The 115,174-nt window shown below is 44.6% G+C and overlaps 1 protein-coding gene across 1 annotated transcript; it reads right to left on the minus strand.

Annotated features, from left to right (window-relative positions):
* Positions 1–46,472: 46,472 nt before the first annotated feature.
* On the minus strand, positions 46,473–96,736 carry CBLN4 (cerebellin 4 precursor). The gene is made up of 3 exons (XM_040329781.1): positions 95,974–96,736; positions 68,437–68,553; positions 46,473–49,584 (listed from the first exon to the last, which is right to left on the minus strand). Exons 1-3 carry the CDS (start codon positions 96,280–96,282, stop codon positions 49,387–49,389), a joined length of 624 nt encoding a protein of 207 aa, XP_040185715.1. The 5' UTR covers positions 96,283–96,736; the 3' UTR covers positions 46,473–49,386.
* Positions 96,737–115,174: the final 18,438 nt, after the last annotated feature.

Genomic DNA, 115,174 nt, shown 5'->3' on the forward strand with positions numbered 1-115,174 from the left:
CCGTGGGACAGGGCGCGTTTTCTGGCTCCTAACTTTTTTTAGCTGGCTCCTAGATTCCAAGCAAATTTGTCAAACCCTGGTCGGACCATTCTCATCGGATGGACTGATCGTGTGTACGCGGCCTTACACAAAAACTAGAGAACCTCTAGAAACTTGTTTAAGAGTTATATGTCAGAGAACTGTACTACTAAGCAGACATCAAACATCAATCACATCTTTATCTCAAACCAAAGAGCCGAGAAGAAAAGAAAAGGCAGGAGCAGCTATAGAACGGACACAGAAGAATCGACTTGCTTTGAATTGAATACATTTATTTGAGTTGACACATTGATCACTCTGTTGCACGCTTAAAATCCCCCAGTCTGCAGCACATCATTCTGAATCTGCATTGCGCTGGTCTTTTCCATGTTGACCGCTAAATGTGTGCTTATGTCAGCTTAGTCAGTAGCTCCAGTAACAGTCCTCTTCTCTCTCTCTCTCTGGGGTTGATCTAATAAAGGTAAACAAGCAGTTCACTTTGCATGGTAATGCCCTGTACACACGATCGCTTCATCCGATAAAAAAAAAACGATGGATTTTTTCATCAGATACAGGGATGGACTGGCCATTGGGACTACAGGGAGTTTCCCGGTGGGCCGGCTCCAGTGACAGCGGACTGCCGCCCCTCTCCGCTCCTCTGTCTCTCCCTCCCCACAGCGCAAGTGAAGGGGGAGAGGGGGCTTGGGTGGCCGGGGGGGGGGGGGGGTCGGGGTTGCGGGAGTTGTCCGGCCGCCATGGGAGAGATGGAGAAAGATGGATTCCTAACCGATAGGTCAAAACCGATCGTTAGTAGGCACGTCCAACGGTTAAAAATCCACGCATGCTCAGAATCAAGTCGACGCATGCTTGGGAGCATTGAACTTCATTTTTTTCAGCACGTCGTTGTGTTTTACGTCACCGCGTTCTGACACGATCGGTTTTTTTAACCGATGGTGTGTAGGCGCGACGGACCATCAGTCAGCTTCATCTGTTAACCGATGACAACGGTTCTTCAGACGTTCTCATTGGATGGACTGATCGTGTGTACGAGGCTTTACTCTCCGGGCCCAGGGCCGGATTAACAATGGGGCTGATGGAGCTGCAGCTCCAGGCCCCTTTCTCAAGATAGGCCCATTTGCCCAAAAAAAAAAAAAAAAAAAAATTTTTTTTTTTTTAAGAATTTTTTTTTTTTAAGATCGAATTTGGGGGGTTGTAGCTCGATGACCAGAGGTCACAGAAACCCCATATTTGGGGGTAGGCATGGGAAGACCTACCCCACAACTGGTTAAAATATGGGACGGCTATCATTTATGGTTCCGGAGATACGGGCCTGCTTGCACAGCCTGTCAGAAGCTACATTCAGAGCGGCCAATATAAATACAAGCTGACACACTGCAGCAGACTGATAGGATCACAGTGCTTATAATAATTATTTGTATATTACTAATGGTAATTAACCCCTTGCCACCCAGGCCAATTCTGACACTTCTCTACTACATGTAAAAATCATCATTTGTTTTTTGCTAGAAAATTACTTTATGGTGGTCTTTGCACTTTTTATGTTGCACGGTATAGAGCTGCGCGATTCTGGCTAAAATGAGAATTGTAATTTTTTTGCTTAGAAGATAGATCACGATTCTCTCACGATTGTTGCGGCGTAACATCATCTTTCACATTAAAACAAACAAAAAAAAAACAATGGGCTAACTTCACTGTTTTGTTTTTATGGTTTTTATTATTCATTGAAGTGGGAAAATGCAGTGTGACATAAAATATTGCAGCAATTGCCATTTTATTCCCTAGAGTCTCTGCTAAAATATATATAATGTTTGGCGGTTCCAAGTAATTTTCTAGCAAATAATATTGCTTTTTAACTTAAGAAACAAGTGTTGGACTTTAAGTGGTTAAATTTAGTTACAATGTTAGTTAGTTACAATGTTTCATTTTGTTTACAAACTTCGAAGACTGCCCAGATTTGTTCTTTACACACAGAAGTTTATCCCTTTGATCTAAGAAGGAAGTGTCAGTTACAATGTTTCCTGTTAAAAACTTGGCAGACTGCCCAGATATTTTCTTTTGACAGCTGAAAGTCTCTCCACTTGTTATATGAAAGAATCAGAAAACTCTGCATTGAAGATCGTCAGGGGGGTTGAATCGAGATCACGATTTTTTTAACGATTAATTGTGCAGCTCTAGCACGGTATTTGCGCAGCAATTTTTCAAACATGTTTTTTTGGAAAAAAATGTTTCATTCATTAAAAAAACAGTTAGTTAGTTAAGTTAGCACATTTTTTTTTGGTATCCTAAGCGATGCTTTACATTTTTTTAGGTTACATGTTTAGAGTTACAGAGGAGGTCTAGTACTAGAATTATTGTTCTCGCTCTAACGATCGTGGCGTATGTAACCTGTGTGTATCTGGCTCTGATACTACCAGTGCCTACCCAGCCACTGACTAGTATCTCTCCCCAGCCTGTCCCCACACACCCTCTCACCTGCTGACCTGTGGATGGGGGAATCACTCCTGCAGTGTTATTGTGTTCTGCCAGTGCGTACAATGATCAGTGTTGCTAACTTTAGCTGGCAGCACTGATTGTTTTAAGAAAAAAAAACAGGCTGGTTGTACTCAAGTTGATTAATAGATTGACTTGTGTAAAACCAGCTAGCCCATACATAGATTGACTATGGCTGGTCTCTGCATAATTGGCGTAATTTCAATCCATGTATGACCCGCTTAACCACTACTACCACTACTCCCTAAATATCCTTCCACTCCTGTACATAGTGCTCACTGTCATACTCTCCACACTCCTCTCCTGTATTTAGTGCCCACTGTCATACTCTCCACACTTCTCTCCTATACATAGTACCCACTGTCATACCCTACACACTCCTCTCCTGTACATAGTGCCCACTGTCATACCCTCCACACTCCTCTCCTATACATAACGCCCACTGTCATACCCTTCACACTCCTCTCCTGTACATAGTGCCTGCTGTCATACACTTCTCTCCTGTACTTAGTGCCCACTGTCGCACCCTCCACACTCCTCTCCTGTACATACTGCTCACTGTCATACCCTCCACACTCATCTCCTATACATAGTGCCCACTGTCATACCCTCCACACTCCTCTCCTATACATAGTGTTCACTGTCATACCCTCCACACTCCTCTCCTATACATAGAGCCCACTATCATACCATCTACATTCCTCTCCTGTACATACTGCCCACTGTCATACCCTCCACACTCCTCTCCTGTACATACTGCCCCATCATACCCTCCACACTTCTCTCTGGTACGTACTACCCTCTGTCATACCCCCTCACTCTTCCTGTACATACTGCCCATTGTCATACCCTTCACACTCCTCTCCTGTACATAGTGCTTTTTTCCGTACCCTTTGTACTCCTCTCCTGTACATAGTGCCCACTGTTAGACCCTCCACATTCCTCTCCCTCACCTGCACATACTTCCCACTTATATACCATCCATACTCCTCCCCTATGTCGCTTACCCACAAAAACAGTTCTTTAAAATTATACTGAATACCCTCAATGTTACCAGCTCTAGAATAGACACACTTTTGTTAGTTCAACTAAAGGAAATATCAGTTCTCATATTTGTTCTGCCCCATTATTAGTACTCATTTAATTTTGTGATTACTACTATGATGTATAGAGGAACATCGGGGATCTCAGCTACTCTAAATATAGCACTTATATAAAAAAGTGGCCCTGAAACTATTTTTTAAATGTTGGCAACTGTGCACTTAGGCACTGCCCAAGGGCCACCGTCCACCGGGTCAGTAGGGGGCCCCATGAGAGGCTCCTGGGATCCTGTGATAATAAAGCGGTAGTAAACTTTCCTGACATTACTACTTTTTAGAGGCCCTGGGGTAGGTTATGCCACAACGTACAAGTATGCACAGCATATTAGCACATTACGGTACACTTAAATTTTCAGACTGAGCCCTCCAGTGCTGCGATGAATCAGGCGGGGCCTGGACACTTCCATCTTCACCCGGTCTTCCTTCTGGGTTCTGTGCCTTTGGTCACTTGCCTTGGCTGGGCTGCGTTCATGTCATTCCCACGCATTTATTTATTATTTATTACACCCCATTCACACCTCCGTGACAAAACGCCCGACGCCGGCCGCTCGTGCCGCTGGAGGGGAGAATTCCCATTGCTGTCTATGAGATGGTTCACATCTCATAGACGCCGTACACCTGCGGCATGAAAAAAAGTCCCGGACCCTTTTTTTCAGGCAGCATTGGCGTTCGGCCATACAAAGCAATAGGAAGGATTTGTAAAAAAAAAGTTACACTATTTGCGGCAAAATACGCCGCGTACGCGGCGTTACTTGTCGCGGAGGTGTGAATGCAGCCTAAAAGGCCCCACCAAAATCCTCAGAACCAGGCCCATGATGTTCTTAATCTGGCCCTGTCCGGGCCTGGCTACTACTGGGTGGGGAGCGGAGGAAGATCACTCCGCCAGGGAAGGCAAGGAGATAAGCAGGCAGGTGGCTGGCCGGGACTTGAGCCAAAGCAGAAGAACATGCGAGCGGAGCTGAAGAATGGACATGCACCTGAAACTGAAGAAATATTCACTCCGCTTCGACCAACACATGATCGTCAGAAAGGGGCACAGATCATGGAAAAAATACACCCCCCTAAGCAAGTAGGAGCTTGGTCCGGGGACAAAGTTGGTCTGGGGACAGTGTCCTCAATCCGGGGACTGTCCCCGGAAACCGGGGATGTCTAGTCACCCTAAGGTAGGAGGCCCCGGACCCAGGCCCCTGGAGAGGTGAGTATACTTCCCCTTCTGCTACAGGAATTTAAAGTGGAGGTTCACCCGGAAATAACATTTTTTAACCTTAGATTCCTGCTCATTTTGTGAAGGGGAATCGGCTATTTTTTTTTTAAATCGAAGCTGTACTTACCGTTTTAGAGATGCATCTTCTCCGCCGCTTCCGGGTATGGGCTGCGGGACTGGGCGTTCCTATTTTGATTGACAGTCTTCCGACAGGCTTCCGACGGTCGCATCCATCACGTCACGATTTTCCGAAAGTAGCCGAACGTCGGTGCGCAGGCGCCGTATAGAGCCACACCGACGTTCGGCTTCTTTCAGCTACTCGTGACTCGATGGATGCGACCGTCGGAAGCCTCTCGGAAGACTGTCAATCAAAATAGGAACGCCCAGTCCCGCAGCCCATACCCGGAAGCGGCGGAGAAGATCGCTCTCTAAAACGGTAAGTACAGCTTCGATTTTAAAACAACTAGCCGATTCCCCTTCACAAAATGAGCCTCAATCTAAGGGTACATTTTTTTTTATGGGTGAACTCCCGCTTTAAGAACCTGACAGGATCGCTTTTAGAAAATTTGCTTGGCAGATCTATACAACTTGAATGTTCAGCCAGGGCTCGTATTTTGCCATTAATGTGCCAGATTCAGGTAGAATTGCGCTATATTTGCGCGGGCACAGGGCAACGATTTTGCCCTGCGCCCACGCAAATATTTTGCGCTGCCCTCGATTCACGGAGCAGTAGCTCCGTGAATTGCGAGGGCGCGCCGACAAAATTGCCCGGCGTAAGCGTGCGCAATGTAAATGATCCGGGAATCATTTAAATTAGGCGCGCTCCCGCGCCGAGCGTACAGCGCATGCTCCGTCGGGAAACTTTCCCGACGTGCATTGCGGCAAATGACGTCGCAAGGACGTCATTTGCTTCAAAGTGAATATGAATGGCGTCCAGCGCCATTCACGAATCACTTACGCAAACGCCGTGAAATTCAAATTTCACGGCGCGGGAGCGGCGGCTATACTTTAGCATTGGCTGCCCCTGCTATTAGAAAGGGCAGCCTTGCGCTAAAGTTGCCGTACGGAAACTCCGTACCTGGCTTGCGCAGGGCCCGCGCAAGTTTGTGAATCAGTTGATAGTATGCAATTTGCATACTACACGCTGATCACAATGGGAGCGCCCCCTAGCGGCACACGCAAGAATGCAGCCTAAAATCTGCGAGGCATAAGAGCTTTATGCCGCGCAGATTTTAGGCTGCAGTCGGTGTAACGAGGTTCCTGAATCAGGAGCACTCGTTACACCGGAGCAAGTAAGCAATTGCGCCGTGTAACTTATGGTTACACGGGCGCAATTGCTTCTTGAATCTGGGCCGATCAGTGCTATAAAAATGCACCAATTACTGTGTAAATGACACTGACAGTCAGGGAGTTAACCAGTAGGTGGCGGGGAAGGGGTTAAGTGTGTCCTAGGGAGTGATTCTAACTGTGGGGGGGGATGGGCTGCATGTGACACGACACTTATCGCTGTTCCCGATGACAGGGAGCAGTGATCAGTGTCCTGTCAAGAGGCAGAACAGGGAGATGGCTTGTTCACAAAGGAAACCCCCCGTTCTGCAGCTCCTTGACACGATTGCGGGACACCGGCGGCCATCGAGTCCGCGGGTCCCGCGGGCATGGTCACGGAACTCGTGGCAGGTGAGTGCGCGCCCACACGTAGGCAGATTTAAAAGGGACATATATACAGGGGGTCTCCGACTTAAGAACGCCCGACTTACGAACAACTCCTAATTAAGAACGGGACGTATCTGCCGTTCTGCGCATGCACGGCCATTTTCGGGCATTTTCGACGGAGGGCACATTTGACGGAACATCGGAAAACATCGGAAAACAACCCTTTTTCCCATTCTGCGCATGCGCGACCATTCGTAGGAAAACGTCGGAAAATGACGCAATTGCCGTTCTGCGCATGCGGCTTCCGACTTACGAACATGTTCGACTTAAGAAAAAAGTTCCCAACTTGTTCGTAAGTCTGGGACCCCCTGTATACGCCCATTTTCCTGTCTGTGCCATTCAGCCGACGTAAATGTTCGTGCAGAGGTCGGCAAGTGGTTAAATTCCCCCACCCCCCTTTTTCCCCATGTTTGTTGGTTATATGTTTGTTTATTGATTGTAATAAAATAAAGATTATACAAAAAAAAAAAAAAGGAAGCAAAAACTAGAAAGGGTTAGCAACTCTAATGCCGCGTACACACGATCGTTTTTCGGGTTGTAAAAAATGAAGTTTTTCAGGCTCTAGAAAAAACGTTTTTTCAACCCGATCATCTTAGTAAAAGACGATTTGCGCTTTTCAGTCTGTTACAGCGTGATGAATGTGCTTACTCCATTACGAACGCTAGTTTTACCAGAACGACGCTCCCGTCTCATAACTTGCTTCTGAGCATGCGTGGGGTTTTTCACGTCGTTAAAGCCCCCACACGATCATTTTTTACAACCTCAAAAACAACAACGTTAAAAACGTCGTGAAAAAAAAGAGCATGTTCGAATTTCTTTTTTTGGCCATTTTTTAGAACCCAAAAAAATGCTCTGAAGCCCACACACGATAGTTTTTAATGACATTAAAAAAAAAAGGCATTGGGCCAGATTCATAAAGACTTACGACGAGCGTATCAGTATATACGCCGTCGTAAGTCCGAATCCGCGCCGTCGCAACTTTAAGCGTATGCTCAAACTGAGATACGCTTAAATGTTGCTAAGATACGACCGGCGTAAGTCTCCTACGCCGTCGTATCTTAACTGCATATTTACGCTGGCCGCTAGGGGCGTGTACGCTGATTTATGCCTAGAATATGTAAATTAGCTAGATACGCCTATTCACGAACGTACACCCCGGCCGTCGCAGTAAAGATACGCCGTTTACGTAAGGGGTTTTCAGGCGTAAAGATAAACCACCAAAAAGATGGCGCAGCCAATGTTAAGTATGGACGTCGGAACCGCGTCAAATTTTACGTCGTTTGCGTAACTCGTCCGTGAATGGGGCTGGCCGTAATTTACGTTCACGTCGAAAGCATTGACAATTTGCCAACATCATTTGGAGCATGCGCACTGGGATACGTCCACGGACGGCGCATGCGCCGTTCGTTAGAAACGTCAAATACGTGGGGTCACTAGTATTTTACATAGAACACGCCCCCAACCAGCCTATTTTGAACTAGGCGGGCTTACGCCGGCCCAGTTACACTGTGCTGCCGTAAGTTACAGCGCAAGTTCTTTGTGAATACAGGACCTGCTGCTCTAACTTACGGCGGCGTAGTGTATCTGAGATACGCTACGCCCGCCCAAATCTACCTGAATCTAGCCCATTTTTTACAACCCGGAAAAAACGATCGTGTGTACGCGGCATAAGATTTTTATTGTTGCCTGTGACATCCTGCCCTGGTGACCGTTTCATTTCTTGCCTTGGTTTTGCAGAGATAAAAAGTGAAGAGGAATCTTCCCAATGGAATAAAAGACAGCAAAAAAAAAAAAAAACCCGACAGAGGTTCTGATCTTTTACCACTCTATTACAAAAAAAAATAAAAATCAGTCTGTATTTTGAAACCGCTCCAGTCTAGAGAGAAAGAGGTTAACAGAGTCTTGACGTCTTCAGCCCTCTCACAATTGGCCGGGGTTCTCTTGTGTAAAACTCTGAGCATAAAAATTAAATGACTCCTTGCCGCTTGCTCAGCAAGAAAGCCGAGATTCTGTTTAACCTCTCCAGGCACCGCGAATCATGCCGAGCAATAGAACGAGTGGAAGTTCAGAGGAGCGGAGCACGCTGGCTCGCAAACGGGCCTTCAACATCATGATCATTTGTCTTTAACCACTTAAGCCCCGGACCATATTGCTGGTCAAAGACCAGAGCACTTTTTGCGATTCGGCACTGCGTCGCTTTAACTGACAATTGCGCGATCGTGCGACGTGGCTCCCAAACAAAATTGGCGTCCTTTTTTCCCCCCACAAATAGAGCTTCATTTTGGTGGTATTTGATCACCTCTGCGGTTTTTAGTTTTTGCGCTATAAACAAAAATAGAGAGACAATTTTGAAAAAAATAAACATTTTTACTTTTTACCATAATAAATATCCCCCAAAAATAGATAAAAAAAAAATCCTCAGTTTAGGCCGATACGTATTCTTCTACTTATTTTTCGTAAAAAAAAAATCGCAATAAGCGTTTATCGATTGGTTTGCGCAAAAGTTATAGCGTCTACAAAATTGGGGGTAGTTTTATGGCATTTTTATTAATATTTTTTTTTTTACTAGTAATGGCGGCGATCAGTACTTTTTTTTCAGTACTGCGACATTATGGCGGACACTTCGGACACTTTTGACACAATTTTGGGATTATTGGCATTTTCATAGCAATCAGTGCTATAAAAATGCATTGATTACTATAAAAATGCCACTGGCAGGGAAGAGGTTAACACTAGGGGGCGGGGAAGGGGTTAAGTATGTTCCCTGGGTGTGTTCTAACTGTAGGGGGGGTGGGGTGGACTGACATGGGGAAATGACTGATCCTCTGTTCATACATTGTATGAACAGAGGATCAGCATTTCTCTCCCTGACAGGACCGGGAGCTGTGTGTTTACACACTCTGGGCCAGATTCACAGAAGAAATACGCCAGAGTATCTGCTGATACTCCGGCGTATTTTCAAATTTGCCGCGTCGTATCTTAATTTGTGATTCACAAACAAGATACGACGGCTTTTGGCTAAGATCCGACAGGCTTACGGCTTCGTACGCCTTCGGATCTTAGGCTGCAATACTTCGGCCACCGTTGGGTGGAGTTCGCATCGTTTTCCAGCGTCGGGTATGCAAATCAGCTTTTACGGCGATCCACGAAGGTACTCGCGTGCGTTACGTTGTCGCAAGTCGTTTTTTCCCGTCGCAAAGTTAAGGCTGCTTTTTCATGCCTTAAAGGAACACTAAAGGTACAATTTAAAAAAAAAAAAAATAACATACATGTTATACTTACCTCCACTGTGCAGATCGTTTTGCACAGAGTGACCCGGATCTGTGTCTTCTGGGGTCCCTCGGCGGCTGTCTCGGCTCCTCCCCGCAAAAGCTTTCCACCATCATGCGAGCTCCCTCGCATGGTGGAAAGCTTTTGCGAGCGCGCTCCCGTGATACAGCAGCGGCCCCGCGCGCCGCGTCATCCGCTGTGATTGACAGCAGCGCCAGCCAATGGCTGCGCTGCTATCAATCCGCTCAGCCTAGCCAATCAACGGCCAGGCTGGGAACCGAGCAAGATGACAAGCACGCGCCCGGGACTTTCGAACGGTGAGGTAAGTAAAACGGGGGCTCAGGGGGGGGGCGGTGCTGTCAGATGTTTTTTTACCTAAATGCATAGGATGCATTAAGGTAAAAAAACGTTTACCTTTACAACCCCTTTAACTTTACACCAGCCATGTTAAAGTATAGCCGTCGTTCCCGCATCAAATAAAAAAAAAAAAAATTTTGGCGTAAGTACGTTACGCACGTCGCCATTCACAAACACGTCGGGGCGCCTTAATTTCGCGCAAAGCACGTTGGGAAATTTACTAACGGAGCATGCGCAGAACGTTTGGCGCGACAGCGCGCCTAATTTAAATGGTACACGCCCCATTTTAATTAGGCGGGCTTGCGCCGGACGTCTTTACGATACACCGCCGTAAGTTTACAGGCAAGTGCTTGGTGAATCAGGCACTTGCGCTGAAAACTTGCGGCGGTGTAACGTAAAGACGATACGTTACACCGCCGCGATTCTTTCTGAATCTGGCCCACCGCTCCCGGTTCTCACTCTGTAACGAGCGATCGTGGGTGCCCGGCAGTGAACGCGCGTGTCGGGGTCAGGGACGTTCGGGGGGTGCGCGCCCCTAGTGGCCGCTTCGCGAGGCGACGTAGAGCTACGGGCTCTCTCACAGGGGAGCCGACCTGCCGCCGTAGAACTGCGGCGGCTGGTCGGCAACCAGTTAAATTCCAGGTTATTGTCCCGGGGGTTCAGCGATTACTTAGGCTTGCAGCACACAAACTAATTAAATCATTCTTATTTCAATCCAGGATTTGTATACAGCACATTTTATACAGAACAATCAACTGCTTGTGCTCAATTTTTTACTTATTTTCCCTGTGAAATGTATTAGTTACGACACGACGATTTTTGTTACATTATTTGTTATTTTAATTTTGGAACTGCAATCACAAGTAAAAGTGCTAATTGGTTGTAATGTTTTAATAGCTTCTCGGGTTTTTGATAAAACGCTGGCACCTCTAGTAATGTAAGGCCACTTCTAATTGGCACTGCCCTTAAATTGTGAAGTGATTCGTGGCTTGGTATTCAAGCAACAAATCACCATGCTTCAGCCAAGCCCCCTGCTGCATTTTTCACCTCTACCCACATACCTCCTGTACACAGCGTTTCACTTTTTTCACATTTTTGCTATGTTACAGCCAGGGGCGGCCCGTCCATTAACCACTTCCATACAGGGCATTTTCACCCCCTTCCTGCCCAGACCAATTTTTAGTTTTCAGCGCTGTCGCACTTTGAATGACAATTGCGCGGTCGTGCGACGTGGCTCCCAAACAAAATTGACGTCCTTTTTTTTCCCACAAATAGAGCTTTCTTTTGGTGGTATTTGATCACCTCTGCGGTTTTTATTTTTTGCGCTATAAACAAAAGAATAGCGACAATTTTGAAAAAAAAAAACACAATATTTTTTACTTTTTGATTTAATAAATATCATATTTTTTTTTAAAAAAAACATTTTTTTCCTCAGTTTAGACCGATACTTATTCTACATATTTTTTGTAAAAAAAAAAAAAAAAAACGCAATAAGCGTATTTGATCGGTTTGCGCAAAAGTTCTTGCGTCTAAAAAATAGGGAATAGAATTATGGCATTTTTTATTTTTTTTACTAGTAATGGCGGCGATCTGCAATTTTTAAATTTTTTATTGTGACCGTGACATTGCGGCGGACATATCTGACACTTTGTTGGGGCCATTCACATTTACACAGCGATTAGTGCTATAAAATGCACTGGTTACTGTGTAAATGTGACTGGCAGAGAAGGGGTTAACACTAGGGGGCGCTGAAGGGGTTAAATATGTTCCCTAAAGTGTGTTCTAACTGTTAGGGGGAGGGGGACTGACTGGGGGAGGAGATCGATGTGTGTTCCTCTATACTGGGAACACACATCAGTCTCCTCACCGCTGACAGGACATGGATCTGTGTATTTACACACACAGATCCATGGTCCTGCCGTGATTGCGGGTAATCGCGGGTGCCCGGCGGACATCGCGGCCGCCGGGCACGCGCACCGGGTCCCGAGGAATGCGGCGGGTGCGCGCGCGTGCCCCCTAGCGGCCGGAAAAGACAGGACGTCATATGACGTCAGTCTGAAGGACGAGAGGTCCCCGCCGACGTCATTTTACAATGGATCGGTGGGGAAGTGGTTAAGGGCACACGGGCGCCGCCCCTTCTATCCAGGCCACCCCCTACATGCAATGGATAGATTCATGAATCTATCAACGGCTGCCGCGGCCACACCCTATTCATGCGTCTGGCCCCTTTCAGGTCACCGGGTGCATGAATTACAGCAGCCATGTTTTTTTTTTTTTTAAAGCACCCGATTAGAGCCAGGGGCTCTAATAGGTTTCATAATAGGGCAGACTCTGGTCGCAGAGAATGTCACCGGGGCCCACCCAGGTGTGTTACAACAGCGAATGAATATTCGATGTTGTAACACTGATCCTCAATCTGGTTAATCAGGTGTTAGACGCTGATTGAGGCCAATGAGGTGTGAGACCCGTATTTCGATTGGTCGAAAGTACCGGCGGATTCATTGGACGCCTAGGAGGAGGGAGGAGGATCACGCTAGGACACACTGCGGCTGCCCATAGGACACGCTGCATGCCTGCCTGCCCGCCCGTCCGCTACATAGATGGGGTAATTTCCGGGCTTACCCCATCTAGTGGTTAACTCCCAAACTGCAATTGCCATTTTCACAGTAAACAGTGCATTTTTATAGAATTTTTTGCTGTGAAAATGACAATTGTCCCAAAAATGTGTCAAAATTGTCCGATGTGTCTGCCATAATGTCGCGGTCACGAAAAAAAATCGCTGATCGCCGCCATTAGTAGTAAAAAAAACATTATTAATAAAAATGCAATAAAACTATCTCCTATTTTGTAAACGCTATAAATTTTGCGCAAACCAATCGATAAACGCTTATTGCGATTTTTTTTTTACAAAAAATAGGTAGAAGAATACGTATCGCCCTAAACTGAGAAAAAAAAATTTTTTTATATATTTTTGGGGGATATTTATTATAGCAAAAAGGAAAAAATATTGGCCCAGATTCACGTAGATCAGCGGATCTATAGATCCGCTCGATCTACGTGAATTAAGATCCGCTCCCGCAAGTTTGAGAGGCAAGTGGCCAATTCACAAAACGCTTACCTCCAAACTTGCGGCGGCGGATCCTAAATCCCCTGGCGGAATTCAAATTCCGCGGCTAGGGGTAGTGTACTATTTAAATCAGGCGCGTTCCCGCGCCGATTTAAATGCGCATGCGCCGTCCGGGGGAATTTCCCGGCGTGCATTGCTCCCACTGACGTCGCTAGGACGTCAGTGGTTTCGACGCTTACGTAAACGACGTCCATCCGTATTCTAGAACGACTTACGCAAACGACGTTAAAAAATTCAAATTCGACGCGGGAACGCCGGCTATACTTAACATTGGCTGCGCCTGATAAAAGCAGGGGTAAGTATACGACGGGTACGCCGCTACGGAAACGTCGTAAGAAGACTGCGTCGGGTCCGCGTACGTTCGTGAATTTGCGTATCTCGCTGATTTACATATTATTCAAGGTAAATCAGCGGGAACGCCCCCGGCGCCATTTTTAAATTGAAAAAAAGATCCGACAGTGTAACACAGTTACACCTGTCAGATCTTAGCCCTATCTATGCGTATGTGATTCTATGAATCAGGCGCATAGATAGGACCAGTGTAAGTCAGAGATACGATGGTGTATCTGTAGATACGCCGTCGTATCTCTTTGTGAATCTGGCCCATTGCATTTTTTTCAAAATTTACGCTCTATTTTTGTTTATAGCGCAAAAACTAAAAACCGCATAGGTGATCAAATACCACCAAAAGAAAGCTCTATTTGTGGTAAAAAAAGGACGCCAATTTTGTTTGGGAGCCACGTCGCGCGACCGCGCAATTGTCTGTTAAAGCGACGCAGTGCCGAATCGCAAAACCTGGCCGGGTCCTTTAGCTGCCTAAAGGTCCGGGTCTTAAGTGGTTAAATTGAAAATGGCATTCCATTTCCTTACTTGGAACCTTCTACAAAAGAACATTTCCTGGTCGGCTCCCCTCAGTGTAATTATCTTTCACCTAACTTAAACCAACTTACTTACCCGCTGACACGAAAGCAGTCTTTTCTAAAGCTGGGTTAGCCCAGGACATCCTAGCCCTTTGGGGATTGTTAAAGCGAAGCTTGATATATTAAAACGGAGACCTAATGAACCTGACACAGCCTTTGTCGGGCTGCCGAAACCAGATACGCAATTAGGACGAACGCCACGCGCAAGTAAAGAAGAATCAATTGCATTGATGAGTGAAAAAAAAAAAAAGGGAAAGTGTAACCTCACTCCATCAGGCAGTTGTAAAACAGCAAAGAAGGTTTTCAAAGCCAGCGCATACAAATCAATGATGGCTTTGACCGAGGAAATAAAAAGCGCAAGAAATTCGAAGAGACGCCAAAACGGCTGTCGGGTCAGGGCTCCTTCCAATCGCCAGACGCTGTAAGGTATCATGTCTTCCCCTTTTCTGCAAACATTGCTGGATCGGCTAAACGACTACACGGTTTATTGCAAACAACAAGCTATTTGTCAAATTAGAGCCGGAAAGAGCTGCGAAAACGGCGAGAAGAGACGGTTTCCGGGACGCCGTCTGACCTTCCCGGACAGATTTGTGCATGCTTTTATAATAGAAGGGGGCTGAGCGGTGCTGCAATGCTTCAGCATTAACACCTTTTCTGTTGGGAAGAAATTTAGCGGCGCGGCCGTTACGCTGACAGTAGCCGAGGCCTGTTTTTTTACTTTTAGTAGGAGCATTCAGGCCAAGCCTCCAATTACAATTATATCTTTTTTTTATTTTATTTTTTCATTTAACCACTTGGGATCCGCCTGCCGTCAATTGACGGCTACAGTGCAGATCCCAATCTCCAAACTGCCATCAATTGACGTCCGCCCCTTAGGGCGGTCCCCGCGCGCACTCCAGAGCGCGCTGCGGGGAAAATCTGTGTTGGCCGTGTCCCTCGGACACAGCCAATTACAGATCGCCGCGAACGGCCAATCAGAGTGGCCGTTCGCGAGGCGATCTGTGCGGCCAATGAGAGATGATCTCATATGTAAACATATGAGATCATCTCTCATTGCCGTTTTACACAGAGACAGCGGTGCTGTCTCTGGAGAGGAGACGGATCTGTGTCTCTTGTACATAGAGACACAGATCGGTCGCCCCCCCCCAGTCACTCCCTCCACCTACAGTTAGAACACTAAGCAGGGATACATTTAACCCCTTCCTCACCCCCTAGTGTTAACCCCTTCAATGCCAGTCACATTTATACTGTAATTAGTGCATATTTATAGCACTGATCGCAGTATAAATGTGAATGGCGCCAAAAATGTGTCCGATGTGTCCGCCATAACGTCGCAGTCCCATTAAAAATCGCAGATCGCCGCCATTTCTAGTAAAAAAAAATAATTTAAAAAAAATAATTCTGTCCCCTATTTTGTAAGCGCTATAACTTTTGCGCAAACCAGTCGCTTATTGCGATTTTTTTTTTTTTTTTACCAAAAATATGTAGAAGAATACGTATCGGCCTAAACTGAGAAAAAAAAATGTTTTTTTTTTTAAAATTGGGATATTTATTATAGCAAGAAGTAAAAAATATTGTATTTTTTTCAAAATTGTCTCACTTTTTTGTTTATAGCGCAAAAAATAAAAACCGCACAGGCGATCAAATACCACCAAAAGAAAGCTCTACTTGTGGGGAAAAAAGGACATCAATTTTGTTTGGGAGCCACGTCGCACGACCGCGCAATTGTTAGTTAAAGCGATGCAGTGCCGAAAGCTGAAATTTCACCTGGGCAGGAGGGGGGTATATGTGCCCAGTAAGCAAGTGGTTAATCTGGTAAAATGATGTCATATTTAACCACTTCCATACCGGGCACTTATACACCTTTCTGCCCAGGCCAATTTTCAGCTTTCAGCACTGTCGCAATTTGAATGACAATTGCGCGGTCGTGCAACACTGTAGCCAATTTTTTTTTTAACATTTGTAGCCAGATTCAGAGAGACTTACGGCAGCGTATCAGTAGATATACGCCGTCGTAAGTCCGAATGAAATACGCCTCACTGTTGCTAAGATACGACCGACGTAAGTCTCTTACGCCGTCGTATCTTATGTGCATATTTACGCTGGCCGCTAGGGGCGTGTACGTGGATTTACGCGTCGAATATGTAAATGAGCAAGATACGCCGATTCATGAACGTGCGTATGCCCGTCGCAGTAAGCTACGCCGTTTACGTAAGACATACGCCGGCGTAAAGACAAACCACCAAAAAGATGGCGCAGCCCATGCAAGGTATGGACGACGGAACAGCCAGCCTATTTTACGTTCTTTGCGTAAGCATACGTGAATGGGGCTGGGCGTAGGTTGCGTTCACATCGAAAGCATTGAGAATTTTGCGACGTGATTCTGAGCATGCGCACGCATGCGCCGTACCAACGGCCCTCATTTACATGGGGTCACGGTTACTTTACATGTAGCACGCCCACTACCTTCCTAATTTGAATTCGGCGGGGTTTGCGCTATGCCGACGTAACTTAGGGAGCATGTGCTTTGCGAATACTGGCCTTGCCTCTCTATGTTACGTCGGCATAGTGCAAATGGGATGCGCTACGCCGAACTAAAGATGCGCCCGTCTCTCTGAATCTGGCTATTTGTTCCCACAAATAGAGCTTTCTTTTGATCACCTCTGCGATTTTTATTTTTTGCGCTACAAATAAAAAAAGACAGAAAATTTTGAAAAAAATAAAAAGTTTTTCTTTGTTTCTGTAATTTTTTGTAAATAAGTACGTCTTCTTCAATGATGGCCACTGATATGGCTGCACTGACGGGCACTGATCAGGCGGCACCGATGAGGTGGCACTAATGAGGTCGCACCAATGAGGTGGCAGTGATGGGCACCGATGATGGGCACTGATAGGTGGCACTGGTATGCAGCACTGATAGGTGGTACTGGTATGCAGCACTGATGGGCAGTCATAGTGCTCACTGATGGGCACTCATAGACGGCACTGATGAGCACTCAAAGGCAGCACTGATGAGCACTCAAAGGCGGCACTGATGGGTACTTATGGGTGGCACTGATGGGTAATTATGGGTGGCACTGATGGGTGCCGCGGATGGGTACTGATGGTCACTGATAGGTGGGCACTGATGGGCACTGATAGGTGGCACTCAGGGGCACTCATATACCGAGCCTGCCCGAGTATACCCGAGTGTACTGCGCTCCGTATACGTCGGCGCAGTGGTTCAAGCGCGGGTATCGGCGTATATCGCGCACCCACGATTTTGCCCTGATTTTAAGGGCAAAAAAGTGGGCGGTATACGCCGATAAATACGGTAATAAATAAATATGGCTGAACCATATACAGTGCTTTGAAATGTTCCACATTTGCTCATGTCACAACCAAAAACGATAATACATTTTATTGGGATTTTATGTGAGAGACCAACACAAAGTGTCACATAATTGTGAAGTGGAAGGAAAATGATAAATGGTTTTCAATTTTTTTTTTACAAATAAATATATGAAAAGTGTGGGGGGGGGGCATTTGTATGGCGCCCCCTTTACTCTGATACCCCTAACTAAAATCTAGTGAAACCAGTTGCTTTCAGAAGTCACCTAATTAGTAAATAGAGTCCACCTGTGTGTCACGTAATCTCAGTATAAATACAGCTGTTCTGTGAAGCCCTCTGAGGTTTGTTAGAGAACCTTAATGAACAAACAGCATCATGAAGGCCGAGGAACACACCAGACAGGTCAGGGATAAAGTTGTGGAGAAGTATAAAGCAGGGTTTGGTTATAAAATAATACCCCAAGCTTTGAAGATCTCACGGAGCTTCTGTTCAATCCATCATCGGAAAATGGGAAGAGTATGGCACAACTGCAAACCTACCAAGACATGGCCGACCACCTAAACTGACCGGGCCGGGCAAGGAGAGCGTTCATTAGAGAAGCAGCCAAGAGGCCCATGGTAACTCTGGAGGAGCTGCACAGGAGCTGCACAGCTCAGGAGGGAGAATCTGTCCACAGGACAACTATTAGTGGTCTCTCCACAAATCTGCCCTTTATGGAAGAGTGACAAGAAGAAAGACATTGGAGAAATAAAGACATAAGAAGTCCTGTTTGCAGTTTGTGAGAAGCCATGTGGGGGAGGGGACACGGCAAACACGTGGAAGAAGAGGGACTGATGAGAGTAGTGGTGAAGCCAGGGAATGAGTGTTCCATCTGGAAGCATGAATGGCTGGGTAGAGCTATTGAAGGAACATTGGTAAGAGACTGGTACACTAATGAGAGCACTGTGAGTGTGTTCCTATCTGGTGATGGAAGTTAAATGCCGTGGACTTAGTATACATAGGCAAGTGGTCCCAAATACGAGGTACAGAACACAGGAGAATTGGGTTCAGGATGGAGAGCAGGGGGCCGGTAAGCAGTGGCGGTGCGTCCAAAGAGGGCGCAGGAGCGCCATCCCCTCTCTCCTGCACCCGTCAATCTCCAATAGATAAATTCATTCATTGCATGAGTATATCGATTGTCGCCGCTGCCGCCCCCTATTCAGGTGTCCGGGGCTCTTGTCGGGCACCTGGCATCTGAATTACAGCGGCGGGGGTGTTTTTGGAAGTGCCTCATTAGAGCCGCTGGCTCTAATAGGTGTCCTGATTAGGGCCATGGGCTCGAATAGGCTTCCAAATTGGTAAACATCGGGCGCACTGCTGTGCGTTCGCTGATTACTCAGTGTTGTGTTAGGGAATGGAATAAATTGCTTTCCTAAAACTGACCCGCCTCTCAGCCAATCAGGTGCACCGGGTCTGGTTACCTGTCACCTTATTGGCTGAAGCGACAGGCGCTGTGATTGGACACCTATCAGAAGAGGATGGGAGAAGACATCGAAGACGCGGAGGGAGCGTGGAGGACAGGGCTGACACGAGATAGGTAAGGGCGGGGGGGTTTATGGGGCAAACTGGTGGCAATTGATGGGGCACACTGGTGGCAATTGATAGGGCATACTGGCGGCAATAGATGGGGCACACTGGCAGCAATTGATGGGGCACACTGGCGGCAATTGATAGGGCACACTGGCGGCAATTAATAGGGCATACTGGCGGCAATTGATGGGGCAAAGTGGCGGCAATTGATGGGGCACACTGGCGGCAATTGATGGGGCACACTAGCGGCAATTAATGGGGCAAAGTGGCGGCAATTGATGGGGCAAAGTGGCGGCAATTGATGGGGCACACTGGCGGCAATTGATGGGGCAAACTGGCGGCAATTGATGGGGCACACTGGCGGCAATTGATGGGGCACACTGGCGGCAATTGATGGGGCACACTGGCGGCAATTGATGGGGCACACTGGCGGCAATTGATGGGGCAAAGTGGCGGCAATTGATGGGGCAAAGTGGCGGCAATTGATGGGGCACACTGGCAGCAATTGATGGGGCACACTGCCAGCAATTTATAGGGCACACTGGCGGCAATTGATGGGGCAAAGTGGCGGCAATTGATGGGGCAAAATGGCGGCAATTGATGGGGCACACTGGCGGCAATTGATGGGGCACACTGGCGGCAATTGATGGGGCACACTGGCGGCAATTGATGGGGCACACTGGCGGCAATTGATAGTTACAGTAGCTGCGTTTGATGGCAGAGTGGCAGCAGATTATGGGTACTGTGGCTGCGTTTGATGGGCACAGTGGCTGCGCTTGATGGCACAGTGGCAGCGTTTAATGGGCACAGTGGTGGCAATTTATGGGTACAGTGGCTGCGTTTGATGGGCACAGTGGGGCTGCAATTGATGGGTGTTTTTTTTCTTTTCCGTTTGTTTGCGCCGCCCCCCACCCAAAAAAATTTGAAGCACCAGCCGGTAAGTATGTTATATTTACCGGCCCCTTCCTTTCCTGAATGAACACAGTGAGTGATCAATATCAATTGGGTGGGTCAACTCAATATCGAACCCTACGGACTAAGACTGGGATGCCATTAAAGTTCATGTGCGCGTAAAGGCAGGCGTCCCAATACTTTTGGTAATATAGCGTGTATGATAATGATAAGGGATACAAAAAAAGTCAGTGAAAAGTTATTTTTCACATGGAAAATATGCGACAAAACTATGTGAAAAAAATAAATAAATCACATTCTCTGCACAGAGCGGCGCGGTGAATAGACGCCAACGTCACAGATGGTACGCGCCGCGATGTAAGCCTCAATAGAACACAATGCAGCCAACATGGCGGGTCAAACATAAAAGGGAAAGATCTCATTCAGCTGCGATATGAAAAGGGAATAAGTCGTGTCACTTCATATCGGAAGGACAAACACAATATTAAGAGGATAAAAGAGGAAGAAGACTTTGATGAAGGACGTTTAGATAATAATAAGGAACAGATTATAAAGAAAATGTGTGCGCCAATATTTGGGGGTTCCTTTGAGATTTGCAACATTCCAGAATACTACCCCCCCCCCCCTTCATGACCAGGCCATTTTTTGCTATTCCACACTGTGCTACCTATAACTGATAATTGCGCAGTCATGGAAAAATAAACAAAAGGGATTGTTCCCTCTGTTTAGAGTCCTGTGTTGATTGACAACACAGGGCCCCGTCGTATCTTAGATATGTTTAAGCGTATCTCTGTTTGAGAATACACATAAACATAGGTCGGCGCAGATTCTTAGTTAGGTCGGCGTATCAGTAGATACGCCGGCCTAACTCTCTCTGAATCTACCTATAAGACTGGGATGCCATTAACCACTTAAGACCCGGACCTTTAGGCAGCGAAAGGACCCGGCCAGTTTTTGCGATTCGGCGCTGCGTCGATTTAACTGACAATTGCGCGGTCGTGCTCCCAAAACAAAATTGGCGTCCTTTTTTTCCCACAAATAGAGCTTTCTTTTGGTGGTATTTGGTCCCCTCTGCGGTTTTTATTTTTTCCGCAATAAGCAAAAATAGAGCGACAATTTTGAAAAAAATTCAATATTTTTTACTTTTTGCTATAATAAATATCCCCCAAAAACATATATATATAAAAAAAAAAATTCCTCAGTTTAGGCCGATACGTATTCTACTTATTTTTGGTAAAAAAAATCGCAATAAGCGTTTATCGATTTGTTTGTGCAAAATTTATAGCGTTTACAAAATAGGGGATATTGTTATTGCATTTTTATAAAAAAAAAAAAAATGTTACTACTAATGGCGGCGATCAGCGATTTTTTTTGTGACTACGACATTATGGTGGACAAATCGGACCATTTTGACCCATTTTTGGGACCATTGTCATTTTCACAGCAAAAAGTTCTATAAAAATGCATTGTTTACTATGAAAATGACAATTGCAGTTTGGGAGTTAACCACAAGGGGGCGCTGAAGGGGTTACGTGTGACCTCATCTGTGTTTCTAACTGTAGGGGGGTGTGGCTGTAGGTGTGACGTCATTGATTGTGTTTCCCTATGAAAGGGAACACACGATCGATGACGGCGCCACAGTGAAGAACGGGGAAGGTGTGTTTACACACAGCTCTGCCCGTTCTTCAGCTCCGGGGACCAATCGCGGGACTCCAGCCGTGATCGGGTCCGCGAGTCCCGTGGCCACGGAGCTTCGGACCGGGTCGCGTGCACGCGCCGGCAGCACGCGCGCCCGACCCCACGGCTAGGCTTAAAGGGCCACGTACAGGTACGTGGATGTGCCCAGCCGTGCCATTCTGCCGACGTATATCGGTGTGAATGTGTCCTTAAGTGGTTAAAGTTCATGTGTGTGTAAAGGCAGGCGTCCCAATACTTTTGACAATATAGTGTATATACTAATACCGTAACTCCGGATGACGACAATATCACAAAGTAAATATAGAATGAATCTTCAGGGTTCCCGTACCTCTTATTTATTTTCCCAGCTTAGCTTCACCCGCTGAACGCTGGATACCGGCGTCTCCGAGGAAAACCCGTACAGAACACATCTATAAAATACACGTGATCCTCATCAAACCTTATGGGCCAGATTCACGTACCTCGGCGCATATTTCCGCCGGGCGCAGCGTATCGAAGATACACTACGCCGCCGTAACTTATTTTTATTTTTTTAATTCTCAAAGAATTTGCGCCGTAAATTACGGCGGCGTAGTGTATCTTTGGCGGCGTAAGGGCGCGGAATTCAAATGGATGTGATGGGGGCGTGTTTTATGTAAATACGTTGTGAGTGACCCGACGTAAACAACATTTTTTTTGAACGGCGCATGCGCCGTCCATGGGGGTATCCCGGTGCGCATGCTCGAAATTAAACCGGAACAAGCCAATGCTTACGACGGTGACGTCATTCTACGCAAATCCCTATTCGCGACCGACTTACGCAAACAACGTAAAAAATTTAAAAGGCGACGCGGGAACGACGGCCATACTTAACATTGAGTACGCCTCATAATAGCAGGGGTTACTATACGCCGGAAAAAGCCGAACGCAAACGGCGTAAACAAATGCGCCGGCCGGACGTACGTTTGTGGATCGCCGTAACTAGCTAATTTGCATACTAGACGCGGAATTCGACGGAAACGTTATCTAGCGGCCACCGAAAAAATGCACCTAAGATCCGACGGCGTACTAAGATGTACGGATGGATCCGAGATGCAGTCGTATCTTGTTTTGTAGATACAAAACAAAGATATGACGTGCAAAATTTGAAATTACGCGGCGTATCAAGAGATACGCCGGCGTAATTATTTTGTGGATCTGCCCCTATGGTTTCAATTTCCGTAATCCAATCAAAACATTAAGATAGGTTTTCCAATAGGAAGCCAGTCTGGCAATAGAAAATTAATGGTCACCGTCTCTTTACCGGCTAAGACGGACAGCAAACCTCCAACGCATTAATGACCCGCCTCTCCTATCCCAACGGGGAGCCGCCGCCGGGCCCATTCATCAATGTTTACTCCGCTTTAAATGACTTGACGTTTCTTACATTCAACGGCTCAACTTGCTCTCGACTGAGTGAAATATGGAGATTATTAAATAGAGCCGCCAAAATTTACCGCCCCTCGCCGGCGAGCATTTCATACTTTTCTGGAGATGGATTGTAGCTGACGGAGAATTTTTTATTTATTTTTTTCCTCCCTCCTCCACTACCAGTGTTAGGAATTTGCTGCAGCTGAATTACAAAACCCGAGCACGGATCCGGCCTATCCCGGGGGGAGATTTTTGAAAGTTGCGGGCTTCGCGGATATGTTTAAAGGATTAGCTGCTAACATTAGCTGAAAACGATGCTGATGTGTCGCGTTCCTCCAGGGGGAGCGGGGGGAAAAAAATCGCCCTTTCTTGGTGCCAAGCTGTGATTTCCAGAGTGCGGATATTAAAAGGGAGCATAAGTAACTTTTTAATATCAAGTGTCCCGCAATGCAGAAAACCTGAAAAAAAAAAAAAAAAAACTCTATAAAAAGGATAAAAGAGAAGGGAACGCTGCTGATTAATAATCAGTGATATGAAAGGGAAAACAGGCAGAAATATTTTTTTTATTTTTTTTGTCATTATCCCTTTCAAATTTTATATATTTTTTTGTCATTATCCCTTTCAAATGTTTTATTTTTATTTTTTGTCATTATCCCTTAAAATTAATTTTATATATTTTTTTGTTGTTATACCTTTCAAATTTTATATATATTTTTTATCATTGTCCCTTTCAAAGTTCATATATATTTTTTGTCGTCGTCCCTTTTAAAATGTATATATTTTTTTATCATTATCCCTTTCAAAATTTATATTTTTATTTTTTTTGTAATTATCCCTTTCAAATTATATATATATATATATATATATATATATATATATATATATATATATATATATATATATATATATATATATATATATATATATATATATATATATATATAGATAGAGAGATAGATAGATTAAGGCTCACCTGTAGGTGCAAGAAATATCTCCTAAACCTGCATTACTAAAATTACTAAAATGACACGCGCCGTAGACAACGGTGCAGGTGCACTGAGAGTGCCACTTTTGCTAATGGCATTATTTGGGTTAATATCATATTTCGGGGGCTGCGATCTCAGGTAAGTGCCACATAATGTGCTAGTATGGGGGGGGGGTTAATTCCTCTTTAAGCGTGTGCTATATACAGTGCAGAGTTCAGGAATGTGCTGTGTACAAGTGCAGTGTTGAGGAGTGTGCTACATACACCGTGCAGAATTCAGGGGTGCGCTGTGTACAGAGTGCAGAGTTCAGGGGTGTGCTACGTACAGAGTTCGGGGATGTACTGTGTGCAGAGTTCAGGGGTGTGCTACCTACAGAGTGCAGTGTTCAGGGATGTGCTGTGTACAGAGTTCAGTGTTGAGGAGTGTGCGACATACAGAGTGCAGAGTTCAGGGGTGCGCTATGTACAGAGTGCAGAATTCAGGGGTGCGCTATGTACAGAGTGCAGAGTTCAGGGGTGCACTGTGTACAGAGTTCAGGGGTGCACTGTGTGCAGAGTTCAGGGGTGTGCTGTGTACAGAGTGCAGAGTTCAGGGGTGTGCTGTGTACAGAGTGCAGAGTTCAGGGGTGCGCTGTGTACAGAATGCAGAGTTCAGGGGTGCGCTGTGTACAGAGTGCAGAAATCAGGGGTGCGCTGTGTACAGAATGCAGAGTTCAGGGGTGCGCTGTGTACAGAGTGCAGAGTTCAGGGGTGCACTGTGTACAGAGTGCAGAGTTCAGGGGTGCGCTGTGTACAGAGTGCAGAGTTCAGGGGTGCGCTGTGTACAGAGTGCAGACTTTAGGGGTGCGCTGTGTACAGAGCGCAGAAATTAGGGGTGCGCTATTTACAGAGTGCAGAAATCAGGGGTGCGCTGTGTACAGAATGCAGAGTTCAGGGGTGGGCTGTGTACAGAGTGCAGAAATCAGGGGTGCGCTGTGTACAGAGTGCAGAAATCAGAGGTGCGCTGTGTACAGAGTGAAAAGTTTTCACAAGCTGTCCAACTCCCCCTTCCACCCCTCCCCCTGGGTGTGATGAGGGCCACATAAAATGGCCTGAGGGCCTTCTGTTTGATACATACTGGAGGCAGAGGGAATGGACTGTTGTCTGGGTGAATGGTAACCTCTGGATAGAACCAGCTACATCCAGCGGCTCCTACGGGGGTAGCGCCACAGACAGTATAGAGCAATTATTTATCATAAACAGTGATTTAGAAAACGAATTGTCATTCAGTTGGGTTTCTAAACTTTAAAAAAAAAGGCTGCAGTTCTGTCAACTGACAATCTGCAGCATCTAGAAGATGTATAAAGCAAATAGGGACAGAATGAGCTGCGTGATCCCTTTTTCACTATTCATTCCTAAAACCCCCCCCAGCAGCCCCCCCCCCCCAATAAAACGCTCCTTGTTCCAGCGCATCCCGGCGTTCTATACACCTTGTTTCCCCGCACAATGCAGGCTGAACACTGATGATATGTTAAACAGAAAGCATTAATGTTACAAACCGCCATGCCTCTGGGACGCAGAATTCATATTTAAACACAGAGGTCTGCTACGCGGCTGAGAGAGAGAGAGAGAGAAAAATATGCATCCTTTAACTTCAGACCGGGGACCGACTGCAAGATTTATGCTTCTACAAATCTTCGCCTTGCTTAGAATTCATTGAAATATTTATTACAAGTTATATTGCAGGATATATAAGAGCCCAGCACCCCTTTTCCTGAGTGCGGCATGTCATTTTTATGGCCACTGTTTGTGGACCGCTGACCATTAAACATGGATGAGCTTGCTGGACCTTCCATTCCTACACCATGGGCATCAATATGGAATACCCCCCACCGCTGCCTCCCGCCCCCTCCCCCTCCCGCCTCCTTCATATGTGGCTATAGCATCTTCTTCTCCTATGGAAAGGTTTAAAGCTGAACTCTGGGCACAAAAACTCTTCTGTGTGGGGTCCCCGGTACATCATGAGGGGAGATTTGTCCCTGTAATGCGTGTCCTGTGTGGGGTCCCTGTTACCTCATACGAGGGGAGATTTGTTCTGTAATGTGTGTCCTGTGTGGAGTCCCCGGTACCTCATATAAGGGGAGATTTGTCCCTGTAATGTGTGTCCTGTGTGGGGTCCCGATACTTCATATGAGGGGGAGATTTGTCCCTGTAATGTGTGTCCTGTGTGGGGTCCCCATTACCTCATACGAGGGAGATTTGTCCCTGTAATGCATGTCCTTTGTGGGGCCCCCGGTACCTCATACGAGGGAGATTTGTCCCTGTAATGCATGTCCTGTGTGAGGTCCCCGGTACCTCATACGAGGGAGATTTGTCCCTGTAATGTGTGTCCTGTGTGGGGTCCCCGATACCTCACATAAGGGGAGATTTGTCCCTGTAATGTGTGTCCTATGTGGGGTCCCCGGTACCTCATATGTGGGGAGATTTGTTCTGTAATGTGTGTCCTGTGTGGGGTCCCCGGTACCTCATTTGAGGGGAGATTTGTTCCTGTAATGTGTGTTCTATGTGGGGTCCCGGGTACCTCATATGAGGGGAGATTTGTTCTGTAATGTGTGTCCTGTGTGGGGTCCCCGGTACCTTATGAGGGGAGAATTGTCCCTGTAATCTGTGTCCTGTGAGGGGTCCTCATTACCTCATATGAGGAGAGAATTGTCCTTGTAATGTGTGTGTCCCGTGTGGGGTTTCCAGTACCTCATTAGGGGAGATTTGTCCCTGTAATGTGTGTCCTGTGTGGGGTCCCTGGTACCTCATATGAGGGGAGATTTGTCATGTTTGCTATTTCATGAGGTAAATAATGATGAATTATGGGAGTCTGAGGAGAAGCCAGGGTTCTAACGTCCTCTGTCATACAACATTGGGAGAAGGGTGGCCATTTGGCATGTCCTGTGTGGGGTCCCCGGTACCTCATGAGGGGAGAATTGTCCCTTTAATGTGTGTCCTGTGTGGGGTCCCCCGGTACCTTATGAAGGGAGATTTGTCCCTGTAATGTGTAACCTGTGTCGGGTCCCTGATACCTCATTTGATAGGAGATTTGTTATATTTGCTATTCCACAAGATAAATAATGATGAATTGTGGGATCCTCATACAACATTGGGAGAAGGGCAGCCATTTTTCATGCTGAGAGAATATGTGTATATTTGTATGTCTGATAAGCACCCAAATACTGACACACACTGAACAGAGTATAATGACATTGGTTGCTATGGGTAACTGTTCCCCTTCCCTCCATTTTATATAATCACCTCATGGACTCAGTTCTGGTTCTGCTCCTCTTAATCCCTGGCTGGACAGTGGACACACCTGAGGGAGGTGAGGGCGGGGCCAGCTAATGCTTCTCCAGCTATCTCCTCATTTGAGGGGAGATTTGTCCCTGTAATGTGCATCCTGTGTGGGGTCCCCGATACCTCATATGAGGGGAGATTTGTCCCTGTAATGTGTGTCCTGTGTGGGGTCCTCGGTACCTCATATAAGGGGAGATTTGTCCCTGTAATGTGTGTCATGTGTGGGGTTCACGGTACCTCATTTGAGGGGAGATTTGTCCCTGGAATGTGTGTCCTGTGTGGGGTCCCCGGTACCTCATATGAGGGGAGATTTGTTCTGTAATGTGTGTCCTGTGTGGGGTCCCTGTACCTCATATGAGGGGAGATTTGTTCTGTAATGTGTGTCCTGTGTGGTGTCCCCGGTACCTCATATTAGGGGAGATTTGTCCTGTAATGTGTGTCCTGTGTGGGGTCCCCAGTACCTCATACGAGGGAGATTTGTCCCTGTAATGTGCGAACTGTGAGGGGTCCCAGGTACCTCATATAAGGGGAGATTTGTCCCTGTAATGTGTGTCATGTGTGGGGTCCCCGGTTCCTCATATGAGGGGGAGATTTGTCCCTGTAATGTGTGTCCTGTGTGGGGTCCCCGGTACCTCATTTGAGGGGAGATTTTTCCCTGTAATGTGCGTCCTGTGTGGGGTCCCCGGTACCTCATTTAAGGGGAGATTTGTCCCTGTAATGTGCGTCCTGTGTGGGGTCCCAGGACCTCATATGAGGGGAGATTTGTCCCATTAATGTGTGTCCTGTGTGGGGTCCCAGTACCTCATATGAGGGGAGATTTGTCCCTGTAATATGTGTCTTCTGTGGGGTCCCTGGTACCTCATATGAGGGGAGATTTGTCCCTGTAATATGTGTCCCGTGTGGGGTCCCCGGTATCTTATGAGGGGAGAATTGTCCCTGTAATCTGTGTGGGATCCTCAGTACCTCATATGAGGAGAGAATTGTCCTTGTAATGTGTGTCCCGTGTGGGGTTTCCAGTACCTCATTAGGGTAGATTTGTCCCTGTAATGTGTGTCCTGTGTGGGGTCATATGAGGGGAGATTTGTCATGTTTGCTATTTCATGAGGTAAATAATGATGAATTTTGGGAGTCTGAGGAGAAGTCAGGGTTCTAACGTCCTCTGTCATACAACATTGGGAGAAGGGTGGCCATTTGGCATGTCCTGTGTGGGGTCCCTGGTACCTCATGAGGGGAATTGTGCCCCGGTACCTCATGAGGGGAGATTTGTCCCTTTAATGTGTGTCCTGTGTGGGGTCCCCCAGTACTTTATGAGGGGAGATTTGTCCCTGTAATGTGTAACCTGTGTGGGGTCCCTGGTACCTCATTTGATAGGAGATTTGTCATTTTTGCTATTCCACAAGGTAAATAATGATGAATTGTGGGATCCTCATACAACATTGGGAGAAGGGCAGCCATTTTGCATGCTGAGAGAATATGTGTATATTTGTATGTCTGATAAGCACCCAAATACTGACACACACTGAACAGAGTATAATGACATTGGTTGCTATGGGTAACTGTTCCCCCTTCCCTCCATTTTATATAATCACCTCACAGGCTCAGTTCTGGTTCTGCTCCTCTTAATCCCTGGCTGGACACACCTGAGGGAGATGAGGGCGGGGCCAGCTAATGCTTCTCCAGCTATCTCCTCACACACCTGAAGGAGGTGAGGGCGGGGCCAGCTAATGCTTCTCCAGCTATCTCCTCACACACCTGAAGGAGGTGAGGGCGGTGCGAACTACAGCTTTTCCTGCTATCTCTTCACACACCTCCATGCTGCATCCAGGTAATCACAGTACAACACAAAGCAGGCCAGACGCAGCCCCTGAATCGCTCCATTAGGCCCTGTTCACATCTGAGTGATTTGAAATCATGCAGAGAATCAGTTTCCAAATCTTAGTAAAACACATGACGCACATTTGGGTGCCATTTCCTAGCCAGTGTTTTTCTAAACTGCAGGAAGTGCTTTTACTAAGGCCCCTTGCACACTGGGGCGTTTTTCATGCGGTACAGCGCTAAAAATAGCGCTGCTATACCGCATGAAAAATCATGCCCTGCAGTGTTCAATGTGAAAGCACGAAGGCTTTCACATTGAAGCGGTGCGCTAGCAGGAGCGCACCAAAAGTCCTGCTAGCCGCATCTTTACCGCGGTATAGGAGCGGTGTGTTCACCGCTCCTATACCGCGCCTTCCCATTGAAATCAATGGGAAAGCGCGGTAATACCGCCCGCAATGCGGGCAATAATAACCCTTTTTCGGATGCTAGCGGGGGTTAAAACCTCAACGCTAGCGCCCAAATATCGCGGTAAATACGACGGTATAGCCGCGCTAGAAATAGCGCGGCTATACCGTCACTGCGGCTCCGCGCTGCAATGTGAATGCAGCTGCTTTCACATTGCAGCGTGGAGCCGCAAGGACGGTATAGCCGCGCCATTTGTAGCGCGGCTATACCGTCGCGTTTACCACGATATTCGGGGGCTAGCGGTGAGGTTTTAACCCCCGCTAGCGGCCGAAAAAGGGTTAATACCGCCCGCGTTGCGTTGCGGGCGGTATTGCCACGCTTTCCCATTGATTTCAATGGGAAGGCGCGGTATAGGAGCGGTGAACACACCGCTCCTATACCGCGGTAAAGATGCGGCTAGCAGGACTTTTGGAGCGCTCCTGCTAGCGCACCGCTTCAATGTGAAAGCCTTCGGGCTTTCACATTGAACACTACAGGGCATGATTTTTCATGCAGTATAGCAGCGCTATTTTTACCGCTGTACCGCATGAAAAACGCCCCAGTGTGCAATTGGATCCTAGTCCCTGCTTTGCGTGTTACAGCAATTGACTGGTGTGCCCTTCATCCCCTTCCCCCCTTTTTCTTGCATAGGTGTCACCGGGACAGGAAGTGAGGAGTAATTCCCCAACGGGGTCACTGACAAAAATAAAAACCCAACAAAGGCTTCTTTGCTTTATCCAAAACCATCATCTCCACCACACACGGACATTTCCCCCCCCCCCAAGGAATGTACAGCTGGCCATAAAGTAAATGCAGGAAGATTTTGCTGTGTAGCAGAATTCTGCAATCTATACAATTACAGTATGTATTATGCAGATATATTGATCGCACTGACCCGAAGAGCCCACTTAAAGGGGTTGGATTCTCTGATTCTTTTATGTCTTTACCATGATGACTTTTCTCTATGCAAATATATTGTACATCTTTCCTGGGTGGGATCAATGACCAATAAACAGAAGATCCATCTTTTGGGGTTACATGATTTTAATTTTCATCTCCACTAGAGTCGGGGTCCTGGGCAGAGCGGCTGCCCTGCTGCACAGGAGGTAGGTCAACTTCTTGGCACGGGGGCCATTCAGAGATCGTTTTCTGATTGGATGAGGTGGAGAAGTGTGATGACACTCTCTCCATTTCCTCCAATCGGAGAATGCTTTGCATTCATTGAGAAAATGCAAAGCATTCCCTGAACTGCACCCATGCCCAGTGCGGCCAACCTCCTGTGTTCATGTAGCACTGTTGCCCGCAGGAGCCGCTGGATATGATGGGTTCTCTGTTCTGCCGAGACTCTCCAAGCGGCTCGGCCTCCTCTGACACACCTGGTCAGGGCCGGGACGAGGAGTGGGCAGGAGAGGTGACTGCCCTGGGCACTGTGGTATCATGCGAGGTGGGGGGGCACTATGATGAAATTGGGGGGGGGAGGTATTTGTGTTGGGAGGAGGAATTTTTGGGAAGCAGTAGGGTAAGAATGGTTCTAGAAGAGGTTATTTGCAGGGGGGGGATTTGTGTTGGGGGGGATTTATTTGGGAGCCTTTTGGTGGGGCTTTGATGAGCCTTTTGGTGGGGCTTTGATGAGCCTTTGGTGGGTCTTTGATGAACCTTTTGGTGGGGTTTTGATGAGCCTTTTGGTGGGGCTTTGATGAGCCTTTTGGTGGGGCTTTGATGAGCCTTTTGGTGGGGCTTTGATGAGCCTTTTGGTGGGGCTTTGATGAGCCTTTTGGTGGGGCTTTGATGAGCCTTTTGGTGGGGCTTTGATGGGCCTTTTGGTGGGGCTTTAATGAGCCTTTGGTGGGGCTTTGATGAGCCTTTGGTGGGGCTTCAATCGGGGCTTTGATGAGGCTTTGGTGGGGATTTGATGAGGCTTTGATGAGGCTTTGGTTGGGCTTTGATGAGCCTTTGGTGGGGCTTTGATGAGCCTTTTGTGGGGCTTTGATGAGCCTTTTGGTGGGGCTTTGATGAGCCTTTTGGTGGGGCTTCAACAGGGCTTCAATCGGGGCTTTGATGAGCCTTCGGTGGGGCTTTGATGAGCCTTCGGTGGGGCTTCAATCGGGGGTTCGAAGAACCTTTTGTGGGGCTTTGATGAGGCTTTGGTGGGGCTTCAAAGAGGCTTCAGTCAGGCGAGCTTTGCCATAGACTTCTATGGAGACTTTGAAGATGCTTTGAAGCACAACTAAAGCTACATGGGGTATAATTTTTGAAGCAAAGCCAAACCAAGGTGTAGACAGGACTGTAAGCTAAGCATTTTATTTAGTGACAAGGGCTTTGACCAGCGTTTAGAGAGCTTTAACAAAGCCTGTCCGAAGCCATGTTTTGAAGCAAGTGTAAACTAGCTCTTAATGTGTGTTAAAGCCGAAGCAAGTGTAAATGACCAAGGCAAGGTAACACAAAGCACAAAGGAATAAATGGGCAAAGATCACGTTAGTATAAGGTAGGGACATGTACACAGGTAATTAGGGCACTGATTATCAGTACAGCCCCATAAGTGCCAAGCAGTGCTGCATATCATTGTACATCAGTACTCCCCATCAATGCCACCTCTTTAGTGCCACTTATCAGTACCCATTAGTGCCACCTATCAATGCAGCCACCTCAGTGCCTCCTGATCAGTGCCCATCATTGCAGCCTCATCAGTGCCTCCTCAACAGTGCCCATCAGTGCAGCTTCATCAGTGCCTATCAGTGCCACCTCATCAGTGCCCATCATTGCAGCCTCATTAGTGCCCATCATTGCAGCCTCATTAGTGCCTCCTCATCAGTGCGGCCTCATCTGTGCACATCAGTGAAGAAGAAAAATGTACAATCAGTGATGATTATATACAACCAAAAGATGTCTAAAAAAAATAATAATAAAGATGTTATATTAGTACAGTGTTTCATGTTCACACAATTGTCATTCAAAGCGCGACAGCACCGAAAGCTGAAAATTGGCCTGGGCAGGAATGGGGGTGAAAGTGCCCGGTAAGCAAGTGGTTAATAGCTGCCACCTATATTGTTTAATATAACAGTTGTGTACTTTTTAAGAGGGCTCATCTAGGAAATTCAATCTTGAAAACCCTCCAGCCACCTTATTTGCTCTTGATATGAAATAGGAAAAAAACGATCGGGCTTTCAGAAATGAGCTTGTTATTCTGCAGACTTTGTTGTCAGGTCGCTTCCTAGGCCGCAAAGGAGGTGAAAGCCAAAATAGCTCCGGAAAAAGTATCGCAATTGACTGCAATAAAATCAATCACACTCCATCCAAACAGCGTTAGGAACAATTAGGAATACAATGTGCAAAATGTAACAAAGCAAGAGGTGGCTGCTAAAGAGTCACAATCTCGTCTTCATTGGCACTCCCTGAAAAGTTTAACTTTGTTCTCTGCAATGTCACAAGAAGACGTGGAAGTGGAGCTGCGGCAACGGCGGCGGCTCATCGAAACCCCCCACCAAAGCCTCATCGTCATCAAACCCCTGATTGAAGCCCCATCGAAGCCCCACCAAAGCCTCATCAAAGCCCCACCAAAGCCTCATCGAACCCCTCGATTGAAGCCCCATCGAAGCCCCACAAAAGGCTCATCGAACCCCCCGATCGAAGCCCCACCAAAGGCTCATCAAAGCCCCACCAAAGCCTCATCAAACCCCTCGATTCAAGCCCCATCGAAGCCCCACCAAAGGCTCATCGAACCCCTCGATTGAAGCTCCATCGAAGCCCCACCAAAGGCTCATCAAAGCCCCACCAAAGCCTCATCGAACCCCTCAAATGAAGCTCCATCGAAGCCCCACCAAAGGCTCATTGAACCCCTCGATTGAAGCCCCATCCAAGCCCCACCAAAGGCTCATCGAAGCCCCACCAAAGGCTCATCGAACCCGTCGATTGAAGCCCCATCGAAGCCCCACCAAAGCCTCATCAAACCACTCGATTGAAGCCCCATCGAAGCCCCACCAAAGGCTCATTGAAGCCCCACCAAAGGCTCATCGAACCCCTCGATTAAAGCCCCACCAAAGTCTCATCGAAGCCCCGCCAAAGGCTCATCAAAGCCCCACCGAACCCCCCGAATGAAGCCCCATCGAAGCCCCACTAAAGGCTCATCAAAGCCCCACCAAAGACTCCACTACCCTCCTAGGAGTCGCTAGTGTCCAGCGATGATCATTCATCTTCTATTCCGCCGCTCGATGGATGAAAAAAAACAAAAAGCCGCAACAGTTCCGCCTCCATCTGACGCTTCTCTCGCTTTTGACAGCTGTTATATAGTTGAGGGCGGGTCCACCCTCTGATGCTATGGGTGCTTCCCCGGCTTTCTCATGGCGTCAGAGGGGGGGGGGATCACCCGTTTATGTCACTGGGTGGCCTCGCCCTCAGCTATATAACAGCTGTCACCGGCAGGAGAAGCGCCACTCTGTGGCCGCCTCCCATGGAGGCAGAACTGTTGCGTCTTTTTTTTTTTTTTTTTGGTCGTCGGGTGATGCAGATTCACATCGCTGGACATTTTTTTTTTTTCTAATAACGGACTTGTCCCATGCTGTCTCTTGTCGTTTTTTTTACCATTTTTGACACTTTTTTTGTGAAATGGTAGGGGTACAATGTACCCCGTTACCAATTCAAATAGGGGAGGGCTGGGATCTGGGGGTCAGATTCCGATAAGTCCCCCACCCGCAGACCCCCACAACCACCGGGCAAGGATTGTGGGGCCCCAAAGCATCCTCCCCATGTTGAGGGCATGTGGCCTGGTACGGTTCAGGAGGGGGGGGGGCACCCTCTCATCCCCCCTCTTTTCCTGTGGCCTGCCAGGTTGCATGCTTGGATAAGGGCCTGGTATGGATTTTTGGGGGGACCTCTACGCCGTTTTTTTGTTATTTTGGCGCAGGGTTCCCCTTAAAATCCATACCAGACCTAAAGGGCCTGGTGTGGAATTCGGGGGGACCCCCACACAATTTTTTTTTTAATTTGTCCATGCCATTTTTTTTTTTTCAATGAGTTTTATCTGTATTGCCAGGACCCGACAATTCATTACAGCGACGAGTAGTTTTGAATTGTTTTTTTTCTTTTAGAAATGTCAGAGTTTTGCAATGCATTATAGGATGTGTAGTTCCGCAACAGCTGGAGGGCCGTAGTTTGAGGATCCCTGCCCTATACCCTGGACGTATGCAAACATGAAAATACAAGTGTGCAAATGACGGCATTCACATAAAAAATGGCAAACATAACAATAGTCACTGAAAATGTCTTCCCATTAACAGTGTAAAAGGCCCCACAATCTTGTAAGTGGTTATAAAACTAACTTGCAAAGCCTTCAGGCGATTCACAGCTCGTTTGTTTCCCATGATAAAATCGCCAAATGATCTCATTTTGCTGGCAATTAGCGATGCCTCCAATACAGAAGACGATATCGCATCCTCTGGCCCCAGCCTGGTGGAGGCTGCAAGTAATTATCAAAAGTCGACTCATTAGACTCATAACTGGCGCTAATTGATACCACTCTGCAACATCTCGGCGGAGATTAACCTGCGTCGCCTCTGAAAATATATTAATGGCTTTTGGATTCCGGTCATACGTGCACCGCGAGCCGGATGCTGCGGAGAACACCACCAAGAACTCTGCATTTGAGTAATGGCTTGTGCCAACAATCAACCTTTCTGGATATTAGGAATAAACATGACATTTGAACGCCATTAATAAGGTGCGCTCCCTGACTTCATTAATTTCACCGCGTTTTCACAATTGTCTTCTCTCTTTCACTCTCTCCTTGCTCTCCCCCCTTCTCTTTATCTATCCCTCTCTCTCCTTCACTTTCTTTCTTTCTCTTTCTTTCTCTCTCTTTCTTTCTTTTTCTTTCTCTCTTTCTCTCTCCCTCTGTTATCTCTGTTTTCTCCCTGCCCTTCCCCTACTCCTATTTTCTCTGTCTTTATCTTACTTTCCTTCCTCCCCCCGTTTAACACTATAATCCCTTTGCGCTCTCTTTGTTTTTTGCTCTTTTTGTCTCTCGTTATCTCACTTTTTCTTCGTCTTCCCCCCCTACTTTCTCTCTCTCTCTCTCTCTCTCTCTCTCTCTCTCTCTCTCTCTCTCTCTCTCTCTCTCTCTCTCTCTCTCTCTCTCTCTCAATGGATGTTCAGAAGACATCCTCAAAGAACCCTATGGATATGGGAAGGTCTGTCCAGCACACAAACTGGCAGTAGTATGCCAAGTAGTGTTCTATCAGGTTGAAGTCAGGACTCTGTTCAGGCCAGTCAAGTTCCTCCACCTCAAACTCACTCAGCCATGTCTTTATGGGCCTTGCTTTGTGCACTGGTCCAAATCATTTGATGGAGGGGGGATTATGGTGTGGCGTTGTCTTTCAGGGGTTGGGCTTGGCCTCTTAGTTCCAGTTAAGACATCAGCATACCAAGACATTTTGGACAATTTAATTCTCCCAACTTTATGGAAACAGTTTGGGGACGGCCCTTTCCTGTTCCAACATGACTGTGCACCAGTGTACAAAACAAGGTCCATAAAGACATGGATGAGCCAGTTTGGGGTGGAGTCCTGACCTCAACCCGACTTCATGTTGGAACAGGATGGGGCCATCCCCAAACTGTTCCCACAAAGTTGGGAGCATGAAATTGTCCAAAATGTCTTGGTATGCTGACATTTTAAAAATTCCCTTCACTGGAACTAAGGGGCCAAGCCCAACCCCTGAAAAACAACCCCACACCATAATCCCCCTCCTCCAAATGATTTGGACCAGTGCACAAAGCAAGGTCCATAAAGACATGGATGAGCCAGTTTAGGGTGGAGGAACTTGACTGACCTGACCTCAATCCGATAGAACACATTTGGGATAATATAGAGCGGAGACTGCAAGCCAGGCCTTCCTGTCCAACATCAGTGTCTGACCTCACAAACGCGCTTCTGGAAGAACGGTCAAACATTCCCATAGACACCCTCCTAAACCTTGTGGACAGTCTTCCCAGAAGAGTTGAAGCTGTTATAGCTGCAAAGGGCGGGGCCAACTCAATATTGAACCCTATGGATTAAGACTGGGATGCCATTAAACTTCAAGTGCGTGTAAAGGGAGGCATCCCAATACTTTTGGTAATATAGTGTATCTCAAGAGGTTACAACAGTAGGGGAGAAAAAATGATGAGTGTTCTTTGTATTTTTTTTAGGAACCTAAGAGGATGGGGCATAAAACCAAAGAACAGAACAGTCTAGATTGCTCTAGGTTCAGATTCACAGATATTCAAAAGGATACCGACATCCCTTACGTTAGGGATTTAAAGAAAGGGGAAACCAACTGCTCCAGTTGACCGTGGGGATGAAACATAGAACACACACATAGGCCGTGTCCCCTGAGCATGTTACCTGTCTAGAATGCACCTTTAAATGACACCGTCTGTGAACAGAGCTGGGAAATGTAGCCCGAAACACGACTTTTAATACAAATTCTGTGCCCTTCCTGTGCCGCTTTCACCTCCGCCATTAATTACAGGTACTGCTGGGAATGATTCAGCCCTGTAAACAGATGCTTACAAAGTTCAGCGCAGTTTTAAAAGACCAGAAGGACATAGGAGAGGTCAGCAAGCCTCCTACTGAAATCTGGAAGGTTTTTCGGGAAAAGAAAACAACTAATTAATGGAAATGTGCGCTGGGGACATGTTGGATCCGGTAATTAACAAAGACTTAGAGGATTATCTAATGCCGTTGGTTTTACAAGCATGGGATTTAGCGGTGAATCATAAAGGACCACGTTGGTGTAATCACATCGGCAAAGTGTTCTAAAGCTAACGTTTATTGCAATGTGGCTAATGAGCAGTGAAATATACATACTGTATGCGCTATTTACGTATTGCATACAAGTATATGTACAGTTTACTTTTAGTTTTGTATAGAGCAGGGAAGGATTAAACACTTGAAAGTTAATTTTTTTTTGCTATCTTGGTTCACAGGGACTCAACAGGAAATGAAACAAAATCCAACAAGGTGAGGAGAATTATCCACTAAGTCAGCCATGCTGGTGACCTGATTTTTCTTTCTGCTGAAGTCAAGCAATACATCCCGGTCACTTCCTTCCATCCTTCACTTCCTTCCTCCTACAGTAAAGGAGCAGCAGCTGGTACGGTATTCTTTCTTCTCGCTTCTCTTCTCAACATGGTCTTCGTAGCACTTGTGCATGCAGACTAGCTTGATTTGCTCAGAGTACTGAATTCACTCTCCACCAATCTGGGTGCTGCTACATGGGAGATTACAAGAGGCTGATATCAAAACAAATTTGAGTAATTATCATAGATGCATTAAAGATAGATGGATAAATAGTGTCAGGACCTGGATCACCTGCTGGTGGCACTGTGCTTCCCAGAGTGGAATGTTTGTAGTTCAGCTGTCCACCAGTGGGTGTCTCCCAGCAGCCAGCAGATCCCTGCAATCAGTTTTCACCTGATGCTGGCTGCTGGGAGGGTATTTAGGTCCTCCCCTACTAGTACTTTTTTGCTCAAGTGTTTTGCTGCTGCTAGATTCTTTTTGCCATTGATCGTAATCGTGCTCCTGCCCTGTACCCTGCTGCTGCCTTGTACCTGCCTCCCCCTTGTTCCTGATCCCATTTTTGGTTCCCCATCTTCCCATCTATTGTATTGTTAGTTAGGCTTTCTGTTTGTTAGGTTGATTAGTGAGGTACTCTGTCTCGAGGGTTTTGGTGAACTTATATTTTATGGTTGCTGTGTGCTGGTATTTGGATGGATTTTAGTTTACTGTAAATAAATCTCACTTAAAGCGGAGTTCCAGCCTTTTTATGTTTATTAAAAGTCAGCAGCTACAAAAAAGTGTAGCTGCTGACTTTTAATTAACAGACACTTGCTTGGTCCATGGTCCATCAACATGGGCGCCCGGAGCGTCGCTCCTCCCCCCCCCCTCTCCGCCGGCGCCTCTTTTCACATTGTGGGCACCCGGCAATGACAGCTTTCGGCTTCACGGCCGGGTACTCATTGTGCATGCGCGAGTCGCGCTGCGCTCTATGAGTGGACAGGCCAACTCCAGGGACCTGTCACGTGTCCCAGAAGATTGCCTAGAGGGAGGGGCCACATAAGGTGAAAGGAGGAGTCGCCTAGGCAGCCCGTAGGTGGAAGTAGGAAGTGGGACAGGAAGTCCCACTCCTACTGAAGCCCCCTCTACCCCCCCCCCAAAAAAATCCATGTCATACGTGGCATGTAAGGGGGTGAGGAGTGCTTAAAGCAGAAGTTCCACTTTTGGGTGGAACTCCGCTTTAAAGTATACACAATCTGGACCCAGCTTTATAAGTGTAGCTACACAGATTTGCCCACCTCTGCTGCTGTTTTCTGACAGAGAGATACATAGGATAGATGGAGAGACTGATGGAGAGATAGGTAGGTAGGTAGGCAGATAGATAGTAAGTGTCAGGACCTAGATCACCCGCTGGTGGCAATGGGATTCCCAGAGCGGAAGGTTGTAGTTCTGGTGTCCACCAATGGGTGTCCCCCAGCAGCCAGCAGATCCCAGTAATCAGTTTTACACCTGATGCTGGCTGCTGGGAGGTTATTTAGGTCCTCCCCTACTAGTACCTTTCGCCTAAGTGTTTTGCTGCTGCCAGATTATTTTTGCCATTGAACATAATCTTGCTCCTGCCCTTTACCCTGCTGCTGCCTTGTACCTGCCTCCCCCTATGGTTGCTGTGTCCTAGTATTTGGATGGATTTTGGTTTACTGTAAATAAACCTCACTTAAAGTATACACAGTCTGGGCCCAGTTTTCTGAGACTAGCTCTGCAGATTTGGCCATCTTTGCTGCTGTTTCCTGGCAGAGGGATAGCTAGATTGATAGATAGCCCTGTTTCCACATGATCACCCTTTAGAGTTACAAAAATGCACTGTAAACCCCAAGATGCAAGAAAATACACCCGCAATGCATTTGAGCAGACACATTGCATGCTGGAGGCCTAGATAGATAGTTCTATAGATAGATAGAACATATCTACATGAACCTATTTCCACATAGATATCCTGTATGAGTACATCTAATAAAACGCCATGACAATGCACTGTAAACACCCCCAAGACGCATGAAAATGCTTCCACGATGCATCTGGGAAAACAAAATGCATGCTCTAGGCTTAACTGCGTTCACCATTTCCACCAAGGACCACTTAGGAAATACGCTGATACAGGCAGTGGCAGCAGCTGTAACGTGTTCACATGCTTTCTTAAAATGCAATATCCAAAGCCGAAAGAATTTTCTTTCGAAAATCGTTTCAAAGAATTTTCGTATGAATTTTGCACCGTTAGGGAGCTGCAGCAACAGCCAATTTTCGTGCGGTAATCAAATTTAAGGAATCGGACATGTACGTTTTTTGAAAAACAAACGATTTTCTAATCAATGATGGGAGAATCGTGCAAGAAATGTAATAGAATAAAAAAATATGCGCATGTGCAAGAAAAGAAAATTCACAGGGAGAAAAGAATATTCCCGGCCACAAAAATTATTTTCTGTAGCAACATGAAGGCTTGGTCGGCCGAATTTCGAAAATCAATGGTGGCATCATCAGGTCACAAAACACCAAACTTTCTGATTTTGAAAAGAAAATTTGATTGAAATTCGACCATGTGTGACCTGCTTAAGAGCTTCAGTTAATGTTCTCACCAAACACCTGAATGGGGAAAATGTGATTTTAGTGCTTTTTGACTCTAAAGCCTCATACACACGATTGGACTTCCATCAGACTTTTTCGTGGATTTTGGTCCGAAGGGCGTTGTCCGTGAACTTGGTATGCATACACACGGCAGGACTTTTTCAGCCAACTTTCACCAAATCATGTGGTTTTTCTGATCTTTACCGCCACCCTTTGGGCAACTTCCGCTATTGTTGTCTGATCTTTACTATTGGTTTTGAGCATGCGTGTTTGTACTTTGGACTTTAGTCCGATGGACTTGTGTACACACAATCGGATTAGCCGACATAGGACATTTGTTGCCGGAAAGTTTGTCTTTTCTCACAGCGAACATTTGTCCGATGAAAAAGTTGGCCCGATGGAGCGTACACACTGTCGGATTGTCAGCTAAAACATGTCCGACGGACATTTGTTGTCAAAAAGTCAGATCATGTGAATGGGCATTAAAGATGATTGTTGGTGCCAGTCAACAGTCTATATAGCAGCTTTTCTCAACCTTTTTGTACCCCCGAAGAAGCTCTAAAATCATTTTGAGGTCTTGGGGAATCCCTATTATATCCAGTTTGTTTGGTCCAATTGGAAACACGCCTCTTATATCGGTGGTCAGTAGAAAGAACGGCTCCCTTACAGAAAAATAAAGATCATTGGTGTCATGCTCCTAGCTATGCCAAGTGGTGTTGGCCCTGGAACTATACAGGCACCATCATATGGGAGGTCAGTCAGTCACAATTCAAGGAACCCTAGGATTGCACAGAACTCTGGTTGAGAAGGACTGCTCTATGATGTGCTAAGAATAGTGTGGAAAACAATAAATATCCAGTAACTGACAGTTCTGAGGATGGAAATGTCTTGTTGATGAGACTGGTTGGAAGTGCAAGAAAGGCTACAGAACTTACATACCGATTTATTACAACTGTGGTGAGCAGATAAATATCTAATAATGCACACCTTGCTGGGCTTTGAGGTTGATGGAATACAACAACAGAAGAGCATATTGGGTTCCACTCTTGTGTCAGCCATGAGCAGAAGGCTTAGGCTACATTGGGCATCAAAACTGAACAGGTAAAGACTGGAAAAATGCAGCATGGTCCTACAAACCTTGATTCTGATGAGGAACACAGATGGAAGGCCAGTCACTGAATCTGAATCCAAAAGAACGCCTTTGGGATTGGTGAATGGGAGATTCATAGCATGAAAAAATCTGCAGAAATTGTGTGATGTGGGCATGGACCAGAATCTCAAAGAAATGTTTGCAGAATGTGGAATCCATGCCCAATATTAACCACTTCCGGACCACCGCACGCCGATATACATCGGCTGTTTGAAGAGGGATATCTCTGTTATGGCAGCCATAACCCAGGTATCCTCTTCTTCAGCCGGCGGTCCGGTTTCCAATAATGGTGGTCTCTGCGGCGGATTCGCCACAAGATCGCCGTTATCGACGGTGGGAGAGGGCCCCCTCCTCCCCTCCGCCTCTTACTGGAGCCGTCGGCAGCGGTGGAGGCGATTGGGTCCTTCTGGTTGCTGGGTATGTAGACGAGTGAGGGGAAGATGAACCCCCCCCCCATCTCCATACCATAGCAGGGCGGAAGTGACGTCAAAACGTCACTTCCGCCCATAGCTCTTAAAGGGCCATTTTTTTATTTTATGTTTTTTAAATGACATTTTTTTTTTTATTGCATTCTAGTTTAGAAATTAGATTTGAGGTCTTTTTGACCCCAGATCTCATATTTTAAGAGAACCTGTCATGCTTTTTTCTACTACAAGGATGTTTACATTCCTTGTAAAAGGATTTTTTTTTAAAAGAACAAAAAAAATAAAAATGCAAGGTAAAAAAAATAAGAAAAAACAATAAAAATTAAACGCGCCCCGTCCCGCCAAGCTCGCGTGCAGAAGTGAACGCATACGTGGGCGGCGCCCACATGTGAAAACGGGGTTCAAACAACACATGTGAAGTATCACCGCGATCGGTAGAGCGAGGGCAATAAATCTTTAAATCAAAACATGCAAGCTGTAGAATTTTTTTAAATGTCGCCTATGGAGATTTTTAAGGGTAAAAGCGTGACGTGTTGGGTATCAATTTACTCGGCGTAACATTGTCTTTCATAATATAAAAGAAAATAAATTGGGCTAACTTTACTGTGGTCTTATTTTTAATTAAAAAATGTGTATTTTTTCAAAAAAAAACTTTAAATTGTAAACAACAAATCTCAGAAAGAGGTGTAGTAATGGTTCAGTGTGCATACTGTATATTGGTAGGACTCTTCTGTGTGTTAAGTACAATACACAACCCCTCTTGATAAAAACAGTAACACATTTATTTGATAAAACCAAATCTCCAACATAATATACTCATGAAAGTGACAGCGGTTTTGTGACATTTTATGTGCTTTTCGTGTGGTCTGCAGGTTTATGTAGAGTTAACATCTTGAAGTCAGCTTTTTTAATATTCTTTTTTTTTTTCTCCCTTTATTGTGCATGAAAATACCTTGAGGATTAAGGTACTTATCTCACAGTAAGTGGCATTTGCTTGTCACCTATCAGCCTATCAGGAGGCGTTTGCAAAGCCCGAGGTTCTTAAAGATCCAAGTTTATAAATATCTCAAATAAAGCAACAGAGCGTGTTTGCAAAACCCAAAGGTCAAGGCGTCGATCACGTATTAACCTTTATTAGATATGATTGTGACACCAAGAGGTAATCAAAGCTCATAGATCTCTCTGTTTTTTTTTTTTTTTTTTTTTCTTTTTAATCTAGACTACAAATATACTCACTAATGTGAACTAATGCATCTCTACAACTAGAACATTTTTTTTTACTCTGTACATCTCAATGGTAATTAATGCAGTCTTAATTGTCTTAAGGCATCAAATGATAAAATATGTACAATAGATAAATAAGATATAAATTAAAAAATACCTTCTCGGGCTAATAAATTGATTCTGTATATATTTATATATACTATATTTATTTTAAAAAATACCCAAATTTTCTATTAAAGTGCGTATGATTAGTCATGCTAATTTTAAAATAAGGAAGTGAGATTCAGCCATCCTGCAGGGCACGGCTGTTTTACCGAGCTTAGCAAGATGGATGGCTTGGATGTCGGTTAAGCAATTTTTTATTTTTTTTTGCCATTGTAATGATCTATTTTTGTTTTAATGTTAAAACATGCTGCTTCCTTGCAGAAACTTTTTTGGACAGTCCCACGAGTGTAAAATGCCTACAGGAGGTAGAGTTTAAAGGAGAAGGATCACCTCGTAAAAACCGGGCATGGTACTCCATGCTTGTAAATGAGAAGCACCTATGAGTGTAGAAATTAGCTTTGAGTTAGGTCCCTTATTCTTGCAATACTAAATGCTGAGATATGTGTCTGGTTGGTGATCTTTTTATTGGCCCTCTTATGTGGACTAAACTGGTGGACTAAAGTAGCACATGTGCTATGAAGACTTTCAATTGAAAGAAATTGACCAGGTCATCTCCTAAATAGTCAATTTTTCACCTGGGCAATATTGAAGATTGACTGGGCTGGCTTTCTTTAAGGGGTTTTAGTTTGATCCAGGCCCAGACTGGCCATAGGACAAACCGGGCATTTGCCGGGGGCCAAATGCAGGGCCGCCTTTGGGGTGGCCATCCCCACATGTAGGAGGCTTGGGTGTCACGAGCAGTGTTGCCAATGATTCTTCTGTGGTTCCGCTGCTGCAGTCCCACCTTCTACCCTCCACTGCCAGCATTAGTGGTTGGTTACTAGGGCCGCCTGACATCTGGCAACCAACCACATGGCAGGTCCACCCCCAACATTCAGTGGAGGGAAAGTTAACTGAAATTCCTCCTTTAGACCTGGCTGCTGCACTGTGTTCCTGAGTCCACCAAATCCCACCCATTGAGTCATACCCACAAAGCTACTGGGTTCCTACTCCAAGCCTCCCATCCTGCCCTTGATAAGGGAATTCAAACGTAGGGAATACTGATGGGAGACCTCTAATGATGGGGGCACTGATGGGAGACCTCTAATGATGGGGGCACTGATGGGAGACCTCTTATGATGGGGGCACTGATGGGAGACCTCTAATGATGGGGGCACTGATGGAGGGGCCTTTAACCACTTACTCACCGCCCTATAGACGAAAGACGTCTACAAGGCGGTTCCTTAACTCTGGGAGGACGTCCATGGACGTCCTCCCAGAATCGCGCTCCCGCGTGCCCCCTGGGGCGCGCACAGGGGAATGTCCGTGACCACCGGGTCCGGAGGTCACGGTAAATCGCCGCTGATAGCGGCGGTTTACCACGTGATCGCTCCTTTCAATGATGGAGCGATCACTTGTAAACAAACCGGCGTCATGTGATGATGCCGGTTCCTCCCTCCCCTCTCTGTACCGAACGGTACAGTGTGAGAGGAGAGGGGAGAGAGCGGAGGCAGCACGAGTGCTGTGGGCTGGATCTGTGACAAATGCAGTCATAGATCCAGCCATCCATCCCTGCTCAGCCATCCCTGCCCCATAACAATACTCTGCAACATAACCAAACTGCGCAATACTCTGCAATACCCCACAATACTCTGCAATACCCCACAATACTCTGCAATACCCCACACTACTCTGCAATACCCCACACTACTCTGCAATACCCCACACTACTTTGCAATATCCCACAATACCGTGCAACGTCGCCTATGGGGATTTTTAAGTAGCGAAGTTTGGCGCCATTCCACAAGCGTGTGCAATTTTGAAGGGTGACATGTTGGGTATCTATTTACTCGCTGTAACTTCATCTTTCACATTATGCAAAAGAATGAAGAAAAAATACGAAATTTGCTAAATTGTAAAACATTAACAAAGAAAAAATCATTTTTTTTACAGAATTTTCAGTTTTTTTTCTCTTATAGCGCAAAAAATAAAAAACCCAACGGTGATTAAATACCACCAAAAGAAAGCTCTATTTGTGTGAAAAAAAGGACGAAATTCTCATTTGGGTACAATGTTGTATGACTAAGTAATTGTCATTCAAATTGTGAGAGCACCGAAAGCTGAAAATTGGTCTGGTTATTAAGTGGGTTTACGTGCCTGGTGGTCAAGTGGTTAATGAGGGGGACACTGATGGATGGACCTTTTAATGAGGGGGCACTTATGGAGGTACCTTTTAATGAGGGGGACACTGATAGAGGGACCTCAATTGAGGGGGAAACTAATGGATGGACCTTGAATGAGGGGGCACTGATGGAGGGAATTTTAATGAGGGGGACACTGATGGAGGAACATCGAATGAGAGGGGCACTGATGGAGGGACCTCTAATAAGGTGGACACTGATTGGGCCCCCTTCAATGAAATATAAGAGCAACAAAGGATAAAAATGCACTTTGGGGGTTGATTTATTACAACTGAAGAGTGCAAGATCCGGTGCATAGAAACCAATCAGATTTCAGGTTTCTTTGTCAAAGCTTAATTGAACAAGCTGAAGTTGGAAGTTGATTGGCTACCATGCCACAGCTGCACCAGATTTTGCACTCCAGCTATAATAAATCAAACCCTTTGTGTGCCCAGTTGGCCAGCTATTACCTTGAAATGGTAGCAGTGACATCATCACAGGGCTGTACATAGCAGAGCTGTGGGAGGGGCTCAGCTATACAAATATACTTGTTTCTTATACTTGGAATTCAGCTTAAAAAAGTTTTAAGGTAATCATTTTGAAGAAAGAATATTTAAAGGAGTTTTGAAGGATAAAATCTACCTTACCTCATATTTAGCCCCTTTTTAATGGGAGTATAACAATAGTTCTGCTTTTTGACATTGGCCATTAGTCTAAATGTCCCCATACACAGGTATATATTGGACTTCAAATGACTTTTAAGATCAATATGACTATAAATGGGAGAGTGAGAGCTGGTCCTTTTGTACAGTAACATGCATAGACAAAAAATATAAGAATAACAAACATCCCATTAATCTCCCTGAACATAAACATTTTAAAGGTTGAGCATCTGTCATTGACAGACATCTTCGTACACTGTCCTGTTCTATCGATCAAAGATAAATTTCCTTCTACTTATATTGACCTATAAGGCGCTCTCATAACAGCTGTGTCCAGGCATTTTAAGTCCATCAGAAAAAAAAAACGTAATCCTATCTGTCACAGGCTGCAAAATCATGTTTCACCTTCAGGGGCGCTGTAGCCTAATCTGAATTAGGATTCCTGGTGCGATGGTGGAGGTATAAGCAGATGTTACTCTATGGAATGGTCAGAAATAAAAAAGAAACGAAAAGGGATTTGAGTCTGAAGGGGTTTCGGTGGCATAAAAGGCGTAATATTTCCTCCACAAATTATACATATCAGTAGAAGTTATCTGCAAAGGTCAAGTAATGCTAATTTATAAGCAGTCAAAACAATGTATGAATAAACTCAACGTGGAAGTCTAATTTAAAACATTTTTTGTATATAGTTGGGAAGTAGAACCTCTGTCAGCTTTTACAGCTGTCTTTGTTCCTGTCTGAGTGATTCTAACCCCCTCCCCCCTCACCCCACTTTTTTGTCCTGATGTTTTGTGCTACCTTAGATGGGAAATAAAGTGTTCAGGATCTGGACCTGAGCTTGGGACCTCTGCTGTATCTGGCGGCAGTAAATCTCACTGAGCCTCCTGAGATGCTAAATAGCTGCCTGCCTGATTGCTTAGACAACCTTGCTTTATGTCTTGTTTCTCATGAACCTTGAACTCTTTGCTCCTCCCAAGAACTTATTGATTTAGACCATGTCTCTGCACTCTCTGTTTTGTGCTCTCTCTAACCAATATCTTGCTCTTGTCACTCCTTCTTCCAACCACTCGTTACTGACTTTTGGCTTGTTTACTGACTATGCTTCTGCTTGATCCCTACCTGCAACCACTCATTACCAGCCTTTTCCTTGTTCCTCAACTACGCTTCTTCTTGATACCAACCTGCAACCACTCGCTACCAACCCTTGGCTTGCTCCTCAACTACACTTCTGCCTGAACCCAACCTTTAATTACTTGTTACTGACCTTTGGCTTATTTACTGACTATGCTTTTGCTTGATTCCTACATGCTATATCTGCTACTAGACTACAACTTGCTCACCTCCTGGTGTGACGATCCTGAGGACCGGGATCTGGACTAAAAAAAAACATATCTCTACCATTAGGAGCTCTGGTGAACACAGGGTAGTGCTTACACCCCACATCTTGGGTGAGCCTTTGTCATCCGCCAGGGTGATTTGCTTGTTCACTTATCCATCTGGTTGGTGGGACCCACTCTACTGCTATCTGCTGATCTCTGTAACAATTCTCCAATGAAAATACGAACGGCTATATTAATATTTCGTTTTTTTAACAGAGTGGTGAAATTTTAGAAGCTTTGTGAGTCATTCATGTCTTTATGTACCTGCACTGAAGAGATTTTTCTTCCTTATCTAATGGGAGGAGGGTAGTCTAATTTATTTTTATTTTTTTGGATTGTTTCTGGAAGAATTTAACCCTCCTGCTGCTTTCATTATTTTCTGTGTCCTCCAATGGTGATATTTTTGTCTACTTTCTAATAACCCAAGTGCAGGGCCATTTTACTTGGGGGTCCCACCCAGGAATTGCTGGACAGCACTTTCTGTTCACCATAGTGGTCTACCCTGGATATTTAGGGCCCCTTAGAGGTATGTGGGAGTCAGTTGTTTGATGGGAAACTCTGGAAGGAGAAGTAAAATAGAGAGAGAGTTGGGCGCTGGAAGAAATTGGAGGTTGTTGGCCTGCTATGGAAACTCCACTGCAAATGTGGAAATGAATGGGTCTCCCATCCCTTAATCTGCTGGTAAGTAGTCTGGGGTCTCTGCCCAGGCATCATATATGGGTACCTCCCAATCTAGCGTCTAAAACTATGAGAAGTGAGCCCTACAGTCTAGAGTTCCAGCCTCTGGCTTATCAATTTTGTAATTAGCCCTGTAGAATGGTGACAGTTATGCCTGATGGCTGGAGAGTTCTCTTTACATCTTGTCCTGGTGGCACATGACTGACTCAAAAAGGTGTCAACAGAATACAACATGAGGAAAAGTCTCTCCAATGGGGACAACTACAAAAAGAGATAGAGATCATAACCTTATTCCATCCATTAATAGAAAAAAAAAATTTGGCCTAAATTCTTCTTTAGTTGGTCATTTATCCTGGGCATTGCTAGGAAAAGTGGCATTGTGTTTCCATTAGCGCAGTAGACCAGTGAAACCACACTGTAGAGCTAACCATGAATTTCAGGATTACATAGTTTCTGCTAATAGGTTTTAGCTTTGGTTGAAAATGAACTCAAAGTTGCTAGTCAACGTGGCAGAACCTGGTGATCATCTTCAGGGGTTTCACTCATAGTTTTGCATTTTTTGGGGTCAACATAGCCAGAGTCTCTCTGTAAAGAATAATGGAACATCTAAGCGTGGAGCAATGGTTGGATGGCCCTCATTCACAAATGTTATCAAGATGGTATACTTCCCCCTTTAACTCATGACCAATGACAAAAGATTACATCAAGACTCAAATTAGGTCATCCATTTAGTTACGACGATTGTGAAACTCAAAAGGTATCAGGATCATTACAACCAACATAGCGTATTGTTTTACATTATAAATTGTATCAAGCTTTTGCTTTTTTTTTTATGTATTTTTTATTTTTTTTTGGCAGCGAAAGGCCAACTGTTGATTGAAGTCCACAACACAAAAGTGACTAAACGAACCAAGTCCTTCTCAAACTATGTCAATCCATGGTCCTTTGCTTCGCCCAATAGATTCCACTTAAATTAAATCAGAAAAGCTTTTAGCAGTAACATTAGCATATAGAGTCACTGTCTGATGGATTCCAAATATAGCTTGAGACACACAAAATATTTATTTATTTATTTTCTTTGAAATGTCACTGAAATTTGGCGACAGCATAATCCAAGTTCCACCACGAGATGCCAATCCATCAATGACAAAAAAAAATGATCTTCGGGTTACAAAGGTGAAAGATTGTCTGATGTCCTACACCGAGGCATCTTCACAGAGGGAACACCAGAAACCCAGAGAACGTAGAATATTGCCATCCGCCAACCAAGTTGCCTTTCTCAAGTTTTAAGTACACTTTGTCCTCTTTATCCAAATACAGAAGGACTCCATTGGTCGCCGCCTCTCGGGTTACGTCTTTATCGCCGGCAAAGGCCGAAATTACTGGTTTCCCGTTCAGCATCAAATTAACCTAGTGGATAGAAACGGACTAGGTAGTTATTTCTAAAGACATCAGGGGTTCATATTCAGTAAAACCTAGTATTTATAAATACACAGAAATTATCAATGAAATTAATAATGAAATAAAAGTCTAACCTTTAGGGGAAAAAGTTGCCTAACATAAATTTTCATGTCCATAAAGCGTATCTAAATGCAAGAACTAAAATGTAATATACTGCAGCTTCCCAGTCCTTAGATGTGGTGCATTCGTTTTCCCTTTTCAGGCTTTTCCTAAAGAAAAACTTTATTCTCCACATAACACCCCTCCGATTTTTTATTTTAAGCCTTACCGATCTGGTTGTGAACTCTGCCATCCCACCCAGTGTATCCAGCGCTGTCCATCTGAGAGCATCTTCTCTTCTGGCATCGCTCGGTCCCGCGCCGCCATGTCTCCCTATGACGTTGTCGCTAGGCTGTTCCTGACAGGCCCGTCCCCTCCTGTACCCTCCTCCTTTCCTCAAGGAAAGACTATGCCTCCTGGGATATGTGACGTACATTTCACAGGAGGCACATCGGGCAGAGTGTGCGTGTCGTGCAAAGGGAGGCGGGGCAGACGTTCTGTTAAAAAAAAAGGAAAAAAAGCTCTATTCCTGCAGAGGAGAGGTGGAGAGGCAGGACTGTGCTTGGGAGGCTGAAGGTTCACTTTGACCTTTTTTTTCAACTGGTGATCCAGCAAGTAACACATTTCCTGTCCGACAACGCTCACTCACTGCACTGTATTTATGGAGCAGCAACATTGCCGCCCTAGGACAGGAAGTGTATTGGGTCTACAGAAACCCCCCTTCCCCCTCTTCTTTATAGCTTGGGGGCAGGGGAGTTGTTCTAGTGCACAAATAAATTGGACAGGGTTAAAAGGACAGTGCAGTTGAGGCAGAGAGCTCAGGATCTTTTTACGCAACTGTACTTGCAACATTTTTAAAGAGGCAAGGCATTGAAAATTGTGCATGTATTGAAGAAACAATACAAAAGACATACACTTATAGCATCATAATGTACCACCCACCTTTTTATTACTCCACCCACAACAATGCCCCACGTTCAGCCACACATAATGCCAAGGGCCCATATTGGGTTAAGCTGGATGCATCTAAGTACACAGGACAGCGCATAGAATGCCCTGCCCAGCTGTCAGGACTTGGGTGGCACTGTGCCTTCCAGAGTGGAAAATTGTAGTTTCGGTGCCCACCAGCGGGTGTCTCCCAGCAGATCCCACGAATTAGTCTCCACTGGATGCTGGCTGCTAGGAGGGTACTTAAGTCCCTCTTCTGCTGACACAACTAGTGTCAGTGTTTTGCTTTGCTTGCTGTACTAAGTCAGATGCTACTGCCATTTATCCTGCTCCTGTTCTACATTTTGCCCTGCATTCTGTACCCTCCACCCTGCTGCCTTGTATTTGCTCCACATGCTCCTGACCTTAGTCCTGGTCGCCCCCTCCTTGCATCTTTGGTATTCCCTGTGACCTGTTTCACACGGATGTGTGGATGTATTTTGTTTTACATATATACTTTACTATATATAGTCTGGTTGCAGTTTCTGAATGTGTAGCCACACAGAGCTGGCCACCCTTACTGTTGATTTGTGACACCAGCCACTGCTGATAACACTCTGACGTGGTCCAATGCAGTTTCATTTAATAGACTCCGTATTGTCTGTTTTGGGCAAGATCTTTATTTTCTTCATATTAAAACTTTTCTCAAGCGGACTGTATAAATTAATACGTAAAGTAGAAACCACAAAATATGACCCCACAGACGAGAAGTAGTGCAATGATGTGTCTACATTTTCTATCCTGCTAGTCAGAGAAGATGGTGGTCAGTAGACATGTGCAATTCGCTTTATGCCGAAATAGTTTTTTAATGAATTTCGACAAATTCATTCATTCAGAAATAATCGAATTAACGAAAACACGTTTAACAAATTCGTAAATTTGAAAATTCGTAAATTCGAAAATACAGAAATTTGGAAATTCTAAATTTGAAAATCTGAAATAATAACTAGCTAATAATAACTTAATTATTACTAACTATTAAATTATAGGTATTGGAATTTCCTTTAAAATTTGTCTGTGAACGTAACGAATACAAATTTATCCAAAGTTACGAATTATCCGAAATAACGAATGCTGCATCTAAACGAATGGAACGTAACAAATTAATAATAATAATAATAATATTATTAATAACTTTGTATTATTATTATTTATTATTAACTTGTTTCTTTCCATTTTCCTGAGCAGACAAAACCTAAACAATCATCGCTTCCTTGCTTACAGCAGGAGCCAACAACTAAATATGTCTTGAAACCTAACTAGAAGGGTGCTACACAAGGAACACTTAAATACACTCCTTAACAAAATACAACCTCTAAGTAAAGAACATTTTATTTTTTGCACAAATTTCAATAAGCGAAACTGAGTGTCGGCTTTGGCAACATTTTGGCAACTTCAAAAAAATGTTTTGCCGAAACCACTGTTCTTATTCCTACCAATAAGATGAGTCAATTCCTAGTCCAGAGAAGGCTAAGACAAAATGACAACTGGGGACTGTGGTTGATAAAAATGAATATCCTTCAAATCAGCTGGTTGTTATAGCTTCATCGCACGCTATATTGTTATATCTGTTGAAAGCTTTTCGGCAGATATAAGTAGATATCATCAATTGATTGCTATTGCCACACCACAGAATATTACGAGTGTTATATCATCATCTCCCTAGAAGCCTTATGACTCTGGATTATAAAATTCGCCTTTGTGGTTCACATTAACTTCATCAGCTCTTCTCAACAATCTCTACATAATTACGGCCCAATAAAGGATGCAGTAACACTCCACATAACCCGTGATATTAATTTCTTTCAATTTGCATAAGGAATATAGAATATAAAAAAGCAGTTAACTGGAGCATCAAATTGATTCAGTTCTTGAATGGATAATTAAAGGGGGTCAGGCAGCTGCAAAAGACCTATAGCTCACTATCAATGACCTAAATACACGAGAAGAAAAGTTCTCCTTCTAATTCCATCACAAGAATTCCAGGGGGGGACATGGAAATGGAACTTAGTTGCAGGACCGATCCTAGGCAGGGTGCACAGGGTGCATTGCACCCAGGCGCCTGCAGAGGTGGGGGGCGCCGAACATCTAACAGACTCTCTTACAGAAGCCCTCTCTGTGTCCATCACAGAGGCCCCCCTCCAGGTTCCAATAAAGTACTCTGCTTCCCTTCCTGTATTTTGTTTATTGGTTGAGTCATTGCCATAGAAACATTTGTAAAGGGGAGGAGTTAGTAAAATGACAACGCCCATGTGGGGGCGCCAGAAATATTTCTGCACCCAGGCGCCTGTGACCCTAGGATCGGCCCTGCTTAGTTGTGTATATGGGGATATAAGGTGGGTCAGACACCTACAGGTAATAACTGGAATTACAAAACATAGGACACCACTGATATCTACTGACACCTTCTGGGCAGCACATGCTACTGGACCGTTCCAACATCAAAATGTAGGCGTATACAGTGCCTTGAAAAAGTTTTCATACCCCTTGGAATTTTCCAAATTTTGTCAACCAAAAACTTAAATGTGTTTTATTGGGATTTTATGGGATAGACCAACACAAAGTGGCACATAATTGTGAAGTGGAAGGAAAATGGTAAATGGTTTTCAATTTTTTTTTTACAAATATCAGAAAAGTGTGGCGTGCATTAACTAAAATCAAGTGGAACCAATTTCTTTCAGAAGTTACCTAATTAGTAAATAAGAGTCCACCTGTGTGTAATTTAATCTCAGTATAAATATGGCTGTTTCCGTGAAGCCTGCAGAGGTTTGTTAGAGAATCTTATTGAACAAACAGCATAATGAAGGCCAAGGAACACACCAGACAGGTCATGGATAAAGTTGTGGAGAAGTATAAAGCAGGGTTAGGTAATAAAAAAATATCCCAAGCTTTGAAGATCTCACAGAGCTTCTGTTCAATCCATCATCGGAAAATGGAAAGTATATGGCACAACTGCAAACCTACCAAGACATGGCCGTCCACCTAAACTGACCGGGCCGGGCAAGGAGCGCATTCATCAGAGAAGCAGCCAAGAGGCCCATGGTAACTCTGGAGGAGCTGCAGAGATCCACAGCTCAGGGGGGAGAATCTGTCCACAGGACAACTATTAGTGGTCTCTCCACAAATCTGCCCTTTATGGAAGAGTGACAAGAAGAAACACATTGGAGGAAGAAAGACATAAGAAGTCCTGTTTGCAGATGCATGAAGGTAAAAAAAAACTTGAGCCTTTAGAACCACATTAAAAAAGAAAATCACCAAATCTGAGAACTAGTAAGCAGCAACATATTAAATGAATTCCTTGGTTTTCGAATCAAATTTTTTAAAAAAATGTGCCATGAGATACGAAACATGCTGGGCCAGATTCAGATAGATTATGCGAATCTAAAGATCCGCTAATCTATCTGATTTACGATCCGCCGGCACATTTTCGCGAGGCTAGTGCAGTATTCACAAAGCACTTACCTCGAAACTTGCACCGGCGGATCGTAACTCCCCCGGCGGAATTCAAATTCCGCGGCTAGGGGGAGTGTAGTATTTAAATCAGGCGCGTCCCCGCGCCGATTTAAATGCGCATGCACCGCCGGCTAAATTTCCCGGCGTGCATTGCTCACACTGATGTCGCTAGGATGTCAGTGGTTTCGGCGTGAGCGTAACTTGCGTCGGGCCGAATTCTGAATCGACGTACACAAACGACGTTAAAATGTAAAACTCGGCGCGAGAACGACGGCCATACTAAACATAGGATACGCCGCAGTTACCCCTGCTATAGCAGGGGTAACTATCCGCCGGAAAAAGCCGAACGCAAACGACGTGAAAAAAAAGCGACGGGCGGGCGTTCATTTCTGAATCGGCGGTTCTTCTCATTTGCATATTCGTCGCGTAAAAAACCGAAGCGACACCTAGCGGCCTGGCGGGAGATTGCAGCCTAAGATCCGACGGTGTAAGTCACTTACTCCTGTCGGATCTAAGGGAGATCTATGCGGAACTGATTCTTATGAATCAGTCGCATAGATCTGACCGTCGTATCTCTTTGTGAATCTGGCCCCCTGTCTTCTTCTTCTTCAAAATTCTATTTTTTTTACAATTATTTAGGAGCCCCATTGGGAGGGGGGGGGAGGAGGGGCTTTGGTAAAATATCAGGGGCCTAAACAGACCCCCTGATAGCTAATTTCTGAGACAGAGAAAGGCAGTGAGGACAGAGATTCCCCCATCCCTTTCTATGCAGCCAGGCAGCAGAGGGAATCTTCACAGCACATGGTGATTAGGGTGTGCCCAGGCATACCTGGCGCACCCTGTGCGCAGGCATACCTGGTGCACCCTGTGCGCACACCTATGCAGCCAGCCGACTAGTATTTTCAGAGGGAGATCAGCAAGGCCTTCGTATTTGTCTCGGCAAAAGTTTACCTTTAAAAGAAATGAGGCAAAGTGCTGAATCAATTAGAATAGCTCTGCAGTGGACCACATCAGTTTTAATGAGCACTTTAGGGTTTGTAAACCGATTTTATGCACTAGGTAATTTGCAAGCTGAAAATTCTAAATTTTTATACAAAGAAAGTGTTTACTTAACCACTCACCTAATTGCAATACTATATAAACGCCTTAAAGTGATATCTCAGCCCAGAGTTTTTTCTTTTTGTTAGTTTTGAAGTTTTTCTGTGTCCCTGTTGGGGAGATTTTTTCTGACTTTGACTCCCAGTGACACCTTGTTTGTCGGGATGCGACAAGGGTCACAGGCAGTGAGAAGGCATAGAAAAATATATATAGAGAGTTTGTAAAATTTTTCCTTACTTAATTCAAAAGTAAGAGCTCAATATACTGTAAATATTATAATTCAATAACTGGGAGGAAGTGTTTGTATTCAAAGTAATCTATCATATATTTTCAGTGCAGGTTCCTTGTTGTTTAATTACATAGTTGGGGGAGTCATAGAGGAGGGTTAGCATGCCGTGGCTGGGGACAAAATGCACTAACAGTGGGAGAGTCTTAATGGGACTTTGTAAAATACCAGCAGTGCTTTACACAAAGGGTGCAGAGTTTAGGAAAGAACTATGTACAGAGTGCAGGTTTCAAAGTACGCTATGTATAGAGTGCAGGGTTGAGGAGTGCGTGCCTACAGAGTGCAGGTTTCAGGAGTGCGCTGCACATAGAGTGCAGGGTTGAGGAGTATCCTGTGAATAGGGTGCAGCGTTGGGGAGTGCGCTGCATATGGAGTGCAGCATTAAGGAGTGTGCTGCATATAGATTGCGGCATTGAAGAGTGCACTGCATGTAGATTGCAGGGTTGAGGAGTGCGCTTTACATAGGGTGCAGAGTTGGGGAGTGCGATTCCTATGGAGTACAGCATTGAGGAGTGCGCTGTGTATAGATTGCAGCATTGAGGAGTGCGCTGCACGTAGATTGCAGGGTTTAAGAATGCGCTGCACATACAGTGAAGTGTTGAGAAGTGTGCTTTGTATAGAGTGCAGGGTTGAGAAATGTGCTGCGTATAAGTGCAGCACTGAGTGTGCTGTGTATAGAGTGCAGGCTTGAGGAGTGTGCTTCGTATAGAGTGCAGGCTTGAGGAGTCAGGATCCAGTAGACTGTTGTACTCAACAATACTTGTCCTGCAAGCTACTTTATGGTCACCCACCGTTAATCTATAGCAGTGGCGTCTCCAGCTTTCATATTTAGGGGGGGCACATGGGGGGACAGGGACAAAAGTAGGGGGGCCAACTATAAAATGCAATTATATATATATATATATATATATATATATATCCTGGGGCCCTTTACTACGATCCCACTATGGGCCCTTTCATATGTTCTGCAGTGAGCTCCCTTCCTACTATACTGGGGCCCCCCAGGGTGGCAGAAAACAAGAGATATATGTCACCAGCACACCAAGAAAATATAAGGGTCCAAAGCAGTGGGAGAACTATCAGGGTTGCAAAGGTTGTCTTGCCACCGGGCCCTGGTGTTCTGCCACAGTGGGGATCCCCAGCTGTCCTGTCCCTGCTATTTACAGCGCTGGTCTGGCATCTGTCTCCTTGGCAGCGGCGGCAGTCTATTAGGACCTAGTGCTGGTGACATTATGGGTGCATGCAGGGGAAGGCTGGCACTATTGGTTATAGAGAGCTGAGCCCCCAGCTGGTCACCTAGCAGCAGTAATGCTGTATAACCTTCTCTGTTGACATGCTGATCGGCATGTGATCCAGGTGATGCTCCCAGTCAGATCTAATAAACACAGTATTTATTAGCATCAAGAGTACAATCACATAAATATAATAAACCGTATGATCAGCAGCCATGTGGGCTCTATGCCTGTAAAGTGTGGGCTTTGATCAATAAAATCTCTGATATTTATGACTAGGATTTGACTAAGAGCATCACCTGGATTGCATCCCGATCAGCATGTCAGAGAAGGGTCCACTGCTGCTAAGCAACCTGCAGGGAGCTCAACTGTCTACAACCAATAGAGATGGGCTCGGGTGTGTTTGAAATCCCACATGCCCGATCCCGCCAGGAAGCCGACACTCCACAGTGCTAATCAATGTATGGGCTGCCTAAGAGCTAAGACCAGCCATAGACAGTTTAAATCTCAGCTGGTTCAGCAGAAACTGGCTGAGATTTGAACCATTAATGAGCAGATTCTCTTATGATTATCACTAGTGGTTGCTGTATAGTCACTGGTGATAATCACTGTTTGTCGGGAGAATATAATTGCTGGGCAGGAGGGATATTTCCTGTCACCACTGTCTGTTAATGGGGGAATCATGCAAGTTTCTTTCCTGCAATCTGTGGATGCAGGAAAGAAATTTGCACCATATATTATCTGACTAACTGAAAGTGAAAGTAAATTGTGAATGTTTTGAAAGAACAGGAGAGGGGGAGGGAGACAGATGGGGGGGAGAGAGAAGGGATGGAGATAATGTATTTCAGTGATTACAGTGTACTGCAGTCTGCAGTGTACACACTTAAACACGGTCCAGGCTAGAATATCTGGTTGTGTGAGCGCTCGCATTATGCAGTGATGGCGAGCAGAGGGAGGGGGAGGAATCCCTCGCAGAGCTGACTGGGGACGCTCTCCCTCTCGGGGAGCAAAATACAAAAAAAAAAAAAAATTTTTTTTTTTTGGGGGGGGGCACATGGTGGGGCACAGCATGATGTTGGGGGGGTCAGGGCCCCCTCTGGCCCCCCCCTAGGGACGCCCCTGATCTATAGACTGTTCCAGTCTACCTATACCTGTTCTGCAAACCACTTCATCATGGTCCCCAGCCATGAACCTATAGACTATTCTCCTTTAGCTATACCTGTTCTGCAAGCTACCTCATGGTCACCAACTGTGAACCTATAGACTGTTCCAGTCTACCTATACCTGTTCTGCAAGCTACTTCATGGATCCCAGCTGTGAACCTATAGATTTTTCTACTTTAGCTATGCCTGTTCTGCAAGCTACTTCATGGTCCCCAGCTGTGAACTTATAGACTGTTCTACTTTAGTTGTACTTGTTCTGCAAGCTACCTCATGGTCACCAGCCATGAATCTTTGCACACTTCCAGCCTACCTATACCTGTTCTGCAAGCTACTTCAGGGTCCCAAGCCAGGAACCTATAGACTATTCCAGTCTACCTATACTTGTTCTGCAAGCTACTTCATGGTCCCCAGCTGTGAACCTATAGACTGTTCTACTTTCAACTATACCTGTTCTGCAAGCTACCTCATGGTCAGCAGCTGTGAATCTATAGACTATTTACGTCTACCTATACCTGTACTGCAAGCTACTTTATGGTCCCAAGCCGGGAACCTATATACTATTCCAGTCTACCTATACTTGTTCTGCAAGCTACTTTATTGTCCCCAGCCTTGAACCTATAGACTATTCCAGTCTGGATAGAAGACAATCCGCAACTCCTTATATGCTCTTAAATAAGTCCAAATTTATTGTAAATTGTTATTGCTTATAAAAGATGAATATATAAAGCAGATGTTAACACGTTTCAGCCATAGGGGCCTTGTTCACAACTATTATGTACAAAAACAGCACAGAATAAATATAAAAACACCTAATTAACCCAATGATTCTCAAATTGAAACAATAAAACCAGAAAGAAATCAGCCCCAGTCTGGTTCTGGTCATAAAACCTTCCAGAGCTGAGGTGGTGGCGTCTGTTGGCGTGAAAGGTGTCAACACTAAGTCAGTAATGGGAAAAAGTTACAGGTATACCACAGGCAAAAACTGGTGTCTAATCCTTTAACCCTCTGCCACTTTTTGGGCACCAAGTCCACTGTTCAGTACATTCATGGTTCATTATGGGCCTTGGGGCCTACCAACTCCTCTTACCTCTACCTGCCCCACCTATCCTCCTCATTCTCTTAACTTGTCTTCAGGAGCTTAACGAAAAGGACAGTCTTAGGATATTTTTTTGCCACAATCCATCTAGAGCACAGGTATCAAACACAAGGCCTGCGGGCCGAATCCAGCCCTCCAGGCCATTTCATGTTGCCCTCACACCTCTCCTGCAGCTGCAGGAGAGCTCCAGCCTTGCTCTGGTCCTCCTCCAGACCCCTACTTTCTGCTTTCAAGCAATGCATCCAGCTTCTTCCCAGCAGCAGCATAAGGAAAGGGGGTTTGTATTGTGATGTAACGGAGAGTGGGGGGACTACATTTCTGATGGTGGGGATGGTTCTTGACATCTAATGTAAGGGGAGGAGATGTGCTGGACATCAAATCTTACAGATACAACCGGACCTTTTGAGGAAAATCATAATGCTGATGCAGTCCACGATGAAATTGAGTTTGACACCCCTGGGCTAGAGAATTTAGCTAGAATTCTAAAATGAAAAAAAAATGCAGACAAAGTTCATTCTAGACAAAACCTGAATTCTGGAAAACTAATTTGACTTTAAAGTTTCTCCTCATATAAAAACAGAGGCGGAATTCTTCTAACCTTTAAATAACCACGCACAAAAGTAGACAGAGATGAAAATGAATACTTTTCTTTGTAAGGATGAAAAGGCTGCAATTGAAAATGTAATTATGTTTGCGAACACTTATAAAGTAATTTTATGCACCCAACGCATTGAAATTCAAAAGAACTCTCGAAAAAAAAAAAAAAAACATCAAAGTCAGGATGGAGCAGATAGCATCAAACTTTGGAGAACATAGGATGGCAGAGCTTGCTGAGATAGACACTATTTTCAGCGTAAAAATGGCAAATATAAAACAAGCAGCAGCTATTTATTCTTTAAATCTCATATTGAGATTTTCTCATCTAGGATATGATGACCACAGGGACGAAATCAATCGGCTGAAGATTCTGGTGGAGAGGCTGACTGTTTTTAGATCTCTTAACTTAGCGAAAAGTAAACTGCAAATCTATTTTTTTAGATCTTTGGCACCATCCTCAACTGTATTCAGTTTTCATATTTCTTTTTTTTTTTTCAACAAAGTTTCTTTCCACTAAAAAAAACACTTCTTGTGGCAGGCTGACCACGCTAAGCCTGTCATGGTCAAGGGTCAGGCTTGGAGACCAGTCTAAATACTAACCGGTATTTATCAGAGCTCCTGATGGCGGAGACAAGTTTTGCTGCATGTTAGTACCAGTTCACGGTCCTCAGGTTTGGCCCACTAGGAGGCGAGCAAGCTGGGGTCCAGTAGCAGATATAGCAGTTAGGGATGAAGGAGAAGCGTAGTCAGTAAACAAGCCCAAGGTCAGTAACAAGTGGTTGCAGTTTGGGAACAAACAGAAGCATAGTCAAGGAAGAAGCCAAAGGTTGGTAACGAGAGGTTACAGGTTGGGATTAAGCAGAAACATAATCATTAAACGAGATGTTGGAAGGCAACATTAATTAACCACTTGCTTACTAGGCACATAAACCCCCTTTGTGCCGATCGCGGGTGCCTGGCGGACATCGCGGCCGCCAGGCACGCGCATTGGTAATTTAGGGATGCTGCGGGAGCGCGCGCCCCAGTGGCCGGAGGAGCGGAGGACGTCCATAGACGTCCTCCCGGCAATTGAGAGCCACCTTGCGGCCGTCTTTTGACAATTGGCTGGATGCAAAGTGGTTAATATAATTTCTGGATTTCCTACATTACTGTTTTTATTCCCAACGGTCAGCCAGGCTGATGCTTGCAGTTTCCTGGAGGACAGGATGCCCCCCCCCCAGGTTGGAATGTAGCCAATTAAGCCTCTAACTTTACATGATACTAATCTGTCTGCGAGATTCCTTGATTAGCCCCTCCGCAAACAAGCTTTAAAGAGAGGTGTAAAGCTTTAATAAAAGCTTTACACCTCTCTTTAAAGCCCCTCCACAAACCTCTCTTTAAAGAGAGGTGTAAAGCAAAATAAATAATGACAATGATCAAAGGCCATCAAGCTATTGGAGATGATATGGAAAATACTGCCCCCAGATACCAAGAACGGCAGGGCAGTCAGTAATATAATCGATTGAGGAGGTTTGCCCTGTGAACACTCTGGTCCAAAAGCAAATTGGGCTGGCAATGGGGGGGGGGGGTTGAATGAGATACGACTGAGGTTCTTTAAATAGAACTGTTTGAAACAGAGAGCCCTCTTTAACATCTGAGCTTAGCCAACACGGATTCTACCTAGAGGATGTGTTGAGTATATGTACTGTTTTATTGTTATAGGCTCTATAGATATCTGCTGTTAGGGAGTGATACAGTATTCCTATTTTCTTGGGAAATAAATAAGATATTGTTTACTAGCATATTAGTCTGTCTTCATAGCTAACGTAATATCATTAGGCCTAACATACTCTTGATATTCTAGCAATTATAGGGATATACAATTGATACATATATGCAATAGCTATATAGGTTACAATAGACTGCATGGGTGCTCAACCTGTGGCTCTCCAGCTGTTGCAGAACTTCAAGTCCCATCATGCCTCTGCCTTTGGGAGTCATGCTTGTAACAGTCAGTAGCTTGCAATGCCTCATGGGAATTGTAGTTCTGAAACAGCTGGAGAGCCACAGGTTGAGCACCCATGCAATAGAGTATATAGTATTGCACATTTTTACTTCACAAGACAAAGGTTGGTAATTTGGTTGCAGGTTGGGATTAAACAGAAGTGTAGACAAGCCAAAATTTGGTAGTGAGCGGCAGTTCAGTAACCATACCATGGGTCCTCATTCTTCTTCTTTTGGCTTGAGCTTCTGGACCACCATCTATTCAACCCTCTTTACAGGTGTCCTCACCAGACCTGTGTCGTATTGTTGTCCGACCAGTAAGGTTATTGAGTGCTGATTTCTGAGAGCCCTGAGTCTAACTTTGGTGCCGATTTCAACTGCAAAGTCGTATTTAGTCACACTGCATAACAGCTGTAACAGGAAAGTCTATTAAAATGGAAATGATTAATACAATGTCTGTCCGACTGCCTATCTACTACTATGAATAGTTCTGTTGGGCTTTAATTACTGTGCCGCTTCTTTATAAATGAATCCCGATGTATTTTAGAAGCCAGTTTGGGAGATACTCCGGAAAACCTATACCTCGGTGTCTCACAGATTTCATTATTACCGATGACTGGCTGAGATTAATCAGTCCAGGAGCAAAGCATCCCTCGACATTTTGTTAAAATGGAACGTAAAAATGCCTGTGAATATGCAATGCACATATAAATTCCGTATCTCATGGCAATCAGATTTAACATTTTATCCCCGCCATCAGAATATCAATAGGTGATTGCCGATAGATTGCTGAGGACTACCACCCTCCGTGATTATGAAAGGGTCAGCCCACCCACGACAGATACATCAGTTATCATTCGATAACCCAATCCTTAAAATCCCATATATCCTTTAACCACCTCAGCTCCGGAAGATTTTACCCCCCTTTTTGACTAGGACATTTTTTGCTATGTGCTACTTTAACCCTATCAAGCTGACCTTACGCAAAGATACAGCCCCACTGGACTGGCCTTTTTTTCCGTGGGGTCTCATATTTGCATATCTCCCTTTGTGCTGGGAGCGCCCATCATGGCGACCTGAAGGGATATAAGAAGCCACTTGTGTGATTCGGTCAACCAGATCCCACAAGCCACAAAATATCATATAACCCATCATGAGGGGCTTTCATCATCCTTGCTGGATTTAGTTTTTTTTCTATTATGCAGAACCCAGAGTAGAGACTACCACAGGTTGGGGGAAATGCCAAAATCCCAAGAAGGGCACACAGAGTGATAGAGGGTACACTGCTAAAGACCACAAGGGATATCAGAAGCCACTGGGATGATGTGGTCCACCAAATCATACGATCCACTAAAATATCACTTATTATCACCCATTATGAGGGTCTTCCACCATCCTTGTTGGATTTTACTTTCTATTATAAAGAACCCAGAGAAGAGACTACCACAGGCTGGGGGAAACACAAAAATCTCAAGATGGGCGCCAAAAGAGATAGACATTAGGTATTATAGGAAGGCTATTGCATTGCTTGGAAATCCCAAAGGATATGGGAAGCCACTGGGGTGATTTGGCCTACTGAAACCCACAATCTACTGAAATATTACAAAAGCCCATTATGAGGGGCTTCCACCATCCTTGTTGGATTTTTTTTTTCAATTATGGAAATCCCACAGAGACTACAACAGGTTGAGGGAAACACCAAAATCCCAAGAAGGGCTCAGTGAGTGATAGACAGGTAATATAAGAAAGAGATAGCACTGCCGGAGAGCCAAATGGGCATGAGAAGACACTGGAGTGATTCGGTCCACCAAATCCCATAATCCACTGAAATATCAATTAACCCATTATGAGGGGCTTCCACCATCAACCCTGCAGGATTTATTTCTAAAATGGAGAGAGAACCCAGAGTAGAGACTACCACAAAAATCCCAAGATCTGCACCAAGAGAGATAGACATTAGGTATTATTAGAAGAAGATCGCACTGCTGGAGACCCCAAGGGATAGAAGAAGCAACTGGGGAGATTCGGTCCACCAAATCCCACAATCCACTGAAATATCACTCAACTATGGACGGACGCTTTAAACAAAGCTCATTCACTCTCTGCGCACCAGACACCAAAAATAAGCCTGCAAGGTTAATGGACTCATTAAAAATTCACAAGCCCCATAAAGATAGTTATTATTAAAAATAGCACAGAATAATTACGGATGGGTCACACCTTTCTGCTTCAGCCTTTCTGTACCGCTCAGAACAAAGTATAGGGATGCTACAGTGCCACTCATTTACACTACAAAGGGATAAAACCCCCGACTATATTAATATCCTGCTTATGGGGGCTGCAGGAGCTGTAATGTTCTCATTAATATGATTATAAAGGCTTTTTCCATGAGTTGTGCACTGCGACACAGACAGCTGGATCTTAGAAAGAGTGTAAATAGCAATGAGTTGTTTTGTTAAAGGGAAAAATCCCTCTTGACCATTAAAATGTAATGAACTGCTAAATTCATCCAGCAAACCCCGGAACTGGGTGAAGTCCGATAGCTAGATTCACGTCGGAGAGCCTAACGTTAGGCAGGCGTAGCGTATCGCATATACGCTACACCGCCGTAAGTTAGAGAGGCAAGTGCTGTATTCAGAAAAGCACTTGCGGCCTAAGTTTAGGCGGCGTAGCGCAAATGTGCCGGCCTAAGCGCGCCTAATTCAAATGAGGAACAGGGGGCGTGTTTTATGTTAATGAATCGTAACCCGCCTTGATTGACGTTTTTAACGAACGGCGCATGCGCCGTCCGTGGACATATCCCAGTGTGCATTGCTCCAAACTACGCCACAAGGACTTATTGGTTTCGACGTGAACGTAAATTACGTCCAGCCCCATTCACGGACGACTTTTGCAAACAATGTTAAATTTTCAAAATTCGACGCGGGAACGACGTCCATACTTAACATTGGCTAGGCCAGCTTTTTGGTGGAATAACTTTACGCCTGAAAACGCCTTACGTAAATGGCGTATTCTTTATGCGACGGGCAAGCGTACGTTCGTGAATAGGCGTATCTCGCTGATTTATGCATTCTAGGCGTAAATCAGTGTTCACCCCCCTAGCGGCCGGCGGAACTAGACAGCTAAGATACGACGGCGCAGGCCGTCATATCTTAGCTACATTTAAGTGTATCTCAATTTGAGAATACACTTAAATGTACAACGGCGCAGATTCAGAGTTACGACGGCGTATCTACTGATACGCCGGCGTAAACCTCTCTGACTCTGGCTAAGAAAGTCCATTCAATCAGTATAGAGAAATTAATGGATCCATTTTTATTTTTAATGCATATAATGTTATTTTTTTGCAGAAAAAAAATAACGAAAAACCGAGTGAACCAAAAAAAGTGTACGGGGTGTGCCATTGGTCCCCTTTCAAAGAGGAAGGACCTTCCCCTTACTACTTGGGCTACAAGAGAGAAGCAAGGCACTCTGGTCCACCTAGGCAAAAGACCTGGTTGACCCCTCTACTCTCCACCTAGTGCTACGTCAGGGGCTCTCCTAAAGAGAGACACCCAAGGCAGGGGAGGAAACCTAAGGGTCCTTCAGGATTTAGCTCTGAAGAAGAGGGGTAACCCTAGAAACACATTAGCCAGCTAGGATCCGGCACGACGCTTTCCTTGGCAAAAGAGGAATCTGGATCTGACGGACCACAGTTCTATGGAAAAGTAGCTTGATATGCTGTAAATTCTACATGGTTTGTGAGTGCATTTTATACTGATTATTAATAAATATCACATGGGATAATGCACTAGGCTGGTGCGCCCTCTTTTGTTTGTGTTTTTGGCAATTGCTAATTGGAACAACCCCAGTCCCCTGAGGGCAGCAAGGTCTGAAGCATCCCTGTACTGTGCAGAAACAAGAAGCGTGTGAAGAATTGCTAGCAGTCCACCTCACTCATGCACTGGCGGTATTTGTTTTCTCTTGAGTAGACCCATAGCCTACCATTCTTGTGGGGTGAAAAAAAATGCATAAAAATACAGTGATGAACAAATGATTTTTTTTTCTAAACTTGTGTTTTTATATATTTGTTTGCTAAAATTGTACAATCTTTGTTTAAAATAATAATAATAATAATACATGATAAAGGATTCCCAGAGCACCATGGGTTAGCTAGAGACACCCCAACAAAAACAGATCTGGGGGTTCAGGTCCAGCAGTCATTCTGAATTATGAATCTCAATCTGGGCAAACAAATTATTGTAATATGCTAAGAAATTTAACACTTCTTAATAATTTTATATTCATTTTGGAGGGGGAGAAATGGAAACATAGGTCGGTAGATCTCCTCATCATGAGGATCCACTGGGTGATTCAGCCCATCTTTATCCACCTATGACTGAGATATAAAACAATTGCGCCTTTTAGAGTTTTTTTTTGTTTTTTTTAAATCAAAGTCGCTTTTTTTTTTTTTTTTTCTTACAAGATTGCTTCCCAAACACAATGATTTTGACTGTACAAATCTACTGGCAGTTATAGAGGACATTACGGTATGTAAGATTGTGCAATCACACTACTCAAATTACAATCTCATAGATCTAATACAATTTCAAGCTCCTCTAGTCGCTGCTTCATACAATTCAATCCAATTTTGACTTTATTCTGACTGTAGCGCCTGTGTACTTTTGTACAGGTGCTATGTTTAAATTTAGTGGGGGAATGAGAGAGTTATGTTGCTCTCATTCTTTGATTTGACAAATTTGGCTGTCGCCAAATCTGGATTGTCCTGTGGGTCAGTCTGTGCCCCAGAGATGCAGTCTCATCTCTGAGCGGCAGGTGGTGCCAGAGGGGTCCAGGCGGAGCCGCTTCTTCCCAGCAGCCAATTGGAGGAGTTTTCCCTCGCGGGGCATGCTGGGGAGGAGTATTTCTGTGGCGGAGGCCGTTGTTCGGGGTTCTTCGCGGGTTCCTGGCTCCAGGTGCGGCACCCACCTTTAGGGTGTGCGCACATCACAGGCCCCACCACTATGGCCTACCAGGCCGGGGTCGCGTGCTACGCGGAGTTCCTGACTCTGGGCCCTCATAGCCCGGAGCAACTGATGCTGCAAAAGGGCCCCAGTGACTTACTGGGTCCCCACTTCTATTGAGAAGATCCCAAGCTGGGTACTGTTCGGTGGGGGATCGGTCTGAGGAGAACCCGGAGGCAGGTGATCCAACAAGGCTTGAACGAACCATCGGGGATCTGGGTGACCGGACACTGACAGGTCACATTCAAACTGTCAGTCGGTGACCCCAAAAGGACATACTGGGAGGATTCGCTCTACTGTTCACAATTTCAGCACTAGGCCTGTGGCAGAGGTCTCACCTAACATCTTAATTTAATTAGAGCCAAGTCGGTGGCAGAGACTTGTTCCTCCCAGAAGCTTTAAGTGGTGCTCTGGCTGCCAGGCCTGTGAGAGAGGTCTGTCCAGGGGCACTTCACCCACTCTGGCGGGAGTGGTGAGGCATACAAATACCATTGCTAAAGGGCAGGACTGCCTTTACTATCCATAGCCTGATATTGTGAAGTTGCTCTTCCTTCACCACCCAGGGAGGGTGAGAACCTCTGTCAGGTTTGTATTTTCTGTCTCTGTCCCCATTGGGTTGATTTATCTTTCTTTTTTTGTCTATTGACACTTGGACAGCATTTATAGCCGAAACAGAAGGTAAGAGGAAATCTTGATTGGGGGACATGTGCTTTTGATGAAGGGATTCCCTCTGATTTTGGGGAGATTTCCACTAAGTTCCTGTTTGTGTTTCTAGAACATGAAAGTAAAGACAAATCTCCCCAATTGGGCAGAAACAGAAAAAAAATTTATAGGGATATTAACCCTTTTCCTATTTTATCCATTAACCACTTGCCGACCGCCGCACTAACATTTTTGTCGGCAGAATGGCACGGGCAGGCAAATGGGCGTACATGTACGTCCCTTTAAATTTGCAGCCTTGTGGGCGCGTGGACGCCCCTGCCGTGAGCTCTGTGATCGTGCCCGCGGGACCTGCGAACTCGATGCCCGTACGTGTCCCGCGATCGTGTCACGGAACTGCAGAACGGGGGGATGCGTGAGTAAACAAGGCACCTCCCTGTTCTGCCTTGTGACAGGACACTGATCTTCTGCTCCCTGTCATCAGGAGCAGTGATCAGTGTTGTGTCACAGGTAGCCCATCCCCCACACAGTTAGAATCACTCTCTAGGGCACATTTAACCCCTTCCTAGCCCCCTAGTGGTTAACCCCTTCCCTGCCAGTGTCATTTACACAGTAATCAGTGAATTTTTATAGCACTGATCGCTGTATAAATGACAATGGTCCCAAAATAGCATCAAAGGTGTCCGATGTGTCCGCCATAATGTTGCAGTCACAATAAAAATCGCTGATCGCCGCCATTATAAGTAAAAAAAATATTAATAAAAATGCCATAAACCTACCCCCTATTTTGTAGACGCTATAACTTTTTCGCAAACCAATCAATAAACGCTTATTGCAAAAAAAAAATTGACCAAAAATATATAGAAGAATAAATATCAGCCTAAACTGAGGAAAAAAAAAATTATTTATTTATTTATTTATTTATTGTAGCAAAAAGTAAAAAAACGCGGAGGTGATCAAATACCACCAAAAGAAGGCTCTATTTGCGGGGAAAAAAGGACGTCAATTTTGTTTGGTAGCCACGTCGCACAACCGCGCAATTGTTAGTTAAAGCGACGCAGTGCCGTATCGCAAAAAGTGCTCTGGTCATTTGGCAGCCAAATGCTCCGGAGCTGAAGTGGTTAATGACAACTCACAGCTTTAGATACGCTTTAAACACCATGTGGGCTATTGAAGGCTGCCATATATAAGTAGTATTGCTTACCTGTATTGTTTGGCTTTGGTAAACCTTTATGACGTGAAAGTTGAAGCTGTAGATTCCTTTCCTTGGGGCCACAAACACTGATTCCAACGTGAAAAAGTTGCCCACATTTACTAAGATCTGGAAGACATCAAAACAAATGAATGTAAGATGAGCCATTGACTTTAGCATCTCAATTATTGTTGAGGGTTCATTCTGAGAAACATCCAAGGTACAAGTAGAAAAGTCAGTCCATGGGTGGTCAACAGTGAGAAGCTACCCTACTACAAAGACACCTACCCCTCACATTCAGTCTTCTTCGCTCTCGGGATATTGTGGCTTAGGGGCAAACCAACCCCCCTTAGCAACTGTGGCCACTTTTGGTTCAAAATCAGTTCCTGGACCCATGATTGAGGTTGAATCAGTCCCCTGGATCAAAACAGTCCCATAATATCCTTTAGCGATTGTAACTGCTAACACGGTTAGATGGAAAGAAAGGATCTGGTCTATTTTTTTATTTTACTATTGATTTTGTCATTACTGCCCTGCCAATAATGGGGTAATGGAAACAATTGTGCAATAGCTACATGTCGATACGGACTTTAAATATTTTGTTCCTTGTATCCCCCTTGAAAAATATCCAAGTGCATAACTCTTGAGTAAGAGACTCAGGGAAACTAATTACATGGTCAAACATTTGTGAAGCCCCTCCAAATCATTGGGTTTGGGTGTTTCCGGTTGAAACGGTCAGGGGTTAACGCCGTTACGATATTCCATTCCACCAACCCAAGACAGCTTCTGACACTCCACAATCCAGCAGACACGATCCATATGGATTTCCCCCAGAATAACGAGACACAGCTCTGTTCTCTGGTTCCAAACAGAATGACCCATCTTTATTGAGAAGGCAGGCTTTTATATACACAAAAAGCATGCTGCATTAATCAAATGGACAATGACACACTCCACCCGCAAACGTCAAACAATGGTTCCTAACGAGTCCCCCTCAATCCACATCTTAGACAGACGTTCTGACTCTTCGATAAGCTATTCTCACCTGATACACATACCTTTGTGATGCTAATCCACTACAGCTGAAAAGTCAGACATCTGACCTTTCAGACTGCCAACCCCCAACATCATCAATAGACTTTCACACAACAAAATATCTTAGGAGCCAGACTCAATTAACACCTCAACAGTATTTGTCCCCACATGAATGAATACTGTCCTATTGACCTGTTGGGTTCAGAATAAACCACCTGTAATATTTCAAGATATCCTGCAATACATGAATTATCATTACTGTCCCATCTCATGTAATCCGAGATATCATTTCTCAGTCATCCTATGCCCCTATTGGACATAGGATGACCCTAGACACAAGAATCATTGGTGAAGCTGGCACAGGAGTACCCCGCATTCTTCAAAAGTCTCTGGGTATCACGGGCCATACCGTTACACCGGTGACAGGTAATATTAATTCTAACACATACAAAAACATTTTAGACAATTGTGTTTTTCCACCCTTGTGGTTACCATTTGGTGAAGACCCTTTTCTGTTCCAGCATGACTGTGCCCCTTTTCACAAAGGCAGCTCCAAAAATACATGGTTTGACCAGCTTGGTGTGGAGGAACTTGAGTGGCCTTCACAGATTCCTTTCCAGTGCTACTTACCTTCCTCAAACCAGCTCCACCTCTGCTTCTAAGTCATGTGGCCATGCACACTTCAGGGTTTTACCTGGAGTATTTCGGCTGCATCCTATCAGCACAACACCCACTTTTGCTGTGCACACCCTATGTCTGAATGACTTCAGTCCATCTCAGTAATGCTTTCTCCCCATGTCATGCTGTAGCCCAGGGGTGCCCAACCAGTGGCCCGCAGAGCCCTCTGATGTGGCCCGTGGCCTCCGGCTCTGGGATGGAATAGAATATAATACTGTTATTAAAGGTCAGTTTTATTACTAAAATCACTTTGTATATATGGACATATCTGTTCTTTAGTGGTTACTTGGCTGCTTTCAAACGGATCCACAGGTGCACCTGCGGGTTACTTGCACTGAGCCATACACTTCTGTTATTACCTGCAAGTTTGGTGAGCTTTCTAAAAAGTGCACCAAACCTACAGAAAATATTAGAAGTCTATTGCAAAGTGCAGGAAAGCCAAAGGTATACTGTGTTGCACCAGCGGTGTGGGTAAACTGCAGCGTATCTGTGTGAAAGCAGCCTTGGGCCCCTTTCACACAGTCAGTCCGACCCTTAAAGTGCACTGACCTCAACCCCCACTGAATATCTCAAACCAGTTTGGTGTGCACAAAGCCCTTAACCCCACTGAACACCTTTGGGATGAATCAGAAAGCTGTGGGTCTTCTCATTTAACATTAGTATCTGACCTCTTATGTGCTTTTTTTGGCTGAAGGGTTGAATGGGCCAAGGGCCTGTGAAAAGCCTTCCAAGAAGAGTTAGGCCCCGTACACACGACCGAGTTTCTCGGCAAAAAACAGCAAGAAACTTGCTGGGAGATATTTTTGTTGCCGAGGAAACCGGTCGTGTGTACATTTTCGTAGAGGAAACTGTTGAGAAACTCGACGAGCCAAAAAGAGAGCAAGTTCTCTATTTCCTCGACGGGAATGGAGAAACTTGCCTTGTCGTGTTCCTCGACAGCCTAACAAGGAACTCGACGAGGAAAACAATGTGTTTCGCCCGTCGAGTTCCTCGGTCGGTCATAGCTGCAAAAATTAGAAATCAAAATTATTGCCCATGATTTTCGGAATGAGATGTCCAGGATGCTAATACAGTTTGATAAGATGTCCACAAACTCTTGGGTATATCTCACCAATCGGAATTCCAAAAAAATATAAGAAAGCCATTTAGTTGGCAGAAATGTGTTAATCTCAAATTTGAGTGAACCAACCCATAAAATAGCAAGACGGATAAAGTACAAAACACCACAGCTACCAGTCAGGACTCTCTGTAGTGTGATTCGCCAGTGAAAGATCATTTTCATTTGATTCCTATGGGCTTCTGCACTTTGAGTTTATTAAATGCTCCTGACTGATTTTAGCTTCAGGCATTTTCTGCCACTTTTTTGTTTACATGTAACAATCAGTATTTTTTTGCTAGAATATTACTTAGAACCCCCTAACATTATATATATTTTTAAATCAGATCTAGAGAATAAATTGGTGGGTGTTGCAATTTTTTTTTGTCGCGTGGGCTGCGTTTTATCAAGTGCAATTTCTTTTTAAAAAATACATTTTTTTTATTTTAATGCACAAAACACAATATAAAAGATGAGGTTACACCGAGTAAATAGGTACCAAACATGTCATGCTTTACAATTGCGCACGTCCGTGCAACAGCGACAAGCGACGTAAATTTTACTATTCATAGGCAATGCTTTTAAAGCTCATACAGCCTAGCACTTTCGGTTTACACAGGACGTCTAGTGCTAGGATTACTGTTATTACTGATGTGACGTTTGTGGTGATACCTCACATGTGTGGGACGATCATTGTTTGCGTGAGTGTAGGGCGGATGTGTGCGTTCACTTTTGTGCACGAGCATGGGGGGGACAGGGCACTTAAATTTTTTTCTTAATTATTATTTATTTTTACACTGTTGCTTTAAAAACATTTTTTTGTAATCACTTTTATTGCTGTCACAAGGAATGTAAACATCCCTTGCAACAGCAAAAGGCAGTGACAGGTACTTTTTTTTTTTTTTTTTTTTTTTTTTTTATAAATTATTATTTTTTTCTTTTTTTTTCACACAAAAAGTAACATAATTTTACATATGACAGGCAGGGGTGTATTTAGGTTTTGTGCTGCCCTAGGCCTGACTAAACTCGTGCACCCCCTAATTTAAATATGACCCACCCTTTCCTGTCAAGGCCACACCCCTTGGCGTTTAAGACCCACCCTGAAATTTTCAAGTGGGGACACTAGTTCTGATGGCCTGGGGGGTGGGGGGGGCAAGGGATTCCCTTATTTTGCATAGATTTCCTCTCACTTTCTGTTTGGCTATGGGCCATGAAGTGAAGGGAAATCTCTGCAATGGGACAGGGATGGTAAAAAATTAGAAGCAACGCCCCCCCCCCCCCCCACACACACACGCAGAATGCCAACCGCCCACATCCTGGAAGCAGTGCGGCCGATTTATGGGGGCGCTAAACTAATTTGCCTAGCAGTGTACCGCAAGCCGGCGGGGACACTGTCCATGCTGCCCCCCTGCAAAGTGCAAAGTGCTGCCCTAGGCCTGGGCCTTGTTGGCCTAGGCCAGGATACAGCATTGATGACAGGTACTCTTTATGGAGAAATATGGGATCTATAAGACTCCAGTTCCAGCCTCTGCACTTAAAAGCACTTGATCACACTAAGATCAATGTGATCAAATGATTTTAAGTTTTACAAATGGATGCCGTTTAATTTCGGGAGAAACAGGAAGTGATGTAAGCTCGTCGCATCCGGGTTCCTATATAATAGAGGCGATCAGAGCTGTTCCAGTCTTTGTTCGCCTCTATGATAAGCAAGCGCTGGCTGGTTGATCGGGTGTCCCAGCGGGTCAGCCCAATGAAGCCTCGGAAAGGCAGCGGGGGATTACTTTTACAAGAGAGCTGACTGTCAGCTCTAAAAAACGGTACTGGAATGATGCTTTATCCCAGTATAACCACTTGAAGTCTGGCGGGCACTTGAAGTCTATACTTACCTGGTCCCGATCTCGATCCAGCGATGTGCACGAGAACAGCAGCTCTCTCTCTCACCTCAATGGACAGAGAAGCAACAGCTTTGTTTTAAAAAAAAAACACCCGATTCTGCTGCCCAAAATGAGCCTCAATCTAATGTTAAAAATGTTTTTTCGGGTGAACTCCCGCTTTAAGGATTTAGAGAAGATCTTTAAAGCGGAGGTTCACCCATAGAGAACACATTTTCCCCTTAGATTCCTGCTCGTTTTGTCTAGGGGATTTGGCTAGTTGTTTTAAAATATGATCCGTACTTACCGTTTACGAGATGCATCTTCTCCGCCGCTTCCGGGTATGGGCTGCGGGCCTGGGCGTTCCTTCTTGATTGACAGTCTTCCGAGAGGCTTCCGACGGTCGCATCCATCGCGTCACGATTTTCCGAAAGAAGCCGAACGTCGGTGCGCAGGCGCAGTATAGAGCCCCACCGACGTTCGGCTTCTTTCGGCTACGAGTGACGCGATGGATGCGACCGTCGGAAGCCTCTCGGAAGACTGTCAATCAAGAAGGAACGCCCGCTCCCGAAGACCCATACCCGGAAGCGGCGGAGAAGATGCATCTCGAAAACGGTAAGTACGGATCATATTTTAAAACAACTAGCCGATTCCCCTAGACAAAACGAGCATTCATCTAAGGGGAAAAGAGAAAAAAAAAACTAATTGGGTGAACTCCCGCTTTAAAGAAGAGTGGAGCAAAATCCCTCCTGAGATGTGCGGAGACCTGATCACCAACTACGTCTGATCCTCTGTGCTTCCCAACAAGGGTTTCTCCACCAAGTACAAAGTCATGTTTTGCTTGGGGATCAAATACTTATTTTACTCACTGAACTGCAACTCAATTTATAGCATTTTTATCATGTGTTTTTTTCTGGATTCTAGGTTGATATTCTGTCTGTATCATTTAAAATACACCTATGATAAAAATTATGGACCCTTCATTTCTTTGTAAGTAGGCAAATTTACAAAATCTGTGAGTTATTTTTTTTTATTGTCTTTAGAGTCACTTTAATTTACTAACGCTACCCTCCTTACAAGGGGACACTGCTGCTATCAAGGTGATCCTCCCTAGATACAATGTAGGAGTGAGCGTAGCCACCCTAAGACAGAAAGTGTGTTACTGGCAGGATCACCTGGTGAAAAAAAATGAAGACTAATGCAGCCAACAAGGACTATAACCTGAAATAAATTAAGTGTTTTGTTCTTGGATTCAGATATTCAGCATTTTATTTTATCTCAAGCACAATGAGCAATGCATATAGCCTCTCAGACAGAGCATGAAGGCAAATGCATTGGAATTGCTTCTAATTTTCCTGAGCCTGCAATGGATAAATATGTACATCTCATACAGATGCACGGCCATTGACTTTCAGAGGCGGTGCTGCGCCGTTGTCTCTCCAGCTATTTGCAATGCAGCATATTTAGGTGTAATTAGAGTAGAATAGACCCAATTCCCTTCGGTATGACCGTAGTTGAAATTCAGGAGTTCTCTGAATCCAGTTCATTAATTAGATCTCAGTTACATTGTCAGAGCGCAAAGAAAAACCCTTTTTTGTTTCTTAATTTCTGTATATTTATAAGGACCCAATAAAAAAGAAATATAAAAAATACATCAAATAGGTTTCTTATTTAAGCTTACCTAAAGAAGTTGTTTTACTGAGTGCATCTAATTAAACCTTTATTTTCTGTAAAGGGCTACGGCATAGCTGTGTGCAGCCTATTGCATTAGGGTGTGCACCCCAAAACTCAAGCACACATGTGTGTGGGTATGTGGGGCGTGTGTGTGTGTGTGTGTGTGTATGTGTATATATATATATATATATATATATATATATACACATATATATATATATATATATATATATATATATTATACCCTCTTTGAAATAAATGTAAAGAAACATTTTGAAATGTTTAAAAAGTTTTTCAGAAGAAGAGTGTGGAGGGTGAGAGAGAGTGGTGGTGAGAGAGTGAGAAAGGGGCGAGTGAAAGAGAGGAGGTGAAAGGGGGGTGGTGAGAGAGAGAGGGGTGAGGCAGAGAGAGAGTGAGTGAAGGAGAGGGGTTGAGAGTGGGGGGCGAGAGGGAGGGGTTAGACAGGGAGAGAAAAAGGGAGGGGTTGAGAGGGAGGGTGAGAAAGAGAGAGGCGTGTTAGAGATAGAGAAAGAGGGGTGAGAGAAATAGAGGTAAGGGAGAGAAGGGGGTGAACAACAGAGAGGGGTGAGTGAAAGAGAGGGGTTGAGGTAGAGAGAGAAAGGGGTGAGGTAGAGAGAGAGAGAGGGGTGTGAGAGAAAGAAAGGGGATGAGAGAAAGGGGGGTGAGACGGGAAGAGAGGGATGTGAGAAAGAGGGGGTGAGAGAGAGAGGGGTGTGAGAGAGTGAAGGATGAAAGAGATGGGGGATGAGAGAGGTAAGGGAGAGAAAGAGAGGGGATGGGAGAGAGAGAGAGGGGGTGAAAGACAGCGAGGGGTGAGTAAAAGAGAGGGGGTGGGAGAGAGAGGGGTGAGAGAAAGAGAGAGGGGTGAGAGAAAGAAATGGGGTAAGAGAGAGCGGGGTGAGGCAGGGATGAGAGAAAGAAGAAGTGAGAAAGAGTGAGGAGTGAAAGAGATGGGGGATGAGAGAGAGAGAGGTAAGGGAGAGAAAAAGAGGGGGTGAGAGAGAGAAGGGGGTGAGTGAAAGAGAGAAGGTAAAATAGGGGGAGTGAGAGAGGGAGTGCGAGAGAAAGAGAGAGAGAGTAAGAGGGGAAGAGGAGAGGGGGTGAGAGTGGGGGGTGAGACAGGGAGAGAAAAAGAGAAGGGGGTGAGAGAGGGTGGGAGGCTGAGAGAGGGTGGGAGGCTGAGAGAGGGTGGGAGGCTGAGAGAGGGTGGGAGGCTGGCTGAGAGAGGGAGGGAGGGAGGCTGAGAGAGGGAGGGAGGGAGGCTGAGAGAGGGAGGGAGGCTGAGAGAGGGAGGGAGGCTGATGGAGAGAGGGAGGGAGGCTGATGGAGAGAGGGAGGGAGGCTGATGGAGAGAGGGAGGGAGGCTGATTGAGAGAGGGAGGGAGGCTGATTGAGAGAGGGAGGGAGGCTGATTGAGAGAGGGAGGGAGGCTGATTGAGAGAGGGAGGGAGGCTGATTGAGAGAGGGAGGGAGGCTGATTGAGAGAGGGAGGGAGGCTGATTGAGAGAGGGAGGGAGGCTGATAGAGAGAGGGAGGGAGGCTGATAGAGAGAGGGAGGGAGGCTGATAGAGAGAGGGAGGGAGGCTGAGAGAGAGAGGGAGGGAGGCTGAGAGAGAGAGAGAGAGAGGGGTGTGAGAAAGAGGGGGTGAGAGGGATGGGGGAGTGGGAGAGATAGAGGTAAGGGTGCGAAAGAGAGGGGGTGAGAGAGGGGGTGAAAGACAGAGGGGGTGAGTGAGAGAGAGGGTTGTGAGGTAGTGAGAGAAATAAAGGGGGTGAGAGAGAGAAGGAGGTGAGATGGAGAGAGAGGGGTGAGGAAAAGAGAAGAGAGGTGTGAGAGAGAGTTGAGAGAGGGGGAGTTGAGAGAGGGGGAGTTGAGAGAGGGGGAGTTGAGAGAGGGGGAGTTGAGAGAGGGGGAGTTGAGAGAGGGGGAGGTGAGAGAGAAAGAGAGAGGGAGGTGAGAGAGAGGGAGGTGAGAGAGAAAGAGAGAGGGAGGTGAGAGAGAAAGAGAGAGGGAGGTGAGAGAGAAAGAGAGAGGGAGGTGAGAGAGAAAGAGAGAGGGAGGTGAGAGAGAAGGAGGGAGGGAGGTGAGAGAGAAAGAGAGAGGGAGGTGAGAGAGAAAGAGAGAGGGAGGTGAGAGAGAAAGAGAGAGAGAGGTGAGAGAGAGAGAGGGATGGGGCATGAAAGAGAGGGGGTGAGAGAGGGGTTGAGTAAGAGGGGTGAGAGAGTAGGGGGAGAGATAGGGGCAGTGAGAGAGAGCGAGAGAGAGAGGGGGTGAGAGAGTGGGCGAGAAAGAGAAAGAGGGGTGAGAGAGTAGGGGGAGAGATAGGGGCAGTGAGAGAGAGCGAGAGAGAAGGGTGACAGAGAGAGAGGGGCAGTGAGAGAGAGAGAGAGAGGGGGTGAGAGAGAGGGCCCACTTCTGTACACTGCGGGACACTTCTGTACACTGGATCACACACTGGATGGCACTGGAGCAGGGGGTGATTTGGGAGTGCCAAGGCAACCCCCCGGAACCCCCCCCTCCCCGTGCATGCCTATGGGCTACGGTATATGTTGGTAACATAAAGAGATAAGTAAATGATACATTGTTTAATGGGAAAGCAGAATCACACACACACAAGTAGCTCTTTTAATGAATGGATTTATTGTATGGAAAATAATAGAATGATTAGAATAAGACGGATGTAGATGAGATGGAAATGACATGGGCAGAGAGAATCACAATGTGTCTCGGTGTAAGGTCAATCAGATGGAAAATTCTGCCCCATTATATTCTGCTCCCCTAATGATGTGAGGTGTCCTGCTGCTGCCAGAACAACCTCATCTAATAATAATAATGTACTGAGACCTGGCCGCTCTGTAGAGGAAGGCGTCCCTCTGTGTGGGCAGGTGGCTGTGGTGAGGACCTTAGAGTGTAAGCTCCTCCGTTGAAGAAACAGAATAATCCATTACGCAAGCTGAATAATTGAACATTTTCTATAAAATGTTGCAGAATACGTCATAGGATATAAATGTGCAAAGTGAGATATTTACTAAAACCGGAGCACTCGGATCTGATGAAGCTCTGCATGGTAGCCAATCAGCTTCTAACTTCTGCTTGTTCAGTTAGTGATTGTAAAACGATCACCTTGAAAAACAACCCATTCAGTTTAAAATAGAAACAAAAGGCAAAACATTTTTGTATAGATATAAAAATATGTTCCTTTTTTTCCCTTTGATGATCACATTCCCTCTGTTCTCAGCTGCATAGAAGTTGGGGGGAGAGGAAACAGCAGCACACTGAGCTTCACAGTGAATGCTCAAAGGGAAACGGAGGAGGTAATCCCTAAAGCCGCACATCCGTCTCATCTTGTGGTATTGTCAGAGTGGCAACCTCAGCCTGGGGCTCCAACCAGGCCACACCCCCAACGCGTTTCGCTCTGCCCCTCCGGAGCTTATTAATGGGGATGGAGATCCCATGCGTATTGGGGAGTATTTAAGCATCTTCGGCAGGTATGTGGAGAAGCAACAGGTCCTGATCTTTGGAGGAGAGCACTCTGAGTTCCCAGCTTAGCTAGAGAACTCACCACGCTGTGCTCCCCTGCTTAGTGTGGTCAGTTTTTTAAAAAAAAGGAAAGCAGAGGAACTGGCAGGAACACCAGAAATTTCACATATAGCAAGCAATACAACGAGAAAAGGAGACTTTCTCATACAAGTACATGGTGCAGAAGACACATATCAGGAATATGAAGTTGTGTCGTAACAAATGCTTTAAGCTTTGACAGTAAAACCTGGAAGCTGATTGATTTCTCCGCAGAGCTGCGCCATATTTTGGACTCTCCTGTTTTCGTCCATATGCTTGTGCATGGGCGTCCTGCATAGGGGGGGCATAATTTTAAGGTCACCCATGCTCCACCCCCTTTCGAGAATGTCATGAAGTGGAGGGGCTTAGCTGTGACTCGCAAGTATTTATTTTTAAAGGGGAAACGGCAGACTTTGTTCTAGGCATGTGCAATGTACAGGGTGCAGATTTCAGGCGTGTGCTATGTACAGGGTGCAGATTCCAGGCGTGTGCTATGTACAGGGTACAGATTCCAGGCGTGTGCTATGTACAGGGTGCAGATTCCAGGCGTGTGCTATGTACAGGGTGCAGATTCCAGGCGTGTGCTATGTACATGGTGCAGATTCCAGGCGTGTGCTATGTACGGGGTGCAGATTCCAGGCGTGTGCTATGTACAGGGTGCAGATTTCAGGCGTGTGCTATGTACAGGGTGCAGGATTCCAGGCGTGTGCAATGTACAGGGTGCAGGATTCCAGGCGTGTGCTATGTACAGGGTGCAGATTCCAGGTGTGTACAAGCTATGCGCATGCCTATGGCAGACACCTTGCTGATCCCTGATTCTAGGGGGGGGGGGGGCGCTTGCACCTACCTGTTGACGCCCATCATTGGTTGAAAAATTGAAAATATTAATTTTGGGTAACCAGATTCTTTTCACAGGCCCATCAGTGTTTATTAATCACCTACTGGCTTTGGATATCTCTAATGATCTTCATCACTGAATCCTTCCCATTCAGTGCTTGGCTTCCCGTTCCCTGTAAAGTCTCGCTGCGCTCCACCGTATCCTCCTATGTAGTAACCGCATGGAGTGCAGACAAGGACAGGGCTCGCCCCAGCTCTAGACATCTAATGGAAAAGGGAAAAGTCTTGGAAGTCGCACATCTCTGTAAAACCCCCATAAGAAGGTGTATGACGGCCTCAGCCCGGGCTCCAACCAGGCCACAGCCCCAACGTGTTTCACTCCGCCCATCTTCTTATGGGGTTTTGCAGAGATGTGCGACTTTCAAGACCTTTCCCCTTTCCACAAATTAATGCAAGGTCATTTTTTTTGAAGTTGAATGACACATTGAAGGGAAGATGCGGAGAGCTGTGTTGTGCCCGAGACGTTTCTCATAGATTAGAATGGCTAGATTCACAAAAGCTGATTTCTGATTGGTGGCTGAAACCCCCATGACCAGATTTATTTTTTTAATCAAAAGGTCAAGCTTTATTAATATAATTGCAGTCCATGTAGGCCCCCATTCTGTACCCTACCGTGGATGATATCAGCACTATATTAACAGCTATGAAACTCAAGCAACTGAGGTCCCAAAAAAGGGTTTGGACACCCCCAAAAATACATATCCCCCCCCCCCCCCCCATGACCAGATTTATTTTTTAAGTCAACAGGTCAAGCTTTATTAATATAATTGCAGTCCATGTAGACCCCCATTCTATACCCAGGGTAACGCTCCTCAATACTTAAGCGAGAAAATAAAACCCTACGTCACCAATCGCGTGCTCCGGTCAACCAACCAAAACCTTCTCCAAATCTCTAAATCCCGCTACAAATCTAAGGGAGAACATAGATTTTCAGTCCAAGCACCACGGCTCTGGAATGCTCTACCCACGACCATCCGCTTGGAAGAAAACCATCGGGCTTTTAGGAAAAAACTAAAGACCCACCTCTTCTTAAAGACCTGTACGACTCTGGATGCCAAGCGCCTTGAGGCGATTAAGTTCGCATTTGTTGCGCTATACAAGTTACTCACTCACCCCACCGTGGATGGTGTCAGTGCTATATTAACAGTTGTAGTGGAAAACAAGCAGTTGAGGCCCCAAAAGGGGTTTGGACACCCCCTAAAAAATAACCCTCCCCCCCCCCCCATAACCAGATACATTTTTTGAGTCACTAGCTCAAGCTTTAAAGCCCTGTACACACGCTCAGTCCATCCGATGAGAATGGACTGAAGGACCGTTTCATCAGTCAAGCTGACTGATGGCCTGATGTGCCTACACACCATAGGTTAAATAAGCGATCGGTTCAGAACGCGGACACGTAAACCATGTACGACTTCACTATAAAGGGGAAGGCCAAAGCCTTTGGCGACACCCTTGCCTCTGCTTTTGCTGATTCCGTGTTACCGCGTGTTAGTGAAAGTTTGTGTGAGACGATCCGTGCTTTTCAGTCCGTTACAGCGTGACGAATGTGCCATCTCCATTACGAAACGCGAGTTTTACAAGAACGAGCGCTCCCGTCCCCTCGTTTAGTCTGAGCATGAGTGGACTTTTAGCCGATGGTCGTGCGTACTAACGGTCGGTTTTGACCTATCGGTTAGGCATCCATCGATGAAATTTTAAAGCAAGTTCTAAATTTTTAGACCGAAGGATAACTGACCGATGGGGCCCACACACGATCGGTTTGGACCGTTGAAAAGGTCCTTCAGTCCGTTTTCATCGGTTTTGACCGATCATGTGTACGCGGCCTAATAGTGTAATTGCAGTCCATGCAGGCCCCCATTTTGTACCCCACCATGGATGATGTCAGCACTATATTAATAGTTGTAATAGAACTCAAGGAACTGAGGTCACAAAACAGGTTTGGACACCCCTAAAAAAAATACCTGATCCCCCCCCCCCCCCCTCCAAAAAAATAACCAGATACATTTTTTTGAGTCAACAGCTCAAGCCTTAATAGTGTAATTGCACTCCATGTAGGCCCCCATTATGTACCCCACCATGAATGATGTCTACACTATATTAATAGTTATAGTGGAACACATATAAAGAAAATCAATCAGCGCAACCATCCAATAAAAATAAAATAAAGCTGCTGAACACTCAGTGTCAATAAACCAAATCCCAGCACAGTAATATTAAAGAAATAGGGCAGCGCTAAAACAATGAATAAACTAGGCAGAGAAACTGAATATAGTCCATATATTAGATTCCCCAAAGCGGTGACAATGTGCAGAGCCTCCAGCTTTAATACCACTAGCCGCTCACCTCAGAACGTGGACCCTCGGATTGAACAGAAGGGTCAATTACGCCTTCCCGTAAAGGGTCGAATTCCACATTGATCACGATCAAGTGAGGTAACAACCAGCAGTAATGAAGGGGTAGGTCTAATATTCCAAATCCTGATCTCCTTATGGCAATATACCGGAACTCTGAACGGTTATGGCACATCATGTAACACAAGGAGATATCTAGTGCTCTCTGTATACAACTAAATTCATTGAAGAAAGAAGAATAAAACTTACAAGCATGGCACTTTCACCTAGTTCCAGGTATACAAGCGTTCAGTCAGTTGCGGCTGGTGCTCAACATTTTTTGGGGGGGCGCAAACAAACTGAAAAAATAAACCCATCAATTGCAGCCACTGTGCCCCTCAAACGCAGCTACTGTGCCCATCAAACGCAGCTACTGTGCGCATCAATTGCCGCCACAGTGCCATCAAACGCAGCCACTGTGCCCATCAATTGCCGCCACAGTGCCATCAAACGCAGCCACTGTGCCCATCAATTGCCACCAGTTTGCCCCATCAAATGATGCCAGTTTAGCTCCCACCCCCGGTCACTTACCTTTTTCGGGTCAGCGCCGACCTCCACACTCCCTCCGAGTCCTCGATGTCTTCTCCCGTCCTCTTCATGTCAGAGAGGCTATGATTGGACGCCTAGCGCCTGTCGCTTCAGCCAATCAGGTGACCGGTAACCAGACCAGGTGCACGGTGCACCTGATTGGCTGAGAGGCGGGTCAGTGTTAGGGAAGCGATTCCCTAACACAACTCTGTTTAAACAGAGAACACACAGCAGTGCGCCCGCTGTTTCACTTGGAAACCTATTAGAGCCCATAGGCTCTAATCAGGAAGCCTATTGCTCTAATAGGAACTTCCAAAACACCCCCATCGTTGGGTGACCACTTTTCCAAACTGTCATTCAGGGACACCCCCCTCCCCAAAAATCAGCTTGTGGTGTAACGAATCACAGCACAGTGATTGGACACAAGAGGCGGGATTTATGATTTCTCCAATCACAAGCAGGGGGCAGGGATTGTGCTCCTCCAGGCATTCCCGGCCAGGACAAGTACTGTCAGTGAGTTAAGCGGTGATGGTGCAGCCTTTTTTGGGGGCATAAGAGTGGCTTGGGGGATGGCTGTGTCAGTTTCATTCCGGGACACTGTATTGTCCCGGAATGAAGGTGCCCGGGACAGACCTGCAAAATGCGGGACTGTCCCGGGGAATTTGGGACACGTGGTCACCCTACCCCGCTGCTGTAATTCAGATGGCCGGAGCTCAACGGGGGGCTGGACACCGGAATAGTAGGCGGAAGCGGCGACAATAGATGGATTCATGCATGAATCTATCTGTTGGAGATTGACGGGTGCAGGAGAGAGGGGGCGGTGCTCCTGCGCCCCCACTATGGACGCACCGCCACTGTGTTCAGTATAACCACAATGATGGCTGCGGGTGACGTCACGTGATTCCTTCCGTTCCGCGCGTGTTACCTCCTTTGTCAGCTGATAACATAACTGTTCGGAGTTCCAGTATTTTGCCATAAGGAGATCAGGATTTGGAATATTAGACCTACGCCTTTGTTACTGCTGGTGGTTACCTCACTGATCGATGTGGATTTTGACCCTTTATGGGAAGGCGCAATTGACCCATCTGTTCATTGAGAGGGTCCACGTTCTGAGGTGGGCGGGTAGTGATATCAAAGGTGGAGGCTCTGCACGTTGTCACAATTATGAATATGCATCACGAGTGGTCACTGCTTTATATAGTGGAACACAAGCACCTGAGGTCCAAAAAGAGGTTTGGACACCCCTTAAAATACCTGTCCCCCCAATACCAGATTTATTTGAATCTTAGATGCCCAGGTCATGTTTTGAAGCATCATACATGCATACTGCATGAGTTAAACTGACAATAGTTCTATGACTAATCTTATAGAGGGTGATGGAAGCTCTAGATACATGCACAAGTGCGGGCTCCTAGTCCTCTGCTGCAATGTTGAACGCCGTTCTCACAGCACACAGGGCATTGTGCCTGAGGACTTAAATAGGCGTACTGCACCAATAGATCTTGGGAAACAAAGAGGTTAAGCCATGAAACATGACGGGGCGCTAATCTGAACAGCAGAAAACCGCAGGCAGCGAGCCACATTAACTCTTCGAGTCTTTACGCAACTGACTCGCTGCTCTCGGGCTGGTTCACTGGGTGGCCAAATCAAAGGCTTCATTAAATTAGGATCGTGAAGAGTGTAGGATAGGCATACAAAGCTTATTTGGAGAAAACTCTCATTGTGAGACACCACGCCGCTTGCAAGCGTGTTTGCCTTCCCGCAGAGTGAGTATATAGTACGAAACGTATCCTGCTGTGTCCCTACCAATAAATCACGGTACACGCTTTCTTCACGTTCAGAAAATTAAATAACACTGACAGCAGGGAATTAATTAATGACTTCATTTACTTTTAGACATCTTTTTTTTTTGTATGGCTTTGCTCTTTTGCAGCTGTAAGCACACTGGAAAGACGACGGGTCTTCTCGGTCAGCTATTCTTCGGATCAAGCTAATTCTGCCCTTGCACCCATCGGTTTTCATGTGACTGACCTTTGATACAATCGTTCTAATCAATATGATGATCAAACAAAGTCAACTGAAGCAACACAATATGATTGATTTACTAAAACTAGAGAGTACAATGTAGAGTACAATATCTGGTGCAGCTGTGCATAGTAGCCAATCGGCTTCTAACTTCAGCTCGTTCAGTTACGCTTTGATGAAAATAACTGGAAGATAATTGGTTGCCGTGCACAGCTGCACCAAATTTTGCACTCTCCAGTTTTCATTCGCCAGCAATGGCCCAATCACTTGGAGAAAAGCACCACACATTGGGCTTGAAGGCACTTTCCAACAGATCTAACTGTTTGGTGACTTCAACATTTTTTTGAAGGGTCAAAGACAAAGGCTATGCAACTGTTTGCTGACTCCAAAATTTTTGCAAGGTCCTTGAGGACCTTTATAACATAATTACGTAGTTAGGTTAAAAGACACAAGTCTATCTATTCATAACAATATCTACTTCAATAGCCCAATCACTTTGAGAAAAGCACCACACAATGGGCTTGAAGGCACTTTCCAACAGATCTAACTGTTTGGCGACTTCAACATTTTTTAAGGGTCAAAGACAAAGGCTATGCAACTGTTTGCCGACTCCAAAATGTTTGCAAGGTCCTTGAGGACCTTTATAACATAATTACATAGTTAGGTTAAAAGACACAAGTCTATCCATAGCAATATCTACTTCAATAGCCCAATCACTTTGAGAAAGGCACCACACAATGGGCTTGAAGGCACTTTCCAACAGATCTAACTGTTTGGCGACTTCAACATTTTTTGAAGGGTTAAAGAGGAACACGATCAAAATTGCATTGGAAAACACCTAAAAAAGAATATTACAAATGATTCTTGGATCATAACGTGTATAGCCAGGACAGGATTGCTCATCGACAGTCAATACTAATGGGCAGATCATGTAGCCATCAGCAAAACCAGAACACCTTTTATTGGCTAATGAGTACACTAAAAAAAGCAGGGTTTGGAAGATTATTGGGCTCAAAAGGCCTGAGGACCTTTATAACATAATTATATTGTTAGGTTGAAAGACACAAGTCCATCTATAAATAACAATATCTACTTCAATAGCCCAATCACTTTGGGAAAAGCACCACACAATGGGCTTGAAGGCACTATCCAACAGATCCAACTCTTTGCCGACTTCAACATTTTTTGAAGGGTCAAAGAGGAAGGCGATCAAAATTGCATTGGAAAAGACCTAACAAATAATATTACAAATAATTCATGGATCATAACATGTATGGCCAGGATAGGATTGCTCATCGACAGTCAATACTAATGGGCAGATCATGTAGCCATCAGCAAAACCCGAACACCTTTTATTGGCTAATGAGTACACTAAAAAAAGTAGGGTTTGGAAGATTATTGGGCTCAAAAGGCCCGAGGACCTTTATAACATAATTCCGTAGTTAGGTTGAAAGACGCAAGTCCATCTATTCATAACAATATCTACTTCAATAGCCCAATCACTTTGAGAAAAGCACCACACAATGGGTTTGAAGGCACTTCCAAGTGATCCAACTCTTTGCCGACTTCAACATTTTTTGAAGGGTCAAAGAGGAAGGTGATCAAAATTGAATTGTAAAAGACCTAAAAAATATTACAAATAATTCTGGGATCATAACATGTATGGCCAGGACATGATTGCTCACCAACAGTCAATACTAATGGGCAGATCATGTAGCCATCAGCAGCACCAGGACACCTTTTATTGGCTAATGAGTACACTAAAAAAAAGTAGGGTTTGGAAAAACTTTGGGTCTAGAAGGCCTGAAGACCTTTTATAACATAATTACATGGGTTGAAAGATACAAGTCCATCTATCCATAACAATATCTACTTCAATAGCCCAATCACTTTGAGAAAAGCACCACACAATGGGCTTAAAGGCACCTGCACCTTTCCAAATGTTTGCCGACTTCAACATTTTTTGAAGGATCAAAGACAAAGGAGATCAAAATTGCATTGAAAAAGATCTAAAACAATAATATCACAAGTGATTCTTGGATCTTAACATGGATGGCCAGGATAGGATTTCTCATTGACAGTCAATACTAATGGGCAGATCATGTAGCCATCAGCAGCACCAGGACACCTTTTATTGGCTAATGAGTACACACAAAAAAAAGTAGGGTTTGGAAGAACATTGGGCTCAGAAGGCCTGAGGACCTTTGTAACATATCTAATGAAGTTGGTTCAATTACAGTCCTTACTGTAGGTGGAGGTGGGATAGGCTTCCCTGAATAAATGAGCTTTCAAGGCCTGCCTAAAGGCAGACAGGGTAGGAGATGATCAGACATGCTGGGGTAGGGAGTTCTAGAGGATGGGAGCCATCCTGGAGAAGTCCTGGAGGCGAGCGTGGGAGGAGGTAACTAGGGAGCTAGAGAGTAGGAGATCTTATGAGAAGTGGAGAGGGCGATTTGGGTGATATCCACATATGAAGTTGGTAATGTAGCTGGGGGCAATGTTGTGGATGGCCTTTTTATGTTGTGGTTAGTATTTTGAATTTCATATGATGGGGTAGGGGAAGCCAGTGAAGGGGTTGGCAGAGAGAAGCAACAGTTACAGATCGGTTAGTAAGGTGTATTAGTCTAGCAGCAGCATTCATAATAGACTGAGGGGGGGGGGTGGGGGGTAGCCTGTGTAAAGGTCGGCCGGTAAGGAGGGAATTGCAGGAGTCAACATGAAAAATGACCTCCTGGGGTCCTAGAGATGAGTGTGGATGGAGGTAAAAAGAGAGCTAGAGAGCAAGATGTCTTGGGACATCAATACAATTGGCATTGACTTATAGAACATGGGCAAGGTGAAGAAAATCCTAAAAACATGACCCGTTGGGGGTACTTGAGGATCGAGGTTGGGAACCACTGTCTTAGATGATAAGATGTGTCTTTAACCACTTCAATACCGCACACCGTCATGACGTTCACAAAGGGGATCTCTTATCCCGGGTGGACGTCATATGACGTCCTGTACTTTGTGCGGTGATATCTGAATGATGCCTGCACCTAGAGGCATCATTCAGATATCATTTTGTTCCAGCGGTAATCCTGCGCATCATAAGAATGATCATAGCGGCGGTTCCGCCGTTTGATCGTTCTTATAGGCGGTGGGAGGGGACATCCCCCCTCCCGCCGCCATCCGGTCCTTCTCCAGGCTCTCCCGTGCCATCGGGGGCCCGGAGAGATAATCGCCATGCGCCGGATGGGAAGCATAGAGATGACTGGTGACCAGATGGTCACCAGTCATCTCTATGACCGTCGGAGTCCCGGGTGCGATGTGATGACGTCACGCCCGGGTACCCGTAAGTAATTAACACCCCCCCCCCCGTTTACATACCTGAGCCCTTTAAAGTCCCACGTCGAGAATGCGCTGGATCTCGGCACGGTCTTCTTGGCTCTTCATTGGATAGATTGATAGCAGCACAGCCATTGGCTCAAATCAAATCCAATGACGCGGGCGCTGGGGGGTGGGGCCGATTCTGACATTCGTGTCTATGGACACAAATGTAGGACTCGGGAGCGCTCTCCCACAAGGTAACCCCCTTGTTGGCAAAGCAAGGGGGTTAATCTGAGGGCGGGAGGAGCCGAGACAGCCGTCGAGAGACCCCAGAAGACGAGGTTCGGGGGCCACTCTGTGCAAAACGAGGTAAGTATGACATGTTTGTTATTTTTTATTTTTTTTATATTCAAATCTTTACAATCACTTTAAGTCCATCATATCACAGAAGGTCTGTAAAAACAATAAAAATAAAACCCATGAGAAAGAACTTCCACCCACAATCTAGTCTTCTAAAGCAATGCAGTTAAACAGAACCAGTCCAATGACTTTAATTCCTAATGAGAAGTTAAGAAGATAAAAAAAACTCTTATAAATCGAATCCCAAAGCTTTTTTGAAGACCACATCTCCATTCACACAGCCGATCTGGTAGAACGCTATAAAACGTATCACTGCAAATCCTTCTCAGCCGGAATGAGCTGACACAGCGAACGAACGGTATGAATGGAAGCGCCATAAGCGGAATACGCGCACAGGATCGTTCCTTGGCATGTTTACCTCTATGCTTAATTACCGCAAACATGAATATAGCTGATGAAACATTTATAAGATGCGTTGCCTGGAGTCTAAGAGTCGGTGGGCGCTTTCGGAAGTGAGCGCTGGATGTAGCGCTCGGGTGTCCTTGGTGCAGTGCATTGGAATTCCACCCCTTAACACGGCCGTCTAGGAACTTGTGAAATATCAATAGCGTGCACCTCCTTGATTTCCATGGCAATAAAAAAAAAAACATAAATCTGCAAAAAAAAAAGCTGGTCTGAAAAAATGGCGTAAAAAAAACCCAAAGAGCATAAATATCTGCCACTCAAAGAATCTAAAGATTCTCAGTTAACCCTTTGCACACTGCCGTACACCCTTCTACCAAAATTGTGCAAAGAATCAAGATTTTTTTCTTTATATTTGTGTATATATATAGTGCAATATAAGCTTTAGGGGTTGTAAAGGTAATTTTTTTCTTCCTAAATAGCTTCCTTTACTTTAGTGCAGTCCTCCTTCACTTACCTCATCCTTCCATTTTGCTTTTAAATGTCCTTATTTCTTCTGAGAAATCCTCACTTCCTGTTCTTCTGTCTGTAACTCCACACAGTAATGCAAGGCTTTCTCCCTGGTGTGGAGTGTCTTGCTTGCCCCCTCCCTTGTACTACAGGCGAGTCAGGATGCCCACTAACACACAGCTCCTTTCTCTATCTGCAACGTAGAGAGCGTCCTGACTCTCCTGTAGCCCAAGGGAGGGGGCGAGCACGACACTCCACACCAGGGAGAAAGCCTGTTGCCTTGTACACAGGCAGGAAAAAAAACAAAGTTTTTCCCTGACGGGATTCCTCTCAAGCCTACCTTGCATACACACGTTCAGGCCAAATACCGCACCGTCCAAAGCGCGGTGACGTACACCACGTACGACGGCACGATAAAGGGGAAGTTCCATTCAAACGGCGCCACCCTTTGGGCTGCTTTTGCTGATCCATATGTTAGTAAAAGTTTGGTGAGAGAAGATTCGCGCTTTTCAGTCTTTGTGCTTTTCAGTCCGTTACAGCGCGACGAATGTGATATCTTCATTCTGAACACTAGTTTTTACCAGAACGAGCGCTCCCGTCTCATAACATGCTTCTGAGCATGCGCGTTTTTTTTCCCAGTCGGAAAAACACACACACGACCGTTTTTCACGACGTGAAAAACTAAGAAAAAAAATAGAGCAGGTTCTAAATTTTTAACGGGCATTTTTTGCGTCAAGAAAAATGCTCTGGAGCCTACACACGACCGTTTTTCATGACCAATTTAAAAAATGGCACCCGTCTCATACTTGATTATGAGCATGCGCTTTTTTTTTTTCCCTCGGAAAAGCATACACACGACCGTTTTTCACGACGTGAAAAAGGACGACGTGAAAAACGAAGAAATAAAATAGAGCAGGTTCTAAATTTTTTACGGGCATTTTTCGCATCGAGAAAAATGCTCTGGAGCCTACTGTACACACGACTGTTTTTCACGACCAATTTAAAAAATGGCACCTGTCTCATACTTGATTCTGAGCATGCGCTTTTTTTTCCCCAAACGTCCGGTTTTCCCGACGGGAAAAAGTCCACCTGGAATCCCCGCGGGAAAACAGAAAACATGTTTTTCCCAGCAGTTTTCTCGTTGGGAAAACCGCGATGGAGCATACACATGGCCGGTTTTCCCAGCCAAAAGCTGTCATGGCAGTTTTCCCGGCAGGTCGTGTGTACGAGGCATATATTGTAATACAGGTACAATACTCAGTCAGTAAAATGGAAAATACTTGCATGTACCTAGTGTACTTTAGTACTCTTATACCGTGTTTCCCCCCCAAAAATAAGACCTAGCGCTATTTTCCAGGAGGGCTGCAATAGAAGCCCTACCCTGAAAATAAGCCCTAGTTTAAAATGCTTGTAAAATCCTACAATCCACTCTATTACAGTATTATATAATGTACAACGTGTGTGTGTCTGTAATATAATTGAAGGGGAGAGAGCTCCGGCGGGTCACAGAAGCGCAGAGCGGCACTATAACGAAGGTATTTGGCCCAAATATATTACAGAAACACACACATTGTACATTCTCTATATATATATATATATATATATACTACTGTAATAGAGTGGATTATAGGATTTTACAAGCATTTTAACTCGGTTCACACTGGAGATTCCTGACGGGCAGGGAGAGAGAGGGGGGGAGAAGACAGCATATTACATGGTAAGACCTACCCCGAAAATAAGCCCTACTGTGTCTTTTGTTGCCAAAATTAATATAAGACCCGGGCATATTTTCGGGGAAATATGGTACTTCTCTGACCAGTCCCTAATCAACCAGCAGAATGGGAAATACTTCCATGCTCCTGGTGTACATTACTGGTCATCTAGGGCAGAGTTTCTCAACTCCAGTCCTCAAGGCGCCCCAACAGGTCATGTTTTCAGGCTTTCCATTATTTTGCACAGGTGATTTGATTAGTTTGACTGCCTTAGTAATCACCACAGCCATTTCATCTGAGGGAAATCCTGAAAACATGACCTGTTGGGGCGCCTTGAGCACTGGAGTTGAGAAACAATGATCTAGGGGTTGATTTACTAGAGTCAAATAGACTTTGCACTCTGCAAGTACAGTTGCTCCAGAGCTTATTAAATGAGGTAAGGCTCACTTTGCAAAAGGATACCCAATCACGTGCAAGGAAAATTAAAAAAAAAATGTTGCTTGCACATGATTGGATGGAAGTCATCAGAGCTTCTGCTCATTTTGCTAAGCTCTGGAGCAGCTGCACTTGCAGAGGGCAACCGCCCTTTTTCAAAGTGCAAAGTCTATTTGCCTTTAGTAAACCAACCCCATAGTGCCAATATGGTGAAAACAAATTCCCTTTATTGTAATACTGGTGCAATATCTCTGGTCCTTTCATACTCAGCCAGCAGAATGGGAAATACTTCCATGCACCTGGTGTACATTACTGGACATATAGGGGCAGATCCTCGTACAATTGCATGGGCGCAGCGCATGTGAGATACGCTACGCCGCTGAAATGTACTTTTTTAATCTTTGAATCCACAAAGAATTTGCGCCGTAAGTTATGGCGGCGTAGTGTATCTCTCGCGGCGTCACGGCGCGTAATTCAAATCGGCTAGTAGGGGGCGTGTTTCATTTAAATGAAGCGCGTCCCCGCGCCGAACGAACTGCGCATGCGCTGTCCCTAAATTTCTCGCCGTGCATTGCGCTAAATGACGTCGCAAGGACGTCATTGTTTTGACGTGGACGTAAATTACGTCCAGCCCCATTCACGGACGACTTACGCAAACAAAATAAAATTTCAATTTCAATTTTCAAATTCGACGCGGGAACGACGGCCATACTTAACATTGCGTACGCCACCAAATAGCAGCTTTAACTATACGCTGAAAAAAGCCGAACGGAAACAACGTAAAAGAATGCAACGGCCGATCGTACGTTCGTGGATGGTCGGAAATAGATAATTTGCATACTCGACGCGGAATACGACGGGAACGCCACCCAGCGGACGGCGAAGAATTGCATCTAAGACCCGAAGACGTACGCCTGTCGGATCTAACCCAGATGCCGTCGTATCTTGTTTTGAGGATTCAAAACAAAGATACGACGCGGGAAATTTGAAAGTACGCCGGCGTATCACTAGATACGCCGGCGTACTCTCTTTGTGGATCTGCCCCATAGTGTTAAGATGGTGAAAACAAATTCCCTTTATTGCAATGAAGAGGGGCATCAAAGTGACTTATCTCCGATCCTTCCATACTCAGCCAGAAAAATTTAAAATATTCCCATGCACCTAGTGTACTTTTCATAGTCATATAGTGACAATGTGGTGTATACAAATTACATACGGGTTCATGAGTGATTTATCTTGCACACAGAGTCAGCCAAATGGAAAATACTTCTACTCATATAGTGCCAATATTATGTAATTGAATTGCAAATATTTTAACGAAGGCTTTAACCTGGGTGATCTCATCTCTGCTCCTTCCATCCTCAACCAGCAAAATGGAAAATACTTGCATACATCCAGCACACCTCAGTGGTACTATAGTTTCAATATGAGTAATTACCATTGCCTACATTCAAGCCATGTCAAAATGGAAAAATATTTCCACCTAGTCTACTATAGCGTGTAAACTCATGACATGTATTGCAATACATGTTCACCCTGGCTAACTGCTTCTATCTCTGTCAATTCCATATCAGCAAAATGAAAAATATGTACAATATAGCATACCTGAGGGGTCATATAGTGCCAATATGGGACAAACACATTGCATGTATTGTAATAGGTGGTCAAGCTGACCAACTGCCTTTAAAGTGATCTATCTATCTCTGGTCATTTCATACTGAATCAGCAAAATAGAAAGGACTTGGGTGCACCTGGCATACCTGAGTGGTTGTATAGTGCCAATATGGACTAAACTCGTTCCATATATTGTCATAGGTGTTCAAGCTGGAGTAAAGGGGTCGATTTCTGGTAATTTCATACCGAATCAACAGAAAGCACGTACATGTAGCTAGCATACCTGAGTGGTCATATAGTACCAATATGTACTAAACTCATTGCATTTTTTTGTAATGGATGTTCAAGCTGGCTAACTGCATCGCTATGTTCGGTCTCTGGTCCTTACATACGTGCCTGCAGCTAGCATACCTGAGTGGTCATATAGTACCAGTAGGGGCTAAGCGCAGGTCAACTGCATCAAAGTGATCTATCACTGGTTCCTGTGTACCAAATCAACAAAATAGAAAATACTGAGATGCACCTAGTATTACATGTATACCTTAGTGGTTGTATAGTACCGATATGGACTAAACACATTGAATGTATTGTAATGGGTAGCTAGCCAACTGCCTCCCAGTGATCTACAGCTACATGGGCTTAACTATATAGACATCCAAGAAGCTTGCCGGTTGTATAAAAGTGACCTATCTATGGCCCCTTATATCAACAAAATAAAACAATACCTATGAGCACTTGGCATACCTTAGTGATCATATAGTGGCAATAGGGTGTCAACTCATTTCATATATTGTAATATAGGTTCAAGCTGACCAACTCCCCCAAAGTGATCTATACTTGCATGGGTTAAACTCATTGGATGTATTGCAGAAATGTCCAAGCTCTCCAACTGCATCAAAGTGATCTTGTTTAGCAGGGGTCTCCAAACTTTATAACCAAAGGGCCAGCTTGCTGTCCTTCAGACATGGGGGGGGGGGGATGTGGCCATTGAAGGTAGATAAGGTCCTGACATCATTGGAAATAAACAATGCACCATCTTTGGTATCAGTGGAATAAATAGTGTCCCATCCTTGGTGTCAGTGGGAGGAATTGTGCCCCATCTTTTGGTATCAGTGGAATGAATATTGCCCCATCTTTGATGTCATTGGGAGAAATAGTGCCCCATCTTTGTTGTCAGTGGGAGGAATAGTGTCCCATCATTGGTGTCAGTGGAACGAATAGTGCCCCATCTGTGTCAGTGGGAGGAATTGTGCTCCATTGTTGGTGCTACTGGTAGGAATTCTGCCCCTTCATTGGTGCCCCTTCAATTATGTCCCATTGTTGGTATCAGTAGATACAAAATAGTGCCCCAGAGGCCAGATAAAAGCAAGAAAAGGGTCCTGGCCCCCCAGGACACAGTTTGTGGACCATTGTTGTATATCAAATCAACAAAATAGAAAATACGTATGAGCACCTAGATGTACTAGCCAACTGCCTCTAAGTGATCTGCACCTACATGGGCTAAACTATATTGTAGAGATGTCTAAGACTGACCTGTCTATGGTCCTTGCATACCAAATCACCAAAATAGAAAATACTTACATGCACCTAGCATACCTTAGTGGTTGCATGGTACCAATATGGACTAAACTCATTGCACATATTGTATTCCAGCTAGCCAACTGCCTCTAAGTGATCTACACCTACATGGGCTAAACGACATCGTAGAGCTTGATCTATCTATGGTCCTTGCATACCGAATCACCAAAATAAAAAATACTTATGAGCACCTAGGGTACCTTTAGTGGTCATATAGGGCCGATAGGGTGTAAAAACCCATCATATATATTGCAATAGATGGTCAAGCTGTTAAACTCGCCCCAACATGATCCATACTTAAATGGGCTAAACCCATTGCATATATTGTAGAGATGTTCAAGCTTGCCAACTGCATCAAAGTGATCTGTCTATCTGACTAGTCTCTATCCATCCAGCAAAAGGTCCTAGACTTACATGTAGCTGGCTACTTTAGTGGTTTTTGTATACCAAATCAACAAAATAGAACCTACTTACATGCACCTAGCTAACCTTAGTGGTTGTATGGTACCAATATGGACTAACCCATTGCATATATTGTGATAGATGTCCAAGCTGGCCAACTGCCTCTAAGAGATCTGCACCTACATGGACTAAACTCTATTGTAGAGATGTTCAAGTTTGATCTATCTATGGTCTTTGCATACCAAATCACCAAAATAAAAAATACTTATGAGCACCTAAGGTACCTCAGTGATCATATAATGCCCATACGGTGTAAACTCATATTATATATAGATATATTGCAATAGATCTTCAAGCTGACCAACCCCCCCCCCCCCCAAAGTGATCTATACTTACATGGGCTAAACCCATTGCATATATTGTAGAGATGTTCAAGCTTGCCAATTGCATCAAAGTGATCTATCTCTGACTCCTAGACCTCGGTCCTAGACTTACATTGAGCTGGCTACTTTAGTGGTTTTTGTATACCAAATCAACAAAATAGAACTGCTTACTTGCACCTAGCATACATTAGTGGTTGTGTGGTACCAATATGGACTAAACCCCATTGAATATATTGTAATAGATGTCCAAGCTGGCCAACTGCGTCAAAGTGATCTATCTCTGACCAACCAGAAAAAGGTCATAGACTTACATGTAGCTGGCTACTTTAGTGTTATTTGTATACCAAATCAACAATATAAAACCTACTTGCATGCACCTAGCTAACCTTAGAGGTCGTATGGTACCAATATGGACTAAACCCCATTGCATATATTGTAATAGATGTCCAAGCTGGCTAAAGTGATATATCTCTGACCAACAGGCTAAAGGTCCTAGACTTACATGTAACTGGCTACTTTAGTGGTTTATGTATACCAAATCCGTAAAATAGAACCTACTTGCATGCACCTAGCATACCTTAGTGGTTGTGTGGTACCAATATGGACTAAACCCCAGAGATTATATTGTAATTGAAGTCCAAGCTGGCCAACTGCGTCAAATTGATATATCTGACCAACCAGTAAAAGGTCCTAGACTTACATGTAGCTGGCTACTTTAGTGTTATTTTTATACCAAATCAACAATATAGAGCCTACTTGCATGCACCTTGCATAACTTAGTGGTTGTATGGTACCAATATGGACTAAGCCCCATTGTATATACTGTAATAGATGTCCAAGCTGGCTAAAGTGATCTATCTCTGACCAACCAGCTAAAGGTCCTAGACTTGCATGTAACTGGCTACTTTAGTGGACCTCTAGGGTAAGCTGACACTTCTGGAGGAAAAGCTGCAGATCTGGTCACTGTCCTGCACTTAAAACAAAATCTATGTGCTCCCCCCCCCCCCCCAAAAAAAAAATCATCTTTATGAGATACATGAACATGAATTAGGAATAGGAGGCACACATACCTGGTCGAAATAGATTATCCTAGTTTTGTTGCTCATCTCAGAAGGCTCATGGTTGGTACTCCTCACAGCTGAGAAGGCAACCTTGGAGTTGGCTGCCCTGACAGATATCCCAAGAGGGGAAGAGGAAGATCCCTTGGAGTCAGTGGCCGGGTTGGAATCGCACACCACCAGGCACTTGCCCTCCAGGACGATGGGCTCGGTGTCGTTCTGGGCTAGGCAAGGCGAGGAGCCGACGAGCAGAGCCCAGCAGAGTGGGATCAGCACCTTGGAGAGCTCCGCATAGGCGCGCACCGCTTTCAGCACCACCATGGTGTCGGCTCTGTCTCCTCAACCTCTGTCAGCGCAAAAAAAAAAGAAATTAAAATAAAAAATGGATTCACTTTCCAAAATAAAAATAAAAAAATTAACCCCTGCCTCCAAAACCCCCAACAAAAAAAGTCTTCCTGGTTTTATTCTGTCCCGTCCTCTTCCAAAAACAAAAGTCTCCTTAATCCTGGATCCCCAAACTCTGCATCCAGAAGGGAAAAGGCACCAAGAAAAGTGAATTATTGATGGGAAGGCTCATGCAGCAGCAGTTGCAGCTTAATGCTAGGCGATGCCATGGTTGTTGTGTGCCCCCCTCTCCTCTATCACATCATCCTGAGCCGTCTATTGATTCCAGAGGTAGCCTCGTCTTTGTGCTGCCAGGAGCTCACATCCTGCCTCTGCCTTCATGGCAATGCCTTCTCCAAGCTCCAATTCCCCAAAGCCTTATGTCATAATAGACTTAGTACAGCCCTCACCCTGCAGGCTCCATACAGCAAGAGGAGGGGGGGGCATATATCACTCTCTTACTAGGAGATTATAACACTCACTTATGGGGGGCATATGACAAAATCAGCCTTACAAGGGGGGCAATAATCAGGGGCAAAGTGCAGGGAATACAAAGAATCAGATCTCAATGTAATGTACTGCAGCCAGAGCAATGAAACATTAGAGGCTGCTGCAGGTGATTGCACTTTACATGTCTGATCTGTGTGCACTCACTTCACTTTACATGTCTGATCTGTGTGCACTCTCTTCACTTTACATGTCTGATCTGTGTGCACTCTCCTCACTTTACATGTCTGATCTGTGTGCACTCTCCTCACTTTACATGTCTGATCTGTGTGCACTCTCCTCACTTTACATGTCTGATCTGTGTGCACTCTCCTCACTTTACATGTCTGATCTGTGTGCACTCTCCTCACTTTACATGTCTGATCTGTGTGCACTCTCCTCTCTTTACATGTGTGATCTGTGTGCACTCTCCTCACTTTACATGTCTGATCCGTGTGCACTCTCTTCACGTTACATGTCTGATCTGTGTGCACTCTCTTCACTTTACATGTCTGATCCCTGTGCACTCTCCTCACTTTACATGTCTGATCTGTGTGCACTCTCTTCACTTTACATGTCTGATCTGTGTGCACTCTCCTCACTTTACATGTGTGATCTGTGTGCACTCTCTTCATTTTACATGTCTGATCTGTATGCACTCTCTTCACTTTACATGTCTGAGCTGTGTGCACTCTCTTCACTTTACATGTCTGATCCGTGTGCACTCTCCTCACTTTACATGTCTGATCCGTGTGCACTCTCTTCACTTTACATGTCTGATCTGTGTGCACTCTCCTCACTTTACATGTGTGATCTGTGTGCACTCTCTTCATTTTACATGTCTGATCTGTATGCACTCTCTTCACTTTACATGTCTGAGCTGTGTGCACTCTCTTCACTTTACATGTCTGATCTGTGTGCACTCTCTTCACTTTACATGTCTGATCTGTATGCACTCTCTTCACTTTACATGTCTGATCTGTGTGCACTCTCTTCACTTTACATGTCTGATCTGTATGCACTCTCCTCACTTTACATGTCTGATCTGTGTGCACTCTCTTCACTTTACATGTCTGAGCTCAGCTGTGTGCACTCTCTTCACTTTACATGTCAGAGCTGCGTTCTCTTCTTCTTTCCTCTCTCTCTCCTTTTTTATTTCTCTCTCTCCTCTCTCTCCCCCCCCCTTTCTATTTCTCTCTCCCCCTTCTTCTTCCTTCTCTCTCTTCTCTCTCCCCCTTTTTCTTTATCTCTCTTTGTCTTTTTCTCTCCCCCCTTCTTTTTTCTCTTTCTTCTTCTCTCTCTCCCCCTTCTTTCCCCCCCCCTTCTTTCTCTCTCTTCTCCTTTCTCTCCCCCTTCTTTCTCTCTTCTCTCTCTCTCTCTCTCTCTCTCTCTCTCTCTCTCTCATGCACACACACCTTCTTCTTTCTCCCTCTCTCTACTTCACCCTCCTGCTTTCTCTCTCCCCCTCTCTCTCTTTCTTCTCTCTATCTCTCTCCTGCCTCTACTGCATTTTATTTCCCTCCTGTATCACTTTTTTCTTATTTCTCTCCTTCTTCCTCTCCTTTTATTCTCTCTTATTTCTCTCTCTCTCATCTCCCCTTTCATTGTTTTTGTTCTTTCTTTATTATTTACATCTTCCCCTGTTTCTCCTGTCCTACTTCTCTTTCATATTATTATTTTTTTCTTTTTTACTTCCTCTTCTTTTACTCCCTTCTTTTTTTTCTCCAGCCTCACTTTTTTTTATTTCCCTTACCTTACCCTATCTTTCTCTCTCTCTCCCCTTTCGTCCCCTTTCATTATTCTCTCCCACCCCCCTCTCTCACTCCAACACCCTCTCTCTCTCTCCTACCTGCCCTTTCTCGCAAACCCCCCCCCCCCCCTCTTTCCCCCACCCTACTTGATCTCACCCTTCTGTTTCTCCTGTCCCAATTCTCTCTCATATTCTTTCTTTATTTTTTACTTCCTTACACTCTCTACTTTTGTTTTCTTTCCTCTCCCTACTCTCTTTATTTTCTCCCCCCCCCCTTCTTCTATCTCTTTGTTTCTACTGTCCCACTTCTGTCTCATACTTCCTTTCTTTTTTACTTAATAAAACTCTCTTCTCCTTTCTTCTCTGTCTTTCTACTCTCCCTTCTTCCTGTGTCTCCTTTTTTTTTCCTCAATTCCTCTCTATTTTTTCTTTCTTCTTTCTTTCTTTCTTTCTTTCTTTCTTTCTTTCTTTCTTTCTTTCTTTCTTTCTTTCTTTCTTTCTTTCTTTCTCCCTACCCATCTTTTTCCCTCTTCTTTTTCTGACTCTCTCTCCCCTTTACCCCCCACCCACACACACACACACACACACACACACACACACTTCTATCCCACCCTCCTGTTTCTCCTGTTCCACTTCTATGTTATGTTCTCTCTTTTTTACTTGTTTTACTTCTCACTCTCTACATTTTTTTTCTTCTCTGTCTTTCAACTCTTCCTTCTCTCTTTATTTCTTTTTTTTTTCTTATTATCACTCCCTCTCTATTATTTTTTTTTCTTTTCTCTCGTTCTCTCTCTCCACTTCTTCTCTCTCTCTCTCTCTCTCTCTCTCTCTCTCTCTCTCTCTCTCTCTCTCTCTCTCTCCACTTCTTCTCTTTCTATTTCTCTCTCCCTTCCTCTATGATTTTCTATACCTCTCCTCTACCCCTCCCTTTTGTCTTTGTTTTTTTTCCCCATTCCACTTCCTGCTCACTCTCCAACTCTTTCTTTCTTTCTTTCTTTCTCTCCCTCGTTCTTTCTTTCTCTCCCTCGTTCTTTCTTTCTCTCCCTCGTTCTTTCTTTCTCTCCCTCGTTCTTTCTTTCTCTCCCTCTTTTTTATTCGTTCTCTCCTTCTTTCTCTTTCTTCATTTCTTTCTCTCCCTCTTTCTCTTTCTTCATTTCTTTCTCTCCCTCTTTCTTTCTTTCTTTCTTTCTCTCCCTTTCTCTTTCTTCATTTCTTCCTCTCCCTCTCCCTTTCTTTCTTTCTTTCTTTCTTTCTTTCTTTCTTTCTTTCTTTTTTTTCTTTCTTTCTTTCTCTCCCTCCCTCTTTCTCTTTCTTTCTCTTTCTTTCTTTCTTTCTTTCTTTCTTTCTTTCTCTCTCTTTCTTTCTTTCTTTCTCTCCCTCTTTCTCTTTCTTTCTTTCTCTTTCTTTCTTTCTCTCCCTCTTTCTCTTTCTTTCTTTCTCTCCCTCTTTCTTTCTCTCCCTCTTTCTCTTTCTTTCTTTCTCTCCCTCTTTCTTTCTCTCCCTCTTTCTCTTTCATTCTCTCTTTTCTCTCCCACCATTTCTATGGATCGTCCAATGTAGGAGAAACAAAGAATCTAAAGGTCCCATCCCCAAGCTGCCCCATATACTATTATCTGAGCATCCAGTGACACCCCAGGGATGTGACTACAAAGCCCAGCACAGGGTGTCAGTGATGGAAGATGCGGCTTGCAGACGACCCCAATGGCTCGTTTTTAGAAATATGAAAGGGTTCCATTTGTCATTGCCTTGTGCTATGGAATAATATCATTTACAATGGTATTGGGGCTGCGCTAGATCAAATTGCCAGGGAATATATTCCAAATTAAAAGACAGCGATTTATAGCCAAGAAACCCCTAGGCAGTAAATCAGGATGTTTTACTGGACATGTGAAATGAACCTTGGATTTACTAATGCATAAGTTATCGCAGTGCGCCCAGTGTATGGGCAAAGAGCAATTCCATTGTCTGCGCGTGTATGACAGATAACTGAAGATATCATTTTATGGCTGGGCTGCAGTGCTAAATTAAAATGGAATGTGTGCTAAGGCATTAAGACTGATTATCTTAATGAAATCTGAAATGGACCAGCACTGACTCACTTTATGTAAAACAATTATCAAGCCTCTCACTCGAAAAACTATTGACAAAGTATCAATGAAGATTAATGATCTGCTACTTAGTTCGCTATCTCCACCTTGTGGCCATTTAGAGAAGCGCAGGTAGATCTGCAGAGCTGGTTGTTCGAAAAAAAAAAAAAAATGTTCTGAAATCTTTTTGCAGGCAAAGATCAAAAAAAAAGTCTGCAGTGCTGTTTTCTCCAATCATTGCTGGCTTTCTCTGTCATTGAGTGTGATGGAAATGAATACATCAAGTATTCCCATTGGCTTAGCCTGCAGATCTACATTACTCAATATTAAATTACTCTTCGGTGGAGAGATTAATCTTATTCTGGCATATTAAAAAAAAAAAAACAATTACAAAGCAATTGTAAGAAGGGAAAAAAGTTAGAAAAGTTGGATTTAATCTTTGCTGGATGTCCTGACCTCTTGTCCTATTTCATGTTTACAACTGAACTCGGGGAAAAACGGTTAAACCGGTTTCTCAACCTTTTTTTTTTTTTTTTTTTTTTTTTTTAGTCACTGCATTCTTTAACCACTTAAGGACCAGACCAATATGCTGCTAAATGACCCAAGGGGTTTTTACAATTGCGTCGCTTTAACAGACAATTGCGCGGTCGTGCGACGTGGCTCCCAAACAAAATTCGCGTCCTTTTCTTCCCACAAATAGAGCTTTCTTTTGGTGGTATTTGATCGCCTCTGCGGTTTTTATTTTTTGCTCTATATACAAAAATAGAGCAACATTTTTGAAAAAAAACCCCAATATTTTTTACTTTTTGTTATAAGAAAAATCAAATAAACAACATTTTAGTGAAATATTTAGGCCAAAATTTATTCAGCCACATGTCTTTAGTAAAAAAAAAAAATCGCAATAAAAAAATGTGCCTATGTATAGTGTGTGTCAGTGTAGTGCGACTTACTGTGTGATGTGATCTCTCCTCAGTGGCGGTTGAAAATCCCGCCGAGAGGAGAGATCACATCACTTCCTCCTCCTGTGTTTACACAGGAGGAGGAAGTGACACACAGGGGAGCGCGCGGATTGGCTGAGAGCGATCCGGAGGGGGCGGACAAAAACAAACAGCCGCCCCCTCATCCCGGATCGCTCGGACAGCCACAGGGACCGCCGCAGGTACCGGGGGGGGTGGGGGGGTCCCAATCGGACCCCCAACCCACGTCTAGGCAGGGACGTACAGGTACGCCAATGTGCCTGTACGTGCCATTCTGCCGACGAATATGTACGTGTAAGTGGCTAACCACTTCAATACCGGCATAGGTGTGCGCAGCCTATTGCATCAGGGTGTGCACCCCAAAGCCCAAGCACACATGCATTACCAGCCTCTGAAATTTGCAGTGTGCTGCTTCCACCTCTAGGGTGCGCCTTTGGCCTCAAATGTTTCTCTGGGGTCTACCTGAACGCGCATGCTCTCGCCGCCTCATACATTTTCTGGGACATTCTCATGGTAGGACCGTTGGTTGGTGGGGTCGCTGGAGCTGTCCTGCCGGCATGTGTGCGGTGTGGGGGCGGCTCTATACCTCGTGTCTTTTCGTATTTGCCTGAATCCAAGCTTAATAGCTAGATTCAGAAAGACTTAGGCTGGCGTATCAGTAGATACGCCAGTCTAAGTCTGAATCTGCGCCAATGCAAATTTTAAGCGTATTCTGGTAACCAGATACGCTTAAATTAGGCTAAGATACGAGTGGCGTAAGTGTCTAACACCGTCGTATCTTAAAGTGTAATTTTTAGGCTGGCCGCTAGGTGGCGCTTCTATTGTGGTCGGCGTAGAATATGTAAATCACTAGATACGCCGATTCACGAACGTACGCCTGGCCGGCGCAGTACAGATACGCCATTTTACGTAAGGCATTTTCAGGCGTATAGTTATTCCATCAAATAGCTGGACTAGTAATGTTAAGTATGGCCGTCGTTCCCGCGTCGAAATTTTAAACTTTAACGTCGTTTGCGTAAGTCGTCTGTGAATAGGGATTTACGTCCACGTCGAAACCAATACGTCCGTGCGGCGTACTTAGCCGCAATGCACACTGGGATATGTACACGGACGGCGCATGTGCCGTTCCTTAAAAAATGTCAATCACGTCAGGTCAACCCATATTGACATAAAACACGCCCCCTCAGCCTATTTTGAATTCGGCGCGCTTACGCCCGCCACATTTACGCTACGCCGCCGTAACTTAGCAGGCAAGTACTTTGTGAATCATGTACTTGCCTGGCTAACTTACGGCGGCGTAGTGTAAACACTACGCCGCCACAAAGTTAAGGCGGTCCTTCTGAATCCAGCTAATAATGAGCAAAAATGTTATGTCATAGGCCAAAGTCTAATGCCCTGTACACACGATCGGTTCATCCGATGAAAACGGTCTGATGGATTTTTTTCATCAGATAACCGATGAAGCTGACTGATGATCCGTCACGCCTACACACCATCGGTTAAAAATCAGATCGTGTCAGAACGCGGTGACGTTAAACACAAGGACGTACTGAGAAAAATGAAGTTCAATGCTTCCGAGCATGCGTCGACTTGATTCTGAGCATGCGTGGATTTTTAACCGATGGACGTACCCACAGACGGTCGGTTTTTTAACCATCAGATAATTTTAAAACAAGTTCCTAGTTTTTTGACTGATGGATAAAAAAAACGATGGGGCCCACACACGATCGGTTCGTCTGATGAAAACGGTCCATCAGACCTTGGATTGCGAGCATAATCCATTCCAGGAGAATGCTTGTAATTCAAAGCACTCGCTTATCAATGCGAGTTTCCCCATAGAAGTCAATGGAAACAAAAAACAATTCGTTCCACATTGGCTACTATGGCATGCAATACCGCATGTGACCAGAGGTGGGGGGCATCGGGGAGACTCATAAATACTCGTAAACCGTTTGTCTGCATTCGGAAACCCTCGGAGAACCTCGGGAACACTTGGGAACAGAGTATTTCCGAGTGTTTTCAGGTATTTCTGAGTATTTCCAATCGGCTACAGCGCCCCTGCACCCCTGGCCAAATGTGGTACTGCCCACCGCAGAGGCTTAAATCCCGCTCGTTTTGCGAGACAACACTCACAAACCGGGTCAGGATTTAAAATAAATACAGCGCTCGAATTACAATATGAAGTTACAATATAAAATCACAATAGAAAGTTGCAATATAAAATTACAATAGAAAGTTACCATATAAAATTACAATAGAAAGTTACAATATAAAATGAAATAGAAAGTTACAATATAAAATGAAATAGAAAGTTACAATATAAAATTACAATAGAAAGTTACCATATAAAATTACAATAGAAAGTTACAATATAAAATGAAATAGAAAGTTACAATATAAAATGAAATAGAAAGTTACAATATAAAATGAAATAGAAAGTTACAATATAAAATGAAATAGAAAGTTACAATATAAAATGAAATAGAAAGTTACAATATAAAATGAAATAGAAAGTTACAATATAAAATTACAATAGAAAGTTACACTATAAAATTACAATAGAAAGTTACAATATAAAATTACAATAGAAAGTTACAATATAAAATGAAATAGAAAGTTACAATATAAAATGAAATAGAAAGTTACAATATAAAATGAAATAGAAAGTTACAATATAAAATGAAATAGAAAGTTACAATATAAAATGAAATAGAAAGTTACAATATAAAATGAAATAGAAAGTTACAATATAAAATGAAATTGAAAGTTACAATATAAAATGAAATTGAAAGTTACAATATAAAATGAAATAGAAAGTTACAATATAAAATGAAATAGAAAGTTATAATATAAAATGAAATAGAAAGTTACAATAAAAAGTTACAATATAAAATTACAGGGCCAAATCCACATAGCGTGGCGCTTCTTTACGTCCGGCGTAGTGTATCTCAGATACACTACGCCGCCGTAACTTACAGCGTATTTCCCGTAACCACAAGAATTTTGCGCCCTAAGTTACGGCGGCGTAGTGTAACTGTGTCAGCGTAAGGGCGCGCAATTCAAATGGATGAGATGGGGGCGTGTTTTATGTTAATATGTCTTGACCCGACGTAAATGAAGTTTTTTCTGAACAGCGCACGCGCCGTCCGTGGGGGTATCCCAGTGCGCATGCTCCAAATTAACCCGAAACAAGCCAATGCTTTCGACGTGAACGTCATTCTACGCAAAGCCCTATTCGCGAACGTTTTACGCAAACGACGTACACAACGGAAAATTCGACGCTGGCCTGACGTCCATACTTAACATTGGCTACGCCTCATATAGCAGGGGTAACTTTATGCCGAAAAAAGCCTTACGGAAACTACGTAAAAAAAAATGCGCCGAACGTACGTTTGTGGATCGCCGTATTTAGCTAATTTGCATACTCGACGCGGAAATCAACGGAAGCGCCACCTAGCGGCCAGCGTAAATATGCACCTAAGATCCGACGGCGTACTAAGACGTATGTCAGTCGAATCGAGCCCTCGTTCAGTCGTTTCTTGTTTTGTAGATACAAAACAAAGATACGACGGGGGATCTTAGAAATTACGCGGCGTATCAATGGATATGCAGGCGTAATCTCTTTGTGGATCTGGCCCACAATATTTAAAGTTACAATACAAAATTACAATAGAAAGTTACAATATAAAATTACAATAAAAAGTTACAATATAAAATTACAATAGAAAGTTACTATATCAATTTACAATAGAAAGTTATTATATAAAATCACAATGGAAAGTTATTATATAAAATCACAATAGAAAGTTACAATATAAAATTACAATAGAAAGTTACAATAGAAAGTTACAATATAAAATTACAATAGAAAGTTACAATATAAAATCACAATAGAAAGTTACAATATAAAATTACAATAGAAAGTTACAATAGAAAGTTACAATAGAAAATTACAATAGAAAGTTATTATATAAAATTACAATAGAAAGTTACTATATAAATTTACAATATAAAGTTATTATATAAAATTACAATAGAAAGTTATTATATAAAATTACAATAGAAAGTTACTATATAAAGTTACAAAAAAAATTTACAATATAAAATTACAATAAAAAGTTACAATATAAAATTACAATAGAAAAGTACACTATAAAATTACAATAGAAAGTTAAAATATAAATTTACAATAGAAGGTTACAATATAAAATTACAATAAAAACTAACAATATAAAATTACAATAGAAAGTTACAATATAAAATTACAATAGAAAGTTACAATATAAAATTACAATAGAAAAGTACAATATAAAATTACAATAGAAAGTTACAATATGAATATAAAGTTACAAAGTTACAATATGGAGTCTGTCTGCAGCAAAGGGATGACATCATCTCAGCCTAGGCAAAGTCACGGAGTAATTTGGGTGTTTTTGAGGATGGACAGCCCCGCCCCCCAAAAAAATGAAACGTATTGGTCGTCTTTATAACTACTTGAATGTGAGTTTTTTCTCCCTGGGCGCAGTCATTCTTTACTTCAATTGATTGTGTTTCAGTTTTTCCTCTATTTCTTTGTTGCCTGATTAAACCATCTCAGGGCCATTACCATCCCTATCTATCTAAATAGCTATAGGATAAAATCAATAGAGATTGCATCGGGGAACGTCTCTGCCGTGTGACATTCACTATAAATTATGTAAATGATACAAGGAGTCGCTGGCGTGTGCTTTATGACCCGCTGCGCTCCTTGTCACATATCTTCCACCTCCGGGGACCATGTACGAGCCGTGCCAGCACCGGGATGAGTCTCAGGTTTGCTTTAAAGGTAACCTGTCACAAAGCCACACATCCTGTGTGAAAAGCCTCTGACGGAAGCTGATCTTCTCAGGCTCCAGATCAGTGAAGTTCACACTGTATGGGCAGAGAACCTGTGTGAATGAGCACTTAATATTCAATTTTTTTTATATATAATTTTTTACACTTTTTTTTTTTTTTTTTTACTATTTTTTTTTTTTTTTTTTTTTTACATTTTATATATTTGTTACTTTTTTTTTAACACTGTTGGGGTTTGCACTGTAATGGCATCCCAGTCTTAGTCCGTAGGGTTCAATATTGAGTTGGCCCCGCCCTTTGCAGATATAACAGCTTCAACTCTTCTGGGAAGGCCGCCCACAAGGTTTAGGAGTGTGTCTACGGGAATGTTTGACCATTCTTCCAGAAGAGCAATTGTGAGGTCAGGCACTGATGTTGGGTGAGAAGGCCTGGCTCGCAGACTCCACGCTAATTCATCCCAAAGGTGTTCTATTGGGTTGAGGTCAGGACTCTGTGCAGGCCAGTCAAGTTCCTCCACCCCAAACTCGCTCATCCATGTCTTTATGGACCTTGCTTTGTGCACTGGTCCAAATCATTTGGTGGAGGGGGGATTATGGTGTGGGGATTGTTTTTCAGGGGTTGGACTTGGCCCCTTAGTTCCAGTAAAGGGAACTCTTCAGGCGTCAGCATACCAAGACATTTTGGACAATTTCATGCTCCCGACTTTGTGGGAACAGTTTGGGGACGGCCCTTTCCTGTTCCAACATGACTGCCCCCACCCCCCACCAGTGCACAAAGCAAGGTCCATAAAGACATGGCTGAGCGAGTTTGGGGTGGAGGAACTTGACTGGCCTGCACAGAGTCCTGACCTCAGCCCGATAGAACACCTTTGGGATGAATTAGAGCGTAGACTGCGAGCCAGGCTTTCTTGTCCAACATCAGTGCCTGACCTCACAAATGCTCTTCTGGAAGAACGGTCAAACATTCCCATAGACACCCTCCTAAACCTTGTGGACGGCCTTCCCAGAAGAGTTGAAGGTGTTATAGCTGAAAAGGGCGGGGCCAACTCAATATTGAACCCTACGGACTAAGACTGGGATGCCATTAAAGCTCATGTGCGTGTAAAGGCAGGTGTCCCAAAACTTTTGGTAATATAGTACAATATATATACCGTATTTATCCGCGTATAACGCGCTCCGGCGTATAACACACACCCCAAGCTTAAGGGAAGTTTTAAGGAAAAAAAAACGTACATGAAAAAAAAACGTACATTTTGAATGCTCGTCGGTGCGGCCTTGTCGGTGTCCGTCTGCTGTCTTGTCCGGCGTCTGTCTGCGGACTTGCGCAGAGTCCATCCAGTCTTGTAGGTGTCCATCTGTGGCTTGCCCGGCTCCTCTCGGCGGCCTTGTCCGGCGTCCATTGGCGGCCTTGTCTGGCGTCCGTCTGCGGACTTGCGCAGAGTCCATCCAGTCTTGTGGGTGTCCATCTGCTGCTTGCCCGGCTCCTCCCGGTGGCCTTGTCCCGCGTCCATCGGCGGCCTTGTCCCGCGTCCGTCTGCAGACTTGCTTGGAGGTGTCCGTCTGCTGTCTTGCCCGGCGTGTATTTTTGAGTTTGGCGCCTCAGCCGAGCTGTACAGAGCCGGATTTCCTGTCTGTTCGGGCTCCTCTCGGCTTCTCTCGGCTTCTCTCGCGGTCCTGCGGGCGGAGCCGAGCGTGGCCGAACCTAGCCGAGTGTGCAGTACACTTGGCTCGGCTCGGTCTATTTCGGCGGCGCCCAGAGACAGCAGGATCGGCGTATATCGCGCACCCACGATTTTCCCCTGATTTTAAGGGGAAAAAAAGTGCGCGTTATACGCCGATAAATACGGTATATATTATTATTATTATTATTATTATTATTATTTTTTTTACCCCTCTACAAAAGAGCTCTACTACTCGAAGGCAGCATGGCTGGTTGAGCCGAATTGCAAAAAAGATACAGGCCACAAAGAGGTAATAAAACTCGAGAGATCAAGAAATAAGGAGAATTTATCAGAGTCCATTTATCTTTCGACGTTGCCTTTCGCTCTGCCAGGGAATTTTGCCCCTTTGAACTGTAATCTAAGAAATACGGCATCTGCAGGATTGCGTTCTCGCCGGGCGCTCTGCGGAGGACCTAGCGCTCGCAGCCCCTCCAGTTCAAGTGTATCAGGGAGTAGGATGATACAGAGAAGATTGCTTGCTGCGGAGAGCAAAGATCATTAGAAATAAAATATATTTTCGCTATATCTGATTTGGGAAAGAAAAAAAAAAAAAAAAAACTTCATGAAGGAAATAAGAAAAATAAACTGAAATACTGTTAAGCTATTTCCTGGTTGATGCAGGGAAACAAAAATATGATTTTTTTTTCAATTTGTGGAAAGCCTGCAGCTATAAAAAAACAAATGTCTGCTGATCTGATTAGAAGTATTTGAACCTTTTTTTTTAAATATAATGCTTTATTACTTTATTTATGTGTTTATTTTTAGATTGATTTATTAATTTATTGCTTTATTTATTTACATTTTTTTATTTTTCCTCTTTACAACATTTTAATCCACAAAATCAGCATTTTTATTTATTTATTTATTTATTGATTGATTGCTTTATTTATTTACATTTTTTTATTTTTCCCTTTTACAACATATTAATCCACAAAGTCAGCATTTTTTTTATTTATGTATTTATTTCTTGATTGATTGATTGATTGATTGAGTTATTGCTTTATTTAAAATGTTTGTTATTCTTAGTTTTACTTTTTTTTTTTACAGTATAATAAGTCAGTATTTTTAACCTTAATTTATATTTTTTTATAAGATAAAATTATGTTTTAAATAATTTAATCATTTAGATTATTTCTTGATTGATTAATTTATTTTTTGCTTTATTTAAATGTTTCGTTATTCTTATTTTTACAATATAAGAAGTCAGTATTTTTAACCTTCATTTATATTTTTTAAAAAGACAATTGAGATTTTAATAATGTAATCATTTTAGACTGTAAGCTCTAATGAGCAGAGCCCTCTAATTCCTCCTATATTGAATTGTATTTGCATTTTTTTTTTTCAATTTGTGGGAAGCCTGCAGGTATAAAACAAATGCTATATATATATATAATGCTTTATTACTTTATTTATGTATTTCTTGATTGATTAATTGAGTTATTGCTTTATTAAAAAAAAATTGTTATTGTTATTTTTACTTTTTTACAATATAATATTCCAAAAAGTCAATGGCCCGGATTTAGGTAGATTTGCCCCTTAGTTACGGAGGCGCAGGGCAGCGTTTTTGCCCTGCGCCCCCGCAAATTTCCTGCGCTACCCGCGATTCACGGAGCAGTAGCTCCATAAATTGCGTGTGCACTGTGTAAACTTGCCCTGCGTAAGGGCGCCTAATGAAAATGATCCCGTAGGGGGCGGGAATCATTTAAATTAGGCGCGCTCCCGCGCCGAGCGTAGAGCGCATGCTCCGTCGGGAAACTTTCCCGACGTGCATTGCGACAAATGACGTCGCAAGGATGTCATTTGCTTCAAAGTGAACGTGAATGGCGTCCAGCGCCATTCACGAATCACTTACGCATATTACGTAAAATTTGAACGTCGCGACGCGGGAACGACGGGTATACTTTAGCATTGGCTGCCCCTGCTATTAGAAGGGGCAGCCTTACGCTAAACACGCCATACGGAAACAACGTAAATTGCGTACGCAGGGCTCGCGCAACATTGTGAATCGGTGTTGGTATGCAATTTGCATACTATACACTGAGCACAATGGGAGCGCCCCCTAGCGGCCATCGCAAGAATGCAGCCTAAGATATGCGTGGCATAAGAGCCTTATGCCACGCAGATTTTAGGCTGCAGTCGGCATTACGATGTTCCTGAATCAGGAGCATTCGGAACGCCGGGGCAAGTAAGCAATTGCGCTGTGTAACCTATGGTTACACAGGCGCAATTGCTTCTTGAATCCGGGCCAGTATTTTTAATCTTCATTTATATTTTTGAATAGGTTTAATTCGGTAAAATGTTTGCTATATTTGCAAACAAAATGGAAAAGTAAAATAATTGTTTTTAAGAAATAGTATGCACAGGGTGATAAAATACACATTGTAAAAAAAAAACAAAAAAAACATTGAATTAAATAAAACAAACTATTTTAAATTGAGAAAAAAAGTTTGCACTTAGGCAACATCAGTAATATCATTTTCTGGTGAAATCAAATTTGCCATAATAAATTACCTCATCCCTAAATAAAAAAAATGCAAAAGGCTGGAAAAACCGAGTTTGGCAAGTTATGGGCTTGTTTACACTTGTGTTGGGGCCCCTTAAAAACACTTGGCTGAGCCAAGCTTTTGAGGCCCCCAACCACTCCCCCTTAAGCTGCAAAGTCACTACTACTTGACAAAGTAACCCATTCAAGTAAATGATACCGCGCTGTAACTGCCCTGCAACCATGAGCAACGCACAAGGTTTCAGTGCAGTGGTATGTCAATTATAGGGTTAAAGCAGGCAGTGAAGAGGTGACCTATCACCCCCTTACCACTGGTCAAACGCCTCTGAAAAGTGGTTCTAGGGTGCCGCATGTGTAATAAAGCCCGACTTTACTTTTCCTGATTATCTTATGGCAGCATACACATGGGTAAAGCTCGGCCCCTGAGGTTCCTGAAGGACCTTAAACCAGTAAATAGAAGCCCCTCCTTGCTGACCCTATTCTATTTGCGTCCTTGCCTCATGGGACCTTAGAAGCAAGACTAATGAGCCCCCATACCTGTGCTGTACATAATTCTATGGCAGTTGCCACCATTTGTCCTTGCCTGTGCAGTGGACACTGTAAGGATCCCCTTGTGCATTGTGGAGCAGTGCTCAGCCTATCTGTACTAAATGTTCGGCACTGTCAATTTAACTTTTTGTTGTTAGGTTGTACGGGAAACAAGGGGATAGCAGCTGTGAAAGAAAGATGACCCCTAGTGTGGCAAAGCAATATCTACAGTAAGAGCAGTTATGCTTTCGAATGCCCCCCCAAGTGAGCCGACAATGTAAAAAAAACATGTTACTCCTGAGTCCTGAGCCCTGTAGGCTGTACGTCACACACTCCTGACCCCTGTAGTCTGTACGTTGCATACTCCTGACCCCTGTAGTCTGTACGTTACACACTCCTGACCTCTGTAGTCTGTACGTTGCACGCTCCTGACCCCCTGTAGTCTGTACGTTACATGCTCCTGATCCCTGTAGTCTGTACGTCACACACTCCTGACCCCTGTAGTCTGTACGTTGCATACTCCTGACCCCTGTAGTCTGTACGTTACACACTCCTGACCTCTGTAGTCTGTACGTTGCACGCTCCTGACCCCTGTAGTCTGTACGTTACATGCTCCTGATCCCTGTAGTCTGTACGTTACATACACATGACCCCTATAGTCTGTACGTTACATATTCCTGACTCCTGTAGTCTGTATGTTACACACTCCTGTAGTCTGTACATTACACACTCCTATAGTCTGTACATTACACACTCCTGACCCCTGTAGTCTGCATGTCACACACTCTTGACCCCTGTAGTCTGTACGTTACATGCTTCTGATCCCTGTAGTCTGTACGTTACACACTCCTGATCCCTGTAGTCTGTACATTACACACTCCTGAACCCTGTGGTCTGTACGTCACACACTCCTGACCCCTGTGGTCTGTACGTTACATGCTTCTGATCCCTGTAGTCTGTACATTACACACTCCTGATCCATGTAGTCTATACGTTACACACTCCTGACCCCTGTGGTCTGTAGATCACACACTCCTGACCCCTGTAGTCTGTACGTTACACACTCCTGACCCCTGTAGTCTGTACGTTACACACTCCTGACCCCTGTGGTCCATACGTCACACACTCCTGACCCCTGTGGTCTGTATGTCACACACTCCTGATCCCTGTATTCTGTATATCACACACTCCTGACCTCTGTAGTCTGTCCGTTACATACTCCTGGCTCCTGTAGTCTGTATGTTACACACTCCTGACACTTGTAGTCTTTACATTACATACTCCTGACTCCTGTGGTCTGTTACATACTTCTGACCCATGTAGTCTGTCCGTTACATACTCCTGGCTTCTGTAGTTGGTATGTTACATCCTCCTGAGCCTTGTAGTCTGTACGTCACACACTCCTGACCCCTGTGGTCTTTTACATACTCCCGACCCCTGTAGTCTGTACATTATACACTCCTGACCCCTGTAGTCTGTATGTTACATACTCCTGACCCCTGTAGTCTGTACATTACACACTCCTGACCCTTGTAGTCTGTATGTTACATACTCCTGACCCCTGTAGTCTGTATGTTACATACTCCTGACCCCTGTAGTCTGTACATTACACACTCCTGACCCTTGTAGTCTGTATGTTACATACTCCTGACCCTTGTACTCACATGGCTATTTTTTTCCCCTTTGTCCCCAAGGCTGAATACCCCCTCCAGGAAAAATAATTACCTTTGCACCTAGTTGGGTCAATATAGATTATTTTTATTTTACTGTAGAGTAAATTAATGCCAGAGGTTTTGTGTTGCCTTTCTCAGTACCCACACTGCTGGAGTTTGTTAGAGTTTGTGTTTGATGGACATGTGTCTTTTATTTCAACCTAGTTAACTGCCTCATGTAACTAAGCCGGGATTGAGTTCACCCTGCGGCCAAAACAAGCATGGTGTACTCGCTGTCTTTTGCCTAATCACATAATGTTAATAATTAAAGTGAAATCTTTTCCAGAGCCAAATAACAATAATGTCCTGCAGCAGTCTATGCATGAGAATTATTCCAGGAGCTCAAATAAACCGATCAATTTATTTTCAAACAATCTACACATATTATTTTTATACCGAGACAGTTATGTCGTTATCACTTCGTATCTATACAGGATTGACAATCTAATCTTTAGAGCTTAGTATACAAATCTGGCCCAAGGAGCTTACAATCTACTAAACCCCCTCCACAGTAATTTTCCCCACTTAATTCGTCTATATACATATACTTTATATACAGTAGCTTGGACATTCTGCAGCAACTTTAAAGTAAACGTTAAAACATTTAGATCAAGCTCCGCCCCTGAGGAGCTTACACTTTAACATCTTTACTACAGCTGTACTAATTGTAATTAGTTGGCCATATATTGTGCCGTTGTGGTCTACTGAGCTGTAGGAGGGTCAGTAAGCCATGGACACCAACATACAATCCAAACTGCAAACACACAAATACACTTTATGGACAATTGCTGGTGGAAGACAATTCGTTTGACAGTAAATATTTGGATTGTGAGTATTTTTGCTATATAAATGATATTCTATTAGTATTTACAGTCGATAAACACATTTAAGAGGCAATGGGATTTCAATGGTTGTTCACATGTAAGAAAGTTTGCAAGAGACCTCACTGGCTATGGTAATACGGGCAGGGCCGCTGATAGAAATCATGGGGCCCCGTACAGCATACCTGACGGGGCCCCCTTCAGCTCCACCCCTGATCCCTCCTTCAGCCACACCCCTGGCCCCGCCCTTGGCCCCTCCCCAGACCCCGCCTTGAAACAACGTGCAGATTTGTCTACAAGTGATATTTATTTTTCTCCAGCCAGTTATAAGTTTTATTATCCAAAATAAATACTGTTTTCAGATTAGAACAGACCCAAGACAACAGTAAAGTTAGCCCAATTTTTTTTATATTGTGAAAGATAATGTTACGCCGAGTAAATTTTGACCCCACATGTCACGCTTAAAAATTGCACCCGCTTGTGGAATGGCAACAAACTTTTACCCTTTAAAATCTCCATAGGCAAGGTCTAAAAAATTCTACAGGTTGCATGTTTTGAGTTACAGAGGATTTCAAGGTATAACATTTATTTCACACATGATTTTAACCACATAGCGCTGCACTCTTTCCATGTTTTGAACACATGTGATCTATCTGACCCCCTGACAAACACACTGATCCACCTGACTCCTACTTTCTGCACTACTCACATTACGCTGACCCCCACCTGACACAGACGCTGACCCCCACCTGACACAGACACTGACCCCCACCTGACACAGACCCCCACCTGACACAGACCCCCACCTGACACAGACGCTGAGTCCCACCTGACACAGACGCTGAGTCCCACCTGACACAGACGCTGAGTCCCACCTGACACAGACGCTGAGTCCCACCTGACACAGACGCTGAGTCCCCACCTGACACAGACGCTGACCCCCACCTGACACAGACGCTGACCCCCACCTGACACAGACGCTGACCCCCACCTGACACAGACGCTGACCCCCACCTGACACAGACGCTGACCCCCACCTGACACAGACGCTGACCCCCCTGACTCCTACAGTAAGCGTCCTACTTCCTGCACTACTCACACACCCCCCTCCCCACAGCTTGGTTCAAATCCGTCCTCCTTACCTCTGTCCCGACTCCCCGCCTGCGCCATCCACCTGCAGCCCGCTCCATGGTGTAAGACTGCACCTCCATCATCCATGCTCCCATCTCTTAGAACCGAGTCGCCCTGCCCCTCTGCCGCCGAGGGACACAGAGCAGAGAGACAGGCGGAGGTGAAGACCGCAGCTCCGGCGGCTCACACTGTGATTGTCTCCCGCCACCATTGTCCGTATTTCCCGTCGCACTGTGATTGGGCGTATAGCGGTCATGTGCGGAGGTGGGACTTCTAGACGA

Source organism: Rana temporaria, chromosome 12 (genome assembly GCF_905171775.1).
Source record: "Rana temporaria chromosome 12, aRanTem1.1, whole genome shotgun sequence".
Classification (NCBI taxonomy): Eukaryota; Metazoa; Chordata; class Amphibia; order Anura; family Ranidae; genus Rana; species Rana temporaria.

Coding starts and splice junctions, on each gene's coding strand:
- CBLN4 (XM_040329781.1), bottom strand. CDS start 96,282: ATGGTGGTGCTGAAAGCGGTGCGCGCCTATGCGGAGCTCTCCAAGGTG. Junction 68,554..95,973: donor GGATAATCTATTTCGACCAG/GTATGTGTGCCT, acceptor GATGTCTTCCAG/ATCTTAGTAAATGTGGGCAA. Junction 49,585..68,436: donor ACCAAAGCCAAACAATACAG/GTAAGCAATACT, acceptor TCTATCCACTAG/GTTAATTTGATGCTGAACGG.